At 38.3% G+C, this 144179-nt stretch overlaps 2 protein-coding genes and 1 pseudogene across 2 annotated transcripts; all 3 read left to right on the top strand.

Moving 5' to 3' along the window:
• Nucleotides 1-37153: 37153 nt before the first annotated feature.
• Nucleotides 37154-37916, top strand: LOC149242493 (uncharacterized; annotated as a pseudogene).
• On the top strand, nucleotides 37797-84376 carry LOC149242492 (uncharacterized). Its single transcript, XM_089370855.1, has 2 exons — nucleotides 37797-39049; nucleotides 81895-84376. The coding sequence occupies exons 1-2, from the start codon at nucleotides 37920-37922 to the stop codon at nucleotides 83714-83716; spliced, it is 2952 nt and encodes a 983-aa protein (XP_089226981.1). The 5' UTR covers nucleotides 37797-37919; the 3' UTR covers nucleotides 83717-84376.
• A 1225-nt stretch (nucleotides 84377-85601) lies between these two features.
• LOC149242491 (uncharacterized) lies at nucleotides 85602-115075 on the top strand. Its single transcript, XM_089370854.1, is given in 7 exon segments — nucleotides 85602-86107; nucleotides 86172-86593; nucleotides 86814-87031; nucleotides 87910-88883; nucleotides 110514-111153; nucleotides 111259-112798; nucleotides 112801-115075. Coding segments are annotated over 7 exon segments (5211 nt in total). The 5' UTR covers nucleotides 85602-85673; the 3' UTR covers nucleotides 113784-115075.
• Nucleotides 115076-144179: the final 29104 nt, after the last annotated feature.

Raw genomic sequence — 144179 nt, 5'->3', positions numbered from 1 at the left:
TCCATGACATCTACTTCACATCTCCTTCCATGTTGAGAACATCAAAGCTTTATTCAAATTCTTTAAAATTACAAAGTACAACAAATCTCTCCAAAGCTTTCAAAAGCTATCAAGGAAGAACTACAAACTCCAAGCTAAGCTAAGACTCACAAGCTAAGCTCTAAACTCTAGGCTAACAAATGAAGGAGAAAGATATCCTATTTATACAAAAAGATGAGAAGCCATCTCATTAATGAGAGTCCATGAATCTCTCCCTCTACCTCTAGAGCCTAATCAAAATAGGAACTGATAAGACACATGTCTTCTTAGAGTATCAATACAATTAGGAGATGTGACACATATCTTCATGATCCCATGATTCTTTCCACTTCAAATTCGAATTTGGCCTTAGGGTGCCACGTAAAGGTCTTCTAAAAGCCTCCTTTTGACCTACACATGTCAACAATCTCAACCCACTTGTTAGGTATAAGCATATGCACATTATTTTCTAATTTTTAACCACAAATTCACTTAAAAAGGCTAAGAATTAATAAAGTTTGGAAAAACATAAATGTGGCCCAATGATAATGAAAGTGGGATGAATGTAGTGACATAGTAGTGAAATGGAGGTGAAATGGAAGTGATATAATGAACATAATAGTGAAAGTGTAATGGAAATAAATGACATTTTCAAGACCCAACATACCCCCCAACTGAAATTATTGCATATTCTCATGCAATATATATTACATTAACTCTTTTGATCCTTGAGCTTTGGCTTAACTTTACATGATATCATTTGATAACTTCATATTTCTGCAAAGTGTTTTACTTGAATTGCAATATGGTTGGTTCTTGTGTCACAACCATTTTTTTGTTGTTGCATTCTATTTTGATCTTTGAACTTTGCATAATTATATTTTGATTATTGTTGCAAAGTATATCTTTATTGGATTGCATGATGGTTGGTTCTTGTGTGACAACCATGATTTTGTTTGTATCCAATTTATCCTTTAAGCACTTTTTCAAAAGCCATTGTATGCTCAAAATAGCAATGTAATAATTGATATATGTTGGAAGTATGTGGGCTCTTGAATATGATATGGACATGGCAAAAGATGAATGTATTCCCCCCCCCCAGCTGATGGTATTGGCAATTTTATGAAATGAGGAAGAGAAATGTTTTTCCAACAATTATCATTCTAGCTTTTCATGGAATTCTATGGTCAAAAGTTAGAAAATGGCGTACCTTCACTTACCCTTTGGAATGGATGAGTTGTATGTGTGGTGGCTGAAAAATTTTGATCATATTCTTCTTCAAGTGGTTGAAGAAGAGGAGTCATGGATAAAGAGTTAAGATGACTTTTTATTGCTTCTACTAAAACTTGTTGAATCTTCTCCAAAATGCTGAAAATAATAGTCTTCATGTCTTCAAAACTCATTGGCACAATTCCTACTATGTGGAAAAAAATGTTCTGATGTCGAACATAGCAGGAAATTGTTGACTTAGTGACCATTAATGGATGCCACTAGTCAACACGAGAACTCTCACCATTGATGACAATGAGAGTTAAGATGCCCAAACACATCTTGCTAGGTACAAATAAATTTGCCGATGTCGAGTCACCTAGAAGATCTTATGAACAAGGGACATTAATGTATTCCCATTGTTTGTCAGCATGGGGACTTGTCATTAAGGCATGCAAGCCTCAAGGTGTTTTTATAAAGAACTTAGACTCAAAGGACTATGGACTCAATAATTTGCATTGAAGCAGGCTTATTTGCAGAATGAAAATGACAGGAAAAGGAAGATGGAAATGGAAAGTAGAAATGGCAATGGGCAAAAAACATGTGAATGAGCCTCTTGCTTTTATTTGTGGATTATGAATAGACAAAAAGAGATGGAAAGTGTATGTGAATGTAAATGGAAAATATGGAGTGAAATGAGGTGAATGTTTTATTATGAGGTATGGATGTAATGGAGACAATAGTATCTGAAAGTTTTTCAAGTCTTTGGATCTGATTTTGCATTAGAAAATTTCCTCTTTGTTGTTGATCATCCTCTTATGAAACAAATTGGTCTCTTAGAGAGATACCATTCTCTTGTAGTCATTTGTCCTTCCTCCTGGAACCTGCAAAAAAAACTAATATTTCTTCTGCAATGGAATGTAAGATTATCAAAGGAGAGAGGTAATTAATCTCTCTAGTTATGATATTTACACACAAAACTAAGAATTTGTATTAATGAAACAAGTTCTCAAAGGAAAAATCAAAAGAATTTATACCTGCTTTGGAATTGGTGCCCCAAGTTGAATGTTGCTTCTTTTCAGCAATTTATTTCATTATTTTCCATTTCAAACTCTAATGATGGATTTCTTATTGTGTAGATCTTGTTGAGATCTTTCCAACGATACTTGAATCATCAAAATATGATTTTGTATGAGAAAGTTAAGCTGATTTGAACAATGAGGTTTTTCAGCTGTAGAATTGGAGAATAGCTGCGGAATTGAACTTTAGCTGCGGAATGTCGACGGTTTCTACAGCTAAAAATATTGAATAAAAGGTTAGCCATTCATATTTCATCATCAGTCCAAAATTAATCAATACCTTCAGAAAAGTGAGCAAATAACTTATTCATTTCATTGATTCAAAATTATTATTTTTTTCTTGACATGCGGCGACTTAGTGTGGCGACTTAGTGATAACACACAACTTGACTTCCCTTTGACTGGGGTCTTTTTCATCGAATTGGATCAAATGAATAGGACACCATCCATGTACTGACATTTTCCCAGCTATCCATGTGGTTTGTTTCATCTCTTGACACCTATAACCTATATAAGTAATAAAATGGCTACGGAATTGCCAGTTAGCTGCAGAATCAGGCTGCATTCCGCAGCTAAAAGACAACCAACCATTAGTTTTACACATATTTGGATACTTGTGTCGTGCATAGCTTTTTATCTCTTCCGCACTTTCCTGTGGAGTTTCTGCAACCTTAAAAGTAAGTGATTCATCTTTAAAACAAAGATTTTCAGTTGAAACAAAACCAACCAAAATGATATTGATCCCTTCTCTAACTGAAAATGCCAGTGTTACTACACAATAAGCCCCAGGCTTCCCATACAAATAGCAGATAAAGTTCGATAAATAATCAAGGATACTAAGGTCATGCTTGATAATAACATCGTTGTTTGGCCTGAGCAAGGACTAGACTATTTGTGCAGCTTCATGTTGCAACAATACACTGTTTTGAATCTAGGTATGCATTTGCTACTCTCCGTAATTCTCTACCAGAAAGATTTACTACATTAATTGTCCAATTTTAAGTGGTTTCATGGCATCAGATGTGAATTGAGTGTGCGTATATGAATCATGGATTTTTTTTTAGTGCAATAAATGCCTAACAGTTGACTGGAGCTTTAGTTGATCTTCTGCGGTTTGTATGACACTCCATATCTACAAGATCTGGTTTCAATAAACTAGCCAGCATGGGTATAAACATTGTCTCCCCTGTTCCATTTTCTCCCAACATTTAACTAGAAGTAACAGAACAGGTACAGACGGGTGGCAGCAACTTCATGGGTTTTAATGACAGAGAGTTGTGTTTCTTCAAACAACCAAATCGTGTCGTGTTTAAACTGTTCTTTATTCATTTAATAAAAATCTTTTTTTCTTACATATTCAGTGACACGGTGGATGACCTGGCAGCCAAGGAAATCGGATCTGAGCGGATTTCTCAAAGAAATCGAAATATGGCTGCAACTGTTAAAAAAAACCATTGTTTTTCCTCACGCGGCAAGCAAAAAGAGGTTTCAGAGAACCGAGAAATTATCTCAAACCGCCACGAATTTCTTAAAACAGTTTCTGGGTTATCCAACTGACCCTACTGGTGAAAAAACCCATGTTTTATTTTTTCCAAATCCGCCTCCGTTTGGCCAATCGTGCATTCGAAGTTTGACATTTTTCAATTATTACGCATTTTTTGTGTGTAAGGTGTATTACACAGGGGCAATGACAGGGCTGAAGAATTGGGGCATCTAACCATCTGGTGGCTCTCTAGAAGAAATTAGTCATAGGTTTGTAATCTGAAGATAGAGGAATGAGCCAATCATCGATCCGCAGTGAGAATCGTTGAACTATTATCCTCATGTTTATTCAATATTTAAGATTACCTGATACGAGAACAACTCTTTTCTTTACTAGTTTATTAACAAAGAAACCAGAGAGAAAATGTCAAACGATGACGCCCAACCCACGGTTTGCTAAACAATTGCTGCAGTGGTTGTTTTTAATTTATATTGGTACTTTGGATTTTTAAAACAACGATTTAATAATTTTGCTGAAGCTTGCAACTTAGATTGTTTATATTGCAAGTTTTGTAGGCGGTGGAAATCTAAGTGGCAGCAATAATTGTATTGATCTCATTGATTCATTTTCATGTTGGGACAATGCCAAGGCCCCTTAATGGAGTTAACATGGATCTACAAATTTGCATTCACCTCCTCGTTGTCACCTAATCGTTTAACATTCGAACCCTTTGTTTTTTCGCATATACAGTGCATTTTTTTTTTGCAGGTTTGTTTCAGGGCCAAGGCTTCAAATAGGAATGCAGATTTTTCTACTGAGGCCACAGTGAAAGCTAGGATTTAAGATAGCCATAGATTGTTTTCCTTTTTTTTTTTTGAAATTGTGAAATTTTATAAGAAGGATTAATGATTTTCAATTTTAGGCAGCAAAGACTTCAAGTAAAATATGCTAAAAACAGGACTTTGACTGAGGTCTTAAGTTGATTCTTTTGTCAATCTGGGCTGGGTGACCAGGATAAGATCCATGTCGGGACAATTCCGAAGATGCCCATGTGGTCGCTTTCTTCATTGGACACCTGTAACCTACTAAACCTTGAAACTAGCTGCAGAATTCACAATTAGCTGCGGAATCAGGCCACATTCCGCAGCTAAGTTGCAAAATCTTATTAAAACAGGATACAGTGTTTTGAGGACCACTACAAACCATTATCAGTCAATCTTGGACAGTTGAACCTATCAAAGCAGTTGGGTTTCATTTTTTTTTTAATCAATTGAAATGATGAAGTTTATTTTGTCTCCTTTTTTTTTTTACATAACAATTCCTTTTCTGATCCTCCAGATCACACAAAGTGCAAGAGGAGAGCATACTCAAGAATTATTAATAATTTTTTTGTAACAATTCTTTTTTTGATCTTCTAGATCACACAAAGTGCAAGAGGAGAGCATACTCAAGAATTACTATTTTTTTTAGATGTAAGAAATAAGGTCTCCTAATTACACTTCCCTAGCAACGGCGCCAAAAATGTCTAGTCAATTTAACGTCTTAAATTGCTCTACATAAATTATCAATCTGGGTATCGTAAATTGATGAAGTGTGGTGCACCATATGTGCTTAGTTAACCTTTTTCTTACTTCGTTGTTTTATAGTTTATGTTGTTTTTGGGGTTTTGTTCTTGTTGGTTTCCTAAAGTGTTTAATGCAAACGGAAATCCTATTCTAAAGTCTTAAGAATACTTTTAAAGGTCAAGTATGGATAGAGATTTCAAGACAATGTTTATGTCCCTAATGGTAACTTCCTAAACTTAGCACTTCAAAAGATTTCAAAACATGCTATTGATCAAATCAGTACTTGAACAAAAGTGTAAATATGCAGCTACTTAAATCAAACAAAAGATGAAATATTGATCATGAAATCACTGTCTCTTCTGCTTATCTAAATACAGAAATAAAAGTTAAGCTATTGCACTCAAACAAATCAAAAACTGCAAACTAATAAAAATAAAATAAAATCACATCATTCATAGTCCGATAGCTCGCCACGTAGTCTAAGCTATGGCTTTAGGAGATAACGTCAATGATATGAGCATTTTGATATCTAATTGCAGAAAAGTAAAACTAAAATCAAATCACATCATTCATAGTACGATAGCTCGCTAGGTAGTCTAAGCTATGGCTTTAGGAGATAACGTCAATAATATGAGGAATTTGATATCTAATTATAGAAAAATAAAGCTAAAATCAAATCACATCATTCATAGTCCGATAGCTCGCCAGGTAGTCTAAGCTATGGTTTTAGAAGATAACGTCAATGATATGAGGAATTTGATATCTAATTGTAGAAAAATAAAGCTAAAATCAAATCACATCATTCATAGTCCGATAGCTCGCCAGGTAGTCTAAGCTATGGCTTTAGGAGATAACGTTAATGATATGAGGAATTTGATATCTAAATGCAGAAAAATAAAGCTAAAATCAAATCACATCATTCATAGTCCGATAGCTCGCCAGGTCGTCTAAGCTATGGCTTTAGGAGATAATGTCAATAATATGAGGAATTTGATATCTAAACTAACTAACAAAGAAAATGAATAAGACTGAAATCAAAGCATAACTGAAATTAAAAAGCTAAAAAAACAAAGTCAGCAGAGAGGCAAATCTCGTGTCACTATTTGATGCAAAAACATGTAAAGAAAAACTAATTTACAATCAACCGGTTGAACACACTTACATGAATTAAAATTGCATGAATAGAAAATCTAATCTATCAAACTTGAAAGCAATCAAATGACATAATGAAATCAAAGCAAAATTACAAAATGAAATCTACTCTACCTTATATTCTAGTATGCTCCATGACATCTTCTTCCATGTTGAGAACATTAAAGCTTTATTCAAATTCTTCAAAATTACAAGGTACAACAAAGCTCTCCAAAGCTTTCAAAAGCCATGAAGAAAGAACTACAAACTCCAAGCTAAGCTAAGACTCACAAGCTAAGCTCTAAACTCTAAGCTAACAAATGAAGGAGAAAGATCTCCTATTTATACAAAAAGATGAGAATCCATCTCATTAATGAGAGTCCATGAATCTCTCCCTCTACCTCTAGAGTCCTAATCAAAATAGGAACTGATAAGACACATGTCTTCTTAGAGTTTCAATACAATTAGGAAATGTGACACATATCCTCATGATCCCATGATTTTTTCCACTTCAAATTCGAATTTGGCCTTAGAGTGCCACATAAAGGTCTTCTAGAAGCCTTCTTTTGACCTACACATGTCAACAATCTCAACCCACTTGTTAGGTATAAGCATATGCACATTATTTTCTAAATTTTAACCACAAATTCACTTAAAAAGGCTAAGAATTAATAAAGTTTGGAAAAACATAAATGTGGCCCAATGATAATGAAAGTGGGATGAATGTAGTGACATAGTAGTGAAATGGAGGTGAAATGGAGGTGATATAATGGACATAATAGTGAAAGTGTAATGGAAATGAATGGCATTTTCAAGACCCAACACTACCATCGCCCGAGCTATCTTATTTCCATTCTGTTTGTAAGCATAGTTTAGTATTTTTTTTCATTAATGAAATGAAGTTTTTTTTTGCCGCATCTCTGTGTTTATAATTATAGATGTAAGTTGTTGCATTCCTGTTTAAGTTCGAATCAGTGATATCAGAGAGATATGCTCTTTCTCTGTTTTTCTTTGCATGTCCCCAATGAGGTCAAGGTATAAGGAATTAGGGCTCGATCTGGTTGAACCATTGCGTGATCAACCTTGCAAAACCTGATGACCTTCTATGGTGGAAGAAAAGAAAGATGACAGGGCAGGAGATCCTTTCAAAATGTTGCTCGAAGAAGCTCTCGAGGGACAGAGGGACACGATGATGGATAACTTTTCCCAGATCCTTCGACGGCTACCCACAGGCGATGCATCTTCATTCAGCAGCCACTTTGGAGGTGCCACTCCTTTTAAGGTACAAGTTAGCTTCAATATTCCCATATTCAAAGGCCTGATAGACGAAGACGTTGTAGATAAATGGTTAAATCTATTGGAAGGATATTTTTTAGTTCATGACTTTTCTAATCAAGAAAAGATTACATTTGCACTTCTCAAAGCCGCCCCACACATCAAGGACTGGTGGGAAACCTACTATGACCAAAAGGACGAGAGTGAACCCTCGTTGTTTTCAACTACACCCACTTGGAATTATTTCCGAGAAGTCATCAAGGAACAGTATTACCCTCTTGGGAGCTATGAAGATAAATACATAAAGTGGACCATGCTACGACAGGGAAGGGACCAAGATGTGCCGGAGTTCATAAATACTTTCCATACCCTTCTCATGAAGCTAGGTATTAAGGATACTAAGCGGCATTTGGTGCTCAAGTACCGCAGCTATCTACACAGGTACATCGAGGATGAGATGGAGTTCCTGGACATTTCCTCACTCGGCACGGTGTATCAATACGCTGTAAAGATTGAGTAGAAGTTTAAACAGAAGAACAAGGAATTTGGAGCTGCGAATCCAAAGCAAGGAAAAGGCGCCCCCAAACCACAGAACAAGGGACTCAACCAAGGCGGGGCTAACCAGGACAACCTGCCGAAGCCATAAGCAAAGAAAAACACCACAAAGATGAAGAAGGACACAAGAAAATGGTGTGAGTTCCATAAGAGCTCCACTCACAATACAAGTGAGTGTCGGGCCAAGCAGTGACTGGTGGCCGAGCTCAAGGCTTCCGAATCAGGCACAAGTTCCGACTCTGAATCAAAATCTGATAAGGGGACTGATAAAGGGAAGCAAATCATTGATGCGGAGCCCAGTGCCACCATGGCCACCACAAAGATCCAGAACATTGAGCCTGCAGACCTAAAGGAGGGGGAACGTCTCTTCCACTCATAAATGTGGGTGAAGGGTTCTCCACTGTAGTTCATTGTCGATAGCGGGAGCCAAAAGAACCTCATTTCAGCTAAAGTCATGAAGCTTTTGGGCCTAAAGACTACAATACATCTACAGTCATACACAATTGGGTGGCTTCACCAAGGACGAGATCTTCGCGCCAGCCAACAGTGTCACCTTCGCCATAACATCAAGCCCTTCACGGATGAGGTATTGTGTGATGTTGCACCTCTTGAAGTTTCTGATGTATTGTTAGGACAACCATACTAGTGGAAGCAACATGTTGTATATGAGTCTAGACCTCCCTCTCTGATTATTACTTTGGCTAATAAGTTGTACAAGATACCGGAGGTAGCCCCGCCTACCACCATCTCTTTGATCACTGCAAAGCAATGCAGTAAAATCATTTACCAAACCAGGAAATTCATTTTCCTTATGATTCGCCCCCAAGGCAAGAAGAAGGTTGTGGCCACAGCTTCTAGGCAGGGCTCCTCTACACAACAACTATAGATGGACAAGCTCATGGAGGAGTACATGGACATTTTCGTCTCACCCATAGGGGTACCTCTGCACTATCAGGTCAAGCACTCCATCGATCTGACCCTGGGCACGCCACTGCCCAATGGACCGATCTATCGACACTTTGTTCTGGAGAATGATGAGATCAAGAGGCAGATTCAAGAAATATTGCAGAAAGGGCACATCAGGCCAAGCTCGTCATCCTGTGGGAGCCTAGTTGTATTGGTATAGAAGAAGGATGGGACCTGGAGAATCTATATTGACTATCAGGCAATCAACAAGATCACTGTCTGGAATAGGTACCCAATCCCGCGGATTGATGACCTTCTGGACCAGCTCAAGGGAGCCAAATATTTTAGCAAGATAGACTTGAAGTCAGGTTATCACCATGTGCCTATCGAACACTCCGATGTGTGGAAGACTACCTTCAAATCCAAGGAGGGCCTTTTCGAATGGTTGGTCATGTTGTTTGAATTGACGAATGCCCTTGCAACCTTCATGAGACTGATGGATAACATCTTGTGGCCCTTCACTAATGCATTCGTGGTGGTGTATCTAGATGACATCTTGATCTTTAGCCAAAGTTGGGAAGAACACCTCCACCATATTCGATAGGTCCTACAAACCCTTCAACAACACAAGATGTGTGCTAACTTGGAGCAATTCACCTTTGGCCTGACCCAGGTTCAATATCTAGGGTACATCATTGATGAGGAGGGTGTACATGTAGACTCATCCAAGATAAAATATCATTCAAGATTGGCCAACCCCAACCACTCTAACAGAGCTCCACAGCTTTTTGGCTCTTGCCAATTTCTATTGCAGGTTCATGTTGGGGTTCTCTCATATTGCTTGGCCTTTAAGTCAAGTCACCAAGGGCGGAGTGAAAGAAAAGTTCTTTTGGTCGAAAACCCAGCAATGAGCGTTCTCTAATTTGAAGAATCGCCTCTATTTTGCACTAGTGATCACATTGCCAGATGTGCAACAACCATTTGAGATTGATATACATGCCTCTGACTATGCTATTGGGGCAGTTCTTACTCAACATGGGCATCCAATGGCTTACCACAGTGAGACACTTTCAGACGTAGTCCGAAAGTACCCCACTTATGACAAAGAAATTTATTCCATTGTGTAGGCCTGTCGTCAATGGAAGCATTACATTCTAGGGAAGGAAATGATCATCCACACAGACCACCGACCTCTATAGTTCATACAGACACAAAGGAAGTTGCAAAATGATCACCATTAGAAGTGGTCCACTTATCTGCAACAGTTCCATTTGAACATTAAGTATAAGAAGGGCAACACCAATAATGTCATTGATTGTTTCAACAAACCACTAGTCATGAAGTTGATCACTGTGCTCGATTGATGTGGGCATGAGACATTGGGTTGGCCATATGTTTACAAGAGCGATCCAGAATTCGGCAACATATACTAGACACTCCTAGAAGGGAAGAAAGTTCCAAATTTTCACCTTTAGGATGCACCATTATGCCACTTGGGACACATATGTGTTCCTTCAAGTGAGCGTGCCAAGATGATTTGGGAGGCGCACTACAGTCGAGTTGCTGGACATTTCGAAGTAGAGAAAACAGTGGCAGTATTGCATAAGTATTTTTATTGGCTGAAACTTCGTCAGGATTTTGGGAGGCACATTAGATCCTGCACCACCTGCACCATTGCCAAACCAACCATCAAGAAGTAAGGCCTACATACTCCTCTACCTACTCCTAGCCGGCCTTGGGAATTTGTCTCCATGGATTATATGTCGGGCCTTCCTTCTACTAAGCACGACAACGATTGCGTTTTCGTGGTCGTCGACAGATTCTCTAAGATGGCCATCATGGCAGCCTGTAAGAAGAGTATCTCAGCAGAAGCCACTGCTAAGCTCTTCTTTGAGCAAGTGTGGGTACACTTTTGGATCCCACAATCCATTATCTCAAATCGGGACAACAAATTCTTGAGTGCATTTTGGTCAAGTCTCTAGTCGATGCTAGATACAAAACTCACTAAGTCCATGACTTTCCATCACCAAACTGATGGCCAAACAGAGGTTGTCAACAAAATGATCGTACACGTTTTGAAAATTTACAACTCGAAGCATACACGCACATGGGATGAAAGTCTCCCCTATGTCCAACACAACTACAATAGAGCTCTCTAAATCCCAACAGGCCACAACCCCTTTAGGGCTAGGATTTCAACCATTATGCCCTATTGATGTGGCCATACCATTTACAGCCACCCAAGTAGATTCAGCTCACGTGTCATCCAAAGCTGAAAGGGCTAACAACTTCATTGAGTGCATTGAACACATCTGCCGACAGGTCCATGATATATTGGACAGGTCCAATGCTAAGTACAAGCAGCGCCATGATCAACATCGACTGTTGCACAAGTTCTAGGTGAGCGACAAAGTTTGGCTTCATTTGCAGAAAGAGCACCTTGCTGGGCCCCACCGCAAACTTCACCCGCTCTAATATGGGACATACACCATCACGAAGGTCATCGGTGATAATTTCTTCGAGTTTAGCATCCCACCGTTCCTTGGTCTGCACCTAGTGTTGAATGTAGATCGCCTTCGGCCATACTTCCCACCATTGTTGGACATATCTGACATTGCAGAATAGTTCAAACCAACAGAGCTAAACCCAGACTGCATGGAATAGGCCACCACTGATCGGATCATGGACACATAGATCAAGAGCACTCGTCAGCTGAATATCCAACTATATCGGGTTGTCAAAGCTGGCAAACTCCTTCACCGGGGCAAGTGGCTCACTAGGGACGAAGTTCAACAAAAGTTTCCCCATCTCATGGAGGCACTCAACGCAATGGGACCATTGCTTCCTAAGGGAGGAGGAATGATCCAGGTGGATTTTGGTGGCAACCTGCCTATTCCACTTGGACCCCCAACATAGTCACTTTTAGTTTTTTGGTTTCCTTAATTGTAGCACATTTTACTATTTTTGGCAGTTTTTAGGGTCCTGAATTTTCGGAGCCATTTTGAGGCCCTAAACGACGTTTTTAGGGAAAACATAGAGATTGGAAAAGTCCCAAACTAGCCTAGTTATTTATTTTTGGCCTAATATTTGACATCTTCGAAATGACATATTATGATAGCGAAACGAAGATCGTATGCCATAGTTACAACCTCGGGAAGTTGATGTACCAATTTACCCAAACGGGGCCCATAGTTTTGGCGCTTCATCTCCTAAGGTTAGGTTTTTGGATGTTTAGGGTTTTCCATTGTTTCCCAATAATGAATAGGCCTTTGAGCCTCATTCTAACACAGTTCAGAGGTATGTAGCCGCCACATCTCTCCTCAGAGATAAGCTACCATTGCCCGAGCTATCTTATTTCCATTTTTTTTGTAAGCATAGTTCAATATTTTTTTCCATTAATGAAATGAAGTGTTTTTCTGCCGCATCTTTGTGTTTATGATTATAACTGAAGTTGTTTCTTTCCTATTTAAGTTTGGATCAGTGGTATCATATCGGTCTGCTCTTTCTCTATTTTTTTTTGCATGTCCCCAACGAAGTCGGGGTATAAGGAATTAGGGCTCGATCTGGTTATACCATTGCAGGATCAACCTCACAAAACCCGACGACCTCCCACGGCGGAAGAAAATAAAGATGAGGGGGCAGAAGATCCTTTCAAAATGTTGCTCAAAGAAGCTCTCGAGCGATAGAGGGACACGATGATGGATAACTTTGCCCAGATCCTTCGGTAGCTACCCACAAGCGATGCATCTTCGTTAATCAGCCAATCTGGAGGCACCACTCCTTTTTAGGTACAAGTTAACTCTGATATTCCCATATTCGAAGGCCTGATAGATGAAGACGTCGTAGATAAATGGTTAAATCTATTGGAAGGATATTTTTTAGTTCATGACTTTTCCAATCGGGAAATGATTACATTTGCACTTCTCAAAGCTACCCCACACATCAAGGACTGGTGGGAAACCTACTGTGAACAAAAGGATGAGAGTGAACCCTCGTTGTTTTTAGCTGCACCCACTTGGAATTCTTTCCGAGATGCCATCAAGGAACAATATTACCCTGTCGGGAGTTATGAAGATAAATACATAAAGTGGACCACGCTACGGCAAGGAAGGGATCAAGACGTGCTAGAGTTCACAAATAGTTTCCATACCCTTCGCACAAAGTTGGGTATCAAGGATACTGAGCGGCATTTGGTGCTCAAGTACCGTCGCTGTCTACACAAGTACATCCAGAACGAGATGGAGTTCCTAGACATTTCCTCGCTCGGCATAGAGTATTGGTACACTGTAAAGATTGAGCATAAGTTTAAATAGAAGAAGCAGGACTTTGGAGCTATGAATCTAAAGCAAGGAAAAGGCACCACCAAACCACAGAACAAGGGACCGAGCAAAGGTGGGGCTAACTGATCTGGGATTTATCCAGGACAAAGAATTAAAGGTATTACAGACTCATGTGCATGGATGTGCCTATGTTACTTTATGCAATGGATCGATAATATTGCAAAATACATAGACACTGAGGCAGTTAGAGAAAACATAACAGGAAAACTTGTAATACAACAAGTTTAATAAGGAGTTCACCCAATGCTCCTCGGCTATGTCTCCTGTTCTAGATTTCAGTGGTGGCCTCTCTATTATGTTTTCAAAGTAGAGTTTCTTTACAACAATGAGCTCGATTTGAGTCTCACTCAATAGATATGAATTAGTAGGATTGGAGTACACAGACTCTCCTTACTGGTACTTGACCTCTACTGGTCACAGTAGTATAAGCCCAATCTGAAACTTATACATCACAGGACTATGCTGAGGAGCTCGCTTGAACCTCTCAAGCTTTCTCTGGAGTGCACAGACTCTCTGACTCTCTCTGGCTCTGTTTGGCTCAATGTTTCCTTCAATTCAACTCGGCTTCTTTTCTCTATTCTCTTCTCTTAGCTCTCTACATCTAACTAACTCCTCTCTATGTGTCCTCTGCTTTTATCAGTTCATGGCTTTAAATCCAGTCTGCTTTCTATGGGTTCTTTCCCGCTTCCTGGAATTTTGGTTTTCCTGCCTCTGTCCGTTCAAACTCCCCTGTTCTAGGTCATCATCACTATGTAACACTTCACAGGGAGGTGGCCACCTATTCTGCAATGGGTGAGTGTGTCAGGTTCCTTGGACACATTTGAACGGCTGTTATTTTTGTTTTCTCCAAGATGCCCGCGAAACACGAATCTTCTGCCAACTCATCGTCCACATCAGACTTCAAATCCCATGTAATCTTGCTTTATAACCTTGTCAAATCAGTCGTTTATCTAGACGTGCCTCCGCCGTTGATATGGGCCCCTTAGATCCTATGGTCATCGTTCATATCGGGCGGGTAAGTAGCATGATGTTTACCCATCCGATGTGAGCGGTTTTCTCTCTCTTCACCCGAACGCGTGTCACTCAATGTGTGGCATCGAGCGAGACTCAGTCGAAATTCCTTACCGCTTTGAGGCCTTCCGATATCCTGCCAGTTTTGTGGAATCCACGGAACCGAATTAATTACTTTTCCGCATTTCATAGACATTTCGAGTCCGGGCACTTCGAGGCTTTCCTTCACTAGGGGGGACGCCCTGCGATACGCGATTAGCGCTTTAATCGCGTATTAGAAACCACCCCTGTTTCTTGAATTAGCCTCTAATTTTGCCAATTTGCGCCAGCACGCGTTACCATGGGCCAACAATCTGCCTGCTCGATCGAGGGTCCTCGTTGCTCCGTGTTGATCACAATTGCAACTGTCACGAGGATTCCTTCTGATAGCTTGATCTTTCTAAGACTTGAATCTGTTTGGCATAATTTGAACGAGTTTATGAAAACTTAGAGAGTGTTTAGGATCCAATTCGGATCACAACCTTCCCACTGAAAAAGCTTTTGGACCACCAAAAGTTTATTTTTAAGCATTCATCAAGTGAGGGTACTGATTCCTCAGGTGCCCAATTTCTATCCATTTTGCACTACTTGGTTTTGAACCTTTGAGTCCAATCTTGAGGTACTCAACATCCCCTCTACGCGTAGTTCTCACCTTCTTGTCTAGAACTGTATCTTCCTGCAATTCATTAAGATATTTAGGCAACAGATCATCAATAGAAGGCAATTGACTCTGCTCTTCGAGATCTTCAATTAATGAAGGTTCAAATAATCTCAGCCTGTCTGCATTAACAACTGAGTAGATGTGCATGTAAGCTGGTAAATCAAGGCGAAAAGCATTCTTACCAATTTTCTCAAGTATCTTGAAAGGTCCATACCTTATTGGCTTCAACTTATTACCTTCACCTTGCATTCTGTCTTCACTGATATACAAGCAGACTTGATCACCAACTTGAAAACTATGCTCCATTCGATGCTTGTCATGCCTTGCCTTGTACTTGGCTTGGCTCTTTTCCAGTTGTTCCTGTACTGCCTGGTGAATCTCTTGGATTTGTTTGATGAACTTGGTTGCCTTGTCCACATCACTGTGTCCATCAACCGCTATGTCTTTACCAAAGACAAAATCCAAGGGAGACCTTGGCGTGAAACCAAAATAGGTCTCAAAAGGAGATCTATGTGTAGAAGAATGTTTAGCTTGGTTGTAAGCATGCTGCACATAACATAAATGTTCATCCCAAAGCTTGGGATGCTTGTTGCAATAGCCTCTAAGCAACTGGATCACTGTCCTGTTGACTACTTCTGTTTGGCCATCTGTTTGCAGATGAAAAGCTGTGCTCTTCTTCAGCCTAGTGTCCATCAATTCCCACAAACTTGACCAAAATTTCCTAACAAATCGGGTATCTCGATCATATATAATGGAAGTGGGTAATCCAAAATGAACCCATACATGCTGAAAGAACAACTTTGTAGTTTGTTCAGCTGTAATCTGTTTGTTACAAGGTATTAAAATACACATTTTGCTGAACCTATCCACAACAACATATAAATAGTCATGACCTTTCCTAGATTTAGGTAGTCCTCCAACAAAGTCCATGGAAACACTTTCCCAAGGATGAGAAGGAACTAGTAGTGGAGTGTACAAGCCTAGTTTTCTATTGCTGGGATTGCTTTTAGCACACATGGTACACCCTCTTACATATCTAGAAACTATCTCATTCATTTTTGGCCAATAACAAAACCTTTGCAGCTGTGCAATTGTTTTACTTACACCAAAGTGACCTGATATTAGAGAAGTGTGTGCCTCTTGAATTATCTTTACTCTTTCAGTTTGTGGAATGCATAGCTTCCCAAAATGGTACAAGAGCTGGTCCTTAACATGATAGTCCAATTCTTCTACTTGTTTGCCATGACTTAAAGTTGCATATGCATCTTTAAAATCTATATCCTGAGTGTATTGTTCAATGTAGCTTTCATGCAATAATGAATTATGCTTAAGTATAGTGGATGCATTTATGATTGGTCTGGACAACATATCTGCAACTTTATTGTGTATTCCCTTTTTATATCTGATGACTAGATGAAAGTTTTGTAGAAAACCCATCCATCTATAGTGTCTTGATTGCTGCAACTTAGTTTGGGAGTGTAAATATTGAAGTGGTTGATGATCAGTATGTGTAACTGTCTCTTTGCCCATTAAATAATGTTTCCACTTTTTCACACTCTATACTAATGCATACAATTCTTTATCATATGTGGGATAGTTAACTACTACAGAATTAAATGTCTCAAAATGATAACATATGGGTTTACTGTGCTGCATCAACACTGCTCCCATGGCATAGTTAATGGCATCTGTTTCAATCTCAAATGGTCTTTGAAGATTGGGCAATGATAGTACTGGTGATGTACTAATCTTTTCTTTCAAGGTGTCAAAGGCTTTTTGCTGCTTGCCTCCCCACTGAAACACCTTGTTCAATCCTGTTAAAGCATGTAAGGGAGCTGCAATTAAGGAAAAGTTAGAAATAAACTTTCTCCAATACTGTGTTGCTCCTAAGAAGCTTCTAACTTCTGTAGCAGATTTGGGTTTAGGCCAGTTTACAATGACTGCAACCTTAGAGGGATCTATCTTCAATTCACCACCCCTACAATATGACCCAAATAATTCAAAGATGTTTTGCCAAATTCACATTTTGAGAGCTTAACATAAAGATTTTCTCTTTTCAAAACATATAGAGTCTGCTTAACATGCTTTAAATGTTCTTCCCATGTTTTACTGAATATAAGAATGTCATCCAAATATACAATGACAAAATCATCAAGAAAAGGTTTGAGTACATCATTCATTACTCTCATGAAAGTAGCAGGAGCATTAGTTAAGCCAAAAGGCATAACCAACCACTCATAGAATCCCTGCTTTGTTTTTAAAGCAATGTTCCATGCATCTTGCTCTGCAACTCTGACCTAATGATAGCCACTATGCAAGTCCAACTTGGAAAAATAAACATTTTCTTTTAACTCATCTAATAGATCATCTATGCAAGGAAGGGAATAACGATTTTTGATCGTTATCTTATTTAGTGCTCGGTAATCAATGCACATTCTCCATGAGCCATTTTTCTTTCTCACCAAGACAATTGGAGACCCACATGGTGATGTGCTAGGTCTGATGAACCCCTTCTTGAGCATCTCCTGTACCTGCTTCTTGATTTCTGCATTCTCTAAAGCGGAAAACCTGTACATTCTGATGTTAGGCAATGGAGCATCTTGCTGCAAATTAATATCATGTACTATTTCCTTTTTGGGTGGCAGACCCTTAGGTTCTTGAAATAGTATATCATATTTTGAAACAACTTTTTCTAAATCAGCTTGTTGTTTAGCATCACAACCCTCAAATACATTGGTTTTATCAAGTTTCTTTTTCTTTCCAACCATCAGTAAAATTGTTTGCATGAATTTACAATTCTTTTCATCTGCCCTTAGTTTATGAAAGTATAATTATTCTTGAGTTTATGAGCTCTTACAATATATTCGATTCCATCTTTAATGAGTTGATACTTGTTCTCAGCTCTATAGAAAATAGTTTCTCTATTATACAAGTAAGGACTTCCTAAAACAATTCCAGATATATCCAAAGGAACTATATCTAACTCAACCTCATCTACAAATGTTGACCCAAAATAAAACCTAAGTTTACATTGTCTAGTCACTTGTAGCTGTGCTTTATCACATAACCAACCTAATGGATATGGCTTCTTGTGAGGTGTGGTTAATAATCCCAACTTCTTTACAATTGCTTCAAAAATTAAATTTACTTGTGAGCCACTATCAAACAAAGTATCAATCTTTTGATGCTTGGAAATAACTCAAATATGAAAAAGCTCATCTCTTTTCCTCTCATTTTCTTCATTATCAATATATTGTGCAGAATTACAAGTAGATGCTTCAGAATTTTTACCTTGTATACCTATGGCTACTATTGTTGTTTCATATCTTGAGTCTGACCCCAAATCCTTTTGAAAAGTTGTAGCAGTCTTCTTCTTCTTGCCCTTGAATTTCTTGGGTCTCCACTCTGGATGCAGGATCCAGCAGTGTTCATCATCATGCCCATCCTTCTTACAGTGAGTGCATGAAGACTTGGTCTTTTGTACAATATTTTCCTTCCTCTCTTTCCATTTCTGTTTTCTCTTTTCCTTGCTTTTGCTTGCAGTGGGTTTTGATGATCCCCCAACTTCTGGGTTCACATTCTTTCCTCTAGCCTCTAGATGTGTAGCCTGAACAGATACCTCATCTATGCTAGTGGGATTAAACATGAGAATAGTGTGCCTTAAGTAGCTGTGTAGACCACCTATATACTTCAGCAAAGTTTCAGGTGAGTCTAAAGAAATTCCTAGAATCAAAGCTCTTTTCCTAAATTCTTGAGTGTAACTTTGTACACTTTGCCCTTTTAATTGGCAAAGAGTTTGCCAGCTCATCATGGCTTGCTGCATATAGGCTAGTGGATAGAATTGCTTTTTAATTGCAGAAACAAATTCACTCTAGACAGAAAGAATTTTACCATGTTTCTTCATGTTAGCTTGTGTCCTGCCTTCCCACCATACCAACGCAGTGCCTCCAAGGCGGGGGCTGGCCAGCTGAATCTTACTCTTGTTTGAATCGATGCTCTGCATTCTGCAATAAACATCAATTTGTCTAATCCAATTATCTAGCTTCTCTGCATTCTATTAGCCTCCTATTGCAATAGGTTTCATATTTCATGATTGACAGTGGAAGTGCCAAAAATGTTCATCTTTTCCATGCTGCAAAAGTTCCATTTTTGAAGGATTTCTCAGTTAAGGGAAGGCCAAACAGCTTAATCTTGGCTTCCCTGGGTTCAAATTGCTTGTTTTAGAAGATAGAGAATAAACATTTGACCAAACTGTTTAATCTTGGCAGATTGTTACATAGGTAGAGAATCAAGGGTGCTCAACAGCTTAATCTGAGCCCCTGGATGAAATAAGGGTAGATTTAGATAGGAGGATAGCCAAAAGAAAAGATCAAAAGCTGGGTTTGCTAGTCTAAGTGCACCCAAACAAAAAGAAGACAAAATGCTAGGTAAGTAGGTTGGGTAGGCAGTTTTAAGGTTGCAGAATGATGAATTGTGATCAGTTTTGTGTTTCAAAATGCTGATCTACTTCAGATCACAAGTGTAAAGCAATTTTCCCTTGGAGGAGCTCAAGCGAGGCATGTCTAACTTCCCCTTCTTCCTTTTCCCTAAATCATTCACTAACTTCCCCTAAAGATGTTAAGATCTGCTTGACATCTCTAAAAATTCATCATGTTTCATAACATTTGCCTAAGTAAAGATCTGCTTTACTTAGGAGTGCTCATATTTCTTCTATAAGTCCTATTTCCCCTTTGTAGCCTAAGATTTCTATACTTAGCACTTTCTTCACAAAATCCATATTAATTCATAACTTTATTATATAAATCCCTTCTTATTTCCCTTTCCCCTATTAAAAATATGTTATAAATCCCCCTTATATACATATCCCCTCCCCCTGGTTGAAATATAACCATAAATATTCCCTTGGGAATTACTAAGTTTACTTGAAACTTAGTAAGAACCCTCAATTTTCCCTCTTTAACCCCTTCCAAATGCATAAAACCCCTTATTGCTTCTTAAAAACCCTCTTCCATGCAATCGGACCCCTTCTGATGCATTAACAACCCTCTTCCATCCTTTGAAAACCCCTTCCGATGCTTTAAAACCCCTTTTAAAGGCATAAACCCTCCTCCGATTGATTCCCCCCCCCCCAATGCAATATCGCTGTCGGAGGTAGCAACAATATTGGCCCCTTTATATATATGCTCTCATCCCCCTTCCTCCGATGCGATATCGCTATCGGGAGGCCCTCTTATCATATTTTCCCCTTTTTTTCCCATTTCTCCGCTTAAATGTTAATATTTCGTTCTATCGCAAATTCTCTATTTTTCATTAAAACCCTGCTTTACCGAAAAACATTACACTTCCGCATATTTCCCCTTTATCGCCATATATCGCATCGCTATCGCATATATAATAAAAGGCTTGCCCCCGGGTTTCCCCCGATAGCGATATTGCGATTTAATCTTAACCGTCCGATTGCCCCCGCCCATCCAACGGTCCAGATCTCATCGCATCGCCCCATATCGCTCGCCCATCGCTATAATATAAAGCCCTCCACCCCCGATAGCCGATCGCCGATAGCGATATCGGCGATCGCTATATCGCAAAGTCGCACATATATATAAAAGCCCCGCTCCGATCACCCCGCAGATAGCGATATTGCGATTTTATCGCAGCCATTGGATCTACCTCCACGCGATCCAACGGCCCAGATCTATTTAAAGCTACAATGTCTCTCCCGCTCCATTTTTTCATGAATTTTACATATAATTTGGTCTTTTTCCTTATAAAGGAAAAGAGGCATTTCTTCATGTTTTTCATGTCTGTGCCTGTGCGCGCTCCAGTTCAGAGGATTATGTCATTTTCAACCATTTTTTATCGCTCCAAGCCTAGATTTTGCTCCAGACAACGAGCACGGCCCAGCACAAGCCATCAGTGAGCATTCCTCCACCATTTTTGCAGGATTTCTTCATTTTTGATGATATTTGATCGGCTAAAGCGCCGATACAGTTCTAAAAGCCACAGAAAGCGCCACAGCACCTATTTTTACCATAAAGAGATGAAAAAAGGGTGATTTGACAGTTAAAGAGTATCAGTGGAAAGAAAAGGCCCCGATTCAAGTATTAAAGTGTATCAGAGATTGCGGCAAAGTGTATCAGTTAGAGATTTTCAGTGGAAGACTTAAAGCCGAGGCAGATAAACATTAAAGGGCCTCCATCAAAGTCAAAGAAGTAGTAAAAGCCATTAAGGCTCATCAGATCAGAGTTTAATGCGCATAAAGCCACCTGAGAGCAGCGGATCAAAGCCCAAAGCACAATTATTGTAAAATGAACAGCACAGAGCCATAAGGACACCTCAAAGCCTCATTTTGAATGTTGTTGCCTCCAGCGCAACATTAGATAGATATTTCTTGCATTTATTTCAGTAGATGTTAGGTTAAAGACAGTTATTTCCCCAGATCTTCCCTCAGATCTGTTTTGTAGATATTTTTCCTATATATACCACCCTAAACTATGTATTAAGGGTTGGTTGGTTGGTTGATTAAGTCATTCTAGACTTGCGTTGTAAGCCTGGGAACTTTTATGATCAAAGATTGCTAGAATGTTTGCTTTTGAACTGGCTGGTTGTGGTTTAAATGGCTGAAGAGAAAAATATGGAATTCTCGTGCTTCCTCATGGTTCAATAAGTCTTTCCTACCTCCATTTTTCAGTTTATATGTGTCTGTATCATCTATATATCACAATCTAAGCTGCAGAAAGAAAGAATAGCTCATAACTCTTTCTATATGCTCTGTGCTCAATTTCTGTGGTTTTATATGTTTTCCTCTGAATTAGTGATGAATATGCATACTTAATTGATCATGTTTAAGCTATTTCTCTCATTTCTGAATGTTGTCTAGGAATCCTTCATTGCTCCTATTTAGCCTTCATCCACTTTCCCTATTTGGCTAGATGAGAGATCCTTAATTGCCTCTCATCCCCTGACCTCCATTTCATCTTAATTCCAGCATTAAAGATTGTTCCATGTGTAGCTATCCTGCTCTGTATTCCTCTCTTCCACCAAAGAAAACACACCCAGCAGTTCACATTCATTGACTCCATGCCCAATGGTCTAAACTTCTCACACTTTGCATGCCAACTCTGTCTGAAAACATCAATCATCCCACCAAACTTAAAACAAGCTCATGCATATCATAACTAGCCTAAAATTACCCCAAAACAAAGTTAAATCATAAAGAGAGAGCCCTCTCTAGTTGCAGGTAGGCTAGGACCTGCAACTAAAAGATTGGTCTGTGGTTACCTCGGTCGTATTCCCTTAGGAGTCAAAGGGAACAACCTGAGTGATAGCACATTCAACTCTCCATCTTATATCAGTAAATCAAATTTAACATCTAATTTAATCAAATATGTTTTCTTTTTGTTTTCAGGGCTACTAGGAGGTGTGGGAATTTTTTCTTCTTTCCCTTTGCCTTTAGAGTGGTCATGGAGGAGAGATTCTTCTGCTCCTTTATCTTGTTTGGAGTTTGATGAATCTTCAGCTCTACCTCTCTTAAATTCTCTATACATTTCCTCCACCATGGCTTTCATGGTCAGGAAACCATCCATGAACTGGGAGTCTGATTCCAAGGGGTTTTCTTCTGACATTTTCCTCTTAGAGTGGACTCTTCCAATTTCAGGGTTAGCTTCAACCAACTCTCCTTCTCCTAATTTAAGCTTTGATCTAGTTAGCATTCAACAACAAAATCCAGCACAAGCTTGTCTAACCTTAGTAACCTAGAGCTCTGATACCACTTGATCTAGAATTTATCCAGGATAAAGAATTAAAGGTATTACAGACTCATGTGCATGGATGTGCCTATGTTACTTTATGCAATGGATTGATAAGATTCAAAAATACATAGACAATGAAGTAGTTAGAGGAAACATAACAGGAAAACATGTAATACAACAAGTTTAATAAGGAGTTCACCCAATGCTCCTGGGCTACATCTCTTGGTCCAGCTTTCAGTGGTGGCCTCTCTATTATGTTTTCAAAGCAGAGTTTCTTTACAACATTGAGCTTGATTTGAGCCTCACTCAACAGATATGAATCAGTAGGATTGGAGTACATAGACTCTCCTTACTAGTACTTGACCTCTACTGGTCACAGTAGTATGAGCCCAATATGAAACTCATACATGACAGGCCTATCCCGAGGAGCTCGCTTGAACCTTTCAAGCTTTCTTTGGAGTGCACAGACTCTCTTACTCTCTCTAGCTCTGTCTAGTTTGATGCTGCCTTCAAGTCAACTCAGCTTCTTCTCTCTATTCTCTACTCTTAGCTTTCTGCATCTAACTACTCTCTGTGTGTCCTCTGCTTCGTCAGTTCATGGCTTTAAAGCCAGTCTGCTTTCTGTCAGTTCGTTTCCACTTCCCAACATTCTGGTTTTCCTGCCTCTATCTGTTCGAACTCCCCTGTTCTGCATCATCATCACTGTGTAACGCTTCACAAGGAGGTGGCCACCTATTCTGCAATGGGTGAGTGTGTCAGGTTCCTTGGACACATTTGAACGGCCGTTATTTCCATTTGCTCCAAGATGCCTGCAAAACACGAATCTTCTACCAACTCATCATCCACGTCGGACTTCAAATCCCATGTAATCTTGCTTTATAACCTTGTCAAATCCGGTCATTTATCGGGACGCGTCTCTGCTGTTGATCTAGGCCCCCCAGATCCTACGGTCGTCATTCATATCGGGCGGGTAAGTAGCATGACGTTTACCTGTCCGATGTGAGCGGTTTTCTCTCTCTTCCGCTGGACGCGTGTCACTCAATGTGTGGCATCGGGCGGGACTCGGTCGAAACTGCTTACCGCCTTGAGGCCTTCCGATATCCTGTCGGTTTTGTGGAATCCACAGAACTGAATTAATTACTTTTCCGCATTTCATAGTCATTTCGGGTCCAGGCACTTCGGGGCTTTCCTTCATTGAGGGGGACACCCTGCGATACACGATTAGCCCCCGTTTCTTGAATTAGCCTCTGATTTTTCCAATTTGCGCCAGTGCACGTTACCATGGGCCAACGGTCTGCGCGCTCGACCGAGGGTCCTCGTTGCTCCACGCTGATCACAATTGCAACTGTCACGAGGATTCCTTCTGATAGCTTGATCTTTCTAAGACTTGAATCTGTTTGGCATAATTTGAACGAGTTTATGAAAACTTAGAGAGTGTTTAGGATCCAATTCGAATCACTAACCAGGACAACTCACCGAAGCTGCAAGCAAAGAAAAACACCACAAAGACGAAGAAGGACACAGGGAAATGGTGTGAGTTCCATAAGAGATCCACTCACAATACAAGTGAGTGTCGGGCCAAGCATTCACTAGTGGCCGAGTTGAAGGCTTCCGAATTAGATGCAGGTTCTGACTGAATCAAAAACCGATAAGGGGACTGATAAAAGGAAGTAGATCATTGATGCAGAGTCCAGTGCCACCATGGCCACCACAAAGATCCATAAAATTGAGCCTGAAGATCTAGAGGAGGGGGAATGCCTCTTCCACTCACAGATGTGGGTGAAGGGTTCTCTGCTGTAGTTCATTGTCCATAGTGGCAGCCAAAAGAACTTCACTTCAGTAGAAGTCGTGAAGCGGATGGGCCTAAAGACTACAAACATCCACAATCGTACACCATTGGGTGGCTTCACCAAGGATGAGATCTTCACGTCAGCCAATAGTGTCGCCTTCTCTATAGCATCAAGCCCTTCACGGACGAGGTATTGTGTGACATTGTTCCTCTTGAAGTTTATGATGTATTGTTAAGACAACTATACTTGTGAAAGTGACATGTTGTATATGAGTCTAGACCTCGCTTTGTGATTATTACTTTGGCTAATAAGTTGTACAGGATACCGGAGGTAGCCCCGCCTACCGCCACCTCTTTGATCACTACAAAGCAATGCAGTAAGATCATTTCCTAGACCAGGAAATTTGTTTCCTTATGATTCACCCCCAGGGCAAGAAGAAGGTTGTGGCCATGGCTTCTAAGCAGGGCTCCTCTGCACAACAACAACATATGGACAAGGTTGTGGAGGAGTACAGGGACATTTTCACCTCACCCACCGGGGTACCTTTGCACTGTTAGGTCAAGCACTCCATCAATTTGACTTGGGCGCACCGCTGCCCAATGGACCGATCTATCGATGCTCTTTTCTGGAGAATGATGAGGTCAAGAGGCAGATTCAGGAACTAGTATAGAAAGGGGACATTAGGCCAAGCTCGTCACCCTGTGGGACCTGATTGCATTGGTACAGAAGGATAGGACCTAGAAACTTTATATTGACTATCAAGTGCTCAACAAGATCACTGTTAGGAATAGGTACCCAATCTCGCGGATTGATGAGCTTCTGGACCAGCACAAGGGGGACAAATATTTCAGCAAGATTGACTTGAAGTCAGGTAATCACCAGGTGCCTATCGAACCCTCTGATGTGTGTAAGACTGTCTTCAAATTCAAGGAGGGCATTTTTGAATGGTTGGTCATGCTGTTTGGAATGATAAATGCCCTTGCAACCTTCATGAGACTGATGTACGCCATCTTGCGGCCCTTCACCACTGCATTCGTGGTGGTGTATCTAGATGACATCTTGATATTTATCCAGAGTTGGGAAGAACACCTCCACCATATTCGACAGGTCCTTCAAACCCTTCGAGAACACAAGTTGTGTACTAACTTGGAGAACTGCACCTATGGTCTATCCCAGGTTCAATATCTAGGGTACATCATTGATGAGGAGGGTGTACATGTGGACCCATCCAAGATACAAGTCATTCAAGATTGGCCAACCCCAACCACTCTAACAGAGCTCTGCAAATTTTTGGGTCTTGCCAATTTCTACCGCAGGTTCATTTTGGGGTTCTGTCATATCGCTTGGCCTTTAAGTCAAGTCACCAAGGGCAGAGCGAAAGAAAAGTTCTTTTGGTCGGAAACCTAGCAGCGAGCATTCTCCGAGTTGAATAATCGCCTATGTTTTGCATCAGTGCTCACATTTCCAAACCTGCAACAACCATTTGAGATTGAAACAGAAACCTCCGACTATGCTATTGAGGCAGTTCTTACTCAACATGGGCATCCAATGGATTACCACAGTGAGACACTTTCAGACACAATCCGAAAGTACTCCACTTATGACAAAGAAATGTATTCCATTGTGTAGGCCTGTCATCAATGGAAGAAATACATTCTAGGGAAGGAAACGATCATCCACACAGACCACCAGCCTCTACAGTTCATACAAACACAAGGGAAGTTGCAGAACGATCGCCATCAGAAATGGTCCACCTATCTGCAACAATTCCATTTGAGCATTAAGTATAAGAAGGGTAGCACCAATAATGTCGTTGATTTCCTTAGCAGACCACCAGTCATGGCACTGATCACTATGCTCGACTCTTATGGGCACGAGACATCGGGGTGGCCGCATGTTTACAAGAGCAATCCAAAATTCGGCAGCATATACCAGACACTCCTAGAAGGGAAGAAAGTTCCAAATTTTCACCTTCAGGATGCACTGTTATGCCACTTGGGACACATATGTGTTCCTTCAAGTGAGCATGCCAAGATGATTTGGGAGGCACACTATAGTCGGGTTGCTGGATATTTCGGAATAGAGAAAACAATGGCGATATTGCAAAAGTATTTTTATTGGCTGAAACTTTGTCAAGATGTTGGGAAGTACATTAGATCCTGCACCACCTGTGCCATTGCCAAACCAACCATCAAGAAGGAAGGCCTGTATACTCCTCTACCTACTCTTAGCCGGCCTTGGGAATCTATTTCCATGGATTATATGTCGGGCCTTCCTTCTATTAAGCATGACAAGGATTACGTTTTCGTGGTAGTCGACAGATTCTCTAAGATGGCCATCATGGTGGCCTGCAAGAAGAGTGTCTCAATAGAGGCCACTGCTAAGCTATTCTTTGAGTGAGGGTGGGTACAATTTGGGATCCCACAGTCCATTACCTCAAATCGGGACAACGGATTCCTAAGTGAATTTTTGTCAAGTCTCTGGTCGATGCTGGATACAAAACTCACTAAGTGCATGACTTTCCATCCCCAAACTAATGGCCAAATAGAGGTTGTCAATAGAATGATCGTACACATTTTGCATATGTACAACTCGAAGCATCCACGAACATGGGATGAAAGTCTCCCCTATGTACAACACAACTACAACAAAGCTCTCCACAGTTCAATAGGCCACAACCCATTTCAGGTAGGGTTGGGATTTAAGCCATATGCCCCATTGATGTGGCCATACCATTTACAACCACTCAGGTAGATTCAGCTCACGTGAAGTTTGAAGCTGAAAGGGCTAACAGCTTCATTAAGCACATTCAACACATCTACCAATAAGTCCACGATATATTGGACAAATCCAATGCTAAGTAAAAGAAACACCATGATCAACATCGAGTGTCGCACAAGTTCCATGTGGGCGACAAAGTTTGGCTTCATTTGCAGAAAGAGCGCCTTGCTGGGCCCCACCGCAAGCTTTGCCCGCTCTGATATGGGCCATACACCATCACCAAGGTCGTCGGTGACAATGCCTTCGAGCTCAACATCCCACCGTTCCTTGGTCTGCACCTAGTGTTCAATGTAGATTTCCTTCGGCCATACTTCCCACCATTGTTGGACACATCTGACATTGCAGAACAACTCACACCAACAGAGCTAAACCTAGACTGCATGGAACATTGAACCACTGGTTGGATCATGGACACACAGATCAAGAGCACTCACCAGCAGAAGATCCAAATATATCGAGTTGTCAAAGCTAGCCAACTCCTTCACTAGGGCAAGTGGCTCACTAGGGACGAAGTTCAGCAGAGTTTCCCCGTCTCATGAAGGCACTCAACGCAATGGGGACCATTGCTTCCTAAGGGGGGAGGAATGATCCAGTTGGATATTGGTGGCCACTTGCCTATTCCACTTGGACCCCAAACACCGTCTCTTTCAATTTTTTGGTTTTCTTAATTGTAGCACAATTTGCTACTTTTGGCAGTTTTTTGGGTCCTGAACTTCCGAAGCCGTTTTGAGGCCCTAAACAACGTTTTTAGGTAAAACGAAGAGACTAATACATCTCAAAAGAGATTTCCTATTTTTTTCAATCTTCTCTTAGAGATCTTCGAAACGAGGTATTATGATAGCCAAATAAAGATCATATGCCAAAGTTACGACCCCGAGAAGTTGATGTACCAATTTACCCAAACAGGGCCGACATTTTTGGCGCTTCATGTAATGGAGCTGCAATGGAAGAAAAATTAGCAATAAACTTTCTCCAATATTGTGCTACCCCTAAAAAAGTTCTTACCTCTGTAACTATATTGGGCTTGGGCCAATTCAGAATGACATCAACCTTAGAGGGGTTTATCTTCAGCTCACCTCCTCCAACAATGTGTCCCAAATACACTGAAGAAGTCTTGCCAAATTCACACTTCGACATCTTTAAAAACAACTGTTATTTTCTCAAGACATCAAGTACTTTTTTTACATGAAAGACATGCTCATCTCTTGACTTGCTGAATATGAGGGTATCATCTAAGTAGACAATGACAAAATCATCTAGAAATGGTCTCAATACATCATTCATTACCCTCATGAAAGTATTTGGAGCATTTGTAAGACCGAAAGGCATAACAAGCCACTCAAACAATCCTTTTTTAGTTTTAAATGCAGTTTTCCAAATGTATTCTTCAACTATCCTAACTTGATGATAACCACTTCGTAAGTCTAACTTAATGAAATACTTTGTATACCTCAACTGATCAAGAAAATCATCAATTCTTGAGAGTGGATAACGATTCTTTACCATGATTTTATTTAGTGCATGGAAATACACACATGCACCAAGTTCCATCCTTCTTTGGCACTAAGACAATGGGCGAACCACATGGCCAAGTAGATGGGCATATGATACCTTTGCTCAATAATTCTTGAATTTGATTTTTGATTTCCAAACTCTCCATAATAGACATCCAACACATGTCAATGTTCAGAAGTGGAACATCCTGTTGCAACTTAATCTCATGTTGAATTCCCCTCTTGGGAGGTAACCCCTTTGGTTCCCCTCTTGCTTACCACATCAAACAAATCAGATTTCAATTTATCATCACAACCTTCAAAAGATTCATAATCAATATCATTCTTTTTCTTGATCATGAGAAGAACAAAATTTTTACTTGCATTTACTAGTCTCTCCATCTGTCATGCATTAACCAAAGAAATGTTCAACTTTTTGCGATGGGCTCTCACTATGTACTCCACCCCATTCTTGAGCCATATGTATTTGTTTTCATGGTCATAAAATATTGCTTTTCTATCATATAAATAAGGACTACCCAAAATGATTCTTGAGATGTCAAGTGGAACTACATCTAACTCAACTTCATCAATGAACTTTTCAGTAATGGCGAACTTGAATAAACACTTCCTTGTAACCTGTAAGTTTGCATTGTTAACTATATAACCCAATGTATATAGCTTATGATGAGGTACAATTTCAAGGTTTACTTTTTTAACCAAGTCTTCTGAAATCAAGTTTGATTGTGACCCACTATCAAATTAATGCATCAACCTTTGTATGATTTGAAATCTCTCTAACATGAAACAATATTCTTGACTCTTCATTTGGAGTGTTGTTTTGACTATGTGACGAACTAGTGCTTGCAACAGTTTCTTTTCCTTTTGTAACCATGCTTGAAATCTTGGTCTCATCACTGAATCTGAACCAAGGTCATGTTGTGTTGTAGCAGTTGTCTTTTGTTTTCCCTTTTTGTTTTGTTTCTTAGGTCTTAATTCAGGATGCAATTTCCAGCAGTGGGCTTCATCATGCCCCTCTTTGGAACAATATTTGCATGTGATTTTCTCCTCTTATTTCTTCACACTTTCATTCTTCTTTCCCTTCCATTTTCCACCCTTTTCTTTCTCCTTACCCTTGAATGAATTCATCTTACTACCCTCTTCCTTAATGTTCTTTCCTCTAGATTCAAGGTGTGTGGCTTGCACACATTTAAGTTATTTGGATTAAACATAAGGATAATATGTTTCAGATAGGAATGTAAACCCCCAATATATTTCAGAAGTGTATCTTGGGAATTCAAATTCACTCATAATAACAAAGCCCTTTTTCTAAACTCCTATGTATAATCTTGAATTGTTTGGCCTTTAAGCTGCCTAAAATTTTGCCAACTCATAATGACTTTTGCATATAGGCTAAAGGATAAAACTATCTTTTAATTGTAGAAATAAATTCAACCCAAGTGAAGGATATCTTACCATGGATTCTCATTTCCTCTTGAGTCTTTTCTTCCCAAAAAACTAGTGCAGCTCCTTCTAGCCTCAATGAAGCCAACTGGATCTTTATGTCATCTTCTTCAAGGTTCTGAATTCTGCAATATACCTCCAACTGTCGAATCCAATTGTCCAACTTTTCTACATTCACCTCTCCATTGTACATGGGAAGTTTGAATTTTATGTCCAATTTAGTAATGGAGTTTTTCCTTTTGGGGTTTTGGAATGAGTATGGGCAGTTTCAGTGGTGGTAGTGGAAGATGATGCTGTGTGAGATAATGGAGATGATGAGGATGGTAGAGATGGAGGTGGATTTCCACCATTCCCTTTGGAATCCTTCTTCTCATATTTTTTGTCCTTTGAGCTTCCTTCTCCATGTGGAGGTTTAGAACTCTCTCCAACCACTCTATTGTTCCTCTCTTCATAGAGGACTTTAACCATCTCAGTCAAAGTATAGGAAGTTTCTTGAATTCTTCCTCTTCTGAAGAGGGACCTTTAAGCTCTCTTTCTCCAGACATAATGGCTATGGATTTAGGCTCAGAAATTGGTACTGCTTGTACCTCTTCAATCTCGGTTGAAGACAAAACTTGAGGAGTTTCAAGTGCAGCTGGAATTGAAACTTTGGGTGGTGGAGATTGTGGCCTTATGGCTCTCCTTCTTTTGGGCATTACCTCAAGAGTTGCAACCAATAGCTTCCCTTATCCTTTCTGCAACTTTAACCTTGTAAGCATCACAATTTTACAACCATTACAACCCTAATTGCACAAACTCAAGAAATCAAGAAATTCAACCTTTCCTCTGATACCAACTTGATCTATTTTTGCATGATTAGTTTTTTTGTGCTAATAACAATTACAGATTTATAAATATGTGCATGCTTGTTTCTCCTTGTGTTGAGGTTTCATTAGCTATTTGTGCATACAATCAGGTAAATTTCCTTAAGTTTAATAAGGCATTCATGAGAAAAATAGCTTCAAAAAAAAATATTGAACAACAAACATGTACAGTGAAGCAAATCATCAAAGAGACACATTAACACCTTATTTTGATGAAGGAGTTCAACCCTCCTGGGCTATATCTCCTTGGTCCAACTTCCATGGCTTGAGCCTCTATATTAGCTCAATGTGGAAAAAATGTTGTTTACAAAGCTCTATGGCTCCTAATACCTGCACCAATGTGTTCAAAATGTCCAAATTAGCCAAGAACACCTCTTTCTAAGCTCAATTTGGTCGAAAATTGCTCAAGATATGCTTCATTCAATTTTTCCCTAGGAAACCCCACTAAAACTGGAGAAGACTCCAGTTAGCACTACCAAAATTGGTAGTCCCGCCGAATTTGGCACGCCTCCAAAACTTCCGCCAACATAAACTTCGGATTAATTAAATTTAAATCCGGATTAGTGATGCTAAGCACGCTTATCTATTAGCGCTAGCCCTTGGGTATGTTGAGTGGTTGTATGGTGAGGGAGCTGGCCTGCAGGGCTGGCTCCCTCCGCTCTCGCCGTTGGCATCACTGTATGCTTTAAATGAGTTATCGTGGCCACCATTTAACAAACTCACTGTTGGCGCAATGGTTTTCAACAGCTTTGGAGGGGGAGGTCATAGGTTCGACCTATCCTCTGCCCATCCATTAATACATTTTTCCATACGAATATATATATATGCGGATTTAAACTTTGCGCCATAATATATTTCAATGCTTTGATATAGTATGGAATTTGTAATGTTTATATATATATATATATATATTCTAAAAAAATTAATTTCCACATAATATTCATAATGAACTCCGCCATAATATATTTCAATGCTTTGATATAGTTTGGAAATTTGTAATGTTTATATATATATATATATATATATTATAATATAATTTAAATCATATAAAATAATTTAAATATATATATATATTATATCTAAAAAATTAATTTCCACATAATATTCATAATGAACTCATAATTCTACCTTGGAGGACATTGAGCAATTTCACCTTCACACAACCAAACTGGCGAATCATGAAGAGAAACTTTTCACATCCTCATTGGGCAAAAACTGAAGAAGATTTTCATCATGCTGACTGTACTGCCATGTCATCATTTTGTCTTGTTCTGCAATTTGTTTTAGTTATTTAGGAAAACGAACAATAGGCCTTTTCTCCTTCATCTGGACTCGGTTTTCAGTGAAACGAATTGTGTTGCGATCGTCTTGATGAGACAGACACAGTCATATAGGTTTCGAGCCAATCTGAGAACTTTGATTTTTGAGCTAAATACTAAGCACCTGATCAAATGGTCTATGTTGAAAGGGTCTTGGGGGAGGAAGTTATATCCTCTGTCTCAATTGTCAAGTTGTCTATTAATTCTTGGGCAAGTGTCTAGAGATATTGTGATGATCTAGTTTATTGGTTCTTTGGTCGTGTAAAAGGATGGTCTCATCTGTACTCTTGTTATTGTGCAAGTAGAGGCATTCATAGTAGCTATTGGAAGTGTGTACCCCGGGTCTTAGTTATGCTGCTGAGACAAAGGATGTGGTGTAGGCGAGGAGGTGGTGGCAAAGCCTAGGAAGGGAAACAAGGCACTAGAATTTTTTCACATGACTCTGTTGCTACCTTTTTCAACATTGTGCCACTGTATACTTGAAGGGAAATTCACAAGCTTGAGACCCAAGCGAGGGCTGAATGACAATTCCTCTCAGATTTTGAGCTCATGGAGGATATGTCAGCTTGGGTACCTGACCCTGGGCATACCAGGGGCAGGAAGAAGCAATGCCTAAACTTAGTGGCTCTTCATTGGCAAATGAAGACTTTGTTAGGCCTAGTCTTGAAGGGTAAGAAAATCGAGAAATACAATATTTTTCATCTCTAGAGGACATTAGAGAATGCTCAAGAATCATACGTTTTGGTTGGAAAAGATTGACTCCCACTTGGTGCATGTAGAAAGCCGCATTGCATGTGAATAGGATGGGGGGACTTGATGGATCCTTCTAGTTCTTACGCAAGGGATTCAACAAATATTTCTCCTTTGGAAAATGACCAATGAGCTTGGTCAGATGGTGGTGTAGCATGAATGTTGTAGTGAAGTTTATTGGCTTGTGATGCAGGGAGTTTGACATCTCTTTTGGTCTTCTCGTCATATGTTGGTTTGCATGGTGGTTCATGCTTGCTTGTTTGGGACTTGTCATTTCATTTGGTCTCCTTGTCATTAGGACAATGGTTGGTTGTGGGGATATAGTATTGGTCTGGTTGTCTAGTGTAAGGGCCATAAAATTTTGTATGGAAGTTTGTTTTTTTAGTAGACCCTTTGTGGTTTGAAATCCACTGATGTTGTTTGTATTTTGGAAACATGGCTGTTGTCTCTGCATGGGTCTATAGGGTAATGATACAGGTCAGTTATGGTCTGCGTTGTTTGTATTTTGGAATCATGGTTGCTATCTCTGCGTGGGTATGTAGGGTAATGATATAGGTCAATTATGGCCTTGGTTCTTATGTAATATGGGAATGGAGACTTTGTTGGTTTGATCAACTAGTGTAGCATGTTGAGGAGAGACTAAATCCTTCATGGTCACTTTGGAAATTCATGTAAATCCTTGTAAATTTGTTTTTTGAGTAATATAAAGCTTAATTCACACAAAAAAATACTGCATTTTACTAACACTACAACAATTCTCCCATGTTGAGCTGATATATAAATATTTACAGTCATTTACAACCACTACAACATTTCCCCATATTGAGACAACATTTAAATGTTTACACTCATTGACAAACATTACAACATCTCCCCCATGTTGGGTTGTAGGGTGCCTCTCGGTGCATAGAGATCACACAATACACCATTCAACAATGACTTAAACAAACTGACACTTGCATTGTGGATACCAACTAACAATACAAGCAAAGGGATATCATTATGGATACAAACATATTAATGTAGAGGACCTATTGGGTATTAAAATTCATGGGTGTTGGAATTAATTATTGTTAACACTTAAGGAAATGGACAAAAAAATCACAATTCCACCATAATTAACCATAATAAACATAAAGACATCGTATGGAAAGAAATCTAGTGTTGAATGCTTATGCACTCATTCTTTACTTCTCGGCAAGAACAAAATTACAATAAAGTCTAGTTCTTTGCTCACTTACAATTTCATCAAAATTATTTTATTTAACTACTCCCTATTGGTGTGCTTAAGTTTATAGGTAGCATTGGCCTTGTTGAGAGCAATTAGAGGCCATGTGTTATTGTCTCTTCAACTCCATATTTGCATTACCCTTCCTCTCCCTTTCAGCATCGTTCTAACTAGAGTTACTTCTAGTTGTCTTTTTCTTAGTGCTTAAAATAGAAGAGTAACATTTTGGAGCAAAATGGTAGTGATTTGGTATAGCATAGGGCACTTTACACTATCAACTACATCTTCTTACATCATCATTAACCTCCATAGTCATAAGTTTCACTTCCATAACCAAAAACCTATATTTTGTCATAATTTTAGTAATTAATCATTTAACATTTCTTGCAATTCAATAAATAAAATAATAATATTTATACTAACTATTTTTGAAAAACATACACAAAACAATCAATAATTTTATTTGTAAATTTATTCTAATTTTTTTTATAAAAATATATATTAAACCTAAAAGATATAATTTCCTCTCCTCACACTCTATCCTATCCCATATTGATATTGAGATTAGTCCATATTGATTTAGAAATATTTATATATATAATGGTCTCTATCTAACGGGAAGCGATCATATTGTAATAGTAACTCATACTAAACTATTACATAATTCTAAGATTGATATTGATATTCCCCTCTAACGATTCCATTCCATGATATTAATATTAGAAATCCTTACGTTTTCATGGAAAAGCCCTCAAATAATCAATGGGAAAGCCCTAAATGTTTTCATGGACTGTTGGGAAAGGCCGACAGAAAATAAAATGGAGTATTATTTGATGGATGAATGCTCGTCATAGGCTGTTGCCGCAGGGTCAGTGAATTTGTTTTAGGGCTCTACGGAGCAGGCCACACGGGAAGCAATTTCAATCTCATCTGCTTACCCCAACTCAATGGCGATGGTGGCGACTGCGAGGAGGGCAATGCTTTCGATATGGAGGAGGGAGAATTCTCAACGCTCCTTCCACACCTTGAATGCTAGTGGCGACCAGTGATCAAATTTGAAGGGCAGGGCTTAATTACATTTAGAAGGGCACATATTCATGTCGCACTTCTATAATGAAAAGCATAAAAAAGAGAAATTCAATTGACAACAGTAAATTATTTTCAAATTTCTTTTTATTTTTTCACAGGAAAATGGTGGAACAACAACCCCATGGATGTTGTGTATAAGGCAGATCTGATATGAGCTGCAACTAATATATTGGATGCATTTACCATTAATGGATAAACAGGAGACCTATATTCCTGCTCCAGTTCAGATAAGGATTAGTTTTGTAGGAAATTTTTGTGACCATAACATTCAAGCCAATATACAAGCAGCTCAATCAAATTTAAGTTTATTGCATGAATGAAAAAATTCATTAAAATTCTAAACAGGTTTAGGATTCAACAAAAGAGTGTACAAAGTGTATATGTTTTTGGTATCTCCTTTTTTAATATGAAAACATACCAGGAATTGGGAATCCACAAACAAATCAAATCCAGTATGTTAGGAAGCATGTTGAATGTGCTCCTCTCCAAGCATAAATCGTGCTTAAACCTTGATTGACAAGCGTATGTTGAATGATGAATCTATGCTCCTCTCCAGCTTAAATCGTCGTCAAACCTTGCTTTGGGCAGGCTTCAGGCACCACCGAGTGAAATTACAGACCTAAGACATGGCCCATATTGACATCTAGTCGCTCTCAATTGAAACTACCAAATGTAATGGTATCAAAGGGTAATTTGACATAATAATTAATAAGAACTTCAATCATATGCATAATTATAAAAAAACAACTAAAAAAGAAACTGTTGTTTTTGAAATGGGAGCAACTCAGAAACTGCCAAATGTAATGGTATCAAAAGGTAATTGTGACATAATAATTAATAAGAACTCGCATCATATGTACAATTAGAAAAAACAACTCAAAAGGAAACTGTTGTTTTTGAAATGGGAGTTTCTGAAATGAGATTTAAGTTTTAACATGAAAAGAAATTTACAAATTCAACATTCCTAAAATTCTAATTTCAAAAAAAATGAAATTTAAAAAAAAGGTGACAATTTGACAACACTTCTTAAAAAATTTTAAGATATTATTCCAATTTTTGTTTTTAAATGACAAAAATCAATTTTTAAATTTTCTTTGACTGGAAAAATTTTCTCCCTACTTCTCTGACGTGCGAGAGACCCTTGGAAGGGCTCTGACGTGTTCAATTTTGATCCCTGGTGGCGACTCGCAAATTAAAACACTCTGTCAGACCAACAGGCTTACGGAGGCAGTGGAGACCTTCAGGCATCTGCTTTCAGCTAACTCTAATCCCACCATCACCACCTGCAATCTTTTGTTAAGTAGCCTAGTCCGACGGAAGCAACATCAATCAGCATTGCGTGTTTACATACTTATGGTTGAAGCAGACATTGTTCCAAATCTCGTTTCTCTGAGCATTGTTATCAACTGTCACTGTGAAACAGGTAGAATGGATTATGCTTTCAAAGTGTTTGAAGGAATGGAAGCACATGGCTATATTCCAGATGTCGTAATATTCAGTACCCTCATCAAGGGGTTTTGCAGGACGGGCAGGACGGAGGATGCTGTCAAACTGCTCAATCAAATGGTGAACAAACGAGAGTTTCCTAATCTTTTAACCTATAACACCCTAATAGATGGGTTCTGCAAGAGAGGGAAAACCCACGAGGCGTTTGGATTGATAGCTATTATGCTGCAAAGGGGTCATGAGCCCAACACTATTACATTTACTACCCTCATGGATGGACTCTGCAGAGAAGGTAAGCTACAAGAGGCCAGTCAACTACTGTATCTGATGTTAAAAGAAGGGCATAACCCCAATGTTATTACATTTACTGCTTTAATTGATGGTTTCAGTAAGGAAGGCAAGTTGGAGGAGGCTAGGAAGCTTTTTTATGAAATGCCCAACAGAGACATATGCCCAAATGCTGTCACATACACTGCGCTGATGGATGGTTTCTGTAAGGATGGCAAATTGGAGGATGCTGTGGAACTCTTCTATGAAATGCGCATGCGCAACATAGATATATGCCCAGATGTTGTCACATACAGTGCACTTATTGACGGTTTTTGTAAAGGAGGCAAATTGGAGGATGCTGTGGAACTCTTTTATGAAATGCGCAACATAGGTATATGCCCAAATGCTGTCACATATAGTTATTGATGGTTTTTGTAAAGGAGGCAAATTGGAGGATGCTATGGAACTCTTCTATGAAATGCGCAACAGAAACACAAGTCCAAATGTTGTCACATACAATGCGCTTATTGATGGTTTCTGTAAAACAAGCAAGTTGGAGGAGGCTAGGAAGCTCTTCTATGAAATGCTCAACGGAAACATATACCCCGATGCTCCTACATACAATGCGCTTATTGATGGTTTCTGCAAGGGAGGTAAGTTGGAGGAAGCTAAGAAGTTTTTTTATGAAATGCCCAACAGAAACATATGCCCTGATGCTGTCACATACAATGTGCTCATTGATGGTCTCTGTAAGGGAGGCAAGTTGGAGGAGGCTACGAAGCTCTTCCATGAAATGCCCGATAAAAATATAGTCGGATACAATGTGCTCATTAATGGTTTCTGTAAGGGGGGCAAGTTGGAGGAGGCTGCAAAGTTCTTCTATGAAATGCCTGACCGAAACATATGCCCCGATGCTGTCACATACAATGTGCTTATCGATGGTTTCTGCAAGGGAGGTAAGTTGGAGGAAGCTAAGAAGTTTTTTTATGAAATGCCCAACAGAAACATATGCCCTGATGCTGTCGCATACAATGTGCTCATTGATGGTCTCTGTAAGGGAGGCAAGTTGGAGGAGGCTACCAAGCTCTTCCATGAAATGCCCGATAAAAATATACGCCCTGATACTATCACATTCAATGTGCTTATGGATGGTTTCTGTAAGGGGGGCAAGTTGGAGGAGGCTGCAAAGCTCTTCTATGAAATGCCTGACCGAAACATATGCCTCGATGCTGTCACATACAATTTGCTTATCGATGGTTTCTGTAAAGGGGGCAAGTTGGGGGAAGGTGAGAAGCTTTTCTATGAAATGCCCAGCAGAAACATATGCCCTAACGTCATCACATACAATGCGCTTATCGGTGGTTTTTGTAAGGGGGGCAAGTTGGAGGAGGCTAAGAAGCTCTTCTACGAAATGTTCGACAGAAACATAAACCCCAATGCAGTCACATACACTGTGCTTACCAATGGTTTATGCAAGGAAGGCAAGATGGAGGAGGCTAAGAAGCTAAGAAGAAGGCTTCGAGCCTTGATGAAGTTACAAACAGCATATTGATGGGTGGACTTACAGTGTGGATAATTTTAACAAGTCAAAGCTATCTGAAGTGATGAAAGATAGCAGTCAAGAAGCAACTTGCAACTGATGATGTGCCCCAAAAAATTTCAATATTCTTCACAATAATAATCTGGAATTGGTTTGATAAAATGGTTAGTGGCTTCTCATTGCCATTGCTAGAGTGTACCTTGTGAATTTCAATAGTGAGTGTACTTAAATGGACTAACCTGGTTCGATGTCTTGAACTGACGTTTGTCTGCAATTTTGTAGTTTGCTTTGGAATGCCTCCTTTTTGTTATGTTTTGGACTCTGAAGGCTGTGGACAATATTTTGTTTTATTCATTGAATGCCCAGACTCATATCTATTGAGTACTTGTGCGTCGGTTATAGGACACAAAAATTGTAATGATTGTCAAAACATGTATTAGTTACTGTGCATCTTTTTTATTTAGACACCTGCAACTACTTGATGGCTGGAGCTAACGGGCATATTATAGGGCATTAAATGCCCCGCTACATGCGCCCTTGTTAGCTATTTAACACGCGCGGCTTATTTTTTATTTATCCATCACCCCACGCGCGCGTGTTAAATAGCTAACGGGGACGCATGTAGCGGGGCATTTAATACCCTATAGTATGCCCGTTAGCTCTTGCCCTCTTGCCCTACTTGATTGTCTAGTTTTTACCATCCAAATTGTACTAGCCGAGAAAACTATTATCTCATTGTCCATCTGTTGTGAACTTACTGCAATCAGCTTAATCAGCGAGTTGTCATGAGTGTGCTGCTTAGAGAGGATATCGGTTGGGGACCATTCCATTCTTTTAGTCATAAGTTATTTTATTTATGGCCTGGGTAGGTGGGTTCAATCACATCTCCAGATGTTCAACGACAATCAATGGGAGTCTATGCGCACACATACCAAACAAGAGCAATGGTTGCTGGAATTCAGGAAACCTTTTTTTCAATTTCCACAGTGACCCCTAGGCATGGGATCTCTGCTGTTGTAACTACTGTCAAGCAGTATTTAGAGGGAAAGTATGTTCTCTGAAAGGCCTGGTCAACGAGAATGCTAGTTCTGTTGAAATTTTCAGCTCCTGGAAACTGTTTACTGCCCTCGGATTAAAACCCCAGCTCCTAGAAATGAAAATCATTAATATTCTTGTAAACCCCGAAATCATTAATTTTGTCCTCGCCGAAATTGGGGTAATCCAGGGAGAGATCAATAAAGGGCGGTTCAAGTTCATCCAAAGTTACTAGACTATGATAATTTGGTTGACATGTTTGAAATGATTTTGAATGAAATTCACATAAATTCACTTAAAACGTAAGAAATGGTTGATGTGATACCATATGAACATATGCATACACAGCATGCTTCAGTACTTTGTTTCACACCTGTAAAAGAATGAACCACCAGCTTTAAGACTGGATCCAGGTTTACTCACATGTGGTTATAAAAGAGTCTGATTGCACTCACATTTTGAATACTGTTGTTACCGAGTTTTGCATGAAGCAAGTGGGCATATTCTTATATTCACATGATTAAAACTAGAGTGAATTGATTAACATAAAGGAAAATTCAGGAAAATTTCTATTGAACAGAGAAATATTTTTAACATGCTTTTTAATGTTCATATACATGGAAACAAACTTATATTCAGAAAATATTTTTAATTTTAAAATATGTTTTTAACGACACTGCGGTACACCATAACTAATCACTATTTTTATTGAAAAAGAACAAATTGAGGGAAATAGAATGGAAAAAGTAAAAAGTTGTATCGCTTGCACGGCCCTCTTCTTGGCATTCTTTTCCTAAAATAATAACAAAATTTTAAAGTTATAACATTCCTAATTTCTTACTTTTATAAAAAAATCAATAATTTTATTGTTTATACTTCTCGGTGGGTGAACATTCATAAAATCTCATGTGAACTAGAATGTGGCATGCTGTCAATCAACCAACAAATTTAATACACTTGGCAGAAGAAAGGCGTTCATGTACATGCACAAGAGCTTGAGGTTTTCTTCTCAATTAGTCTGGTTCATGGCAAAGGTCATGTTGTTTCCTCTCACACCATGCATAATTGCACTTTGGTGGTTCTAGGCGACCTTTCAAAAATGGTGGTGGCTCCAAGAAACTCGTTGAATGATTGTATTAATACTTGCTCCATGGTATGTGGATTTAATTTGACTTCATCTCCATTTCTTGTTTTTGTTTTCATATATCTTTCTAGTTCATACTCTGTGAGAGGTATTGGGATTTCTATGGTTTGATTCCTTTTCTGTGTTTGGTTTAGCATTGCTATGTTGGGTGAATGGTGGTCCATTTATCTCTCGGTTACATGTTATCTTACACTTTACTTGATCTACCTTCTTTCTTCCCAGCTTGTGAACTCCTCAGTGTTGCTTCAACCCTCCTCGTACCTTATCCCCTCTGGCTTGACCCATGTGGAATTTGAACTTTGAATCACATGGTTTACATAGTACTACTTCATAACATGACCCTCACCAATTAAGCTACCACCCATGAGCTAAAAATAAAACTATTTTATTAAAATTATCAATTATGAATTAAACTGAATAAAATAAAAAATAATATTATTTAATTAGAATTATCAATTATGGTTTTTTTTTTTAAATGTGGGTTTAGCCCATGGTGAATTTGAACCTTGAATTTCATGGTTTACACAATACTTCATAACACTTTGATGGCCAATTGAATTGCCCCCCATGGGCTAATTATCAATTATGTATTGAATTAAATATAATAAATATTTAAAAAGAATATTTTGCATTGTATTTGGAATGTATGATATTTAAAATGAATTAATAACATAGAATTTGATGAAAAGCCAATAGTTTGAAAAGGAAAAGCATATGTAACAGGGAAAAAATATATAACATCCTTATTATTGCTTACAATGTTATTTTCTTATTTTCTTATTGCTTACATTTAAAAAAAAAATGAAAAAGCAAAAAAAAACATGAATAGAAAAATTAAAGTAAACACTTTGATCAAAATATGATAAATAAGGCTTAAAAAACAACATTAAAAAAGTACATAATTTATAGATAAAACATTTCAAAATGTCAAAATACTAACTTTAAAAAAAATGTGGTATTATTAGAACCATTTTTTGAAATAGGAACAAAAAACTGCTCAACAATGTTGAAATTCTAAGTATGACAAGTCATAAATTCCTAGTGCATTATCTGGTTTATTATCTCCTACTTGTTCTTTCCATTAACAACTTATTTATAAATATAAATACTGAAATAAACACAAATGCAACTTCAACACATATACAGATCAACAACTGAAATAACTGAGACAATCAGACAAGGGACACCATTATTTTTGGAAAATCGTCCTCAGAAAAACCCAATGTGGGAAAACTGGTGCAGCAAATATGAGGGTTTTATTATTATGCAGTCTTTGAATACAACTAGGGTGTCAGAAATGGCTCACCCAACAAAGAATGCCCTCGGTAGTAGTACCTCTCTTCGGAGATAGATATTCCGGCTGATCAGCAACTAGATGATGAGCCCCATAGTGAATATTCCTTAGCTGGTCAACGAAAGTTGCTTCAAGCTTCCCTCTGGAACTGCGTCACCCTCCTTCGGCTCCGCATCAGGTCACCAAAACTCAGTCTGCCCCACGAAAATCATCTGGCACAGCTCCTCAACCCTCTGCGTCCTCAACGTTGGCCCTCAAGCTCTTGCGTCAGCTCTGGCTGCCTCTACATCGCCCAGGCTGCCTCTGCGCTATCTCTCTAGCACTATCTTTGCCTCTCTGTTAAGTATTCTCAACCTTCTACCGAACTGCCTCTCGTTGCAACAGATTACGGGTTCGATTCTCTCAACAAACCCCGCTTCAGAAAATCGCACGGACTGATCAATTTGGTATATCTCCAACTATTTCTCAAGCCTCCTCTTATACTTTTCCTCTTGAGTCTTCAACGGTCGAGATTAAGTCTCTAATCAACGACTAAGATTAGATTTGGCTTGATCCTCCTCTTTTGGAACCTTTTAACCTAAAATTATATTAATACACATTAATATTTTAACTTTCCCAAGTTTATACTTAGGACCCCATTAAAAATATTAATTATTTTAATATCTCCTCATTTGGGTAGAATTTCTTCAAACGATTTCTGGGTTTTGGAGATCTCACGTGCTTTAGCTTCTCCACCAATTTTCATGGCTAGAGCACATCCGATACTACCACAAATCAACACTCCCTCTTAGCGAGGAATGTGCTCTAATAATGCTCTATCATTGAAACATCACACTGATCCTCCGCACCGGTACCTGTGCTGATGCTTGGCCTGCTGCTTCACATCATTTGCACTGCTGCTTCCTGTATTGCTGCCCATGACACTGCCACTGCCACTACTACATCTGTACTACAACTTACCCTCAATATGTTGCCCATGTTGCTCTTAGCACTGCCACTGCTAACTGTTGCACTGCAACTCAGTTACCGAGAAGTAGGTAACTGACTTCTCCCAAATACTGACATCCCAGTCAGTCTGGAAGCCTCGTGAAACTGAAGCCGCCTCTACTGTTATCCTGTTCTCCCTCTACTGCCACTCAACTGCTGATTACACGTTTGTGCCTCTCGCACTGCTACAACCTCCACTGCACTATCTCAGATTTTTGCACCCAATCACTGTCTCGCTGCTCCACTACACTTTGCTCCCCCCGACCCTTGTCATCTTGCTGCCGTTGTTAAGGGCTCCCGTAGCTAGATATGATCCAAGAGTTTGGGCACCTCAAGGATCCTGCCTTTAGTATGTAGTCCTCCTGATTACAACTCGATGTCTTCCCACCTCTTCTCTAGATGTGCATGAGCACTCATGGCACAATTGCTATTAGTCTTGACCTCTTTCTCCACCTTAACTAGAGTTGCCTTTGAATCAAAAGCCTCTCCCTTGTTTTTCTTCTTAGGACATTGGGATGCATAATGTCCCAGCTCCTCATAATGCAATCACTTTACCTTGGAGATATCCTTCTTCTTTCGCTTCCCTTGTTGTCCCGCAGATGCTAGAGCCACATCCTCCTCCTCCTCTTTCTTGATTCAACCTCCCTTTCCATTACTCCCCGCGTTAATCATCTTCCTGATCTCTTCCTTGCGAAGAGCTGCTCACATCTCCTCCCAACTAGGAAGGGTAGCCCTGCCCAAAATACTTTGGACAAATGTCTCCCACTCCTCGGAAACTGCATTCAGGGTAGTGCTGACCGTAAATTATGGATCCAATGTAGACCCCACGGAAGTAAGTTGGTCTCGAATCTCCTGCAACCTGAGAAGGAATGGATCTATCTGCTCTCCCTTCTGTATCTGATATGACCGCAAGTGATTCTCCAATAACATCTTCCACTGTAGGGAAGAGCCTTGGTATAAGGTGGTTAGGGTGTTCCACATCTCCTTTGTTGTGTTCTTTTCAACAATATGTGGTATGACATGATCTTTGACCCCGTCTAGTATCATGCACTTCGCCCTCGCCATTGCATCTTCATACTTCTCATTCTCAGCTAGGTCAACTAGGATAGCCACGGTTCTCAAAGCAAAGTCCTTGATGTGATGTCGATCCAGGACTGCCAGGATCCTAACCTTCCAAATGACAAAGTAGGAAGCCCTGTCCAACCTGTCTTTATCCCTCAGTCTGTTCACTGCCATTTTAGCTCCTCTTTTGGACTCCCTCCGAGTCTCGACTCCCCTCCTGGAAATCTCCCTCTAATTCCTGATTTCCCTCCTGGAAATCCTTGGCCAGCTGTCGAACCGCTCCTCTCCAATCCTCCTTGCAACTGCAACTCAGATCTGGATTCCTTGGCTAGAAATCTGTCAAGGTAGTGACACCCTCTACCTTGTTCCCGCCTCCTTAGACACTGTTATGCTTAGATAGAAACAACGTCCCACCAACTCCTCAAATCACAATTTGCCCACAGCTCCCCAAGCCCCAGCAACCGAAGAAACTGAGCCTTTAAGGCTTTGCACAATCCTGGCAAATGGCTGAATCTGCAACTCCTAGCCACAATGTCGATCCTTCCTAGCTGAGAAAGATGACCAGGCACTGCATAGGTCTGATCTACCCCTCTCTGCTTCTGCACTGACCCTCCTCTTGGCTCGAAATGATGATGTAGGCTCTGCATCACTTCCTCTCTAGTTGTTTCTACTCTGGAACAACGTTGTCTCTCAGGACCGCTGCTACTACTACAAATTCTTCAGATTACTGCCGGTGCCTTTAGTTCGCTTGTGATTTGCAACACTCTGATACCATGTTGAAATTTCTAAGTATGACACGTCAGAAATTCCTACTGCATTATCTAGTTTATTATCTCCTACTTGTTCTTTCCACTAACAAGCTTTTTATAAATATAAATACCGAAATAAACACACATGTAGCCTCAACACATATACAAATAAATAATTGAAAGAACTGAGACAATCACACAAGGGACACCGTTATTTTTGGACAATTGTCCCCAAAAAAGCCAATGCGGGAAAACTAGTGCAACAGATATGAGGGTTTTACTATTATGCAGTTTCTGAATACAACCAGGGTGCTAGAAACACCCAACATAGAATGCCCTCGGCAATAGTACCTCTCTTCTGAGACAAATATTACATTTGATCAACAATCAGATGATGAGCCCCATAATGACTATTCCTTAGCTGGACAACGAAAGCTGCTCCAAGCTTCCCTCTGGAACTATGTCACCCACTAGAGATTGTGTCACCCTCCTTCGGCTTTGCGTCAACTCACCAACACTCAGTCTGCCCCACGAAAAATCACCCAGCGCTATCTCTTGGCCCTGCATCAGCTCTACTAGCCTCTGCGTAGCTACTGTTGCCTCTGTGTCAGCCACTTGGCTCTCTGCGTCAGTGCTCTGGCTCTCTGTGTCATGCACACTGACCTCGTCAACCTTTGCGTTAGTCCCAGCTGCCTCTGCATCAGCCTTCCCAGGCTCTGTGCTATCTCTCTGGCACTATCTCTGCCTCTCTGTTATGTATTCTCATCCTTCTGCTGAACTGCCCCTTGCTACAATAGATCACTAGTTCGATTCTTTCAACAAATCCCGCTCTAGAAAATCGAATTGACTGATCAATTTGGTGTTTCTCCAACTGATTCTCAAGCCTCCTCTTATACTTTTCTTGTTGAGTCTTCAACGACCGAGATTAAGTCCCTAATCAATGTCTAAGATTAGATTTGGCTTGATCCTCGTCTCTTGGAACCTTCTAACTCAAAATTATATTAATACACATTAAAATTTTAATTTTCCTAAGTTTATATTTATGACCTCATTAAAAATATTAATTATTTTAATACCTCCTCATCCGAGTAGAATATCTCCAAACGATTTTTGGGTTTTGGATATCTCATGCGCTTTAGCCTCTCCACCAAATTTCATGGCTAGAGCACATCCTATGCTACCACAAATCAACAAATATTGCTTCTAAAAAACGAGAACTCTTTAAGTCATGCTGGTAACTATGTTGTTTCACATATGTAGCCAAGACTTTCTAATTTTACCAAGTGCTTTGCCTTGATCTAAGCCATTAACCATTTGATTTTTGTTGCAAATTTGTTTCATATCACACCTTCCCATTGAGAGGCTTTTGGTACCCAAAATCTTATCCACAAAGGATATGGAAGCACAAGGCTTCTACTTGTCTCCCCAAGTCCACTACTCCATCATATATGAAGGATATTTGATTCTTGTTTGTCTCCATCAGTATGTTTATTTGCCCCATTTCATTTGTTAATGGACATAATTTTCCCTTCCCCTTGAGTTCTTAGATGAGGTAGGCCTTACCACCTTTAACCAAAAACTATTTGTTCTTTTTCTTGTAGAAATTCACATCACTATTCTAAACAAACACGATTTCACAAGCATATAGTGACATAACTTTAAATTCCACTCTAGTGGCATAATCAACATGAATGTCAATTATTATTTGCATCTCTTGGCGATTCTCTTGGTTTATTTATCTAACATCCAACCAAACAAGCATGTCCTTACTAACTCATAAGTTTGTAAACCAAAATCATCTACAAAGGATTTATAAATCAAATTACATTTAGTACTATTGTCAAAAAAAGCATTTACCTTGCCCCTTGGGGGAAACTCAATTGGCAATGGTTGTGTTATGAAGTATTATGTTAAGTACGTGATCTAAGGTTCAAATCCCCCTTATTTAGCATGTGAGCCATGTGTTGGGGTGCATGTGGTTTCACTTGGAGGTGATAGTGATAGTGGTGGTAATCGACCCAGTTTCACATGAATATGAGATTGGCCTAGTTGTTGATTCCTCTAGTTACAAAAAAAACCATTTATCTTTTAGTTCTTATTTAAACTTTGATTTAGAATAGTATATTTATGTCTCCTCGCGGATCTTGGTTGTTGCAATGTAGTGCAGAGCATGGTTTCATCCACATTGAAGGTGTTTTAAACCTTTGTTTTTGCCACTAGATTTGTACCATTTTGGATGTAATTGTGGATGAAACTTTCAACACTTCCCATCCACATCATAATGTTTGCAGTGGTTGTTGGGATCTTTTCCCTATGGGGTTATTGCTACAATATTTTGAATTTGGTCTCGTTGGTCTCTCTTGACCCTTTTATTACTACGCATTTTTGAAATCCAACTGAATGTAGAGAACTTTCTTACTGGTAACATCTATGTTTTTCACACTAAAAGGTTGTAATATACTTTAGAATGGGTTAATAGTTCTCCAAGTTACTTCATCACTACCCTACGATCTTCTAAAGAGATACCCAACCTCATGGCCCACTTCCAGAATTTGGCCTTGTATTTTTGTGCACTCTTATCTTTGATATTGTTGAAGGATTTCAGTTTTAGGAGTTGTTCCTCTTCATGGTCTATGGAATAGAATTGATTTCAATCATTTCTTGAAATCCTCCAATTTTGTAACCATGGGATTTTCACCTAGCCTCAATGCATCTACATAGCTAATAAAGCAAGTCTAAACATTTTAAAACCAATAAATGGTTTTTTGTGTTTCTTTTATTAGATAAATGTCAAAATAAACATGTAGCTATTTTAACTAGAAATTGAAATTTTCATCATTAACTTGACTATCATAAGTTGGTATTTCAAGATTTCCTTCAACCTTTGATAAATATGGGAAGATGAAGGAACATAGTTATTATTACATGAGTCGAAAAACCTCTTTCCTTTGGAATATTCTAGGTCAACCTTTTATTCTTCATGCTTAGTCTATGTTGGGTGTCCTTCCTTATCCTTCATGACCAACAATAGTATTACTATTTCAATCAATGCAAAATGTCATTGCCCCAACCAAGTGAACTTGACTTACAAATCTTCTTCATCATGTTCTTAATTAGAAGTCCCACCATTTTGGGTTTGTTACTCCTCTCTAGACTTTGTAGCAATGCTTTTCCACTTGCTTGGTACCCATTATTGGTGTTTACCATACAAGTTGTACACTAACTATTTTTGAACTTGAGTTTTGATACTATATGCATCATAAATGATAGGCCTATGACTAGTCTATCTCACTAACATGGGTCCTTCTTTGTAGAATCAAAATTGGATGTCTATAAAATTCATTGTCAATTTGAGATTAAGCTTCTCAAGAGACCAATTCATTAACAACAATGAATATATTTGTTCCTCTCCAGTTTCAAGGTTTGGTATTTTTTGTTTTGTTTTGTTTTGTTTGGAGTGCCAAGATCAATGCCCAACAAAGTAAAATGTTGAAAATTGTAACTAGGTTCGGTGTTCATAATGACCTAATTATGATCATGACATTGTATATTCTTTATAAAGAAAGAAAAATAAATTATATTTTATTTTTGGAGTATGGATTTGATACTCAAGTTTGAGTCAAAAGCATGTTCTTCGTGCTTTTAGGTCTTCTAGGTATTTCTAGGATAAAGAATATTATTGACCATGTCTCATATTCCCATTTGGATTCTTTGTAATAAATAAATAAATTTATTTTATCAGGGAAAATCCATTTTGTATCCCAAGACCAAGTCGGCTTAAGAGCAAGATCAAGTCGACCTAAAGGAGGACTATTTGACCCTTAAGAGAGGCTATAAATAAAAGGGAGTTTGACCTCATTCAACTCATGCAAGTCTGATATGCAATAGCGAAGGGGAAAAAGAGCTAAAGAGGACAAACAAGATCAACATTTCTTAGGTAATCTATCTCTCTCTCTCTCTCTCACATGCGACGCTGGGGTTTGTGAAGCTGCTAGTTGCAGGAGGCCGAAACTGTTGGGCTGAAAATTTTGTTGTTGTCTTAGAAGAGATCTTGTTGGGGGCTTACTTGGGTCTTGGAGGGTTTGTTGGCTTTCGTCTTTGGGTCTTGGAAGTTTCTTTGTAAGTGGATTCTACAAATATAAGAAGAGAAACATTTTTCTGGGTTTTCCCCTTTGTAGGGGTTTTGCCCTGACTTAAAGCCTATATCTTGTGTACTTTGTCTCTTGTGATCTTCACTGTTTTGATAATTTCTTGACGATTAAAACTAAATAAGTAATTAAAGACCAACTAATATCACAAGTAATTATCAAGATAAGGAAAATAAGTTATAATCTACAAGTCCCCATATTTTCCAAAATAAAATCACTCTATCTCTAATCCTAATGGAATACCACATCCTATTTATTGAAATGCTCAACTCCAACACTTTTATCAACAACCCATCCACCCAGTCATTATATAATTAAGTAACAAACAAGATGAGAACATCACTTCTCATCATTACTATATCTATAGCCATGGTATATAATATACATATAACTTATATGCCCATATGTGGATATTTGTAGGAATAACAATGTGCACACGCTAGGTATGAGTTGTTGATATGTGTAATGGTTTCTAATGTCTAACATAATGCAATGATCTATAGGAAATTAATAGAATGTGCATGCTTGAGGGTGCATAATTTAAATGTGTATTGGTTGTATAATGTTGGAATAGATCCCAATGATTATTCCAAGTGTTTCCCTTTGTTTTATACAAAGGATATGATGTTATGTTAGGTTATGAATGGTTGTTACATAAAGCACAAGAATTTGGTCTCAAAGTTGAAATTTATAAAAGAGATCACACAAAAAACATTTAACGGTGACCTAAACAAACTCACAATTGCATTGTGGATACCAACTAACAATACAAGCAAGGGGATATCACTGTGGATACAAACCAACAATTCAATCCATACAAGCATATTAATGTAGAGGATCGACTGGGTATTAAAATTCATAGGTGTTGGAATTAATTATCATTACCACTGAAGGGAATAGACAAAAAAACAAAATTCCACATCAATTAACCATAATAAACATAGAGACTTAGTAGCGAAAAAACTCCAATGTTGAATGCATATGCACTCATTCTTTACTTCTTAGCAAGAACAAAATTACAATAAAGTCTAGTTCTCTGTAGCATTAACAATTTCATCAAAATAATTTTATTTAGCTACTCTCTACTGCTATGCTTGGGTTTATAGGTGGCATTGGCCTTGTTGAGAGCAATTAGAGGCCAATGGTCCTTGTCTCTCCAACTCTATATCTGCATCGCTCTTCCTCCCCATTTCATCTTTTGTTGGCATCATTCTAATTAGAGTTCCTTCTAGTCATTTTTTCCTTAGTGTTTAAAATGGAAGAGCAACATGTTAGAGTCATGTTGTAGTGAACTAATCTAACATGGGGCACTTTACACTATCAACTACATCCTCCTACCTCATCATCAATAGTCATCAGATTCACTTCCATATCCAAGAGCTTCTGATTTTACCAAGTGCATTGTCATAATTTGAGTAACTAACTATTCAACATCTCTTGTAGATCAATGAATGAAGTAATCATAATATTTGTACTAGCATTTTTTGTAAGTCACACATAAAACAATAAATGATTTTGTATATGTTGGCATTATGAGACAAGTGTTGTCCTTGATGGCAAATCACACAGATGTCAAATCATAGTGCAGAAGGTCAGCAGCAAGGAATTAATGAGCAGAAGGTTAGCAGTAAGGAATTGATGATTAGACTACAAGTATGAAGAGAAAATACATATACGCAGGTTCATTGTGACCGAGCCGCGTATACACGCGGGTTAGACGTTTCCAAGGCGCGTATGCGTATGCACACACTTTCATGCACGGAAAAGCGTGTACATGTGGGAAAGCTTATTTTTGGGTCCGTGGTATTTAGACCTATGGTTTTGATCCTTGGTATTGTGTCCGAAGTTGTTGAACCTAGGTATTGGGTCCCTAGTATTGTTTTGTTATGGTTTTGGACCATGGTATTGAGAAAGGGCTAAGACTATAAAAGGAGATGAAGATCATTAGGCAAGAGTATCCGAAAAGTCTTGAATATCTGAGGAAGGATAAGATACAATATGCAGGTTATGGGTTGATGATGCATTGCTTGATCTGAGCTAAGGAGGGATCTCACCGGTTGATGGAGAACAAGATATAAGGAGAGATCGGGATTAAATGGTTTGAAATGAACTATCTTTATATGGTTGATTATGCTTATTCTAGATCTGCATACTGACACAAGTAATGTTCTATAAATGTTATGAGTATGACTGATGTCTGGTACAGCTGCAAAGTTATAAGAAAATATTTTTAGATCTGTACGCGGGTTGGCCTTTGAAAAAGCGTGTATGTACGCGGGTTTGATTCATCGTAGTAGCATATACATTGTAAAGTAAGATATTTGAAGTTGCAGTTGGGTCTGATTGTTATTGTAGAGTTATGTGTCTGCTCTGTGTTCTGGTGACTGTGTTGTTAACAGGGTTTCAGTGTTTCAATGATTCAGAAATTGATGATGCTAGTATTGATTGTTTTGTGCTTCAATGATATTTATGGGTCCAGTATGAAAATTTGATGAAACATGGCCTTCAAATTATAGTGTTGTGCTTCAGGAGTATCCAGTCTGAAAATGTATGAAACGTGGTACCTGGAGAAGAGAAGATTGTAGGCCGGCGCCTACGTACTAGTATCTTAGCTAGTACAAGAGCAAAGGGGGTTGGAGCTCCCTTCCAGGAGAGTCTGGAGAACGAGAGAAGGTCGTAGCCTTCTGCAGGTTGTAGCCTGTGTGCTGGTAAAGGACTGCATCGGTACATTGTAAAAGAAGTTTCTTAATAAAGGAAGATAGAAACGAATTGCAGCAGGTGGTTTTCACCCACATTGGGTTTCCACCTTATATCATGGTGTTCATGTGTGTTGCTTATGTGTGTTGATCTATATGTTTTACTGCTACTGTTGACTGTTAATATGGCTAATAATGTTCTGATGCATCCATTGAAGATCACATAACTGAATCATGAGTTTAATGGTTATACGCTAGTTGCAATAGACACAGTCGCATATATACGCGGGTATACTTAACTGAAGTAGCGTATATGAATCTGAGTATGAAAATGAAAAAGTTTTATTGATTAGATAATACTGATTCACCCCCCCCCCCCTCTCAGTATTATTTCCAACAATTGGTATCAGAGCAGGTCCTTTGGTAGAAGCTTGATCGCTTAAAGGAGATCCGTGGAACAATGGGAAAGAAGCTTAAGAAGAAAGCACATAAGCAGAAGAAGACATCTCAGAAGAACTATGACAGTGGGAGAATCGATTGGGGATTAGGTGTAAGAAGCTCTTCAGATTCAGAATCAGAATCAGAATCATTTCAGAATGAAGATGAACTAGCAGGTATGAATTTGATATCCTCTGATGCTCCAGCTATCCATCCATTTGGAAAAGATGAAAGTGATAGCGAAACAACTGAATTTTCTCTTATGGGTGAACAAGAAAGATATCAAATAGAGGCAGAATTTAAAAGTCTGACAAACAAAATTAGAACTCAAGAAAAACTTTTGAACATAAAGGATGGTGCCTTCAAAGAAGCTGCTACTAGACTAAAGACTCAACGAGAGTTATTCAAGGACAAATATCAAAAGTTGCAGGATGAAGTAACATCTCTAAGAAATGAAGTCATTGAAAAGAACACAACAATCAAGGAGCTCAGAGATTGATCTAGTTATTATGAAAGTCTTGAAGCTATGACCCTCTCGCTAAAGGAAGAACTTGAAGAAACAAAGAAGCAGAATAAATATCTACTCCAAGGTATTGAAAAACAGGAAAACGAAGTTATCAGCTTAAAATCTCTGCTGGAATGTGCCTTCAGAATTCGTCAAATGCAGCAGGATGTGAATGAAGAACAAGAAAAGGAGATTCTCAAACTAAGGCAACAAATGGAAGAGGAAAGAAATGCTGAAGAAAACATGAAGAAACAATGTCTGGAAAAGGAAGAACAACTTCAAGTTGAGGTAAATATCTTGAAAGGTAAATTAGAAGAAAAGGATAAACTATTACGATTTCAAGATAGTACTAAAGCCTTGGATGATATTCTTAGTAGTCAAACGTCTCCTGCTATCAAGACCGGTCTTGGTTTTCATGAATCTGTTGAAGGTGAATCTAGTTCACAAGGTGAGGCAAGGAACTCTAAAGAGAAATCTAAAATGATCAATAAGGAGATAAGAGAGATGAGAGGTCAACAATCAAGGAAAGAGATTCTTCAAAGAAAATCTTTTACTCCTATCTATGGAAGTAATAGCCGGCCATTTACTCTAATGAATAATATTGAATGTTATGAATGTCATAATCTTGGACATGTTGTAGCTAGATGTAGAAGAAGAATGGTTCAAGATCATCACATAAAAATATCATCACATTCCAGGTACTTTAATGGATATTGTTTTTCTTGCAATATGTTTGGTCACAACACCGCTGATTGCTACAGGAGGAATATGAAACATGTAAGATGTTATGCATGTAACATGCTTGGAGATATAGCAAAGGAATGCAGGAACAAAGGACGGACATCACACCAAAAGGAGAAAACATCATCACACTTGAAGATATGGAAGAAGAAGGAAGTACAGTCAGAAAGATGTGGCACAGCACAATGTACTCAGATACATCACAACACAGACATAACAGACTCAGAGGGAGCTGAAAGTATAAAACTTCAGTATCTTGAATCTCATACGCAAGTTCCATAAAGGGAAGTCGTGTATATACGAGAGTTAGACACTGCAAAATCGTGTATATGTCAGTCTGAGGAAAAGCAGTAAGGACAGGCTCAGAAAAGGGATCTGATATGATTCAGTCCATTATTTTCTCTATTGGTTAATAGTTACAGTTTGCTGAGGATGTGTGGAAATGTTTTGATACTTGTAAGATGTCTAGAAGTGTTTTGATCCTAACTTGATGATGATGATGTATTGATGCTTATTGCTGATATATGCATGATCATATCTAACCGATGGCACAGGTTGAGGGGGAGCATATGCCTTTAATAATTCATTGTTGGCATTATGGTTAATAGTCCTTGCTGATGATGCTTATATGGCTAAATGATATATCTTGCTATGATGTGGTTATGAGTTGTCCATGATAAAATCCCATATGATTCTTGGGGTTACATAGTTGATTTTCAAATCATATTTGTGGATTGATTCTTAGATGGTGCATATATATGGTGATCAGGATAAGGAGAAGTACAAAGCTTGAATACAAAACTTCATTACTTGATGATGAGTCTCTCATATGCTGCTGTCGTCATATGCATAAAGATCATGATGCAAGGTTCCTATAGCTCTTGGTGCTCATAGTTGATGATATAAAGAAGTTTTGACAAATGAGGTTGAGCTCAAGATACATAGTGCTGATACATGGATGACTACTCAAAGTTGCTTTGTTGGAGACATGATGATGAGTTCTTATCTATATGATACTTACATATGTTGATTGATGCAGATGTTCCCAAGTAATGATACTTGGATCATGTAGATCTTGATGTTGATGAAATGGCTATGGTGGTTTCACACATGATATAATGTGAATGACTCTGAATTCTATTCAAAGGGATGAATTGATGCAGACATACCTTGTTATAGGTTGATGACTTATACTCTACAGGACATTTATAGGTTGTTGATATGAAATTGGTTGTACGTGAGTTTCACAAGGAGTATCCGCGTATATACGCTAGTTTCTGTGGATACAATCACGTATATGTTGGTTTGAATAAAATCAGTGGGCCAGACTCTGGGTGAGAAGAGTCTGATATGGGTCTGATAGAGACCATCTAGCACAGGTTCAGGGGGAGCAGATTAACTTCTAATAATGCATTGTTGGCATTACCTTAGAAGCTTTTGGTTCTAGTTCACAACTGTTGTTAGTTTCAGGTGGAACAGAGTCAGATGGAGAACAGAAGGAGATCATGGTTGCTGATCTGAAAAGTGTTTAACAGATGCTACTGCTATCAGTTATTGGTGACTTTCATAAGTCTTGTTCTAGATATTTCGTCTCTATGTCATGTATCTCTTCTGTGGTATCTCTTTATGGTGTCAAGGTCATGTAACGACCTATTTTGGTTTCCCCACTATGCCTGGGATGAACATGTAATGAACTTGGTTGGGTGGATGATCCCCACTTGGTTGGGTGATGGATGTATGTATTGAGTCTTTTGGTGATAGGAAGGTCTTTCATAATGTATATGTCTTGGTTCTTCTTGTAGAACATATTTTTGTAGATCTTGCCTACAGTCAGGGGGAGCATGAATAGCACACTTCAGCAGTGCAGAGACTCAGCATGTACTCAGGGGGAGCATGGACAGATTGGTACACCTTGGCATATACAAAGGGGGAGCTCATTCAGAAATTTCAGCAGGCACTTAGGGGAGTATGAACAACGGAATGCTTATCTTGGAAAGAGAATATCTTGGTTCGCCCTTTGCCCTTGATGTCAAAGGGGGAGAGTGATTTGGTGTTGTTGCCATCAAGTCCAAAGGGGGAGATTGTTGGCATTATGATGCATGTGTTGTACTTGATGGAAACCCTCTCATAGAAGAACATCTCACTTAATGAATCATCAGAAGAGATATCAGATGTGACTGAATGCATGGGATGCAGGACTGCTCAAAGGAATCAGATGATAGTTCTAAGTGTGACAAGTTAGCTTTGCCATCAAGTCCAAAGGGGGAGATTGTTGGCATTATGAGACAAGTGTTGTCCTTGATGGCAAATCACACAGATGTCAAATCAGAGTGCAGAAGGTCAGCAGCAAGGAATTGATGAGCAGAAGGTTAGCAGCAAGGAATTGATGATCAGACTACAAGTATGAAGAGAAAATACATATACGCAGGTTCATTGTGACCGAGCCGCGTATACACGCGGGTTAGACGTTTCCAAGGCGCGTATGTGTATGCACGCACTTTCATGCACGGAAAAGCGCGTACATGCGGGAAAGCTTATTTTTGGGTCCGTGGTATTTAGACCTATGGTTTTGGTCCTTGGTATTGCGTCCGAAGTTGTTGAACCCAGGTATTGGGTCCCTAGTATTGTTTTGTTATGGTTTTGGACCATGGTATTGAGAAAGGGCTAAGACTATAAAAGGAGATGAAGATCATTAGGCAAGGGTATCCGAAAAGTCTTGAATATCTGAGGAAGGATAAGATCCAGTATGCAGGTTATGGGTTGATGATGCATTGCTTGATCTGAGCTAAGGAGGGATCTCATCGGTTGATGGAGAACAAGATCTAAGGAGAGATCGGGATCAAATGGTTTGAAATGAACTATCTTTATATGGTTGATTATGCTTATTCTAGATCTGCATACTGACGCAAGTAATGTTCTATAAATGTTATGAGTATGACTGATGTCTGGTACAACTGCAAAGTTATAAGAAAATATTTTTAGATCTGTACGTGGGTTGGCCTTTGAAAAAGCGCGTATGTACGCGGGTTTGATTCATCGTAGTAGCGTATACATTGTAAAGTATGATATTTGAAGTTGCAGTTGGGTCTGATTGTTATTGCAGAGTTCTGTGTCTGCTCTGTGTTCTGGTGACTGTGTTGTTAACAAGGTTTCAGTGTTTCAATGATTCAGAAATTGATGATGCTAGTATTGGTTGTTTTGTGCTTCAATGATATTTATGGGTCCAGTATGAAAATTTGATGAAACGTGGCCTTCAGATTATAGTGTTGTGCTTCAGGAGTATCCAGTTTGAAAATGTATGAAACGTGGTACCTGGAGGAGAGAAGATTGTAGGCCAGCGCCTACGTACTAGTATCTTAGCTAGTACAAGAGCAAAGGGGGTTGGAGCTCCCTTCCAGGAGAGTCTGGAGAATGAGAGAAGGTTGTAGCCTTCTGCAGGTTGTAGCCTGTGTGCTGGTAAAGGACTGCACCAGTACATTGTAAAAGAAGTTTCTTAATAAAGGAAGATAGAAATGAATTGCAGCAGGTGGTTTTCACCCACATTGGGTTTCCACCTTATATCATGGTGTTCATGTGTGTTGCTTATGTGTGTTGATCTATCTGTTTTACTGCTACTGTTGACTGTTAATATGGCTAATAATGTTCTGATGCATCCATTGAAGATCACATAACTGAATCATGAGTTTAATGGTTATACGCTAGTTGCAATAGACATTGTCGTGTATATACACGGGTATACTTAACTGATGTAGTGTATATGAATCTGAGTATGAAAATGAAAAAGTTTTATTGATTAGATAATACTGATTCACCCCTCCCCCTCTCAGTATTATTTCCAAAAATATATATATATATATATATAGACCAAGCGATGAGAGGGATCAAATATCTTAAGATGCAAACTTCTTTTTTAGTGTAAAACTTGAGCAAAGGTTTGCACCTCGAGAGATTTGATCCTTATCATTGTTTGGTAGATCCTTAATTAAGATGGGTTTATGCCAGTTCTTAATAATATTATTTATATTATATAAATTTCACATCTATATCTATATATATATATATATATATATATATATATATATATAATTATTTTCATTTTCAAGTTTATTAAAACCTTGATTTAATCTCTATGGAATATTCATAGAATACTTTTAGTAGTAGTAATTTACACTATCAACTACATTCTCCTACATCATCATCAACCTCCATAGTCATGAGCTTCACTTCCATAGGCAGGAGCTTTTGATTTTACTGAGTGATTTGATTTGAGCTTTTGGTTCGACTCTCTTTGATTCAATTGGGGTTCTTGCAAATTAGTGAATGAAGTAATGATTTTATTTGTACTAGCTTTTATTTTAAGCCACACACAAAAAATCAATGATTTTATTTGTAAATTTATTACAATAAAATCTCTCTCTCTCTCAATATCCTCAATCATTAGCTCAAGTCATCTAGAGCTAGATGTGAAATTCATTGATATTGTTACTAATTGTTGTCGATCATGGGTTCGACTCTCTTTGATTCCATTGAGGAGAGGCCCTGTAATCAGAGCCAACAATTTACCTAGTTTACCATCCACAAAATATGAGGGAGTACTCAGGGCTTTCTTGTGCTTTCATTCCAAGTGTGTGTGTGTATGTATACACATTAAACATAAAAGATGTAATCTCCTGTCTTCCTCACAATCTATCCCATATTTATGTTACAACTAGTCCATGGTGATTTAGAAACCTTTATATGCAATGGTGTTTAACTAAAGTGATCATTACTGGCAATGATCCATCTTAACTCTGGATTTTAACAATATATAATGTGTGGTTTATGGACACCAGATATCCACCGAAAGGGATCACTTCCCACCAACTCATTAGCTGGTGGCCTAACCCTAAGAGCGTCAAGGAGAATTGATCTCATGACCCCCATTAGCAAGGTGCGTTAACAATAGTAGCTCTTGTGACCCCCATTATCAAGGTGCATTAACGATAGTAGCTTGAGCAATTGAGTTAACCCTTGGGGTTGAGGCTTTATATTACTTTTAACCTTTTATTATTATTATTTTTGAATTGAACCTACATGTAAATGTTTATAAACATTTACACCACTACAACATTGCCCCCATAGTCACATGTCAAATGCTCTCTACACAATAATAACAAGAGCAGCATATAGGGGTTTGCAAATATTGCATGCTAAAATAAAATAAAATAAAATAAAAAAATTTAAGCTGGGTAGCAAGTGGAGATAGATTCTATTCCATTTATTCTACTATTTTACATATAATTGATATTGTCTGGAATTATAGAGTAGGTGTTTATTATACAAAAAAAATATTGTTGCTTTGAAAACCACATATCTTATAATGTTATGGTAAAATATTTGTTCACGACAAAACTACATTTGCTTACTCAATTTTTTTTTCTTTGTAATCACTATAACATTTTGATGGTCATCCTAGATTAACTCTTCTCAACTCTTCTCACAGGTTAGAGTAGAAATAGTTGTAATAGAGGGTGATGAAGGACCAACTATAGTCTCTCTCGTCAAGAGAATTAGAGCATCCACATTGATTTGAGCACCAACATCGATTTTACCTTTTGTGTCGGGGTTGGGGTATGAAATGGGTAGCAATGCCTAATTCTAGTTTTTCGATGGCTGCCAAAGGCATAAGGAATGGAGAATATTGGGCCTAAACTCTTTAATTTAATTATCAATATTTATTATGTGGATATGCATGCCTATTTTGGAATAGGGTTTCCAAAATTTTCTTTTAATTATCAATAATTATTAGGTGGATGGTAGAGATTTAAGCGCCAGAGCATATTCTGAAATATTCTTAGTAGTAGTCACATGTCAAATGTTGAGATTTATTTTAAAAGTAATTATATATGTTAAGTTAATTAATTAAAAATGTCAAAATAAAATGTTAAATTGAGTTAACCCACTTTTATGGTTTGAATGAGCAAGATCCTAAAGCAAAACAAAAAAAATCCATTTTTTCAATACAATGACAATTTTAATATGCCTTTGTTCATGATGTTATCAAATATAAGTCGTTAAACTCTATGTAGATTGACTTTGTAAGCGGGACCATCCATGTAAAAACTTTCTAATTGGAGAAAACATTGAACCAACTCATATTAATTCTACAGGGTGAAATAGAAAATTAAAAGAAGAATTGAATTTGTGACTGATACGAACTTTACAATTGGAATAAACATTTTAACAACTATTAATACAAATTGGTCACTTGGACAATTGAACGAAGAAATAAATTGATGGAGGAGTTTTGGCATCATAAGGACAAGCAGATGATTGGTATTTTAGCCTTTTTGGGAAGAATGGAAGCAAGTGCATTGAACTTGTTTTCATATACATTGATTATTTTATGATTTCAAGCATTATATGCAGAGTTTGGATCTTCAAAAAACATGTGTTTTAATCACCATCCTAGGAATCATATCATGTAGCTATTGAGTTGAATCATATTTGTGTCCAAAAGTAGAATTCACCCTCCTATGAATTATATCATGTAGCTATTGAGTTGAATTATATTTGTGTCCAGAAGTAGAATTGGCCAAGAATTTTGCCTGTTTAATGTTCAGACTCAATTAATTAAGTATATTTGAAACTATTTTGGGTTCTCCTCAATCATCTTCTATGCCATGAGAGATTTCATTATTTAAAAAGATGATTTTCTAGATGATCATCATTATAATTGTTTTAAATACTAAAATTTTATTATTTCATTTTAAGGTGATCAGAAAGAAGTTATTATCAGTTATGTTAGGCAATCTTCGTATTGGTAATTGGTTTATTTAAAATTAAATGAAAATTTATGTGGGTGTACTCGCGAATCAATCAATCAATACAATATAACTATTAATTCTAATTGGCATTTTCCTTATGTGCACCTCGCCTTCATGACCACCAAAGTGAAACAAGCAATAAGGACACAGAGGTTACCTGAGAACAAGGGGAAACCTTAGAACTATGAATTCTAAGTGGCAATTTCCTTGTGTGCACTTCACCTTCATGACCACCAAAGTGAAACAAGCAGTAAGGACACATAGGTTACCTGAGAACAAGGGGAAACCTTAGAGGAATGCTTACCAGTTAAAATGGGGGAAACCCTAAGAAAACCTCCACAAAAATAAACGTGGAAGCACTAAGCAAACCTATTAAAATAGACAATTGAGAACAAGGTTCTATAAAGAAACCTTGAACAATGATTACAGATGAGACCATACCTCGAAACAATCTTGAGGCGAATAAGCCAAGTGAATTAGAGGAATAGCAAGAAGGTTACATGCATAAACGTGGAAAGGAAAGCTCGTTCCTTCTAGCTGGTGTGGACCTTTGGTCGAAGCTAAACAAAAGAAAACTATCAAAATAAGGCATTAGTAAACCCTACACCATGTAGAATGGAAACAATTTATGAAAAATAAGTAAGTCGACTTCATGCATTTGCTTGAGAAGTGCTCATTGTTTAATGCACCAAAGGAGAATTACACCATTGTATTTGTCCAATACTTGAGTTGCTCAGGACACCCAAATGAAAGGAAACTAAATTCAAAGTAGGTAATATATTCTATGGTCGAAACTTCCAGAGGGGAAAGAGTAAAATTGTATGAGATACTGCATACAAGGCCAAATTGTTAATTTTGTTATAAATGTCTATAAACAAAGAGAAAGAATAAATGAAAACCCAAAAAATTGTGATTTACTGAACAACTCCATTATGGATTTCTTTTAAGGTTTTCTTTGTAAATATGAAACCTGTTTAGACTGCGAAAAGTGAATAGATAGCGAATTTAGCAAGGAGAGTTAGGACAGAGTAAAATCTCCTTAGCCCTTAGTAGAGTGGCTAGGGAAAACAACAAAATGAGCACAAGGCAAGGGTAGCTTACCCTAGCCAAAACTACACCCTAATCAACCTCCATCACTGGATCGCCTTGTGCAATCTCAGCCATCCAAACCTAAGGATCACGTGCCAGAGGATTTTTGAAATGACACATAGTGGACCCTGTGGCAAAGTCATGTGACCAGCCTTAATGCACCAAACTTTAATAAGGACATTGTCTACCGATGTCACAAATTCGCCCTGGCGATATATTTCTTGCTGGAATCTGGTAAAAAAAAATCAAAAAATCAGAATGTTGGAGTGTTTCAATTCATTTTTGATGGTGGAAATGGATTCAACATCATCAAGAATCCTTGGGGCACCCAAAATCCTGAAGTTTGACAACTATAACCCAGATTAAAAGAAAATAAATAAATAAAAAATAAAACAAATAAATAAATAAAAAATTACCTGATTTTAGCATAATCTTGTGGAAATTTCCATTATTTTTCGAGCTAATTTGTGGGCTCTTTAGACTACGCTTTTAATAAGTCTATGTCTTAGTTTAACCACTTCCAAATGTAAGTGGAGAGTAATGGGCAAAAGATATTTAATTTTTTTTATTTAGCAACTGGCTCTTGTCACTTAGTTAAGAACACTCAATTCGAGTTAATGAGTTGAAGTTTAGTTTGCTTGAGTTGATTCCTAAAAAAATTAGGAGCCTAGCTTAGTTAATTCGAGTTAGGTGCATGAAGTTCAGTTGTGTGTAGTGATTCCTAAATTTTAGGAGCCTAGGTTGAGTTAATTTCAGTTGTAGCAATTTAATTCAGTTAAACTAAGTTATGGCCAGTTAAACTAGTTCTCACTATTGGAGGAACTAGTGGAAGGTCAAGTTGTGGAAGTGGAACTTCAACTACACTCAGTGATCAACCAGTTAACTCATCAATTAGCCTAAATTAATTGATGCATGTAGATAAGATAAGATAAGATAATTATATTTATGTCCAACTAATGACCACAAAGTAGGTCAAAGGGATTGTTGAGTACAATGATGTCCATAAAATGTGGGAGAACCAAATGATCTCCTATAAAAAAATACAATGCATGAATATAAAAGGTACAATGCAGGAACACAAAAGATACAATGTATGGAATGCCCCGACGAAGAGGATCAGAGCCATCTCTCCTAACATCCGAGACTGACTTAAGAGCACTAGAAAAAAATCCACAAAGTTTGTTGGCCTGATGAACGGTCAGTGGGAGGTATGGACTGTCCACTAACTTGTTGTCTGGGGGAGTTTGTGCACTGCTGAGGTTTGGAGGACCTAGTCCGTCTCCCAGGGACGGATCTGAGACGATTTAGTTGTTGAGGTCTCGTGTGGTGGGGTGAGGTCCCACGGATGCTCACTGGTCTAGAGTTTGGATATGAAACGGTATCAATCATTCTCTTTGTGTCCTTGTCTGAGGGTAATGCCCTGAAAAATGTTGTGATCCTCTGTGTGGACTGTCCACTAACTCGTTGCCTGGGGGAGTTTGTGCATTGGTGAGGTCTGGAGGACCTAGTCCTTCTCCCAGGGACGAATATGAGACGATTTAGCTGTTGAGGTCTCATGTGGCGGGGTGAGGTCCCATGGATCCTCACTGGTCTAGAGTCTGGATATGAAACGGTATCAATCGTTCTCTTTGTGCCCCTGTTTGAGGGTAATACCCTGAAAAATGTTGTGATCCTCTTGTGGGGTCCAGTCTGATGGGAGGCTGAAGAATATGCACTTGGAACCTAAGAGCCTCCTGCATATTTAGGGCCAAACATCTCTAATTGGGATACCTGAAAAATTTTGTGAGGGTCTGAGAGTCTCTGAAGCAATGGAACCTTCCTCTGATCTCGTAGTAGATAGGGAATCCAAAAATGAAGTGCACCTCGGTCTCTACTTCCCGTAAATAGAGAATTCGAGGTACCCAGTTGAGATGGAGATTATAAGGCAGTGTACCATCAATTGTAGACTATTCCAATGTGTATATGTGGTGCATGCAGTCAGAGGAAGAACCTAGAGGAATTGCACAATTCAATTGAAGGAATTTCCTGATAAATAGGGGCCTATTTCATCTAGGAACAACGCAAGAAAATAGGAGCTTGGAGGACTTGAAAATTAGCTAAGTGTTGGCTAGAGTGAGTCAGGCAGAGATATAGACTATACACTTGCAAGTTGTGCTCAAGCTTGAGCAAACATATGTATTCATATCTATTTTTTTATTAATGCAATACAAATACGAAGGGGTTTTGAGCAGTTGCTCTCTCCTAGATAAATCTTTGTGCATGTGTAATGTTTCCTTTTGGATGACTATGATTTGTGTTCTAGATTGTGAATTAACTTTCGCAGAACAGTAGAATAAAGTAACTTCGAGTCTTGTGATTTAGTAAATTTCATGAGCAAATCGTAATTTTATAAACATTTTGTTATATAATTTATTTATAAAAAACAAAATCAACATTTTTTTGACGTCTAAAATGTGCTAGACCCCTATTGATAGGCTGTGACATATTGAATTTTGACCTATTGATGGGGGAGTCGTCTAACGAGGCGGAGGAATTGCTCGGATGACTAAAAGTGGCCGGAATCCGGGAAAAAAATTTCAAAAAATCTTGTAGAGCCAGTGTTTGAATCGTATTTTTGATGGTGGAAATGGGTTCAGCACCATCAAAAACGTCTAGAACACCTAACATTTTGAAGTTTAACAACTATAACTAGGATTTACAAAATTTCTTGTCGAATTTTCTCTAAATATGACCAGAATTTCCATAACTTTCCAGGCAATTCCTCTAGTTAGTTAGACTACAACATTGATGGGCTGTGACATGTTGAATTTTGACCCTTGGTTTGGTTGGAGGAGACCCTAACATCATGCAAAGCCAAGTAAGTAAATACATTTGACTATGTACCAACTAGAACAGAGACTAAGGTACAACACATAATTTGAGTTGAGAGTCATTTTCACTGTGAATGGCAGGTCGTTGCTTTTGTTTCCATTGCTTGTGCGGTGGTAGAAGGAACACAACTATTCTATGAACTCCACACGTTCCAATGAAAGTTGACTGGCCAAGAAGGAATCTACCCTTGTTTGTTTTTTATTGGTATTCCCCTATGCTGCTGCTATCATCGACTAAGCTTAACAAAGTTTGGTTATTTTAGATCATTGAAAACATGGTGTTAGTCTTTCTAGTATTGTTGGTTTAATTTAAGTGTTTGTTGAGCGCCCTTGGGGCTTAGCTGCTATTTGCAAGGCCTACCTCGACATTCTAGAAGAGCCCACGAGTTATTTTCTTTGTCAATTGGGGATTTTGGGTTCATGAGTGATAAGGAGACGAGTGCCTTTGTAGATGTCGACACAGCGGAATTTAGTTCAAGCTCTGCTATGATAGACCCTGTGATACCAGATAGTTCTAAGTAAATCAACTGCATTGCAGAATGCCAAATGCTCACTGCCTAATGCTTCTTATTTTAGTTGGGACAGTAGCATGGCTATGCAGTCAAAGGGGGCATAAGGTCTTCATCTCGTATGAATAATATTTATGGACCCAAGAAGTTTAGCTTTCCAAAGGACATCTCCATGCTAACTCTCAAAATCAAGGGACCGCCCCAACAGCTGGTGGTCAAATTCTGCTTTCCTGGGCTGGCACCAAAAAGGAAGTTTCGTGTTTATCTTTCCAAGGTTTTCTAAAACTTTTCCATTCCATTTTTACTTTACGCTGTAAATTATAGGGAAAATGGTAGATTTTAGGCAAAATCTATCAAATTCCAGTCTGGTTACTATAATGATATTTTCTCATTACTACTAATTTTATGTTTTATGATTAATTTCTTGTGTGGTTATATTGAGGGGCAGAATCTATCCCTTGACACATTTCTTCACCAAAGAACAAAGTTGATCTTCATTCCCTTCTTTTACTATGTATGTAAGATATCTATGTGTATTTGTCACTGAGTCTATGTGAGCGTGCAAGTCCTGTCGTCGTCCTTTTTGAACTATAATAGCATATGATCTATGAAGGCATCATCGGTCATCCTGTAAACCTGTTTGAGACTGACTATACAAATCCCTCTCTACAGGTCCAATGAAATATTGTAAGGTTTTCAGGCAATAATAAAAAAACTAAAATTTCAACTTCCGACCTTCAAAAAACAGGACTTTGTAGAGCAAGGCTTTGAGTCCTGCATATATAGGGCCAAACATCTCTGATCGGGATACCTGAAAAAGTTGAAGAGGGTCTGAGAATCTCTGAACAAGCAATGAAACCTTCCTCCGATCTCGTAATAGACAGGGCATCCAAGAATGAAGTGCACCTCGGTCTCCACTTCCTGTAAATGACATACCTGGTAGAGTCTGTTTGGTTTATCCACTTGGTGGTCCATCTCTACCCAAAGTATATGAGAACCCACTTTGAACTGGCCTAGAGGAATGCAAAGAGCATGCATCTAGTGGTGAAACGTATACTGGGGTCGAACAATGAACCTGTCTCTCAACTCCAAGAAGTGTTCAGCGTAGAAGGCCATCTTTGGGCGCAACCCTCTTGGAGGATTGACCCAGGTGACCTGGACGAACTGCCTATAGATGTCCTCCCTGATGATCTTGTTTAGCTCTTGTCTAGTAGGTAAAAGGTGACCAGGAGCATCTAAGGAATATCAGAAAGGAGGGAGACGATCCAACTGAATTCCCACTGACTCTAAGAGATTTGAAACTCCTGTAAACCAACATCTAGCTTGGCCTGAGGGAGTAGAATGGGCAATAGTCTCAGAAGAGCAATATGCCAAGTAAGGATATCAGTCCCTACTCTTTATCGAGTCTGCCAAGCCCTGGACACGATGCAAGAATGAAACCAATCTGAAGACCGTCTCAAGCTGAAAGGGCTGAGCTCCAAACTCTGCAAGGATGATGTGCTATGGAAATTGTCAGTTTGCACCTAATGATGCAGCGGAGAAGAAGAATATGGACTCTCTCAGCTAAAGCCTAGTCTGAATCAAGTAAAGACGGTCCCCAAATCTTTGAGCCATATAGAATAGTGGGATGGATCAAGCTGTCCATGAGGCTCATGTTGGACGAGATGTCCTGAAAGTGATGTCGAAAGCACTGTCTCTCGGGAAGGGCTAAGGATCCATATCCTTTGTTGATCTAAGGCTGAAGCGTTGGTCGCAAACTGAAGCAGGGACCTGAGAATTGCACCCCCAAGTAAGTATACGTGTTGATAATCTCAATCTCCTACCCTCTGAATAGAAATTGAAGGTCTGAGGTTTTCTTCACCCCATTAAAAGATCATAACCTTGGTTTTACCCAAGTTGACCGTCAGTTGTTGATGATCACAAAATAGAGCTAAGGCATTCAACTACCTTTGTAATCCTTCTGGGGATGAGGAGAGGAGGACCACATTGTCAGCAAAGAGTAGAATAGATATCATAACATGGTGAAGAAGGCAGCCATAAGTGTCCTGGATATGCTCATGTAGAAATGCTTCCAACTCATCAATATAGATCCCAAACAAGGTAGGGGACAGTGGACAACCCTGTTTAACCCCAATAGTGCTTCAAATGAAATTAGACATCCCATGGACTACGTGAAGACAACCCAGAACGGACTCATATAGGCGCATAATAGCAGTCAATAAGGTTGCAGAGATGCCAATATCTCTGAGTCTCTAGATCAAGGCCTCCCTCAAAACAGAGTCAAAATCTTTCCAAAAATCTATGAAACAATAGTAGACTTTTGAAGAGCAGTGTCGTTCCTCCTCAATCATAGCGCAAAGGGTGAAGATGTGGTCAATGGTTTGATGAGTCGGTTGAAACTTGCCTGTCCGCTAGCTCTGAGTTGTCTCTACTTAAGGTCACTGGAGAGCTTCCTATGTAGAATAGTAGCATACAACTTCGAGAACATGTGACCCACCATGATCGTTCTGTAGTTATTGGGATTTGAGCTAGACCCTGATTTGTGGATTGGATGGATGATGTGGTGTGACCATGTTGGTGGAAAACCTTCACAGACTACATGTTTTAAGAGATCAGCCAAGTAGCTAACCAAAACACGAAAATCGTGCTTAAAGAACTCTGCTTGGTAGCCTTCCTCATTGGCTGCTTTGTTGTTGTTCATCACCCAAATGGCCTCTCTAATATCTCTGTCTGAGAATAGATAACATGAAGATGATGGGGTGGTAACATGAATTTGGACCTGCCCGAGAATATCATAAAGGTTGGAAGTGTGAGAGAACATGGACGTAGGGTCGAGGTCAGGTGGAAGAGGGGAGCGTCGGGGAAGGATGGTACACCAGAATTGTTTAGGGGAGTGGGCAAGGAGAGCTTTTGGCAAGGGAAATCATAGTTACGAAAGGTGTTTTTAGAAGTTTGTTTTGGATGTCTTGTTACATATTAAAGTAATCTGGCGGGTCGTGCACAAAGTTGTACAAATTTTTAAAATAGTAAAGTTTTAGTCAGACCAAGGTGTGTGATAAAATCTTGCAGGAGATGCTAAATTACAGTTTCAAAATATTCCCAAATATGTAGGCTATATTTTAGAAAATGTATATTCATCATTGCAATTTTAAGATATCGGATTTCAAAATCATGTTTAAATCGTATATCATACATTTTTTCCATTATTAGTCCTTTGTTACTGCCCACTAGGTGACATATATCAATAAGAAAAATATTGCACATATTACTTAGAAACTTACTGTACTGTAGGCTGTGCTTGTTCTTGTTTCAACAAACACAATTATTGTTGAGTGTGGTGCTTGTTGAGAATATGTTCGTCTGTTGAGAAATCATTGAGTGTCCTCCACAAAATCCTATGTCCAAAGAACTAAGAATTTCACGAGTTTCAATCCCACTTCTTCACCCCTATGATTGACGCTATGTGATTTATTTCACGAGTTTCAATCCCACTTCTTCACCCCTGTGAGCATCACCCGATGCAATGAATGCTAAGTGAACTATTCAAATCATGAGAAATTAGTCACTTACGACTACCTCTCATGGAAATGGTCATACATGAATGACTTACTTAACGCAGTTGAATCCCAAAAATGATATCTAATATAATGCACTGCGTAAACCCCTATACTTAAACTAAGAATTTGTCAAAGTCTCTCCCAAAATTTAAGAGCATTCAAAGGAATGGTATACCTTAGCAAGTATTCAAGAGTGTAATCATTAGGAGATGGCCTGTATTATAGGTTTACTGTATATGCCTTTTCTAACGAGGATCTTGACTCCTTGTCTGTTATTTTATAAACATTTCCTTTGTGTTGTTTTTATAGCTTCAGAAGGCCTTTTGCATAGATTAGTAGCTTGCATGTAGGAGAAGAAGTTCACTTTAGGTGGTTGTTTAAGAGGAACAATTAATATGACTTCTTTACTAAGTGTTTTGGCCGAGGGGTTGAGGGGCCGAAGGGCCGAGGTGGGCTCCTTCTCTTAAGTTACACGACTTTCCCTTTTGTAGAGGATCAAAATGTAAATTTGTTGTAACCTGAAGACTATGCTCAGATCCTCCAATTTTGCTTTGAATCTCAGCGTAAGTTAGAGATGGTGAACCTGTTGCCTGAGGGATTACAGTAAGACTTTTTCCAGATACAGCGCGGAATCCTACTGATGCTTGAGACTCTCCTTTTCTTACAATTTTGTCTATAAAGGTCGTTCTCCCAAGGTTCACCAATCCCTTGGGTTTTGTGGATTTAGGTGGGGGGTTTTGATCTTTTTCTATCTTTCTATTCCTAGTCATTCATAAAAACCTATTCCTATTTAACCTCTAAGCTTTTGCTGAAAAGCGGGCTGGTAAGCAAGCACTTTACTTGCTAGGTACGCAGGTTCTTACCTCCCATTTTTAAAACCCAATTATTTTTTAGAAAGATAAAAAGGAAATCACTTTGAAACACTCTCCCCGACAACGACACCAAAATGTTGGTGCACTAAGATGTCTTTTTTACATGCAATCTTAATTCCTACATTAATTGTCAACCCAAGGCAAGTCTTTTTATTTCAAGAGTGTCAGCACTATATATGCAGTGAATTCAGAGGTTAACTAATAAAAAATCATTACAATTGCTAATGACTATCTTTCCAAACTCAATCCAAACAATTATGAAAGAAGTAACTGTGAAAGAAATTCATAACATACTTTGCAATTCTACTTAACCTATCATGAAAGCAAATGAATCTGAATACAACTATAAAGAATCACACTTGGCAGTCTTAAATGGAATTGAAACTAATTCACTCAATCATTAAATGGAACTATGACAATTGAACAACAAACGATAATTGAACAACAAATCCCAATTGAACAACAACTGATAATTGAACAAAAAATGATAATAGGACAACAAATGATATCTGAACAATAAATAACTATATTTCTGAAAGCGATCAATTCTATCTCTAAAATCTATGATAACATTACTTGGAATGAATTAGTGATCTAATGTCGGCACTAACATAACCAATCCAACCAAAAGCATTACTCATATATAATACACGGCTAAATCTGAATCTCCAATGAACAACAAAATAAAATCGAATCGACAATCGTCACGACAATCAAAATGATATTAACTTAACATTAACAAATAGTAAAGAATGAAATAGAAAAGATTATAGCACAAGCGAAGCAGTAGATCTTCTCTTGACTGGGCCCAGAGTCGCCAGAAGTCTCCGCTATGAGATACTCATAATATAATTATGATTTAAACGCAGTCTTCTTCATTAAAACGAATAACAGAGTTACAACATCACCAAAGTAACAATATTATATGTCCAAAAGAATAATTATAAACTGTGAATTTCTGAACTAGTCGTGTAGTTTGCCTTTCGGCCTTATATATAACAATTAGAAAATTAAATAGATAAAAGTGAATCCTCGGGATCAGGGGATCCTGAGGATTTCGCAATACTCAATCTGATTTTGTCATAAAATAGCATTGGTCTACCCAGTCTTCCGCTATCCTACCTTGCCTCTGACGCTGTCTTTTTCCTTTATGAGATGTTGTTGTTTTGTCGATTGAACAACTATAATCCAATTCACATCTTCTGCACATAAAGATAGTAAAAATCAGTTTTTCCTGCTTAGATTCGTTTAATTTGTTACCGATTACTTTTACCCAACTTTAACTGTAATTTCCTCTACTTTTACCCATAAACAAAGATAATCATGTGAGGATGATTGCTAAACAAAGATATTACCAAGGAGAAAACATACCTTTTTCTTGACCCAACAGTTGTTGACTCATACATCCTTTAATTCTCTGTACTTTCTTATCGGAGAAACTCCATATCGCAACTTCATAGTGGGTTAGTGTTCCGATACTTCTCAGTCCCGGTGTCTTTAGCTCCTCTAACGTTGAGCTCCTTGATTATTTCTCCTCCATGGGACCAGGAGTTATGACCTGCAACTTAACATTGAGGTGTTGAGGCATTTTGTTCCTACTGGGAGCCAATCTTCCTTTTCTACTGCATTGTGCCCTTGGTTCTTTGTATTTACATGACCAAGAGCCAACCCAATATCAGAAGTCCCCTCCATCAAAACTTTTCAATAACCATCTCTTCTAGAGTTTTGATATCTTAATTTTCCGATATGTCGAGCTCTAATATGACATCATCACTCCACGTGGAATCTTTATAGAGATGACATGTGTCACCTTGATTTGGCACACTAGGGCACCCAATATCATTGAATCAACATGCCACGTAACCTATCGTACTGCTATATCATGCTGACGTCAAATTACATTGTAGCTGATCGGAACCAATTTCATGTTGCGATGTGTCCTACTGGGAGGAGAGAGAAGAGGACCCTTGGATTTGCAACAAAATCCTTTGTTAATCTTATTTGGCATTACTCAGCACTTTTAATACTATTGTAACTTCTTAGTGTACCACATTTGAGAAGTTTTGATACCCCGTTTTCACGGTCCTTTGATATTCCGATATGTCGATACACTGACCTCTGATGTTTCGATGCACCGATACGCTGACCTCTGATATTTAGATGCGTCGATTACTGGTGTCCAGATCGCCGATATGACGATGTGCCGATATTTGGAACCTCCAATACACTGATACACTGACATTCTAACCTCCGACATTCCGATCCCCAATGACTGGTATCCAGATTTAGTATATCACGAACCTCTGATATGTAGATATGCCTTCCTTCCTAAGGCTTCACAACCATGAACTTCAACAGCCCATATCTTTTGATCCAGGAATCCATTTCTGAACTTCCGCATATTGTAGGAAAAATTTTCCAGAGAACTTTGCATTGGATGGGGTCTGATGTAGTATTTGAGTACATTTTCTACATATGAGATGGATGTAAATATTTCTACTCCTTGACTTTTCTTTACTTTGTGCTTAGGAAGCTAAACTCTCAATCACCAGGGTAATCATTTTATGGCTTCTTCAGTAAGCCTTCTACTATGATGATTTTCTACAAGAAGCCTGTAACTACCATGGAGTTCCATCTGGACCATCACTCTAATCCTCATTTTTTGGCTTCTTTAGTAAGCCTACTATTGTGATGATTTTCTATAAAGCACTTCAACAACCATGGGATTCCTCCCAAACACCCAATAATCATTCTGACCCTTGTTTGACATCAATTCCAACACTTACATAGCCACCCATTCACCAGCAGATGTCCAACAATCTCCCCCTGAGGCAAGGCATCAATGCCAACACTTACACAACCACCCATTCAGCATAAAATGTCCAACAAAAATATGAGTTGAAACTACTGCCTCTAACAGTTAGAATCACTCTTTTGGGCAAATCGAATTTTCTTCACCCCTGTAACTAAAAATCGAACTATTGCCCCAACAATTTGGCTTGCCTCTTTAAGCACTGCGTTGTCTCTAGAATTTCGGCTTGCTGCTCCTCTTGAGCAGCGAAATTCTTTCTTCCACTTATGAGCTTCTCGGCTGATCACTTATGCTCTGATACTATGTGAAAATTCCAAAACTGGAATCATATTGGAGCAACTGGAATTTATTTTTCTAATTGTTAATTATTTTAACAATTTATCTACTATGACAAATATCAAATAAATCACACTAAAACCTTCAAAAATAAAATACTACGGAAATAATAGCACTAGAATCTGAGAAAATACTAGCAAAACCTAACTTCGGAAAATCAGTGCAGTAGTGAAGGATTTTATTATTATCCAGTAGTGAAAAATATGAGTACAATCTGGATGCCTAAAAATGCAAGTCCACAACATGAAAATCTGGGACAAATTATTGAAGGGTATTACCCTTCCTCCACAAGTAATCCTGACACAACTTACCTTCATAAAATTGGCCACCCAAACCCTAACATGAGCCCTTCTGCACTGCCTCTGGCCTGTCTCCCACACGTGTGGATCGAATCTACCCTTGATGAAGTTGTTCTTCCTATCTCTACTAAGGAAATCATCTCTCCGATTCTCTGGAAGACTTTCCTGGCCTCTGGAACTCAGAACGAATTTTTCCTCACCTAAATCGAACTGCCTTTCTGAATCAACTGTGTAGTCCTCTATGTTGCCTCATTGGGAATAATTAGGACCTCTTGCTACTGCCTTTCTGAAGCAACTGTTTATCCCTCTATGCTGCCTCACAGGGAATAACTCGACCCTCTTGCTACTACCTCTCCGGATCTAGATAACTTCCTCTAGATCACTGTCCCTTCCCCTCGCTATCTCTTTGTATGTTTTTCTGTAGATTCAACAACTCAAGTAATTTTCTAAAACAAAAGACAAGAATCTACTCTACTCTTCTCAACGGAAACCAAAAATGATCAATGAAAACAATAAGCAGAAAGAGGAAGAATATCAATGGCACATAACACAATATTTCTCTGGGGAAAGCAACTGCTCAAAACCCCTACTATCTATATTGCATTAACCAAAAGATATTATAAGAAAATACAATGCTTGTTCTCACTAGAACAGTTTCTGCACAAGTATGATCTAATTCTCTACCTCACAAGCGAGCTCAAGCCAACACTTAGCCAAATTTGTTGCCTGCCAAGCCCCTACTTCCTTTTGCAATTCCTAGAGGAATTAGCCCATATTTAATTGTGAAATCCTTTTTCCATAACTATGCAATCCAAACTTACATCCTCAACTGATTGCATGCACCATCTGTACACCTCGAAAAATTATACAACTGACAATACACTATCCATGCACTCTAGTCTCAACCAGGTCTTCCTCTAAACTAACATGCATGATTTATTTATGAGTGAATCTTTAGTTAGCTGGTGTGGCATTGAGGATGCATTGGTGCACCAACTCACTAGTAGACCTCTACTAGTTCCTCCAATAGTTGGAACTAGTTTAAATGACTATAACTCAGTTGGACTGAGTTATCTAATTACAACTCCAATGAACTCAATTTGGACCCCTAAAATTTAGGGATCACACTTACATGACTCCAGATAAACTTCCAACTCGAATTTTCAAATTCAATTAAGTCAATTTAACTTAATTAACTATTTACAAGTTGCTATGAGAATATAATTCGATTTTAATTAACAATTTAATTCAAGGACAAATTAAATTGGAATTTATTGTTGCCATTTTTAACACTCCCTCTCAACAAGAAAGGGATTATCATCTACCCCGATTCTGTCTTTCTGAAACTTTAATTTAAATATTAACAATGCCTTTGTCAAAATGTCTGCATCCTGCTCCTCTGTGGGAATGTACTCCAACAACATAATCCTCCTCTTCACACAATCTCAAAGATGATGATACCAGATATCAATATTCTTGGACCGATCATGAAAAACTAGATTTTTAGAGAGTCTGATACAACTCTGATTTTCACAAAAAATCATAGTTGGATTCATCTATTGACCAAACAAACCAACCAGAATCTTCCTCATCCAGATAGCCTCACAAGCTGCTTGACTAGCAACCATGTACTATGTCTTTGTTGAACTAAGTTCAACTGACATCTATTTCATGTTGTACCAAGAAACAACTGTTGAGCCAATACTGAAGATCCCTCCTAATGTTCTCTTCTTGTCGAATGGATTCCCTGCCCAATCTGCATCGGTGAAGCCTTGAAGCTTCACTCCCTCTATCCGACTGTACAACAATCCATATTGAGTAGTGCCTCTGAAGTATCTCAACACATGCTTTGCCGCCTTCCAATACATATTGGTTGGCCTAACCATCGCTTGACTAAGTTGGTTAATTGCATAACACATGTCTGGTCGTGTGTTCACCAAATACATGAGTGAACCCACAAGCTGTCTGTAAACAATAGCTTCCACTACTTCACTTGAAGTAGCATCCTCCTTCCTCCAGTTACCTGCTAGAGGAGTCTCCATGGGTTTACTGCTTTCCATGCGGAAGCCCCTCAGTATCTTGTTGGCATACTTTCCCTGAGAGGCAAATAGTTCCCCATCACCTTGCCATACTTACATGCCCAAAAAGTAGTGCATGAGCCCCAAGTCCTTCATTTCAAACTCTCTTGCAAAATCCTATTTACAATACTTGATCAACTTATATCCACCTATCAGAATCAAATCGTCGACATATCAAACAATAATAAAAAAATTACCTTCCACCACAATATGGTACAAGTTTGCATCTGCTTCACTTTTGATTAAGCCTAACCTGGTGAAGTAGCTATCGATCATGGTGTACCAAGAACAGGGTGCTTGCTTCAGCCCATACAATGCTCGCTTGAGTCAGCACACATGTGACTAATGGTCAAAGGTCTCAAAACCTTCATGCTGCTCAATATACACCTCTTCCTCAATCATGCCATTAAGGAAGGTTGTCTTTACATCCATCTGATGTATCTTCCAACCCATCTGCGCTGACAGTGCAAAAATGGATCTGAGTGATGGGTACCTTGTAGTAGGAGCAAAGGTGTCATTGTAATCAATCCCCTCTACCTGAGAAAAGCCTCGGGCCACAAACCTGGCCTTATGTTTCTCCACACTACCATCTGTTGCTTGCTTTCCCTTGTAAAGCCATTGGGAACTCACCACTGAATTGTATGCCGGTCTTGGGACCACATCCAAAACACTGTTATGAACAATGGAGTCATACTACTCCCCCATGGCATCATCACAAACTGGTTATTGCACTGCCTCCTCAAAAGAAGATGGCTTTATCTCAACACATTCGCTCATAAGAGCTGTGTATCTAGTGTACCTCTCAAGTGACCTCCTATGCCTGCATTGTGATGTGGGTGCTCCCACATTCTCTCTTGCATCATGCAATAACCTATCAGCCTCTCTGGTGATCTTTCTCCCATCTCTGGAAGACTCTGCCTAAGTGGATGTCTCCACTCTCGGATCCTCTGCATGTGGTTGCTCCACAATAATATGGGGTTCCTCCTTAGGAGCTAAAATCTCCTCAACCGCATGTAGCTAAAGCTCCCTCTCAAGAGAACATCTCATGGCCTTCTCTTCGTCGAATTTTAAATCCGTGTGAACCACTGCCATCTTGTTGGTCGGAAGTACACTCGATAGTTGTGAGGTGTATCAGTGTACCCCACAAATATCCCCAACTCTATTGTCGGCTCAAGCTTATCCGTGCATCTTTGGTCACATGGAAATATACCGATGATCCAAAAATCCTGAAGTGACCTGCATCTGGTCTTTTCCCTAAGAAAGCCTCCTCTGGTGTACTCATCCCAAGAATTCGATGAGGGCTTTTGTTCTGCAAATAAATAGTTGTGTTACATGCCTCAACCCACAAGTGTAGTGGTAGGCCCTGATCATGTAACATCGCCTGTGTTACCCTACAATGCTTCTATTATTCCTTTTAACCACCCCATTCCGCTGTGGATTATGAGGTGTTGTCAACTCTCATCAAATTCCTTTTGCCCCAAAAAATGTTTTAAACTCAATCAAACATACTCACCACTGTTATCACTCCTGAGAGCTTTAGCCTTCTTGCCAATATCTTTCTTGACCAATTCTTTAAATTCACAAAAAATTGCAAAAGTTTGATCTTTCTTCTGTATGAAGAAGATCCAACATTTACAAGAAAAAACATCAACAAATATAACATAATACATGTGCTTGGTTATGGATGTTGTTGAGAACGGTCCACACACATCTAAATGGATTCGATCGAGGATCACCTGTGCTCGACTGTCTTTTTTTTGAAAGGAAGCTTTGGTGTATTTTCCCAAAGTATACCCTTTGTATGTGTCAACTTGCTCTAGTGTACCTTTTAAAAGACCAGTAGAAATTTGCTCCATGATTTTCAAAGCGCCATGATGCAAGTGGCCCAACCGCCTGTGCACAATCTTCTACCTCCAACTTGTAGAGATTCTTCACCCGAATACCTATCCTCTTTACCTATCCCGTGGCTATGTGATGAAGGAACACCTTTCCCTTACTAAAGATCACATCATAGCCTCTATCCTCCAACATGGCAACAAATACCAAGTTCTTCTTCAACCCAAGAACATACATAACATATCTCAAAGTGAGGGGAGCACCCAACTCCCTCTGAAAGGTAATTGTACTAAGACCAATAGCACTATACCTCTTGTCATCACCCATCTCGATATGCATACGGATCCTTCTCCTCCAAGTCACTAAAGAGCTCCTTATTACCTGCCCTATGGAAAGAAGCTCCATTGTCTAGGTACCATACACTACTCGTCATCGATGACACCATACATGTGATGAGGGTAAAGTCCAATTCGAATTGTGAGGCAAGAGCCTCACCTACCTCTCCTGCTAAGGGCTTCTTATTGGCCTTCTTGAGCGAAAAATTTGTAGAAAAATGTCCTAGCTCGTGACAATGAAAGAACTTGACTTTCTACATGTCCTTCTTCTTGCCTCCATGACAAGAATCCAATTTGGAATGGGATGCCTTCCCCTTCCCTTCCTTTTCCTTACTCACTAAGGCATAATTTTCCTCATCATCAGTCTTTGATGATGATCCATCTCTAGTATTCCTCTGAATCTCTTCCTACCCCAAATCTGACCACATTCGTTCCTAATACGGTGGCTTCTCCCTCCCATTGACAAAGTCTTGATAACTTTGCCAACTCTTGGGAAGTCCTAGAAGAACTAGGTTCACCATATCATCCCCGGAAATAGTAATCCCAACACTTCCAAGCTCATCACGACAATGAGTGAACTTGGTCAAGTATTTCGGAATTGAGTCTCCCTTCTCCATTTTGATCTTTCTGAGTTTGTCCTTCAATGCCAACTTCCTATGGTCACTTCTTTTCTAAAACAGGTCTGTCAATGCCTTCCACATAGCATATGGAGTTTCCTTGCCATGGAGACTCGAGACAATGTGGTCTCGAACTCCCTCAATGATAATATACCTCGCCTTTAATACACACTTTCTCCATTCAGCGAGATCTTTAGAATCCAATGTTGGAGGCTTAGTAACGTCTTGATCAATGAATTCCTTGAGGCCATTGTCTTCTAGCACTGCTTCCATCCTGTCCTTCCAGGCTATGTAATTCGAGCTGCCTTCCAAGGCATACTCAAGTCTCAAATAGTGGAAAGCCATTTTCCGACTTTGAAGTATGAACTACAAATTAGAATTTCACTTGCACAACAAACCCGAAATCTCCTCTTCTATATTGTCTTAAGCTCTGATACCATGTAGATTTTTCTTGAGATCAACGGCTCATGTAATTTTCTAAAACATAAGACAAGAATCTACTCTACTCTCCTCAACGGAAATTGCAAATGATCGATGAAAACAATAAGTAGAAAGAGGAAGAATATCAATGGCACATAACACAATATTTCTCTGGGGAAAGCAACTGCTCAAAACCCCAACTATCTATATTGCATTAACCAGAAGATATGAGAAGAATATACAATGCTTCTTCTCATTAGAACAATTCCTACACAAGTATGATCTAACTCTCTGCCTCACAAGCCATCTCAAGCCAACACCTATCCAAATATGTTGCATGCCAAGCGCCTACTTTCTTGCGCAATTCCTAGAGGAATTAGCCCATATTTAATTGGGAAATTCTTCTTCCATACTGCGCAATCCAAACTTAGCTCCTCAACTGATTGCATGCACCATCTGTACAACTCGGAAAATTATACAACTAATAGTACATTGTCCCTATACTCTAGTCTCAACTGGGTCTTCCTTTGAACCGACATGCATGAGTTATTTATGAGTGAATCTTTAGTTAGCTGGTGTGGCACTGAGGATGCACTGATGCACCAACTCACTACTAGACCTCTACTAGTTCCTCCAACAATTAGAACAAGTTTAACTGACTATAACTCAGTTGGATAGAGATATCTAATTACAACTCTTGAAATCAATCTGGACCCCTAAAATTTAGGGGTCACTCCAGATAGACTTCCAACTCGAATTTCCTAAGTCAATTAAGTCAATTTAACTTAATTAACTATTTACAAGTTTCTATGAGAATAGAACTCGATTTTAATTCACAATTTAATTCAAGGACAAATTAATTTGGAATTTATTTTTGCCATTTTTAACACTCTTCTGCCTCACTGAAGCTTAAACTCTTCCACACCTAACTGCTGCTACTCTGGAAAATCAAATTCTCCAAGTAACTCTAGTGTATTCTCCATCACCATGTCAATCTCCTCTTATTATCCATTGTTGGAGCACCAATGACCAAGATTAAAACTTAATCAATGGATAGGATCATCTATGGATATATACAAGTGAGTTTCTAGATTATTCTCACCTTATCTCAATTAATATTGATTAATTAACCATATTCCCTAAGTTTAGACTTAGAAAATATTTAAAAATCGGCTAATAATCTAATTGAGACACTTCTAGGTAGAATTTCTGGAAACGATTTCTGGGTTTTGGAGATCTCATGCATTCTAGCCTCTCCACCAAATTTCGTGGCTAGAACATCATGCGATGCTAAAAACTAACAAACGACTCCATAATTTCCAAAGCATTTGTGGTATTCTATACAAAACAAATGGTGTCCTAGCAAAGGTAGGTACGATCACATATGAAAAGTCCATTTGTAATTCCCTCCAATTGAGGCACATCATTTTCTTTATAATAACATACACTAAGCATCAGGCTCATCAATGATTACAATATCCATCGACACAAATATATCTTTATTAGCTACCAAAGACACCTTGACATCTTTCATAAGGCCATTTACGGGTGTAGATTTTGAATCAAAACCACACACATTTTTGTAAGGCCTGGTGATGTCCATCCCCAATTGAGAAATGACTCTCAGAGGCATTACATTTGGAGAGGCATCAAAATCAAGCATTCAATTATGCAAGATGAGATTGTTGATCACGAAGGACAACAAAAATGGTTCATTTCCTCCATTCTTCTTATCAATATACATGTTTTGTAAAATCACTGAAGGGTCCTTGGGCTCTTCTTCAAATTTGAAAGCCTTACTGATTTGCCTCCTTGGAGGCCCCAACTTTGCTATCTCCAAAATATGCATTTGTACATTTACTATAGCCAAAACTTTGGTTATATTACCATCCAATGCAACATTAGGGTTTTGAGGTTTTAGCCTAGGCATAATTTTAGTGTTGAGAAATTAAGATGCTAGTCGAATAGGGTTAATTTCTCTATCATGATAATTACTTGTGAATGTTTGTTGGCTTTATTAAATTTTATGTGCTTCTTATTCATCAAGTAATTACCAAAAGTACAAAACATGAAGATCACAAGAGATAAAGAACACAAAGATGTAGCATCCCATCTAGGGAAAAACCCCACAAGGGGGAAAACCCAAATAATCCTCTTCTTATAGAATTAGATTGAAGTGAAATGTCCAAGACCTAAGACCAAGGCCAACACTTCCACAAAGACACAAGTTAACCCTCCTCCAAGTCTCATCCAATCAAGTCAAAGTCAACAAAATTCAATGCTAGTTTAACATTTGAAATCTAGTCAACTCCTAAAATTTTGACTGTTGAAATTTCAGGCCTACATTACTTCAAGAAAATTCTCAAAACTAGGCTGAAAAATTTTCATCTTCTCTCTCCTTTGACCTCATTCTCTCTCCTTTGACTTCACTGCTTTTCCTTCTTGTCTTAACATAGAAATTGATGGTGATTGATGAGTGAGTGAATTATTTTAAATAGTTGTATTTTAATTTTGGGTATTAAATACTGGACCTAGTTCCATTATCTCACCGACCCAACGAGATTCAAGGTTTTCGGCAGCGAAGAATAAAATATATGATTTTCAACATGTGGCACCCACATGGCCATGCCTAGTTCACATGGTGCCACAACACTGCCACATGTGGGTCCACATGGTACACTAACCATACATGTATTGATACATGCTTTAGTTCCCCAGTAATACATTCCCCGGGTCAATATTCTTTATATCCACGTCATCACTTTCTTGGGACAATATTGCTTACTCCTTGACATTACTTCCTTGAGCCGATATTCTTTACCTCCTCTACATCACTTACTCAAGCTCAAACACCACTTTTTCTTCTATGATAAACAATGAGAGCCCATGAGAACCAACCAACCAATGAGCAACTAGAGCCAACTTCTTTAGTTATGGCTTCATATATATGTCTGTGTGCCCGTCTCCTTGATGTGCTAGGAGAAAAGGGCATCATTTCCTCTATTCCACCACCTTTAGTCATATCTCATAAATGTGCATCCGATAAATTAACTACTAGTAACTGGCTTCAATCTGGTCTACACCATTACTTCCAATCACATTTCATAAATTAACTATTAATGAGTTGGCTCATCAGATTTACAAAAGATAGTTTCTTGATTTCATCATTTAAGTTTAGAGTTGGGTCGTGGCTTCCAAGCCAGAAAAATCCCTAAGACATTTGGATCCATATTCATGGATTGATGGGAAAGGCCGACCAAAAATAAAGAAGAATTAATTGATGTATTTGCACAGGACTGATGTATCGACTTTTAGGAAGGTTTTTTGGTTTATTTTTTAGTTTAATTGGCGGATAATTTTGTAAAGATGGCTTGTCGTGAACTTTTTCACAATCTAAGTGTTTTTGAAATTTTTAAAATTATATATGAAAAAAAAACTCATTTTAAAACCAAAAAAATTTGGCAAAAAAGTTTGAACCAAAAAGATTAAAAAACCTTTATGAGTTCCAAGTTCCAATTATAATATTATACAAATAGAAATGTTCAGTTGATTTTTACTATCGACACTGTCCAAAGATGCTTATGAAAGAGGCTCCTAAGCCAGGAAGCTGCATATATTTACTTTTATCCTTTGGGTTGGTCTATTTCCACAGGCTTTAGGGCTTCCAGAGCAAGCAATTTCAATCTCATCTGCTTACCTCAACCCAATGGCGATGATGGCGCCTGCGAGGAGGTCTATGCTTTGCATATGGGGTAGGAAGAATTCTCAACGCTCCTTCCACACCTTGAATACCAGTGGCGACTCGCACATTAAAACACTCTGCCAGACCAACAGGCTTACGGAGGCAGTGGAGACCTTCAGCCATCTGCTTTCAGCTAAATCTATTCCCACCATCACCACCTGCAATCTTTTGTTAAGTAGCCTAGTCCGACGAAACCGACATCAATCAGCATTGCGTGTTTACAGACTTATGGTTGAAGCAGACATTATTCCAAATCTCATTTCTCTGAGCATTGTTATCAACTGTCACTGTGAAACAGGTAGAATGGATTATGCTTTCAAAGTGTTTGAAGGAATGGAAGCACATGGCTATATTCCAAATGTCGTAATATTCAGTACCCTCATCAAAGGGCTTTGCAGGACGGGCAGAACGGAAGATGCTATTAATCTGTTCAAACAAATGGTGAACAAACGACAGCTTCCTAATCTTTTTACATATAGCACGCTAATACATGGGCTATGCAAGAGAGGAAAAACTCACGAGGCTTTTGGATTGATAGCTGTTATGCTGCAACAGGGTCATGAGCCCAACACTATTACATTTAATACCCTCATGGATGGACTCTGCAGGGAAGGTAAGCTACACGAGGCCAATCAACTACTGTATCTGATGTTAAAAGAAGGTCATAACCCCAATGTTATTACATTTACTGCTTTAATTGATGGTTTTTGTAAAGGAGGCAAGTTGGAGGAGGCTACGAATCTCTTCTATGAAATGTCCGACAGAGACATCTGCCCAAATGCTGTCACATACAGTGCGCTTATCGATGGTTTCTGTAAGGGAGGCAAGTTGGAGGAGGCTATGAAGCTCTTCTATGAAATGTCCGACAGAGACATCTGCCCAAATGCTGTCACATACAGTGCGCTTATCGATGGTTTCTGTAAGGGAGGCAAGTTGGAGGAGGCTATGAAGCTCCTCTATGAAATGCCCGACAGAAACATATACCCCAATGTTGTCACATACAATGTGCTTATTGACGGCTTCTGTAAGGGAGCCAAGTTGGAGGAGGCTATAAAGCTCTTCTATGAAATGTCAGACAGAAACATATGCCCTGATGTTGTCACATACAGTGTGCTTATTGATGGTTTCTGTAAAGGAGGCAAGTTGGAGGAGGCTATGAAGCTCTTCTATGAAATGTCCGACAGAGACATCTGCCCAAATGCTGTCACATACAGTGTACTTATCGATGGTTTCTGTAAGGGAGGCAAGTTGGAGGAGGCTAGGAAGTTCTTCTATGAAATGCACAACAAGAACATATTGCCTGATGTTGTCACATACACTGCATTTATCGCTGGCCTCATTAAGGAAGGGCAGTGGAAGGAGGCCACCGAAGTACTTCAGGAGATGCTAGATAAGGAGAACAATCCGTGTGTTATCACATATAATGTTCTTATTGCTGGTCTTTGCAAAGAAGGGAAGTTCCAAGAAGCTCTCCAATTGTTAGATGTTATGGCTGAAATAGGTGATGAACCTAATGATATCACATATAATACACTTATAGAGGGGTTTTGCAAAGTGGGTAATCTAGAAAAAGCCAGGGAGCTCCTTGCAGAGATGGTGGAGAAAGGTTGCATGCCTGACCTAGTTCGCTTTACAACATTAATAGATGGACTCTGTAAGCATCATGGGCAAGACAAAGTTTAACAGATCTTTTATGAGATTCCAGAGTATGCCTCGAGCCTTGATGATGTTACATACAGCACATTGATGGATGGACTTTGCAATGTTGGTAATCTTAATAAGTTATCTAAAGTGATGAAAGATAGCAGTCCAAGAGGCCTCATAACTACATGACTACATTTACCACCCTCATGGAGGGACTAGGCACACCCCAAGAGGGCAATAGACCATTGCATGATGTCTTAAAAAAGTTTGGCATGAAGCTGACATATTCTGCAGTAAAGATATCGCTGTAGCAGCAGACTATCAATGGATGAACTGTAGGGGTGACTTCGGTAATAGTGCACTAGCAAGCTATCTGAAACAGATTTGGCAATTCAGCTTAATGAAGTGATCTGAGTGGTCGAATTCCCATTAGCATACCAGGTGTTTCTCTGAAAACACATTTGGTTAGAGTTTAGTGGATTGCAGATCCTGATTAGATACACCAGTTCATCAATCTAAAATGGAATTGCCTTTAGCAGTTAGTGTGTCGCAACTTGCAACTAATGAAGTGACCCCAAGAAAAATTTCAACGATATTCTTCACGGTAATAATTTGGAATTGGTTTGATGAAATGGTTAGTGGCTTGTCATTGCCTTTGATAGAGTGTACTTTGTGAATTTCAATAGTGAACTGTACTTAAATGGACTAACCTGGTTTGGAGTATTGAACTGAGTTTGTTTACAATTTTGTAGTTTGCTTTGGAATGTCCTCCTTTCCTTTTTGTTATGTATTTGACTGTTTAGGCCTTGTGAAATATTTTGCTTCATTGATTGAATGCCCAGGCTCCATATCTATCTAGTACATGTTGAGACTCCATATGTATCGAGTACGTGCTCCCATTATATGACACAATTTGTAATGATTGTCACAGCATGTCTTAGTTACAGTGCATCTTTTTTTATTTAGACATCTGTAACTACTTCACTGTCTAGTTTCTGCTGTCCAAATTGTAGTAGCCGAGACAACTATTATCTCAGTGTCCATCTGTTGTCCATCACCTTGGTCAGCGAGCTGTCATGAGAGGATATCGGTTGGGGACCATTCCATTCTTTTTGTCATAAGTTATTTTATTTATGGCCAAGGAATGTGGATTCAATCACATATCCAAATGTTCAACGACAAGCAATGGGGGCTAGTTTAGTCTATGGGCACACATACCAAACAAGTGCAATAGTTGCTGGAATTCAGGGAACCCTTTTTCCATTTCCACTGTGACGCCTAAGTATGGGATAGTACACAGGGAAATAATGTTCTCTGAAAGGCCTGGTCAATGAAAATGCTACTTCTGTAGAAATTTTCACTTTACTGCACCCAGATAAAACCCCAGCTCCTAGAAATGAAAAAAATTAACCTACTTGTAACGCACAATTTTTTCCTCCACAAAATTGGAGTAATCAAGGAAGAGGGCAACAAAGGGTTCATCCAAAGTTACCAGACTATGATAATTTGGTTGACATGTCTGAGGCGATAATTGATATATTTGCACAGGATTGATGTATGAATGCTCGTTTGGGTTGGTCTATTTCCACAGGCTTTAGGGCTTCCAGAGTGGGTCACACGGCAAGCAATTTCAATCTCATCTGCTTACCTCAACCCAATGGCGATGATGGCGCCTGCAAGGAGGTCTATGCTTTGCATATGGGGCAGGAAGAATTCTCAACGCTCCTTCCACACCTTGAATACCAGTGGCGACTCGCACATTAAAACACTCTGCCAGACCAACAGACTTACGGAGGCAGTGGAGACCTTCAGCCATCTGCTTGCAGCTAAATCTAATCCCACCATCATCACCTGCAATCTTTTGTTAAGTAGCCTAGTCTGACGGAACCGATATCAATCAGCGTAGCGTGTTTACAGACTTATTGTTGAAGCAGACATTATTCCAAATCTCATTTCTCTGAGCATTGTTAGCAACTGTCACTGTGAAACAGGTAGAATGCATTATGCTTTCAAAGTGTTTGAAGGAATGGAAGCACATGGCTATATTCCAAATGTCGTAATATTCAGTACCCTTATCAAAGGGCTTTGCAGGACGGGCAGGACGGAGGATGCTGTCAAACTGTTCAATCAAATGGTGAACAAACGACAGCTTCCTAATCTTTTTACATATAGCACCCTCATACATGGGCTCTGCAAGAGAGGGAAAACTCACGAGGCTTTTGGATTGATAGCTGTTATGCTGCAACGGGGTCATGAGCCTGACACTATTACATTTACTGCTTTAATTGATGGTTTCTGCAAAGAAGGTACGCTCAAAGAGGCCAATCAACTACTCTATCGGATGTTAAAAGAAGGGCATAACCCCGATGTTATTACATTTACTGCTTTAATTGATAGTTTCTGTAAGAACGGTAAGTTGGAGGAGGCTATGTAGCTCTTTTATGAAATACCCGACAGGAACATATACCCCAATGTTGTCACATACAATGTGATTGTTGACGGCTTCTGTAAGGGAGCCAAGTTGGAGGAGGCTACGAATCTCTTCTATGAAATGTGCGACAGAGACATACAATGCGCTTATTGATGGTTTCTGTACGGGAGGCAAGTTGGAGGAGGCTATGAAGCTCTTCTATGAAATGTCAGACAGAAACATATGCCCTGATGTTGTCACATACAGTGTGCTTATTGATGGTTTCTGTAAGGAAGGCAAGTTGGAGGAGGCTACGAATCTCTTCTATGAAATGACCGACAGAGACATCTACCCAAATGCTGTCACATACAGTGCGCTTATCGATGGTTTCTGTAAGGGAGGCAAGTTGGAGGAGGCTATGAAGCTCTTCTATGAAATGTCCGACAGAGACATCTGCCCAAATGCTGTCACATACAGTGTACTTATTGATGGTTTCTGTAAGGGAGGCAAGTTGGAGGAGGCTAGGAGGAGGCTAGGAAGTTCTTCTATGGAATGCACAACAAAAACATATTGCCTAATGTTGTCACATACAATGCATTTATCGCTGGCCTTGTCAAGGAAGGGCAGTGGAAGGAGGCCACCAAAGTACTTCATGAGATGCTGGATAAGGGGAACAATCCAGTGTTATCACATACACTGTTCTTATTGCTGGTCTTTGCAAAGAAGGGAAGCTTCAAGAAGCTCTACAATTGTTAGATGTTATGGCTGAAATAGGTGATGAACCTAATGATATCACATATAATACATTTATAGAGGGGTTTTGCAAGGTGGGTAATCTAGAAAAAGGCAGGGAGTTCCTTGTAGAGATGTTGGAGAAAGGTTGCATGCCTGACCTAGTTCGCTTTACAACATTAATAGATAGACTCTGTAAGCATCACGGGCAATAGATGGACTCTGTAAGCATGAAAGGCAAGACAAAGTTTAACAGATCTTTTATGAGATTCCAGAGTATGCCTCGAGCCTTGATGATGTTACACAGAGCACATTGATGGATAGACTTTGCAATGTTGGTGTTTTAATAATTTATCTAAAGTGATGAAAGATAGTAGTCCAAGAGGCCTCATAACTACATGACTACATTTACCACCCTCATGAGGCACTAGGCACACCCCAAGAGGGTAATAGACCATTGCATGAGGTCTTAAAAAAAGTTTGGCATGAAGCTGACATATTCTGCAGTAAAGATATCGTTGTGGCACACCCCAAGAGGGTAATAGACCATTGCATGAGGTCTTAAAAAAAGTTTGGCATGAAGCTGACATATTCTGCAGTAAAGATATCGTTGTAGCAGTAGACTATCAATGGATGAACTGTAGGGGTGACTTCGGTAATAGTGCACTAGCAAGCTATCTGAAACAGATTTGGCAATTCAGCTTAATGAAGTGATCTGAGTGGTCGAATTCCCATTAGCATACCAGGCGTTTCTTTGAAAACACATTTGGTTAGGGTTTAGGGTGACTCCGGTAATAGTGCACTAGCAAGCTATCTGAAACAGATTTGGCAATTCAGCTTAATGAAGTGATCTGAGTGGTCGAATTCCCATTAGCATACCAGGCGTTTCTCTGAAAACACATTTGGTTAGGGTTTAGTGGATTGCAGATCCTGATTAGATACACCAGTTCATCAATCTAAAATGGAATTGCCTTTAGCAGTTAGTGTGTTGCAACTTGCAACTAATGAAGTGACCCCAAGAGAGATTTCAACGATATTCTTCACGGTAATAATTTGAAATTGGTTACCCGGATGTGGGTGCACTCTCCAGATAACCATGTCATGCATCACCGATACAACAGCTGGCATGCGTGCTGGCAGACAGGCGTGCTGTAAGGTACAGGAGGTTGATGGCATTTACAAGCTCAAGGCATTCACAATTAATATGGCGCTGTATCGAAACCTGTTATACTTCACCTCACGCATGGTAGCAATGAAGGCGCAGGGGCTCTGGGTACTGTTACCAAGCTATGGCATTAATGCTCCTTGGTTCTTAAATACAATGCAGCTCTCGTCTTGCCGCAGTGTGTGGTATGTCTGGTTCGGTAGGCTCCAGGAGTTCCATAGCATTCCTTCTGTGTTAAGTCATCGAAGCTCTCTCTGCTTGTATAAGCTCTCTGTGCCCGCAGTTATAATGCGCAGGCGAGGCATTCCACGGCGAGGCAGCAATTATGGCCACAGAGGAGGCCAAGCATATCCGACTCCCTCAAATGTTAATCCGATTTCGGCAATTCCGCCCTCTCCTCAGTCGCTGGAAGCCGAGGGAGCTCATCCGAATAGTTCTCTTCAGACTTCTAGTTTTTCATTCCGGAGTGAGGTAAATAGGCCTATCATCACTATTAATTTTACTGTTTCGGTGGCAGAAGAGGAAAGGAATTCCTCCAGTTCGGCTCCCTCTGACAACGATCCCTCTCAAGATGACAGCATCCTGCTTGGGGATCTGTCAGGGCATGTGTATCGCGCGGGCAGTCAGCATGAAGTTCAGCCGGCTTCTGAGCATATTCAGCCACAGCATTTCGTCAAAGAGAATGTCTTGGTCCAGGAACAGAACTCCAATTTGGCTCCAGCTTGGATAGAGGGACCTTCTGGTGGTCCTTCTCATGGATACACTCGTTTCATGCACCTGGTAACTCATCCCAACGGCGAGCCAGTGCTTGACGCTGATGGAGGTGTAACCTGGTTAGCTTCGCCAAGTCCGGAAAGGGAGAAGGCGCGTTCATCCTCGAAGCATGCTAGTTCAGATCAGTAATCTCTGGCTGTGTAGCCATCCTGCTTTCATGTTTTGTATTTTTGGTTTTAAAAGCTGGGATAGGAAGTTAAGTGCTAAATATTGGCATGCCCAGTTATCTGTTTTTGTCCACCTCAGAAACTTTTTGGTTTTAGTTGGCAATATAGATCCGGACTCCCTCAGATATGTCATAGCTAGTATGCAGAACCTCAATGTAATCGCGACTGAAGTGTCATTTGGTAAAAACAATGTTTTTCCAGCTGAGGACTGGCTGAGGCCTCCTCTCGAATTGTAATCACTTTGTACATATTTTTACTTTCTTAATAGAATAGACTTTACCGAGAAAAAAAAAATAATTTGAAATTGGTTTGATGAAATGGTTGGTGGCTTGTCATTGCCTTTGATGGAGTGTACCTTGTGAATTTCAATAGTGAACTGTACTTAAATGGACTAACCTGGTTTGAAGTATTGAACTGAGTTTGTTTACAATTTTGTAGTTTGCTTTGGAATGTCCTCCTTTTAGTTATGTATTTGACTGTTTAGGCCTTGTGAAATATTTTGCTTCATTGATTGAATGCCCAGGCTCCATATGTATCGAGTACTTGCTGAGACTCCATATGTATCGAGTTCTTGCTCCCATTATAGGACACAAAATTTGTAATGATTGTCACGGCATGTCTTAGTTACAGTGCATCTTTCTTTATTTAGACATCTGCAACTACTTCATTGTCTAGTTTCTTCTGTCCAAATTGTAGTAGCCGAGACAACTATTATCTCAGTGTTCATCTGTTTTCCATCAGCTTGGTCAGCGAGCTGTCATGGGTATGCTGCTAAGAGAGGATATTGGTTTGGGACCATTCCATTCTTTTTGTCATAAGTTATTTTATTTATGGCCACAGAATTTGGATTCAATCACATATTCAGACGTTCAACAACAAGCAATGGGAGCTAGTTTAGTCTGTGGGCACACATACCAAACAAGTGCAATAGTTGCTGAAATTCAGGGAACCCTTTTTCCATTTCCACTGTGACCCCTACATATGGGATAGTACACATTTCCACTGTGACCCCTACCTATGGGATAGTACACAGAGGGAAATAATGTTCTCTGAAAGGCCTGGTCAATGAAAATGCTAGTTATGTAGAAATTTTCAGTTTACTGCACCCAGATAAAACCCCAGCTCCTAGAAATGAAAAGCATTAACGTACTTGTAACACACAATTTTGTCCTCCACAAAATTGGAGTAATCAAGGGAGAGGGAAACAAAGGGTGATTAACGTTCATCCAAAGTTACCAGACTATGATATTTTGGTTGACATGTTTGAGGCGATAAAATGAATTGAAGTTGTTTTGAATGAAAAATATACCAGTTTTGCATAAAATGTAACAGCATTTGAAGAGACAGTTAATGTAATGTGCTCAGCCTAAATGAACATCTGTATACACAGCATGTTTCAGAACTCTGTTTCAGACCTGTAAAAGAATGAACCATCTTTAAGACTGGATCTTGATCATAACATAAGACGCGACTTTGACCTCAGCTGTACTCACATATGATTATAAAAGAGTCCAATACAATGTACAAGCAATCTGGATCCTTAGTTTGATTCTCTAATACTGTTGTTAGTCATTAACTAATCTAATTTTTGCATGAAACAAGTCGGTATATTCTTATATTCACATGATTAAAAGAAGTATATTTTTATGTTCATGGTATAGTGAATTCATCCATATATATAGACAATTTAGACAATTCTTTATTTAACAAACAAATATTTTTAAATTAAAAATATGTTTAACAAATTTATATTCAATAAAGAAATAATTTTAGCTTAAAAAATTTGTTTATAAAGAAATTGTAATCCACAATAACTAATCGTTATTTTTATTGAAAAATAACAAATTGAGAAGAGGGGTCATGCAGGGCTTGCATGACCCCTCTTCTCTTTCTTTGCATTTTTAAGCATTTCCTTATTACAAATAATAACAAAATTTTAAAATAATAATATCCACAACTTGTTACTTTTATCATGAAGATCGATAATTTCATTGTTGATCCCTCTTGGTGGGTGAACACACAAAAAATCCCATGTGGACTAAGAATGTGGCATGTCACCAATTAACCAACAAATTTAATACACTTGGCATAAGAAAACCCTTCATGTACATGCACAAGCTTGAGGTTTTCTTCGCAAGTGGTCTAGTTCATGGCAAAGATCATGTTCTTTCCTCTCACACCCATGCATAAGTGCACTTTGGTGGTTCTAGGTGACCCTTCAAAAATGGTGGTGGCTCCAAGGAACAAGTTGAATGAATGTATTCATAATTGCTCTATGGTATGTGGATTTACTCTAGAATTGGCGCCTTCTTTTGTTTTTGTTTCATGTATCTTCTTGCTTCATACTTTGTGAGATATTGGGGTTTCTATAGTTCGATTACTTCTATGTGTTTGGTTTAGCATTGCTATGTTTGGTGAATGGTGGCCCATTTCTGTCTTGGTCACATATTATCTTACACTTACTTGATCTACCTTCTTTCTTCCCATCTTGTGAACTCTTTAGTTTTGCCTTGATCCTCTTCGAACCTTGTCCTCTCCGCCTAGTTTTCCTTTGTGTCAATTTGATGGTGAACGCTTCTATCTCTTTGTAGGTTGTTGTCTCTGCATTTCCCTAATCCCCATATTGCAGTTTCTACTTGAGAGCTTCCTTGCAATCCCCCTTGCCTCTCTATACCTTGACAATGTCATAAAGCAATCCCACTCTTATTTTTCATCACCCATGTCAAATATGAAAAGAGCCTCATCTTCCTCTAGTCGCAAGGGGCATCAAAATTCTATACAACCACTTAGGACTATAGCTTAAGGGATTTCTAAAAGATCTATTGAATTTTTTTGGGGAACATTGCCCCCTCAATTCGCAAAGAATTTCACAATACCGAGCATGAAGCTCATGTAGAAAGTCATATCTTGTCCTGTGTAGAAGTAGATGAAAGCTTGGGTTGTTGAATCCCTGATATAGGGAACAACCACACTAGGCAACTAGATACCATCAAACTATTGATTTGTGCTAGCACATCAAAACAATTATGTGAAAGGTATTAGTACTAGCAATTGCCCCAAAAAGTGCAAAGAGAGGTTGATAGAATTTTTAAATTGAAAAACATGTATTTTAATTTTCATAATCAAACAATAACAATTCAAACATTAAATTTAATTTTTTTTGTTTATTTTTTTTCACTAAGTTTATAATTTGTAAGTATATTAGAGTTTGTTAACAAAAGCATGCATTCTAGAATGTCATTACAACTGCAAGCTGAAACATCAAATACTAGACACTCAAAATGCCAATGCATTCTAAAAATCAACCAAATTAAATTAAATTGAGTGTGTCACAGATCCATTTATGCATGCAAAAACAGTTACAAAAAGAAAAGAAAAGAAATTGTAATGTGGTTAAAAATTATATTGCTAATACATGGCTTCTTGTAAAATGTTAAAAGTTCAAATTCAAAGGTTAGAAAATATGCATCTAGGAATCAAAACACCATGCAAAGACATTGAATTCATATTTAATTATAGGTTCCTAATAATTGAGATAGTCAGTAAAATTCAATTAACCACATGTAGTTTTTCTATATTGAATTGTAAATAGTGTTTTTCCATTCAATTGTAAACGATGGAGAGTTCATACATATAATGGGAAAATTTGACATCTTTGCATATTCATCTAAATTTTTATTTTCAATGTAAAACAATAATTGTCTCCACAAATTTTTATGTAAAGCAATAATTGTCTCTACATTGAATTACAATTATATAGATATATTTGAAGTATTTTTTTTTTATTATTTTATATTTTATATTTCAAGAGTAGAATGAATTGTAGGTCCGTATATTGCTACACAAAGAAACAAATCTTTGGACATTATTCCTGTAAGCATTGAGCTTTGTAATTAATATTTGGGATGAAAAATTATTATTTTAATTGTAGAATTTCCATACATAGAAATAAGTATTTGGACATTATTACCCTAAGAATTGAAGTTAATAATTAATCAGTCATGGAAAATATATTATTTTACCAAGCCAAAATTTTGCATAAGCATCTAAGTGAGAAAAAAACATATTTGAAAACAAATCCAATTTATATAGCTTCCAAATACTTCTACTACTTCAATTAGTAAAGGGAACCTAACTTTCCTTTATATTTATGCAACAAATATAATAAATCAAAGCATACTATTAAGGTAAGGCTATTGTTACTAGTTATGCAATTTAGCTTGCCTTCATATTTATGAAACAAATATACAACTCAAAAGTATACTATTAAGGTATGGAAAATGTCATTGATTCCATAATTCATAGAACATAACAAAGTAGGTCATAATGGCACATTATCTATTCTATTGCCTTGTAAACCATTTTTAATTAAGAGGAAATAAAAATAGTGCAAAAGGAAATGTTAGTATTTCTATGTTGAAGTGGGTGATCTAAAAAAAAAGCTCCATCCAAGATGAATTGCTTTCATTGCATTTTCCACAATGTTCTTAATTATTGATGGCTTCTTGATCTCATATGCACTGTAAGTTAAGTCTATCATGAGACTTCTTGAAGAACCTTCTACACATCATACATGCTATCTCATATGCATTGGAAGTTAAATCTATCACTAGGCTTCTTGAGGGATTGTCTACACATCATACATGCAATTTCAAATGCACTGTAAATTAAGTCTAACAAATATTTTCACTGTCTACTATTTATTGTTTTACATTATTTTACATAAGATGTAAGACTAAATTCAATATTTGTATCATGTATTAAGGAAATTTTTTATTTATAATATTTCCTTTTAAAGATTAAATACAAAAACAAAAAAAGTTGTTAAGAGAATAATTATAAAATAAAATTAAAAATAGAAAAAAAGAATTAAACCTAATCAACAATTTTCAAGACTATCGTTCCAGTACTTTTGATCCTCTCTCACCCAACAATCTTGAGAGATAAAGATTATTAAAGTTATTAAAATTTGTGCGAAAAACATTTATTTTGAGAAAAATATATTTATTTAAATTTTTTTTATTAAAAATTATAATTTAATATATATATATTTTAATTAACAATATAATAATTAAAGTTCATAAACAAATATTATTTATTATAATAAAAAAGAATTATTGAAAATATATAAGTTAAATCTTTTGACTCCCAAGAAATGAATGTAAGAATAATATGATTGGAGCAATCTTGCTTATAAACAATCAAGGAACAATTTAAAATCTTGGTTAACACTTACAGGTGAGCATAGTTCGGCAACGTTACAGTTAATAGATGTAGTCAGGTCTTTCACTCTGGCTGTCAGTGCAATTGTGTATAGGAGCCATAGGAGCCATATGTTTGCGGCCATGGAACTGAGCGCAGATCCTGTCAAATTTACACCCAGTCTGGGCCAAGATACTGATTAATTTTTAATTGTTGATAGTAAATGCTTGCTGCTACAATACATGGTTGTTTGATTTTTGGTCCAAGCAAAAGAAAAACCGAAAATGCGTTTTCATTACAGACTAACAATAATTGCATCCTCTTGCAATTACTTAAAATGAGTTCAGATAACATTATGGTTACATAGACATAATGTTTTCTCTATAGAACATAGGATTTTTTAAGACTATGTGACATACAGATCTGAATTCAACCTTGTGGATGTATTTCAGCAAAGTTTGGACTTTATATTTCTCATATAATATATTAAGTTTTTTACCTTCTGAAAAAAACATTACTTTTCAATTGGGTATGGCTCCCACCATTCCCGGAGCTATACAATCAGTTAATCATGGAGATAACTGGGTCAATCTTAGATCTTTATATCAAATTTGTTTTGTTTGGAGCCAAAAAATTTACCACAAACCATTCTTTCGATAAGAAAATTGGAAAAAGCAAGAGAAGGATGTACCTTGGCATCAGTCTCCATCTGGGCAGCTTTATCCTCTGCCTCAGGAATCCCATTTTCAGCACCAGTGGCAGTTCCAGCTGTTGCAGGTCCAGCAGCATTTTTGGCATCCTGCATATTAATATCAGCATTGTCACCAGCTGCAGATGTACCATTGTTTTGTGCATCATCTGTATCCATTGCAGCAGTCTCTTTCTCGTCATTTGATCCTTCTTTCACACTAGAAACAGGGACTTCTATTTCTTCTTCCTCAATCATCTGCAGGATACAAATAATGTTCTCATCCCAGTAGAGCTGAGCTTCCGATTTTTCAAGTACATAACTCATATTATAAATAAAATATAAAAATCATATGTGAAACCTGTCACTACTTACAGTTGCAGAATCAATCGAAACTATTCCATGCTTATCCAACTGGACTCTTACTTTCAGCTTAGCCTTTTCACCTTTTGAAGTCTGAAAAGGACCAATCTGCAAAAACAGAAGAGTTTCAGTGATTGGCAATTTTTTCTCACTCCACAATTTCAACTCATCAAATAATCTCAATTTGCAATTTCTCAGAATGGCAACTGGAATAAAAAGGAGAAGAGAATCTCAATATATGCGTGTATTAGGAAATTGATTCAATGTATTACATATTTAAAATAAACAAAATTAAATATTCAAAAATCGTGACTCTTTTCATCAAAAATAGACAAATTTACAATCCAATGATACCCAACATTGTTTCAGTGCTACAAATAAATCCCTGTTAATGCTGCATTGCCAGTCCGCAATATTTTTCAGAGATTTCAATTCTGAGAATTTTGTATGAAAATGGCAACATCTTATTCTTTGGCATAAAATACCATACCATGTATGAACTTATCAGTGCAGGCGCCCGAACTTGGTTCACATCTTCATATAAAATGTCTACTGTGAAGGTCCCAGACCTTAAGAATGTAAAAACCTTTGTATTTGGCAATGTGTTGCCTCTAGGGAACACAACTTTGGTTTGCCGTTGCTCTAAAGTTCCATCTTCAGACTCGGGAGCAGAATCCTTCCACGCCAAAGCAATAGAGAATGGAAAACTTTCTTGAACCTGGGAGAAAAGAAAAATAAAACAGATCATACTTGTTTTGAAGGTTAAGTAGGAATATGCTAGTACTATATTTGTAGCAAAATATTGATTCTCATGTCTAATGAAGTTGGTTTATGCTTCAACAGTTTTGGTCACAAATGATTAATTGAACAATGACACCAGACTTGTGTTTGCTGATGTACTGTTAAAAAATAATAAATTCAATGTTCATCAGCATAGGCATTTGAAATACATCCAAAAACTATACAATGAAAATTAATAGCGTAAACATCAGATTTCTCAAGTTCGCATTCAATTTTACTACAATAATAAGCTTCCTGTATTGGCCCAATCGGTTTTAAATCAGTTGGCGGTTCACTGGGCGCCCCTGTTTTTTCTCCCTACAAGCATCATCCAATCAATGAACAGACTCACCGCCAATTTCATCTGGGGTGGATAGGCAGGGAAAAGAAAGTTTCACCTCTCGAAGCTCTCATATATATCTGCTCCAAAATCTATGGGTGGCTGGGGTCTGTTAGACCTGAAGTCCTTTGGGAAGGCCCTTCTTTGTAAAACGTTATGGCGAGGGATCTTCGAGAAAGGCATTTGGAGTAATATTATTCAGGAAAAGTATCTGCGCCGTAAGAGCTTATCCTTTTGGTTCAGAAGAGGTAGCATAGGCCTTTCTCATGGATCTCCGATCTGGTTGAGCCTGAGAAAAATTGAAAATATGTTCCTGAAGAATCTCCTTTGGCGTTTTCAAACGGGGAAACGGATTCTGGTCGGAAAAGACATTTTTCTATGTGGCAAAGAGGAGATCCGCGTCCCTGTTCCCCTATTGAAGTTCTTTCACAGGAAAGGTATCTTTTTCTGGGATGGGCTGATTGAGAGATGGCATGGCTCAATCCCAATCTGGCGTGAAGCTGAGAGTCTGAATATGCCGCAAGACATCGCCAGCTCGTGGAAGCAAATCTTAACAATCCTCAGAAATGGTGGCATTTTTCGCTCTGCAGAGCACGACTGTCTCATATGGCGAAACTCTCATGGAATGGATTCCATCAGGGTAAAGGACATATACCGTAATTTGATTAGTGGTAGACAGCATCCAAGTGACTGTTCCTTCCCGAGCATTTTCTGGAAAGCGGGGTGTCAATTAAAAATGGTCTTTTTTTCATGGCTATCTTTCCATAATAAAAATCTTACGTGGGACAATTTAAAAAAGCGTGGTTGGCAGGGACCTGGTATATGCCCCATTTGCAGATCGGCCGAGGAAGACAATTTTCATTTATTTCTGAATTGCAAGGGCTCCCACCAAATATGGATGCTCCTGGAGATTCAATATGGTTTTAAATTCATGTCTCAGTTGTCGATCACGGATGCTTTTACATGGTATAGTAAACAAAACGCCAAATGGAGATCCATCTTTATCATTAGTTTCTGGTGTATTTGGAGGTGGCGGAATAATTTCATCTTCAATGACAAAAAAACTCCGATGTTGGAAATTTTCTCCTCCATATGTGATCTCTATGAGGAAATTCCGACCTCCTCTCCCATGCAGAGAATGCTTCCTGATTCAAATATCCCTCTGGTGTCCTCATCTCTGCCTAGAGCGTTTTTCGACAGTGCTGAACAGAAAGGGGTTTGTGGCTGTGGTTTCCATATTCTAGCAGATGTAGACAGTCTTTTCTTCGCTCACTGGAATGGGGGGAGGGGTTCAAATATGATGGCTGAGGCGATGGCCCTTGCTGGCCTCATGAGTTTCTGCCTTTTCTTAAATCTTCAAGATGTTTCTATTTATGGTGACTCAAAAGTTTTGGTGGATTATATGGCTGGGAAAATCTCCATCTCCAGGCCTCATCTTGGGGGCTGGCTAGATCGGATCAGATTCTTCTGGTCCTCCTTAAAAGATGGCTCAGTCAATTTCATTCGCAGGGAACAAAATCAGATGGCAGACTCCTTATCAAAAAAAGGCCTTCAATCTGCTCCGGGATCGTGGCATCTACAGGTTTCCTCTGATGGGAAATGTTACTCCATCCAGGACTTTTTCCCTCCCAATTTCTAGTTTTTCTTGCAAAGTTCTCTATGTTTTGCTTCTGTGATTCAAGATGCTAGTTGTTTCGATCAATATGCTATGGGCTTTTTGTTTTTGAACAGGCTTACTTCGGAATGCAGTTTTGTTTTTGTACAGGCTTTCTCTGGACGGCTTCTCTTTGTCTACAGGCGAAATCCTTTTATTCCGATCTGGCCTATGTTTTGGATCTCATTTGGATGATACCTGATATCTTTTCTTTGGATCTAGCCTCTCTGGCCTCATCTAGTTTTTATCAGCTCATGGCTTCTCTGTTGTCACAGTTTCTCAATCATTGGAACATATTCTATATTGTATATTTGGACTCTTATCTTTCTGATATAAAAAATATTATGCTTTTTCTGCTCTGAAAAAAATATTGATTACAGTTGGCAGATATTTGTTTGCACAGTAAATAAAACCAACCTCGCAACAAAACATCAAATCAAACAACCATGGTTGATTACATTTGCCTACCTTAACTGAACGAGTGATAATAGTCATCGTGCGTGCAGGGAAATTTGTTGGTTGTGCACCACAAAAATAAATCGACATTATGAACACCCTCCTGCAGCGAGTGAAACAGCAGGTGTATTGGTAGTTGCAGAAAACGGGGAGGCAAGTACAGACAATCCACTTTTGAAGGAATACAGAGGTGCGAGAGCCCACGAGAGACAGGTGCCAAATTACAGGGTAATACACAAGAGAGACAGGGGTCAAATTACAATGCGATGGGTACATGTCAATCAGATCAGAGTATGCTACATGTCAATCAGAGAATAGAAGTGTTGACGATTGAACTGATTCGAAAGGAAGGCCTATCGGTCTAAAAATAATTAGAATAATTAGAAACACGGCAATAAGTCTTTGAAGAGGTGCAATTCCAACTCAAGAACTTGAACTCCAAGGTCTCTCCAATGACAAAGAAACTAGCTAACATGAATCTCTATAGTTTGGAGGAGAACACAAAGGCACTTGAAACTATAGAGGTAGATTCTCCTTCTAGCCAAATGCTAATATTATTAAATTTTGTTTATATTCTATGAGACCATTATAGTCTTTACTATTTTAGCTATAAATTGAAGTCTTATAGTCCATCTCTAGACTTTATTAGACTATTAAAATTGCACTATTGCGTTACAAATTTTGGAATGGTTAGTGGTAGAATAGTAAACACAAATTAACAATGCAATATTTTTTTATCATATAATGCAAATACTTGTGTAGCTAAGAAAAACATTGTTGATAAAATTTATAATCATTTAAAATAATTTGTATTTTGATACTAAAAATTAATTTCTATAGTTTATAAAGTTATTTAAAATATATTATATTTCACAAAAAGAATTAATTTCTTTTATATAAATACCAAACGCTAAAAATTCTCATTCATTAATATATAATCTTAAATTCCACCATAAAAAACATTTTGGAAATATAAAATCAAACAATAAAATTCCTACACATTATTAATTTTACTGTCTAATTCTCTTGTTTTACTTATAATTGTAATGCCCCGTATTAATAAGAAATAATAATAACAATTATAAATAATAATAATAATAATAAATCAATAAATAATATTAATAAAATAATATTAATATATAGATAATAAAATCTTAAAAAGAAAATCTAACCAAAATGGAAAATAGATTACTCCATTGAAACATCAAAACAATGTAAATAAATAAATAAAATACATTCAATTAATAGCATCCACTAGTCCAATAGCAATCCCAAATCTTTTATAAACTTAGGTTTCTGTGATCCATAACTAGATTGAAAAAATTATTTCGGTGATAATAACATTGGAGAAAATATAGTTGATGTGTTTAGAATCAACTAGTGAAGATGAGGAACTATCATGGCATCATAAATAGATGTAGAGATATGTTCACTGGCGGCAAGAATATAACAAATAGTTTTGAGGAATCTTGTTTATAGTAAATATATTTAAAATAAGGAAACAATTGATAAATAATTAATGAATAAATTTAAAATTATTATTATTAATAAATTGTTTTAGTCAAAGAAAAGGCCTAAATTGAAAAACACAATAAATAAAATAAACATTGATAAAAACTGAATTTTAAAATAGATAACATAAATTAAAAATAATGGGGGAAATTAATTATTAGTAATATTATTAATTATATATTACTATAATAACATTAATGTTGACACAATAATCTTTTGTTCTTTGACACAATTGCCTTATGTCCTTTTTCCTTTTCGTGATAGTAGATAAGTCTTTAAGTTTACGAGAGATTTTTCGGCGTAAATCACATGATATTTCATTTGTCGATGCGTTTTGAACCAATCGGTGTGGTGCATTGTCAGGACAAGTTGATTCCTAACAAGATAAGTCTTTGATTAAGATTTTAGGTAGTGCAAGGAGTAGTGCTTCTGATAGTGGTGCTTAGGTATCTCATTTTAGGTTAACATGCTCCTTTCTCATGGTGGGGGATGGTTATGCTCAATTGGTTATGAAGATCGTACCAATTTACTAGACCTCCATTATTATTGTCCCAAAGGTATCTTGTTTGAAATAAAAAAGGTTAGCCTCCATTTTTTATGGTCAAGCTCACATAATATGGGCATTCCTTTAATTAAGTGGAGTCAAGTGGTTGGTCCTAAAGCCTTGGGTGGATGGGCTATAAAAATAATTTTCACTTTGTAAAGGAATTGGCCACCAAAAGCCTATAGAGGCTCTCTCATAATGAAGAGCTATGGGGTAATGATGAAATCCAAGTATATATAGAATCAACCCAATGAAGATTGGTACAAGTGTCTTATGAAGTACTCGAAGGATTCTATCATTAGGAAGGAATTGGTTGATTCCTTTCCTCTTGTTGGAGTTTGGATGGTATGGAGAATTGGAAATGGCCACCAAATTAGGATGGGGGGAGAACCCTTAGTCTTACGAAAATTTTAGGGTTGTCAATGCTCTTATTTAGTCTTTCAATGACATGGAATTTTTTATTTGATAGATGATGAGTCTTAGACTCCTCACGTTTTCAATCATGCAAGTTAGAAGTCAGCGGACTTTCTTTGCTTGGAGGGGAAAGAAGCAGAGGAGTGGAGGCCATGTGTTAACAAGATGGCTTCCAATTTAGTATTCTAAGGGAAGATGAAGACACTATTCTTTATTGGTCTAAAAATTTGGGTTCTAGGTATTTCACTACAAAATTGGGTTATAAAACATGGTGTTCAACCCAATTCAATGATGAAGTGTAGTGGTGGTGGAGCTTTCTCTAGAAGATACATGCTCCATTGAAATACAACATCACGTTATGGTTATCTTTGAACAAAAAGTTGTTAACCTAGGATAATTGCTTGAAAAGTGGTTGTGTTGGTACTAGTCGTTGATCTTTGTGCAACTCCCACAAGGAATTTTCTACTCATCTCTTTATCTCTTGCCCTTATATAGTGCATGCGTTTTAGTTGGTTAAGTAGGAGTTTGAGTAGAATTTTTCTTGGTCTATTGCTTCCCTGGGTCAATGTTTGCAGTAAAGGCTTATGGACAAAGTTTTCACTCAATACGAAGGGTTCCCAAGTATTTTTGGGTTTTTCATTTGGTGGGATAGGAAGTAGAGTATTTTTAGAAACGTTGATACTCTAATTGAATTTATAGAAGCTTCAATCAATAGAGTGGCCAAGGAACACACAGTGACACTCAAAATCAAGAAGTCAAGGACTTTGATAATGCTTGCTTTGGAGGAGGATATTCTCTGGGGTTATTTTTTGTGGTGTAAGAGAAGGTCATCCTCTTATCTATGGGGTGGGTGTGGTTTTGTTCCTTTCTTAGTCTCATTATGTTTATGTTAGATATGTCATGGATAGGGGATCTAATAACAAGGAAAAATACACGACTATTTGAATTGTGTTTAAGGTAGCCAAAGATAAGGAATCAAGAAGATTCAGGGATTGGGAGATTCTTAGTTTGTCATTAAATGAGCTTCTAAGAGTATTTCAGTGGAAAATTTGTGTCTTGGCCTTTTACTATAGAGTATTCAAGAGTCGTTCATTTCTTTTGATTAACTTTCTTTCAAGCTTATTTACGGGGAATTAAATTGAAAAGGTGATGGAATTAAAATAAAAAAATCTCTCTCTAAATAAATAAAGTTAGAGATGATTATATTTTGTTTATTATATTTTTTCTTCATAATTAATGCTTCATGTTATTTATTTTTTATTTCTTTAAATTTTGTTTTTTAAATTTAATTTTAAAAAAGGGGTCCTAACCACTTTTCCCCTAAATTTTTATTATATATAAAATTCTATTTTGCGATTTATATTGGTAAGAATGGGTTTTTTTTTTTTTTTTTTTAATATATTAATTTTTTTTATAAGATATAACTTAGAAATGTCAAAAAAAAAAGAAAAAAGAAAACTAGTTTTGTACGCAGAAAAATGGTATTAAAGAAGATAATAAATGAAAGAAAAATGTACAATCATATCTAAAAACAATAATATTTTATTACAATTATCAATTATGAATTGAATTAAATAAAAAAATAGTATTATTTAATTATAATTATCAATCACAACTATTTAAAAAAATATTTTGCATATTTGAAATGTATGATATTTTAAATGAACTAAAAACATAATGATATTTTAAAAAGTATATATAACATTCTTATTGTTGTTTAAAATATATTTTTCTTGTGTTTTTTCATAACAATAAAAGAAATGAAAAAGGGAAAAAATGTAAATGGAAAAGATAAAATAAACACTTTTAATAAAATATGAAAAATAAGGCTAAAAACAACATTAAAAAAATAAGTAGAAAATTTATAGCTAAAAAAGTTTTAAATGTTAAAATACTACCTTTGAAAAAGAATGTTACTATTAGCACCATTTTTTGAAATAGAAATATAAACAACTACTAAATACTACTAAAAATTTAGAACCCTTTAGGTCATTTTGATAACTATATTGCTCTGCGTAAATAACCAAGTGCTTTGTATGGATCTAAGGCTTAACCATTTGATTTTTGTTGCAAATTTGTTTTAGATCACAACTTCCCATCGAGAGGCTTTTGGTCTCCGAAATCTTATCCACAAAGAATATGGAAGCACAAGGCCTCCATTTGTCTCCCTAAGTCCACTACTCCATTATATATGAAGGACATTTGATTTTGTTTGTCTCTATCAATATGTTTGTTTGCCCTTGTTTAATTTGTTAATGGAGTTATTATTCCTCTCGTGTTATGTTGTTAGATGAGGTAGGTTTTACCACCTTTACCAAGAACTATTTGTCCTCTTTATTGTAGAAATTCACATCACTATCCCATAAGTAAAGGCCACCAAGAATAATTTCACATGCTTTTAGTGACAAAACTTTAAATTCCACTTCAATGGCATAATCAACATAAATGACAAAACTATTTTTGCATTTCTTGGTGATTCTTATGGCGATTTATCTAGCTTCCAACCCAACACGCATGGTTGTACTAAATCATAAGTTTGTAAGCCAAAATCATCTAAAGAGAACTTAATAATAAAATTACATTGATAACTCTTGTCAAACAAAGCATTTATCTTGCCCCCATGGTAAGCTCAATTGGTAATGGTCGTGGTATAAAGTATTATGTTAAATATGCTATCCAAGGCTCAAATCCCCCTTATTTAGTCCATGAGCCACGTGTTGGGGTGCTGTAGTTTCACTTAGAGGTAATAGTGGTAGTGGTTGGAACCTTGTGTCACATGAATACAAGATTGACCTGGTTGTTGATTCCTCTAGTCACAAAAAAAACATTTACCTTTTGGTCCTTCATTTGAACTTTGATTAAAATAGTATATTTATGCCCCAATTTGTTCTCTTTTCCCTTTTGGGTTATTGCTACAATATTTTTCTTTTGGTTTTGTTGGTCTCCTCTCAACCCTTCTATTATTGCCGCTTTTTGAAATCCAATTGAATGTAGAGAGCTTTTTCACTAGTTTCATCTATGCTTTTCACACGAGAAGATTGTAATATCCTTTAGATATGGATTAATTGTCCTCCAAGTTACTTCACCACTACCCTGGGCTCTTCTAAAGAGATACCCAACCTCATGGACCACTTCTAGAATTTGGTCAGGTATTCTTGTACACTTTATTATTGATCTTGGTGGAGGCAAAGCATCATTGCAAGGACTTCCTTGAGAGCTTCCTTGCAATCCCCCTTGCCTCTCTATACCTTGACCATGTCACAAAGCAATCCCACTCTTGTTTTTCATCATCCATGTCAAATATGAAAAGAGCCTCATCCTCCTCTAGTTGCAAGGGGCATCAAAATGCTATACAACCACTTAAGACTATAACTTAAGGGAGTTCTGAAATATCTATTGCATTTTTTGGGGGAACATTACCCCTCAATTTGTAAAGAATTTCACAATACGGAGCAAAAAGCTCATGTGGAAAGTCAGATCTTGTCCAATGTAGAAGTAGAGGAAAGTTTGGGTTGTTAAATCCCTTATATAGGGAACAACCTCACTAGGCAAATTAGATACCGTCAAACTCTTGATTTGTACTAGAAAATCAAAACAATTATGTGAAAAGTCTTAGTAAAATTATTAGAAACACAAAAAGAAGACCTTGAATAGTGATGAGGAGAACACAAAGGCCCTTGAAACTATAGAGGTGGATTCTCCTTCTATCCAAATGCTTATATTATCAAATTTTGTTTACATTCCATAGGACCATTATAGTGCTTTCTATGTTAGCTATAAGTTAAAATTTTATAGTCCATCTCTAGACCTTATTAGACTATTAAAATTGTACTATTGTATTACTAATTTTGGAATGATTTTATGGCCCAAAGTCACTTATCTGTGCTACTAGTATGGTCTCCCTAGTAGACACAAATTAACAACTCAATATTTTGTTATCATATAATGCAAATATTTGTGTAGCTTGAAAAAATTTGTTGATAAGATTTATAATCATTTAAAATAATTTGTATTTTGATACTAAAAATAAATTTTCTATAGTTTATAAAGTCATTTAAAGTATATTATATTTCACAAAAAAATTAATTTCTTTTATATAAAATACCATACAGTAAAATTCTCATTTATTAATATATAATCTTAAATTTCAGCAATAAAAACATAACAATAAAATTTCTATACATTAATAATTTTACTATCTAATTTTCTTGTTTTATGGGGTGGCACTAAGGATGCACTGATGCACCAACTCACTACTAGATCTCTACTAGTTCCTCCAACAATTAGAACAAGTTTAATTGACTATAACTCAGTTGGACAGAGATATCTAATTACAACTCTTGAAATCAATCTGGACCCCTAAAATTTAGGGGTCACACTTACATGACTCCAGATAGACTTCTAACTCGAATTTCCTATGTCAATTAAGTCAATTTAACTTAATTAACTATTTACAAGTTTCTATGAGAATAGAACTTGATTTTAATTCACAATTTAATTCAAGGACAAATTAAATTGGAATTTATTTTTTTCCATTTTTAACATCTTTTGCCTCACTGAAGCTCAAACTCTTCCACACCTAACTGCTGCTACTCTGGAAAATCAAATTCTCCAAGTAACTCTAGTGTATTCTCCATCACCATGTTGATCTCCTCTTATTATTCATTGTTGTAGCACCAATGACCAAGATTAAAACTTAATCAATGGATAAGATCATCTATGGATATATACGAGTGAGTTTCTAGATTATTCTCACCTTATCTCAATTAATATTGATTAATTAACCATATTCCCTAAGTTTAGACTTAGGAAATATTTAAAAATCGGCTAATAATCTAATTGAGACACTTCTAGGTAGAATTTCCATAAACGAATTATGGGTTTTGGAGATCTCATGCATTCTAGCCTCTCCACCAAAATTTGTGGCTAGAACACATCTGATGCTATAAAAAATAACAAACGACTCCATATTTTCCAAAGCATTTCTGTTATTCTATACAAAACAAATGGTGTCATAGCAAAGGTAGGTATGATTGCATATGAAAATTCCATTTGTAATTTCCCTCCAATTGAGGCACATCATTTTCTTGATAATAACATACACTAAGCATCAAGCTCATCAATGATTACAATATCCATCGACACAAATATATCTTTATTAGCTACCAAAGACACCTTGACATCTTTTATAAGGCAATTTACGGGCGTAGATTTTGAATCAAAACCACACACATTTTTGTAAGGCCTGTTGATGTCCATCCCCAATTAAGAAATACTCTCAAAGGCATTACATTTGGAGAGGCATCAAAATCAAGCATTCAATTATGCAAGATGAGATTGTTGATCACCAAGGACAACAAAAATGGTTCATTTCCTCCATTCTTCTTATCAATATACATGTTTGTAAAATGATTGAAGGGTCCTTGGGCACTTTTTCAAATTTGAAAGCCTTACTGGTTTGCCTCCTTTGAGGCCCCAACTTTGCTATCTCCAAAATATGAATTTGTACATTTCCTATAGCCAAACTTTGGTTATATCAACATACAATGCAACATTAGGGTTTTGAGGTTTTAGCCTAGGCATAATTTTAGTGTTGAGAAATTAAGATGCTAGTAGATTAGGGTTTATTTCTCTAGCATGATAATTACTTGTGAATGTTTGTTGGCTTTATTAAATTTTATGTTCTTCTTATTCATCAAACAATTACCAAAAGTACAAAACATGAAGATCACAAGAGACAAAGAACACAAAGATGTAGCCTCTAAGCCTGGGAAAAACCCCACAAGGGGGAAATCCCAAATAATCCTCTTCTTATAGAATCAAATTGAAGTGAAATGTCCAAGACCCAAGACCAAGGCCAACACTTCCACAAAGACCCAAGTTAACCCTCCTCCAAGTCTCATCCAATCAAGTCAAAGTCAACAAAATCAATGCTAGTTTAACATCTGAAATTTCAGGCCTACAATACTTCAAGAAAATTCTCAAAACTAGGGCTGAAAAGTTTTCATCTTCTCTCTCCTTTGACCTCATTCTCTCTCCTTTAACTTCACTGCTTTTCCTTCTTGTCTCAACATAGAAATTGATGATGATTGATGAGTGAGGGACTTGTTTTAAATAGTTGTATTTAAATTTTGGGTATTAAATACTGGACCTAGCCCCATTATCTCACTGACCCAGCGAGATTCAAGGTTTTCGGCAGCGAAGAATAAAATCTATGATTTTCAACACGTGGCACCCACATGGCCATGCCTAGTTCACATGGTGCTACACCACTGCCACATGTGGGTCCACATGGCACACTAACCATACATGTATTGCTACACGCTTTAGTTCCCCAATAATACATTCCCCCGGTCAATATTATTTATCTCCACATCATCACTTTCTTGGGACAATATTGCTTACTCCTCGACATTACTTCCTTGAGCCAATATTCTTTACCTCCTCGACATCACTTACTCAAGCTCAAACACCACTTTTTCTTCTATGATAAACAATAAGAGCCCATGAGAACCACCCAACCAATGAGCAACTAGAGCCAACTTCTTTATTTATGGCTTCATATATAATTCTTCCCAGCATATGTTTGTGTGTTTGAGAGGTCGCCGCCTGTCTCCTTGATGTGCTAGGAGAAAAGGGCATCATTTCCTCTATTCCGCCACCTCTAGTCATATCTCATAAATGTGCATCCGATAAATTAACTACTAGTAATTGGCTTCAGTTTGGTCTGCACCATTACTTACAATCACATCTCATAAATTAACTGTTAATGAGTTGGCTCATCAGAGTTGCAAAAGATAGTTTCTTGACTTCATCATTTAAGTTTAGGGTTGGGTCGTGGCTTCCCAGCAAGAAAAATCTGTAAGACATTTGGATCCAAAAGGTCATTGTAATGTTACAAAAAGGAAATAAAAGTGATAAACAAAGCAAAATACACATACAACACATAAATATTTAGACAACAATTAAACACCCATAAAATTGCACTAGAACTGCGCCAAATGAGCATTTTATTATGAAGAGGATAGTACAAATATACAGAATGTGTGCACTTGGGCTTTCCAAAGAAAGCTAGACAATTCCAGGTGAGAAAAACATTGTCGGGGACGTAAAGAAATGATTTCTCCTCAAGATTTGTCCTGGCCCTAGAAATTCTACAATGTATGGTTGGAAGAAACCCTTGTTTGAACCTCCAAAAGTGCTAAGGAAATTTTGCCAAATTAATCTTGGACTCTCCGCCACAAACCTAGAATAGTTTTGGCAAATTCTACTGACCACCTAGGACCCAAAATTTAAGCTCACTCCTCCCCACTGACTACCAAACAATTATGTTGTTTGGGGCACCAAAACACCCCCAAAAATTTTGCAAAATTAGGAGCAGACTCCTTGACCCCTAACCAACAAATCCCAGAAATGTTTTGGGCTAATTTTGACCTCCCGGAATTACCCAAAATCGGTGCTACGCTCTACTCCACTGGTTTTGTGTCCCCCCTTAAAGATTAATTGATAATTTACCCTTATTTCCTCCCTCCAAATGGCTGGGAAAAATTCAGAAATGTTTCCTTGGAAATTCAGGCCTAAAACCCCAGCTCCACTAGCTCCTCCTTACTGCAAATTTGGCCCACAATTTTTTCCCAGAAAATTATTGCGCAGGCCCTAGAGGACGAATTTGAGTTCTCTCTATAAATGTAGACTCCACCTCTGCAAATTACCACAAATTCTCATCCACCCTCAGGAGATTTTTCTCATAATTTCTTCAACTGAAAGTCCTTTAGAAACTCCTCAAACTATTGGTACGAACTTCTCGCCCTGCGTCCTCCGAAGCTCCTCAAATCAGTGGTGCAAACTTCTGGCCCTGCGTCCTCCTAGAGATTCGAACTGGATGAGCTTGGATGAAAATGAACCACAAACTCCAACAGTATCCTCTCCAATAAAATATGAAATTCTCCCCTAGGGTGGCACTCTAAGTCCACCGAAAAAAGAGCTGAGATTTCCTCTCAAAAATCTCTTTGTTCTAAGTAGCATTTGTAGTCTTGGCTAAGCAGCTCAAGAGTAATATAAATCAGAAATTTATTTTTTCAAAAGCCCCACAAAATGATTCCTCTTCCTCTTATTTATCTTGGTTGCCCACTTTCTCTCCTTTTGGGTCCCACCCATTCGACTTCCTTCTCCCTAGCTCGTTTTTCCTAAGGGGTTTGAATTCCCCTTTTTGGGCGGCCCCACATCTCATTACCAATTTAATCTTTCATTTTCTCTAATGTTGGTGTCCTCCATCTCTCCAAAAATTAAGTGGGGACTCCCTCCACCCACTTTTCTTAAGTGTACATGCCAAAATATTTCCCAACACCCAATTGCAAAAATAGAAATTCATCTAAGAAAAATTAATTTAACTGGGGAAATTACAATCATCCCCTCTTTCATTTAGAAATCAAATTTAAATGTTTTAAAGCACATTATATCAACCAACCATGGCTTTTGTATCCATGCTGGCATTATAGTCACATTTTTAAATTACAAAAATTGAGGCAAATGAATGGGTTTTCACAAATATCATTGTGAATACAAACCAACCATTCAATCCACTCAAACATAAGAATGTAGAGGATTGATTGGGTATTAAATTTGTTGGTGTTGGAATGAATTGTCGTCAACATTAAAAAAACATAATTCCACAACCCCTTAGCAATAACAAAATTATATTGCTTATTGTTTTTGGAGTAAAATTCGTGACCAAAATTTTGGACATATCAAAGCTTTGTTTTTACTCCAAAATCAATAAGCAATATGATTTTGAAATGTGAAAATCTACATACCCCAATTACAAAATTACAAGAGTAGTTATTTATATCATTTACAATTACATCAAAATAATTGTATTTAGCTACTCTCAATTGGTGTGCTTGGGCTTATAGGTAGCATTGGCCTTGTTGAGATAAACTAGAGACCAATCATCCTTGTCTCTTCAACTCCCTATATGCATCTCTCTTCCTCTCCCCTTTGTCTTTTGTTGGCAAGATTCTTCTTAGAGTTCCTTCTAGTTGTCTTTTTATTAGTGCTTAAATTGGAATATGAGCACTTTGGAGCCAAGTGGTAATTAATTGATTTAAGAATGCTTTGATCTAGCATGGGGCCCTTTCCACTATCAACTATATTCTCTTGCATCACCATCAACCTCCATAGCCATAAGCTTCACTTATATAACCCAAAGTTTTTTATTTTACTAAGTAATTACATTAATTTAAACTATTAACATTCAATGTGTTCATTGTAAATAAGTGAATAAAATAAAATAATAATAATAATAATAATAATAATTTTTTTAAGAAAATAAAATCAATAATTTTATTTGTAATTTTATTCTTAAAAAATTTATAAACACTAAAATAATATAAATAGAAGATTATAAAAATATATATATATATATATATATTAACTAAAAAAATATATATATATATATACTCTTTCTCTGCCCTTCCTACTACCAACTCATCCTAATAACATGTTAAATGATTGAAATTTCTCTGGTTTATCTCCCCCTCATTTCTTCCCTATAAACTATTCCATATATACCGTTAGTGGTGATTTAGAATTATGGCTACGACTTCCATATCGAAAGGGCTAAAGGATTAATTAATTATTGTATTTCCACAGGCTTTAGGGCTTCCAGAGCGGGTCACACGGCAAGCAATTTCAATATCATCTGCTTGCCTCAACCCAATGGCGATGATGGCGCCTGCGAGGAGGTCTATGCTTTCCATATGGGGCAGGAAGAATTCTCAACGTTCCTTCCACACCTTGAATACCAGTGGCGACTCGCACATTAAAACACTCTGCCAGACCAACAGGCTTACGGAGGCAGTGGAGACCTTCAGCCATCTGCTTTCAGCTAAATCTAATCCCACCATCACCACCTGCAATCTTTTGTTAAGTAGCCTAGTCCGACGGAACCGACCTCAATCAGCATTGCGTGTTTACAGACTTATGGTTGAAGCAGACATTGTTCCAAATCTCATTTCTCTGAGCATTGTTATCAACTGTCACTGTGAAACAGGTAGAATGGATTATGCTTTCAAAGTGTTTGAAGGAATGGAAGCACATGGCTATATTCCAGATGTCGTAATATTCAATACCCTCATCAAAGGGCTTTGCAGGACGGGCAGAACGGAAGATGCTATCAATCTGTTCAAACAAATGGTGAACAAACGACAGCTTCCTGATCGTTTAACCCATAACACCCTAATAGATGGGCTCTGCAAGAGAGGGAAAACCCACGAGGCGTTTGGATTGATAGCTGTTATGCTGCAACAGGGTCATGAGCCTGACACTATTACATTTACTGCTTTAATTGATGGTTTCTGCAAAGAAGGTAAGTTGGAGGAGGCTACGAAGCTATTCTTTGAAATGCCCAACAGAAACATATACCCCAATGTTGTCACATACAATGCGCTTATGGATGGTTTCTGTAAGGGAGGCAAGTTGGAGGAGGCTACGAATCTCTTCTATGAAATGCCAGACAGAGACATCTGCCCAAATGCTGTCACATACAATGCACTTATCGATGGTTTCTGTAAGGGAGGCAAGTTGGAGGAGGCTATGAAGCTCTTCTATGAAATGCCCGACAGAAACATATACCCCGATGTTGTCACATACAATGTGCTTATTGACGGCTTCTGTAAGGGAGGCAAGTTGGAGGAGGCTATGAAGCTCTTCTATGAAATGTCAGACAAAAACATATGCCCTGATGTTGTCACATACAGTGTGCTTATTGATGGTTTTTGTAAGGAAGGCAAGTTGGAGGAGGCTATGAAGCACTTCTATGAAATTTCAGACAGAAACGTATGCCCTAATGTTGTCACATACAATGCGCTTATCGATGGTTTTTGTAAGGGAGGCAAGTTGGAGGAGGCTATGAAGCACTTCTATGAAATGTCAGACAGAAACATATGCCCTGATGTTGTCACATACAATGCGCTTATCGATGGTTTCTGTAAGGGAGGCAAGTTGGAGGAGGCTATGAAGCACTTCTATGAAATGTCAGACAGAAACATATGCCCTAATGTTGTCACATACAATGCGCTTATCGATGGTTTCTGTAAGGGCGGCAAGTTGGAGGAGGCTATGAAGCTCTTCTATGAAATGTCAGACAGAAACATATGCCCTGATGTTGTTACATACAATGTGATTATTGACTGCTTCTGTAAGGAAGCCAAGTTGGAGGAGGCTACGAATCTCTTCGATGAAATGTCCGACAGAAACATATACCCCAATGTTGTCACATACAATGTGCTTATTGACGGCTTATGTAAGGGAGCCAAGTTGGAGGAGGCTATGAAGCTCTTCTATGAAATGTCAGACAGAAACATATGCCTTGATGTTGTCACATACAATGTGCTTATTGATGGTTTCTGTAAGGAAGCCAAGTTGGAGGAGGCTAGGAATCTCTTCTATGAAATGTGCGACAGAAACATATACCCCAATGTTGTCACATACAATGTGATTATTGACGGCTTCTGTAAGGGAGCCAAGTTGGAGGAGGCTATGAAGCACTTCTATGAAATGTCAGACAGAAACATATGCCCTGATGTTGTCACATACAATGCGCTTATCGATGGTTTCTATAAGGGAGGCAAGTTGGAGGAGGCTATGAAGCTCTTCTATGAAATGTCAGACAAAAACATATGCCCTGATGTTGTCACATACAGTGTGCTTATTGATGGTTTTTGTAAGGAAGGCAAGTTGGAGGAGGCTATGAAGCACTTCTATGAAATGTCAGACAGAAACGTATGCCCTAATGTTGTCACATACAATGCGCTTATCGATGGTTTTTGTAAGGGAGGCAAGTTGGAGGAGGCTATGAAGCACTTCTATGAAATGTCAGACAGAAACATATGCCCTGATGTTGTCACATACAATGCGTTATTGATGGTTTCTGTAAGGGAGGCAAGTTGGAGGAGGCTATGAAGCACTTCTATGAAATGTCAGACAGAAACATATGCCCTAATGTTGTCACATACAATGCGCTTATCGATGGTTTCTGCAAGGGAGGCAAGTTGGAGGAGGCTATGAAGCTCTTCTATGAAATGTCAGACAAAAACATATGCCCTGATGTTGTCACATACAGTGTGCTTATTGATGGTTTTTGTAAGGAAGGCAAGTTGGAGGAGGCTATGAAGCACTTCTATGAAATGTCAGACAGAAACATATGCCCTGATGTTGTCACATACAATGCGCTTATCGATGGTTTCTGTAAGGGAGGCAAGTTGGAGGAGGCTATGGAGCACTTCCATGAAATGTCAGACAGAAACATATGCCCTGATGTTGTCACATACAATGCGCTTATCGATGGTTTCTGTAAGGGAGGCAAGTTGGAGGAGGCTATGAAGCTCTTTTATGAAATGTCAGACAAAAACATATGCCCTGATGTTGTCACATACAGTGTGCTTATTGATGGTTTTTGTAAGGAAGGCAAGTTGGAGGGGGCTAGGAAGTTCCTCTATGGAATGCACAACAAAAACATATTGCCTGATGTTGTCACATACACTGCATTTATCGCTGGCCTCGTCAAGGAAGGGCAGTGGAAGGAGGCCACCAAAGTACTTCATGAGATGCTGGATAAGGGGAACAATCCGAGTGTTATCACATACACTGTTCTTATTGCTGGTCTTTGCAAAGAAGGGAAGCTTCAAGAAGCTCTCCAAGTGTTAAATGTTATGGCTGAAACAGGTGATCAACCTGATGATATCACATATAATACACTTATAGAGGGGTTTTGCAAAGTGGGTAATCTAGAAAAAGCCAGGGAGCTCCTTGCAGAGATGGTGGAGAAAGGTTGCATGCCTGACCTAGTTCGCTTTGCAACATTAATAGATGGACTCTGTAAGCATCACGGGCAAGACAAAGTTTAACAGATCTTTTATGAGATTCCAGAGTATGCCTCGAGCCTTGATGATGTTACATACAGCACATTGATGGATGGACTTTGCAATGTTGATAATTTTAATAAGTTATCTAAAGTGATGAAAGATAGCAGTCCAAGAGTCCTCATAACTACATGACTACATTCACCACCCTCATGGAGGGACTAGGCACACCCCAAGAGGGCAATAGACCATTGCATGATGTCTTTAAAAAAGTTTGGCATGAAGCTGACATATTCTGCAGTAAAGATATCGCTGTAGCAGCAGACTATCAATGGATGAACTGTAGGGGTGACTTCGGTAATAGTGCACTAGCAAGCTATCTGAAACAGATTTGGTAATTCAGCATAATGAAGTGATCTGAGTGGTCGAATTCCCATGAGCATACCAGGTGTTTCTCTGAAAATACATTTGGTTAGGGTTTAGTGGATTGCAGATCCTGATTAGATACACCAGTTCATCAATCTAAAATGGAATTGCCTTTAGCAGTTAGTCTGTCGCAACTTGCAACTAATGAAGTGACCCCAAGAAAAATTTCAACGATATTCTTCACGGTAATAATTTGGAATTGGTTTGATGAAATGGTTAGTGGCTTGTCATTGCCTTTGATAGAGTGTACTTTGTGAATTTCAATAGTGAACTGTACTTAAATGGACTAACCTGGTTTGAAGTATTGAACTGAGTTTGTTTACAATTTTGTAGTTTGCTTTGGAATGTCCTCCTTTTTGTTATGTATTTGACTGTTTAGGCCTTGTGAAATATTTTGCTTCATTGATTGAATGCCCAGGCTCCATATCTATCTAGTACATGTTGAGACTCCATATGTATCGAGTACTTGCTCCCATTATAGGACACAATTTGTAATGATTGTCACGGCATGTCTCAGCTACAGTGCATCTTTTTTAAGTTAGACATCTGCAACTACTTCACTGTCTAGTTTCTGCTGTCCAAATTGTAGTAGCCGAGACAACTATTTTCTGTGTCCATCTGTTGTCCATCACCTTGGTCAGCGAGCTGTCATGAGAGGATATCGGTTGGGGACCATTCCATTCTTTTTGTCATAAGTTATTTTATTTATGGCCACGGAATGTGGATTCAATCACACATCCAAATGTTCAACGACAAGCAATGGGAGCTAGTTTAGTCTATGGGCACACATACCAAACAAGTGCAATAGTTGCTGGAATTCAGGGAACCCTTTTTCCATTTCCACTGTGACCCCTAAGTATGGGATAGTACACAGGGAAATAATGTTCTCTGAAAGGCCTGGTCAATGAAAATGCTACTTCTGTAGAAATTTTCAGTTTACTGCACCCAGATAAAACCCCAGCTCCTAGAAATGAAAAGCATTAACCTACTTGTAACGCACAATTTTTTCCTCCACAAAATTGGAGTAATCAAGGGAGAGGGCAACAAAGGGTGATTAACGTTCATCCAAAGTTACCAGACTATGATAATTTGGTTGACATTGTTTGAGGCGATAATTGATGTATTTGCACAGGATTGATGTATGAATGCTCGTTTGGGTTGGTCTATTTCCACAGGCTTTAGGGCTTCCAGAGCAGGTCACACGGCAAGCAATTTCAATCTCATCTGCTTACCTCAACCCAATGGCGATGATGGGCCTGCAAGGAGGTCTATGCTTTGCATATGGGGCAGGAAGAATTCTCGACGCTTCTTCCACACCTTGAATACCAGTGGCGACTCGCACATTAAAACACTCTGCCAGACCAACAGATTTACGGAGGCAGTGGAGACCTTCAGCCATCTGCTTTCAGCTAAATCTAATCCCACCATCACCACCTGCAATCTTTTGTTAAGTAGCCTAGTCCGACGGAACCGACAACAATCAGCGTTGCGTGTTTACAGACTTATTGTTGAAGCAGACATTATTCCAAATCTCATTTCTCTGAGCATTGTTATCAACTGTCACTGTGAAACAGGTAGAATGGATTATGCTTTCAATGTGTTTGAAGGAATGGAAGCACATGGCTATATTCCAAATGTCGTAATATTCAGTACCCTCATCAAAGGGCTTTGCAGGACGGGCAGGACGTAGGATGCTGTCAAACTGTTCAATCAAATGGTGAACAAACGACAGCTTCCTAATCTTTTTACATATAGCACCCTAATACATGGGCTCTGCAAGAGAGGGAAAGCTCACGAGGCTTTTGGATTGATAGCTGTTATGCTGCAGCAGGGTCATGAGCCTGACACTATTACATTTACTGCTTTGATTGATGGTTTCTGCAAAGAAGGTACGTTCAAAGAGGCCAATCAACTACTGTATCTGATGTTAAAAGAAGGGCATAACCCCGATGTTATTACATTTACTGCTTTAATTAATAGTTTCTGTAAGAAAGGCAAGTTGGAGGAGGCTATGAAGCTCTTCTATGAAATACCCGACAGAAACATATACCCCAATGTTGTCACATACAATGTGATTATTGAAGGCTTCTGTAAGGGAGTCAAGTTGGAGGAGGCTACGAATCTCTTCTATGAAATGTCCGACAGAGACATACAATGCGCTTATTGATGGTTTCTGTAAGGGAGGCAAGTTGGAGGAGGCTATGAAGCTCTTCTACGAAATGTCAGACAGAAGCATATGCCCTGATGTTGTCACATACAGTGTGCTTATTGATGGTTTCTGTAAGGAAGGCAAGTTGGAGGAAGCTACGAATCTTTTCTATGAAATGTCCGACAGAGACATCTGCGCAAATGCTGTCACATACAGTGTGCTTATCAATGGTTTCTGTAAGGGAGGCAAGTTGGAGGAGGCTATGAAGCTCTTCTATGAAATGTCCGACAGAGATCTGCCCAAATGCTGTCACATACAGTGTACTTATCGATGGTTTCTGTAAGGGAGGCAAATTGGAGGAGGCTAGGAAGTTCTTCTTTGGAATGCACAACAAAAACATATTGCCTAATGTTGTCACATATAATGCATTTATCGCTGGCCTCGTCAAGGAAGGGCAGTGGAAGGAGGCCACCAAAGTACTTCATGAGATGCTGGATAAGGGGAACAATCCGAGTGTTATCACATACACTGTTCTTATTGCTGGTCTTTGCAAAGAAGGGAAGCTTCAAGAAGCTCTCCAATTGTTAGATGTTATGGGCCATGGCTGAAATAGGTGATGAACCTAATGATATCACATATAATACACTTATAGAGGGGTTTTGCAAGGTGGGTAATCTAGAAAAGGCCAGGGAGCTCCTTGTAGAGATGTTGGAGAAAGGTTGCATGCCTGACCTAGTTCACTTTACAACATTAATAGATGGACTCTGTAAGCATCATGGGCAATAGATGGACTCTGTAAGCATGAAAGGCAAGACAAAGTTTAACAGATCTTTTATGAGATTCCAGAGTATGCCTCGAGCCTTGATGATGTTACATACAGCACATTGATGGATAGACTTTGCAATGTTGGTGTTTTAATAATTTATCTAACCATTGCATGAGGTCTTAAAAAAGTTTGGCATGAAGCTGACATATTCTGCAGTAAAGATATCGTTGTAGCAGTAGACTATCAATGGATGAACTGTAGGGGTGACTTCGGTAATAGTGCACTAGCAAGCTATCTGAAACAGATTTGGCAATTCAGCTTAATGAAGTGATCTGAGTGGTCGAATTCCCATTAGCATACCAGGTGTTTCTCTGAAAACACATTTGGTTAGGGTTTAGGGTGACTTCGGTAATAGTGCACTAGCAAGCTATCTGAAACAGATTTGGCAATTCAGCTCAATGAAGTGATCTGAGTGGTCGAATTCCCATTAGCATACCAGGTGTTTCTCTGAAAACACATTTGGTTAGGGTTTAGTGGATTGCAGATCCTGATTAGATACACCAGTTCATCAATCTAGAATGGAATTGGCTTTAGCAGTTAGTGTGTTGCAACTTGCAACTAATGAAGTGCCCCAAGAAAAATTTCAACGATATTCTTCATGGTAATAATTTGGAATTGGTTTGATGAAATTGTTAGTGGCTTGTCATTGCCTTTGATGGAGTGTACCTTGTGAATTTCAATAGTGAACTGTACTTAAATGGACTAACCTGGTTTGAAGTATTGAACTGAGTTTGTTTACAATTTTGTAGTTTGCTTTGGAATGTCCTCCTTTTAGTTATGTATTTGACTGTTTAGGCCTTGTGAAATATTTTGCTTCATTGATTGAATGCCCAGGCTCCATATGTATCGAGTACTTTCTGAGACTCCATATGTATCGAGTACTTGCTCCCATTATAGGACATAAAATTTTTAATGATTGTCACGGCATGTCTTAGTTACAGTGCATCTTTCTGTATTTAGACATCTGCAACTACTTTATTGTCTAGTTTCTTCTGTCCAAATTGTAGTAGCCGAGACAACTATTATCTCAGTGTTCATCTGTTTTCCATCAGCTTGGTCAGCGAGCTGTCATGGGTATGCTGCTAAGAGAGGATATCGGTTTGGGACCATTCCATTCTTTTTGTCATAAGTTATTTTATTTATGGCCACGGAATGTGGATTCAATCACATATTCAGACATTCAACGACAAGCAATGGGAGCTAGTTTAGTCTGTGGGCACACATACCAAACAAGTGCAATAGTTGCTGGAATTCAGGGAACCCTTTTTCCATTTCTATTGTGACCCCTACATATGGGATAATACACAGGGAAATAATGTTCTCTGAAAGGCCTGGTCAATGAAAATGCTAGTTCTGTAGAAATTTTCAGTTTACTGCACCCAGATAAAACCCCAGCTCCTAGAAATGAAAAGCATTAACGTACTTGTAACACACAATTTTGTGCTCCACAAAATTGGAGTAATCAAGGGAGGTGGAAACAAAGGGTGATTAACGTTCATCCAAAGTTACCAGACTATGATAATTTGGTTGACATGTTTGAGGTGATAAAATGAATTGAAGTTGTTTTGAATGAAAAATATACCAGTTTTGCATAAAATGTAACAGCATTTGAAGAGATGGTTAATGTGATGTGCTCGGCCTAAATGAACATATGTATACACATCATGTTTCAGAACTCTGTTTCAGACCTGTAAAAGAATGAACCATTTTTAAGACTGGATCTTGATCATAACATAAGACGCGACTTTGACCTGAACTCACATATGATTATAAAAGAGTCTGATACAATGTACAAGCAATCTGGATCCGTAGTTTGATTCTCTAATACTGTTGTTACTCATTAACTTATCTAATTTTTGCATGAAGTAAGTCGGTATATTCTTATATTCACATGATTAAAACAAGTATAGTTTTATGTTCATGGTATAGTGAATTCATCCATATATATAGACAATTTAGACAATTTTTTATTTAACAAAGAAATATTTTTAAATTAAAAATATGTTTAACAAATTTATATTCAATAAAGAAATAATTTAAACTTAAAAAAATATGTTTATAAAGAAATTGTGATCCACAATAACTAATCATTATTTTTATTGAAAAATAACAAATTGAGGAAAATGCAAAGGGGAGCCAATGGGAAAAGTCAAAGAGTGCAGGGCTTGCATGACCCCTCTTCTCTTTCTTTGCATTTTTAAGCATTTCCTTATTACAAATAATAACAAAATTTTAAAATAATAATATCCACAACTTGTTACTTTTATCATGAAGATCGATAATTTCATTGTTGATCCCTCTTGGTGGGTGAACACACAAAAAATCCCATGTGAACTAGAATGTGGCATGCCACCAATTAACCAACAAATTTAATACACTTGGCATAAGAAAGGCCTTCATGTACATGCACAAGCTTGAGGTTTTCTTCGCAATTGATCTAGTTCATGGCAAAGATCATGTTGTTTCCTCTCACACCCATGCATAAGTGCACTTTGGTGGTTCTAGGTGACCCTTCAAAAATGGTGGTGGCTCCAAGGAACAAGTTGAATGATTGTATTCATAATTGCTCTATGGTATGTGGATTTACTCTAGAATTGGCGCCTTCTTTTGTTTTTGTTTCATGTATCTTCTTGCTTCATACTTTGTGAGGTATTGGGTTTTCTATAGTTCGATTACTTCTATGTGTTTGGTTTAGCATTGCTATGTTTGGTGAATGGTGGCCCATTTCTATCTTGGTCACATATTATCTTACACTTACCTGATCTACCTTCTTTCTTCCCATCTTGTGAACTCTTTAGTTTTGCCTTGATCCTCTTCGAACCTTGTCCTCTCCGTCTAGTTTTCCTTTGTGGCAATTTGATGGTGAACGCTTCTAACTCTTTGTAGGTTGTTGTCTCTCCATTTCCCTAATCCCCATATTGCAGTTTCTACTTGAGAGCTTCCTTGCAATCCCCCTTGCCTCTCTATACCTTGACAATGTCATAAAGTAATCCCACTCTTGTTTTTCATCACCCATGTCAAATATGAAAAGAGCCTCATCTTCCTCTAGTTGCAAGGGGCATCAAAATTCTATACAACCACTTAGGACTAGAACTTAAGGGATTTCTAAAAGATCTATTGAATTTTTTTGGGGGAACATTGCCCCCTCAATTCGCAAAGAATTTTACAATACCGAGCATGAAGCTCATGTAGAAAGTCATATCTTGTCCCGTGTAGAAGTAGATGAAAGTTTGGGTTGTTGAATCCCTGATGTAGGGAACAACCACACTAGGCAAACTAGATACCATCAAACTATTGATTTGTGCTAGCAAATCAAAACAATTATGTGAAAGGTATTAGTACTGGCAATTGCCCCAAAAAGTGCAAAGAGAGGCCGATAGAATTTTTAAATTGAAAAACATGTATTTTAATTTTCATAATCAAACAATAACAATTCAAACATTAATTTTTTTTTTTGTTTATTTTTTTACTAAGTTTATAGTTTGTAAGTATATTAGAGTTTGTTAACAAAAGCATGCATTCTAGAATGTCATTACAACTGCAAGCTGAAACATTAAATACTATACACTCAAAATGCCAATGCATTCTAAAAATCAACCAAATTAAATTAAATTGAGTGTGTCACAGATCCATTTATGCATGCAAAAACATTTATAAAAAACAAGAAATTGTAATGTGGTTAAAAATTGTATTGCTAATACATGACTTCTTGTAAAACGTTAAAAGTTCAAATTCAAAGGTTAGAAAATATGCATCTAGGAATCAAATCACTATGCAAAGACATTGCATTCATATTTAATTATAGGTTCCTAAGAATTGAGATAGTCAAGTAAAATTCAATTAACCACATGTAGTTTTTCTATATTGAATTGTAAATAGTGTTTTTCCATTCAATTGTAAACGACGAAGAGTTCATTCATGTAATGAGAAAATTTGACATCTTTGCATATTCATCTAATTTTTTTTTTCAATGTAAAGCAATAATTTTCTCCACATTGAATTACAATTTTATATATATATTAAGTATTTTATTTTTTTATTATTTTTATTTTATATTTCAAGAGTAGAATGAATTGTAGGTCCATATATTGCTACACATAGAAACAAATCTTTGGACATTATTCCTGTAAGCATTGAGCTTTGTAATTAATATTTGTGATGGAAAATTATTATTTTAATTGTAGAATTTCCATACGTAGAAATAAGTATTTGGACATTATTACCCTAAGAATTGAAGTCAATAATTGATCTGTCATGGAAAATATTATTTTACCAAGCCAAAATTTTGCATAAGCATCTTAGTGAGAAAAAAACATATTTGAAAACAAATCCAATTTATATAGCTTCCAAAATACTTCTACTACTTCAATTAGTAAAGGGAACCTAACTTTCCTTTATATTTATGCAACAAATATAATAAATCAAAGTATACTATTAAGGTAAGGCTATTTTTACTGGTTATGCAATTTAGCTTGCCTTCATATTTATGAAACAAATATACAACTCAAAAGTATACTATTAAGGTATGGAAAATGTCATTGATTCCATAATTCATAGAACATAACAAAGTAGGTCATAATGGCACATTATCTATTTTATTGCCCTGTAAAACATTTTTAATTAAGAGGAAATAAAAATAGTGCAAAATGAAATGTTTGTATTTCTATGTTGAAGTGGGTGATCTAAAAAAAAGCTCCATCCAAGATGAATTGCTTCCTTTGCATTTTCCACAATGTTCTTAATTATTGATGGCTTCATGATCTCATATGCACTGTAAGTTAAGTCTATCACGAGACTTCTTGAGGAACCTTCTACACATCATACATGCCATCTCATATGCACTGGAAGTTAAATCTATCACCAGGCTTATTGAGGGATTGTCTACAGATCATACATGCAATCTCATATCCACTGTAAATTAAGTTTAAAAAATATTTTCGCTCATCTACTAGTTATTGTTTTACATTATTTTACATAAGATGTAAAACTAAATTCAATATTTGTATCATGTATTAAAGAAATTTTTTATTTATAATATTTCCTTGTAAAGATTAATTACGAAAACAAAAAAATTTGTTAAGAGAATAATTATAAAATAAAATTAAAAATAGATAAAAAGAATTAAACCTGATCAACAATTTTCAAGACTATCGTTCTAGTACCTTTTGAGCCCCTCACCCAACAATCTTGAGCAATGGAGATTATTAAAGTTATTAAAGTTTTTGTGAAAAACATTTACCTTGAAGAAAACATATTTATTTAAAAAAAAATATATTAAAAATTATAATTTATTATATTTTTATTTTTTAACTAAAAATATAATAAATTAAAGTTCATTAAATTTCACATAAGAGTTATATTAAAGAAATATTATTTATTATAATAAAAAAGAGTTATTGAAAACATAGTTTTCAAAACCGGCCTTGCTAATCGGTTACTGGTCTAACCGGCCGGTTAGCAGGGCCACTTGTCGAAACCGGCCAAAAAACCCGGTCAGGGGCGGCATTTCTTCTTTTTTTGCAAAAAAACAGTCCTAATCGGCCGGTTTAGGACTGAACCGGCCGGTTTGTATCAAACCGGCCGGTTAGGAGGCACGCCCACCGTCCACTGAAAAAACGACTTTTTGAATGTGTTTTAGGGGTTTTGGAGGGAAACTAAGGGTGCTTTCCCTCCAAAAACACCCTCTCCAAGCCTTTAAGAGGCCCCTCTCCCTCTCATTTGTCTCACACATCTCATTTGGAGTGTTTGTGAGTTTGCTTGGGAGCTTGGAGAGTGATGAGTTTTCGCTGGAGTAGTGGAACAACAAAGTTTAAGCTAACTAGAAGTCATCATGCCTCCAAAAGCCAGAGATACTGCATGGGCTCATTGTGATATGATTGATGGCAAAATGATCTACAAATATTGTCAAAACTCCATTCAAGGAGGGGGTATTAACATGTTCAAGCAACACTTGGCTGGGATAGGAGGCCATGTAAAGCCATGTGGAGCACCAAATGAAATAATAGGGCATATTAGGGCAGAATACCTTCAGAAATTTGAGACTCAAGTCACTGAACCAATAGAGAAGTTTGTGACTGCAAAGTTTGGTCGAGACTCAACCAACTGAGTTTGATCATGATGACTCATGAGAAGTTTGAAGTGATAATGTTGATCATTATTATAGTATTATCATATATGTGGACTTGAATTTTGTAGTAGGCCACTGGTCCCATAGTTTGTAGGCTTTGTTTTTGCACTCTAGAGGCCATTTAGAGCTTCATTGCTTATGTATTTTGTCGATGATATGGATTGCGCTCGGTGCCATTTTGATATATTCACCTTTACATGGTATATAAATGAGTAACCTTTGCATATTTTGTCTCTATTGGCTTGGAATCATGGTTTTAAATATTAAAAATAGTTTTTGTTCATTAAAAATAAATTATTTAATGTATTTTTATAAAACCAGTTCATTTAGACCAAACCAGTCCCGGTTAGACCAATTCCGGTCAGTAAACCGGTTCATTAGGTGGACCGGTCCAGTCACCAATTCCGGTTTTAAAAGCACTGATTGAAAATATATAAGTTAAATCTTTTGACTCCCAAGAAATGAATGTAAGAATAATATGATTGGAGCAATCTTGCTTATAAACAATCAAGAACAATTTAAAATCTTGGTTAACACTTACAGGCGAGCATAGTTCGACAATGTTATAGCTAATAGATGTAGTTAGGTCTTTCACTCTGGCTGTCAGTACAATTGTGTATAGGAGCCATAGGTTTGCGGCCATTGAACTTAGCGTAGATCCTTTCAAATTTACACCCAGTCTGGGCCAAGAGTACTGATTAATTTCTAATTGCTGATAGTAAATGCTTGCTGCTACAATACATTGTTGTTTGATTTTTGGTCCAGCCAGAAGAAAAACCGAAAATGCGTTTTCATTATAGACTAACAATAATTGCATCCTCTTGCAATTAATTAAAATGCATTCAGATAACATTACTTTTCAATTGGGTATGGCTCCCACCATTCCCAGAGCTATACAATCAATTAATCATGGAGATAATCGGGTCAATCTTAGATTTTTATACCAAATTTGTTTTGTTTGGAGCCAAAAAATTTACCACAAACCATTCTTTCGATAAGAAAATTGGAAAAAGCAAGAGAAGGATGTACCTTGGCATCAGTCTCCATCTGGGCAGCTTTATCCTTTGCCTCAGGAATCCCATTTTCAGCATCAGTGGCGGTTCCAGCTGTTGCAGGTCCATTAGGATTTTTTGGCATCCTGCATATTAATATCAGCATTGTGATTTTTGGCATCCTGCATATTAATATCAGGATTTTTGGCATCCTTAATATTAATATGCAGGATTTTTGGCATCCTGCATATTAATTGGGTTATTGCTACAATATTTTTCTTTTGGTTTTGTTGGTCTCCTCTCAACCCTTCTATTATTGCTACTTTTTGAAATCAAATTGAACGTAGAGAGCTTTTTTACTAGTTTCATCTACGGTTTTCACACTATAAGATTGTAATATCCTTTAGATATGGATTAATTGTCCTCCAAGTTACTTCACCACTACCCTGGGCTCTTCTAAAGAGATACCCAACCTCATGGACCACTTCTAGAATTTGGTAAGGTATTCTTGTACACTTTATTATTGATCTTGGTGGAGGCAAAGCATCATCTCAAGGACTTCCTTGAGAGCTTCCTTGCAATCCCCCTTGCCTCTCTATACCTTGACCATGTCATAAAGCAATCCCACTCTTGTTTTTCATCACCTATGTAAAATATGAAAAGAGCCTCATCCTCCTCTAGTTGCAAGGGGCATCAAAATGCTATACAACCACTTATGACTATAACTTAAGGGAGTTCTGAAATATCTATTGCATTTTTTGGGGGAACATTACCCCCTCAATTTGTAAAAAATCTCACAATACGAAGCACGAAGGTCATGTGGAAAGTCAGATCTTGTCCAATGTAGAAGTAGAGGAAAGTTTGGGTTGTTAAATCCCTTATATAGGGAACAACCTCACTAGGCAAACTAGATACCATCAAACTATTGATTTGTACTAGAAAATCAAAACAATTATGTGAAAAGTCTTAGTAAAATTATTAGAAACACAAAAAGAAGACCTTGAATAGTGATGAGGAGAACACAAAGGCCCTTGAACTATAGAGGTGGATTCTCCTTCTATCCAAATGCTTATATTATCAAATTTTGTTTACATTCCATGGGACCATTATAGTGCTTTCTATGTTAGCTATAAGTTAAAATTTTATAGTCCATCTCTAGACTTTATTAGACTATTAAAATTGTACTATTGTATACTAATTTTGGAATGATTTTATGGCCCAAAGCCACTTATCTGTGCTACTAGTATGGTTTCCCTAGTAGACACAAATTAACAATGCAATATTTTGATATCATATAATGCAAATATTGTGTAGCTTAAAAAAAATTTGTTGATAAGATTTATAATCATTTAAAATAATTTGTATTTTGATACTAAAAATAATTTTTCTATAGTTTATAAAGTCATTTAAAGTATATTATATTTCACAAAAAAATTAATTTCTTTTATATAAAATACCAAACAGTAAAATTCTCATTTATTAATATATAATCTTAAATTTCACGAATAAAAACATTACAATAAAATTTCTATACATTAATAATTTTACTATCTAATTTTCTTATTTTACTTATAATTATAATGCCCCATATTAATAAGTAATAATAATAAGAATTATAAATAATAATTATAATAATAATAAACCAATAAATATTTATTATAATACTAATACAATAATATTAATATATAAATATAAGATCTTAAAAAAAACATCTAACAAAAATGGAAAATAAATTACCCCACTCATACATTAAAACAACTTAGAATTTGTTGATCAATGGAGTTTCCTTGCTTTAGTTATGAGGGATTCCTTGCTTTAGGTGTTTGAGAAAGTCGAGAGAAGAAGATCTTTTGGAGCTGCGCGGCGATAGGGTTTCTTGCCCTGCTTCCGTCGTTTGGGTTGTGGCGGTCGGGTCGCCCCTGGTCTGGTAACCCTTCCTTCGCTCTCATTTCAACATCGTCGACTCACCCTTCTGTAGGTGCTGCTATCTGTTGGGGTTTTTGCGCGGAGAATCGTCTGTGGCGGCGCTTCAATCGGCACCTGCCTTTCGGCTCTGTGATACCTGTCTCGGCGGCCCACTGCACTGATCAGCTGTGTTCCGGGGTCCTCCATCGCACCTATCGGGTGGCTGCGAAGCACCTTATAGGGTTTTTGGCGGTCCTTTTTTCCGGGCGGCTCTTCTGAGCGGATTTGCTCTGTTTCCTTTGGACTCTTGACAGCGCGGCGGACCGGGGGAGTTTTTTGGACTTGGGCTTTTCTTGAGCTGAGCCGCGGCGCGGGTGAGCGGATTTTGTTGGGTTTTTAGATACTCCCTGTGGGGGCGAGGTGGCTGCCCTAGCCGCCTCTGCCCCCGGTTTCGACCTGTCTCTGCTTTGTTGGGACCTGATGGGTTCCCTTGCTGAGGCTTTGGGTCTTTTTTTGGCAGCTTGCTGGTTTTCCTCTGCAGTTTATATGGAGCGTTGAGGGATCTGAGGTGTGGAGTCTGTCTCTGCATCGATTCGTGCCGCTTTCATCATGGCTGTACCTGGATGTTTTCTTCTGGTTTCTGAGGTTGTATGGGTGGTATCTTCCCTTGGTTTCTTCGGTTTCAGGAGCAGAGTTTGAGGCGGTGGAGGAGGTCTCCTCCATTTCATGCCTCTCCTCCTTATCATGGCGGCCATTTCGAATTTTCTGCTCATTACTCAGGAGCTTATGTGTTTTTTTTTTTCTGTATTTTTGTATGGGATGGGTTGGGGTATCCTCCTGTTGGGGTTTACACACCCATTTACTTGCTACCCTCTCTGAGGGATTTTCGGCATACTTCTCTTGAAGTTATGCTTTTGTAAGTGGTTTACCCACACTACAACATATGTGTTCAACATCTACAACATGTAATTTTCTGACTTAATGAAAATTACGAATTCTCTTTCTTCGGAAAAAAAAATTAAAACAACTTAAAATAAATAAAATACATTTAATTATTAGTATCCACGAGGCCAATAGAAATCCCAAATCTTTTCTGAACTTGGGGTTTTGTGATCCATAACTAGATTGAAATAAATCTTTCAATGATAATCACATTGGAGATAATATTGTCGACATGTTTGAACCAACTAGTGTGGTTCATCTTCAGGACAAGATGAGGAACTAGATCATGGAATCAAATAAATAGATTTAGAGATAAGTTTACTAGTGGTTAGAATATAACAACTAGTTTTCACTGAAGGAATCTTATTTATAGTAAATATATTTAAAATAAGGAAACAATTGATAAATAACTAATGAATAAATTTAAAATTATTATTATTAATAAATATTTTTAGTCAAAGGAAAGACCTAAATTGAAAAACACAATAAATAAAATAAATAGTGATAAAAACCGAATTTAAAAATAGATAACATAGATTAAAAATAATGGGGGAAATTATTTTTATATTACTAGTAATATTATTAATCTAGTTGAGACAATAATATTTTGTTCTTTGACACAATTGTCTTCTATCCTTTTTCCTTTTCCTGATAGTAGATAAGTCTTTGATTAAGCTTTTAGGTAATGCAAGGAATAGTGGTTCTTATGGTGGTATTTAGGTATCTCACTTTAGGTTAACATACCCCTTTCTCATGGTGGGTGGTTAGTTCTACTCAATTGGTTATGGAAATCATCCCTGTTTACTAGACCTCTATCGTTACTGTCCCAAAAGGTATCTTGTCGAAAATAAAAAGGGTTAGCCTCCATTTTTTATGGTCAAGCTCACATAATATGGTCATTCCTCTAATTAAGTGGATTTGGGTGGTTGGTCCTAAAGCCTTGGGTGTATGGGTTATCAAAACTAATTTTCACTTTGTAAAGGAATTGGCCATCAAAAGTATATAGAGGTTCACTCATAATGAAGATCTATGGGGAAGAATGATGAAATCCAAGTATATATAGAATCAACCCATTAAATATTGGTACAAGTGTCCTATGAAGTACTCGAAGGATTCTATCATTTTGAAGGAATTGGTTGATTCCTTTCCTATTGTTGGAGTCTGGGTGGTATGGAGAATTGGAAATGGTCACCAATTAGGATTGGGGGATGACCCTTAGTCTTACGAAAATTTCAAGGTTATCAATGTTCTTATTCAGTCTTTCAATGACACATGGGTTTTTTTTCTTTGGTAGATGCTAAGCCTTACACTCCTCATGTGTTCAATCATGCAAGTTAGAAGTCGAAAAATTTTCTTGGCTTGGAGGGGAAAGAAGTGGAGGATTGGAGGCAATGTGTTAACAAGATGGCTTCCAATTTTAGTATTCTAATGGAAGATGAAGACAATATTCTTTATTGGTCTAGAAATTTGGGTTTTAGGTATTTCACTACAAAATTGGATTATAAAACATGGTGCTCAACCCAATCTAATAATGAAGTGTAGTGGTGGTGGAACTTTCTCTGGAAGTTGCATGCTCCATTGAAATGCAACATCATGATACAGTTATCTTTGAACAATAAGTTGCTAACCTAGGATAATTGTTTGAATATTGGTTGTGTTGGTACTAGTCGTTGTTCATTGTGCAAGTCCCACAATGAATTTTCTACTCATCTCTTTATCTCTTGCCCTTATATAGTACATGTGTTTTAGTTGGTTAAGTAGGAGTTTGAGTTGAATTTTTCTTGGTTTATGGCTTCCCTGGGTCAGTGTTTGTAGTAATGTCTTATGGAAAATGTTGTCACTCAATACGAAGGGTTATTGATCCATATTTAAATAGGAACACAACAAATTACAGCTATAACCATAAATACAAAGATGCAGCAGAAATAAAAATTCCTTTCATTAATATCAAATAATGGAATATGCTTACAAACGTAATGGAAAGGAGACTAACTTAGGCGATGGTATCTTATCTCTGAGAAGATATGTGGTGGATACATGCCTCTGAATGGAGTTACAATGAGGCTCAAGGGCCTTTTTATTATTGAACAATAAGAGAAAACCCTAAAAAACCAAAATCCTAACCCGAGAAGATGTAACACCAAGAGTTTATGGGCCCCATTGGGGTTAGTTGGGCAGCCAACTTCTCGGGGTCATAACTTGGTCATATTATCTCTATTTGACTTGCACGATACCTCGTTGGAAATGTTAGCTACCTATACCAATAGGTTTCATATTTCATGATTAGCAAAGAAAGTTCCAAATATGCTCTGCTTTGATGATGCAAAGATCCCATATTTTCAAGGAAAGACAGGGAGGGCAGCCAACATACAGGTACAAGCTCCTTTCAGCAGGAACAAGGATTACCACTTGGTTTGGAGGTGTCCTCCTCCTCTCAGCAGAGCAAGAAGCCCAAAAGCACTAAGGCTTCTTTCAAGCAAATAAAGGCACATAATGACTTGCTGAGGGTGGAGGTCTACAAACAATTTCTAAATGCAACACCAGCCCAGCAAGAAAGGCTAATGTCTGTATATGACATTCAAGAGGAGAAAATGATCCTCAGTCATTTCAAACCTATAGTGCCCCAACCAAAATCAGCTGCAGATTTTGTAAAGACAAGGGTGGAGGTCACGGCAAAAGACATCCATCCCATGGACCAAATTGAACTCCACAAGCAAACTGGAGAGATGGTTTATGCAACCTTGGTGGACAGGGCAACCATGGCCCATGAACTAAAATAGTCATTGAAAAATACCAACATTCAGTTGGATTTTGAAAGAATGTCCTCCCTAGCCAAAGATAACAGAATAAAATCACTTGAGGACATCATTATCGACCTAGGACATGATCCTAGCGATCCAAAGGGTGTAAAGGCCCTTATGAAGAAAAAGGAGGATGACCTCAATGCATTAAAGAAGAGGTTGAAGCTGCTGCCCACAGAACACCCTCAAACAGCAGAGCTACAAAAGGAAAAGCAGGTCGATGAGCAACTGGACCTCATAATGCAGCTAAACCAGAAGGTCCTCGATTTGGAGAAAGAGCTTGAAGGGGCATTACAAGATAAACAGGGAGAATCCACATCCCAAGCTCCTCCAACTACTTCAACCACTGCAACAACTACAGAGGCAGCAGTGGCTCCCACAACAGATGCAGCAGCAACAACAACAGCTCCAGATTCCAGCACAAGCGTGGAAGAATTGACTAAGGCCATCAAAGAAATGGAGCTCCAGGCAAATGAGATAAAAAAGGCCAAGGAAAAATTGGCAGAACTGGATGCCAAATATGATAAATCAAAAATGACTGTGGCAGAACAAGGCAGAGAAATAAAGGCCCTAAAAGAAAAGATAAAGGCCTTAGAGAAAGAGCTAAATCTAGAAAGTGCCATGGCTGAAATAAAAAGAATTCTATGGGCCAAAATTGGCCAATCCATCACTAAACAATGGAGGTCAATTAAAACTATACATGAGCAAATGGATTTAATTGGCCAAGCACAGACAGAGATTCAGAGGGCCAAAACAGTGCTGGGAGACAGACCTGAGCAGGCCAATAGAATGATAGATTTCTTGAACAGGCAAGAAAAAGAGGAACTGGAAGCCATCGACATTGTCAACAGAACAAAGGCCGTACTCACAGCTAAAAAGGTGCTAACTCTCAGAAATTATGTACAAACTGTGGAGAGAAAATGCTATGAAATTCAGGCTGAGGTGGACGAGTATAAACTCAAAATGGGAGCACTGCAAGCAAAGGGACTGCCCAGCCTACTAAGCGGTGCAGGAAGACTGATCTCCCGAGACCAATTTACCAACAGGATGGCAACTTATATTGAAAATCAAATCACTGCATCTGGCAGTACTTCTGAGGAAACAGGGCCTCCAACAGGACAGAGCCTATACAATAAACTTGAAGGTCTGTTTTTTATTGAAAATGAGGTAAATCACCTTTTTGAAATTCCTCCAAATTTTTACAGATATACAGAGGCCGATGAAACTTTAATAAAGATTCGAAGACATCAAATGCCTAAGGAAGATTGGTGGCAGGCAATGCTTCAAATTTTGCCACGATAGCCTCAGTTGCTCGGTCACTGCCAGCTCCAACTCACTAGAAGACAAACAGCAAAATAAAGTCAGTATTTAAGGTAGCTGAAAGGTGACTCAGCACATGGACAACGACAACTAGCCCAAAGGATAAGAAAATACGCAAATTTTGGACAGCGTATCCTCAGCCGACTCCAACAGCCACCAAGTCAACAGTTTCTGACTATTTTGGACAGCTAAAGCACTGAAGAGTTACTACAACATTAAATTTCTCAGCTACAATGCTCCAGGAGTTGGCATAACATTAATGAGCCATTAACTCACTTCCTTGATATTTTCTTATGTAAATTTTGTATATATACCTCCCCTAATAACGTATGAGGGGTTGGTGATTTTCACTCTGAGGCAATTGTAATGTATACTTTCAGATTATCTAATGAAAAGGGCTGGGCTAGCTCAGTGATTTCCTGAAACTTTGATGTCTTGCTGATCCATGCGTGCTGTTGCAGAATTCTCGTGCTGTCTGATGGAATAATAAGTTTCTCTCAATCTCTGTTTTGTCTTCTTATGTTTATTAAATCATACTCATGTTTCACCAGTCTAGCAGTATAGAAAAAGAATAGTGCAGGACATGTTTGGCTACACCTTGTGCTCAATCTTTACTGCTGTAAATGTTTTCTTCAGAAATTAATCATGGACATGAAATCTTGACTGCTCATGTTTTCATTAATTTTATAAATATGAATGTTATATAGAAATTCTTCACTGCTTCTAAATAACATTCTCACTGTTTCTCTATACCAGTTTGTTGGAAAATTCTTAATTGCTTTTCATAGCCTGGTTATATCACACTTAATCTCAGTTTCAAAGCCTTATTTCTCAGACACTTATCTAGCTCTGCAGCATCACTACTGTATCAACGCAACACACCAAACAACTAAAGGACCACAGACTCCATGCCCAATGGCTTAGAACACTCTAGTGAGCACAAATATATCTTGACTGAAATCATCATCCAACAAAGTCCAAAAACAAACCTTGAGCATCATAGCTAGCCTAAAACCTTCACAAAACAGAGACAAACCTTCAAGAGAGAGCCCTCTCTGATTACAGTTGGGCTAGAAACTGTAATCCAAAGATTGGTTAGTGGTTACCCCGGCCGTATTCCCTTGGGAGTCAAAGGGAACAACCTGGGTGTTAACATAATTGGCGACTCCGTTGGGGAACGCATATTTTTCAACTGTTGTCTGTCCATAGACAGTGGTTCTAAAAGCTTGAGCAGTCCCTTAAAACAATTCCAAAAATATCCTGAAAATTCCCAAAAAAGAAGTTCAAAAGTCAGAAGCTGGCTCCTAAAAGGAAAACAAGGCACACTAGGTCAAATCCTGACTCAAATCCTCCTCCTGTTTTCAATAACCCCAATTTGATCCATAAAACTCACAAAATCCAAGAGCAATGGGAGCAGTCTCCTGAATCCAGCCCTGAGACAGTTCAGGATAGTTTTATCCCCACCCTTGCTAAACCTACTATTCACCTCCATACCACTCATTCATCCCCTTCTTCATCATCCACTTCACAAAATATATTAGCAACACCTAATACACAAACTGCCATTGTCGTTCCTGTTGTTCCAGTTGTCCCACTCATCCCACCAAACATGGCAAATCGTTATGCACCCCTCTAGCTGCCTAACAATCCTGGGGCCATGCCTCAGGATTACCAGGGTAAAATAACTTATTTTGATGGAACCAGTACATACACTGCCTTACAGCATACTAAGAAAATGCAAGACTACTTTGAAAACTATGAGATAGATGATGATGATGTAAGGATGAAAATTTTTGTACAAAGTCTCACAGGTGAAGTGAGAACATGGTTCAGAGCACTGGCTGCAAATTCTATAGCTAATTCAGCTACCCTTTATCAGTGCTTCCTAAACAGATGGGAGAAGAAAAAGGACCCTCTGCACATTCTATCTGAATATGACACCATAAAGAGGGGTCCACAAGAAACTGTTTTCAACTATTGCACTAGATTCAATTCTGTCTACAGTGCCATTCCTCAAAACCTTAGACCACCACCTGATCTAGCATTAATTAAGTTCCCTGATGGATTTGATGCTGATATGGCATATCAGCTGAGAGAAAGAGCCCCTGCTACTTTGGCCGACATGCAAGACATAGCAGTAAGTGTAGAAGCAAATTTGATTGCCAAAAGAAATAGGGCGAGAACTGAAAGAAGAACTACATTTAAAGAAGAACCCTCAACATTTGAGCAGAAGTTAGATGCAATCATTAAAGGTATGGATAGACTTGGGGACAGAGTGGAAACCATAGAAAGAAAGTCATCATGGGAAGGGCAAACAAGCAATGTGAGAAACCAAAACTTTAGAAAAACTCAAAACCCCAATGTTGGAAGGACTGATCCTGACCAACATGTCAGACCCCCTTTCCAAGAGAATTATGCGGAGGCTTCTACATCAAGTAAACCCAATGAAGACCCTCACATTAATCTAATGGGTTTGGATGGTGAAAATCAAGTCTTTTTAACACAGAAAGATCATGAAGATGATGACATCAGACAATTCCAAACCAGATCAGGTGAGTCATTTGATTTCAAACAGGGATATGACACAGCTGTTTATGAAGTTCACAAGCAATATAAATTGAGGAGTAGAACAATAAATGTGACACAACCTGACAAAACAAAGGATACCCCACAGCCTAAAAAAGCTATTGTCACAGAACCAAGTGACAAAACTGGTCCAATTACAGATGAGATAACAGTTGAGGAAATAACTGAAATACCTCCCTCTAAACAGCAACCAGTAGATACAACACCCTTCCAACATAACCCAAGCAACATTTCTCAAAAGACAAGTAAAAAGGATAAGCCCCAAGATCAAAAAGAGAATCAGGAGGAAGGCATCAAGGATTCCATTGAAAAGGAAAGGGCTATTAACCAAAATACTAAGACTCAATCTGAAAAACCTTTTGACTTAGAAGTTGAAATTGGAAAACTGAAGATAGCCATTCCTCTTTCAGAGTTGGCCAAACATAACATCTATAAACAACAAATCAAGAAATCCCTTCAACTCAATCACAACAAAGATGATGTTAATGTGTTGGATGATACTCCAGAACTACTTTTCGGCCCAGAGGTTGATGGAAAGACAGCAGTTACAGGAATCTTACCTTTTTATGTCAGTCTGCATGTTCATGATAAGGTATTACACAATGCAATGTTTGACTCTGGCGCTTCTCACAACTTGATGCCCAAATCAGTCATGGAAAGATTAAATCTGGATATTACAAGACCCTATAAGGACCTATTTTCATTTGACTCCAACCAAGTTAAGTGTTTAGGTCTGATAAAAGATCTTTGTGTGTCACTTGTCCAATACCCCAATAAGACAATCTTGATGGATGTTGTAGTTGCTGATATCCCACCCAAGTATGGAATGCTGTTATCTAGATCATGGGGGGCTAAACTTCAAGGTTCCCTGCAGTTAGACATGTCATATGCCACTATCTCTGTCTTTGGGCAACCAAAGAGACTATACAGAGAAACACTCATGAAATACATGGTCAGCAGTGAAGAAAAACCTCAAAATTTTCCCATATATGCTGTCCATTCTGATATAGATTCATATATTCTCTTCAATGATAATTCAGGTCCTACAAATGATGATGAATCCAAGACACTCAAACAAGATCAGGACATTAATGAACAAGCTGCTGCTCTAGAAATCAAGCTGATCCAATCAAGTGATGAGACTGTCCTAAAAGACAAACTAAATGAAAAACCAGAACTTCAACTCACAATTCCAGATTACAGAGAAGCTATTAAGTCTCCCCTAGAACAAGAGATCCTATGGTTCCTTGAATTTGATGGGTCAGTTAACAAATTAGGGGCAGGAGCTGGAGTTTGGATACATAACAAGCAGAACAATCATGCAGAAGGTCGTGCCTATAGGCTAAATTTCAGATGCACTAATAACATGGCAGAATATGAAGCTCTTCTACTAGGCCTCAAACTAGTAAAATCACTACAAGCCATAAGAATTTCAATCATGGGAGATTCAGACTTAATTATCCAACAAGTAAAGGGGAATTTTTTCACTAATGACAAAAGGTTGAGATCTTATAGGTCTGCTGCTGCTGAAATACTAAACTCCTTCCCTGAATTTCAAATCAGCAAAATCTCTAGAACCCATAATCTTCACGCTCACAGTTTGGCCACATTTGCAAGTACCTGCAAACTACCCTTTGAACCAAGCTATTGTTTTACAGCTGAGGTAAAACACAGACCTTCTGTCCCAAACAACGTTAAAGATTGGCAAGTGTTTGAAGATGATACACAAATAAATAACTTCTTGACCTTACAACAAGAATTTGCAGGGTTAAACATTGACACCGAGGGAGCAAGTCAATCACAAATACTTAATGAACAAAACCTCAAGCCAATATCACCCAAAATAGCTAACCAAATCCTACATCCAACAATTTTTAACAAAGACAACATACAAGAAATTCAACAAATCAGTTATGAAGAAGTAGCTGGTGCAGAGGCTGAAATCATAGAGCTGAAAGACAATTTTCTTCCAACAGGCCTAACTCCATTGGAGGACATTTTTGACTCAAATGATATACCTAGAAAACCAAAGATGCAACCCCTTAATGTTGCCGTTGAGGAATGCAACATTGGAACTATTGAGAAGCCCAAAATAATAAAATTGTCTGCATCCTTACCTCCTGATCAAAAACCCAAATACATTGACCTCTTCAAAGAGTTTCAGGATGTCTTTGCATGGGGTTATGAGGATTTAAAATCCTATGACACCTCTATTATCCAGCATACTATCCCTCTCAAGCCTAATCAAAAGCCATTCAAGCAGAAACTGAGAAGGATAAATCCCATGCTTCTGCCTTCAATTGAAAAAGAGCTGCAAAAAATGTTTGAAGCTGGCATCATAGCACCAATCAGATTTTCTGATTGGATTTCAAATTTGGTGCCCACTAGAAAGAAAACTGGTGAGATAAGACTTTGTGTTGATCTTAGAAATCTAAACCAAGTATCCCTCAAAGACAATTATCCCTTACCTAAAATGGATCACATTCTCCAAAGAGTGGTAGGGGCTTCAAGGATCTCATTACTGGATGGATTCTTAGGCTTTAATCAAATCCTAGTGCACCCTGATGATCAAGACAAAACTGCATTCACAACCCCATGGGGAACTTTCAAATATGTAAAAATGCCTTTTGGATTGAAAAATGCAGGGGCGACATTTCAAAGAGCAATGGCTATTGCTTTTGCCAAAGAGATCCATGACTTTCTTGTCATTTATTTGGATGACCTCACACCTTTCTCAAAATCTGGCCGAGAACACTTGAAGCACTTGAGGCAGATCTTCCTAACATGTAGGAAATATGGAATTTCCTTGAATCCCAAGAAATCTCTATTTGGTTTAGAAGAAGGTAAACTGTTAGGACATATCATTTCAAAGGATGGCATAAGAATTGACCCAGATAGGATACAAGCTATCTTACAAATGCCCCACCCAAGAAACATCAAAGAATTGCAAGCTTTCTTAGGGAAGATCAATTTCTTAAGAAGGTTTATCCCAAACTTAGCAAAACTGATCAGATTACTAAATAACATGCTAAAGAAGGATTCAAAGGTGAAATGGACAGTGGAAGCAAATCAAGCCTTTGAAGGTATAAAATTGGCCCTTACCCAAAACCCCGGTCTTAACAAATCCTCAATTTGATAGAGAATTTAGCATTTTCTCTTTTGCCTCTCAGCATACTATTGCTGCTGTTCTATTACAGAAAGATGACCAAGGAAATGAGAAACCCATTGCTTTCTTTAGTAGAGCTCTTAGAGATGCACCTCTGAAATATCAGATCATGGAGAAACAAGCTTATGCTTTGGTCAAGGCCGTTAAAGACTTCAGGATTTACATCCTTTATTCTCATGTTATAGCTTATGTGCCAAGTCCCATTGTGAAAGACATACTCACTCAATAAAACTTAGAGGTCAGAAGAGGAAAATGGATTGCCAACATCTTGGAATTTGATATTGAAATAAAACCTACAAAACTGATAAAAGGGCAAGGTTTGGCCAAATTAATGACAGAAGCAAACTTCCAAGCCTTAGACATAAACCAGCTGGACAATGAACCGGAGCTGGCGACTCCAAAGATCAATGTAGCCTTTGAACAATCACCATGGTATTCTGATATCTGTTATGTGTTACAAAACCTGTGTGCTCCCCCAGGATTGTCCAGAACTAAAAGTAGGTTCTTAAAAATGAAAGCTTCAAGATTTTGTGTGATGGATGGTAATTTGCTTTGGAAAAACCATGAGGGTATATTGTTAAACTGCTTGATTGAGAATGAGACTAACAATATCATGAAAGAATTGCATGCAGGTGATTGTGGTGGACACTTGTATTGGAAGTCCACTGTGGATAAAATACTGAGGGCTGGTTACTATTGGCCCACTGTTTTTGCTGATGTCAAAAAATTTACCACTTCATGCCATAAATGCCAAGTGTTTGAGGGAAAGAGAAAGTTACTGCCACTTCCTTTGACGCCTATTACAACAGAGAGACCTTTTCAACAATGGGGTTTGGATTTCATTGGAGAAATTCATCTCTCATCTTCAGGCCAACATAGATGGATTCTAACAGCTACAGACTACTTTACTAAATGGATTGAAGCTGTTCCATGTAGACAAGCAAATGATTCCACTATCATTCAGTTCCTTGAAACCAATATCCTGTCCAGATTTGGTTGTCCTGATAAGATAATAACAGACAATGCTGCTGCCTTCAGATCTAAGAAGATGGTGAATTTCTGCCACAAATTTCACATTACTTTGGGCCACTCTACTGCATACTATCCCCAAGAGAATGGCCTAGCTGAATCATCAAATAAAAGCCTTGTAAACATTATAAAGAAAGTTGTTACACAGTAATTTGTCACTGCCTTCCTGTCAGTCATCCTGCTGTGCCAATCACTAAGCTTCATGCCTTCTGAACTGGCCCAAAAACCCATTTTCCTAAAGTTTTATTCATCAGCGCGTCTGTTTGCAAAATACCCGCGATGACTGGCGCTCCATAGTGTATTCCGCGCGCTGCCATCTCGGAAGGACATCACTTTTCCGCGCTGGTCGCCAGCGCGCGTTTCCCGTGTTCTTCCGCGCTGACATGACTGTCCCAGTTATGTAGACGCGGCGACATCGCGTCAGTTGCCTCATAATCCGCGCTGATCCAGTTTGGGCGAATTTGTTCAAACAACCAGCCTTCCAGATCACTCCAGGCTTGGTTGTTAGCTTTGTGAATGTCGACTCCCTTCTATGGCATGTCTGTTCGACCCTTTGCAACAATTTTCCCTCAAAGATAAGCTCATCCTTCCACCTTTTTAGGAGGCTCCTTCTCCTACATATACTTCCACCATTACCATGAGCAGCTAGTTAGACATAGCTTGGATTGTATAGAGCTTATAGTGCTCAGATTGCTGCTACTATAGGTATTTGGTGTGCTAGGTGTGGAAGTGATTGATTGCTTAGGGAAGGTTGTTTTGTGTTGCTTGTGTGTGAGAGAGAGTTGTTTGTCTTGGGAGAATCATCCTCAAAGGTGAATGCTTGAGATACATGCTGACTGGCCCCTCCTGAGAAGGTTACCGACGTCAGAACATTTGGTTGTACTCTTCTCTATTCTGATTAATAATAGATGACTGCTATTATTGTTCCATTCTCATTTGTACTTGCAATGGTTAAATGTGAATTACATCTTTTCTGACCGATGTATGGTTGCTTTTACTAGATTTCACGCTTGTGTTTGTTTCCTCTTCGTGTGTGCAGGTATCTATTCGCGGAGATCGCGGAGGATTGTGACCAGCCAAAGCGAAGGAGCGAAGGCAACATCTCTTCGTCAAACAACAGCGCTGGAATCCAAGTAGGTGCTCTTTACCTCTTGTTTAATTGTAATTAGGAACATGCATAGCAGCATTGTTTGATTGTTGCTAGACCCTTGCTGGGCTAGTAGGGATCGCCTCTATCCGTAGAGGGGATTTACCTCTCCAACAATTTGGCGACTCCGCTGGGGATCAGCCTTTTTGTCTCTTGAGTCCACTTTTGTGTTTGACTTTGATTGGTCTTTTTTCCGAGATTCTGGGATTGTCTCTCTGCTTATAAACTTTCTGGGTACATCTGGGAAGTGTCTTGATTGTTAGAAGGCTTTTGCTTTTGGTTTGGGAAGTTTTTGCTTTGGCTTTGCTTGTTTTTTATCCTCAGCGCGTTTTAATTCAGAACAGTCGCGCTGACATCGCGCCCCTGTTCCTTTGGTATCCTTTTCATCGCGCCCTTACGTCTAACAGTCGCGCTGACCTCGTTTTTAGAGACAGCGCGCTTTATTCGTGTCCTTCCGCGCTGGCATCGCGTCCCCGCTTCTTTGTGATCTGTGTCATCGCGTCTGTGTGGTTTCTTTCCGCGCTGACCTCGTTTTTCTGAGACAGCGCGCTTTATCCTTGTCCTTCCGCGCTGACGTCGCAAAGTTGCTACAGGGCTCCTCCTGTCAGCGCCGAGTTGCTGAAGGCTACCCGCGCTGGTCCTGTAAAGTCCGTTTTTGACCAAATTAGCCTCCTGAACCTCTTGCTTTGACTATCCCTTCTTCTCTCCACCTGCTTTGTGACTTGCTTTTCACTGTCTGAACTCTGAACTCCTTGATTGCGAAGTCTGGATCCATAGGGTTCCGTTTTTGCTTAGTTTTTGGTTTTGCGAACACCTTCCCTTTTGCTTTCGCTGCTTGGTTTGTGTTTACACTGTCACTTTTTCGATTGCTGAATGGTTTTGAGTCTCTAATTGACTGGTTGTAACTCTCATCCTTCGGGTGTTTGCCATAGGGTATCTAGTGGCCGTGTGTGTGTCAAGCCTTCCGTAGGGATCTTGTTTGCTTGTTTGATCAGCCAACTTCAGATTCGTTTGTGCACTTGTTCAGTGATTGTTGAAGTGCTTTGGGTTGTGTTTCCGAGTGTTTTTCGCTCTCTCCTTGCTTGCAATCCTTGCTTGACTTGCCGAGCTTAGATCACATAGCTCGTGCGGAACTTGATTTTCTCGTCGATTTGGAAATCTTTGTTGGGTGTTTTGGGAACTTTGTGTGCTTTCATTAGGCAATTACATTTTGCTTGGTGTTCTAGTTCCTCCAAATTATTTTAGATGCTTCGTGTCACTGAAAGAAAATCAAACTAGTGGCTTTGCTTTTAAAAATTGAAAAGGAAAAGAATGTTTCATTGATTTGCATTTTCAAAAGAAAAAGTTTCCTTTCCTCGCTTTTAGTTGCATTAGGCTGTTTGATTGATTGATTGTGTTCGTTTTGTTTGATTGAAATCTCTTTACCCTCCTATAGCTAGAATTCATCGAACAAAATGATTCTCTTTGACATGTAGTTTGCATCTAGGTAATTGTGAGAGAACATACGATAGGACCTGAAATCGAAACTTAATCTCAAGATCAACTATAAAATGAACCGAATGAATCTAAAAACGCATTGGAACTAAACGCAAATATCTAGAGGTCTAGGCTAGAGACGTGCTCCGGCGTCGTTAAACCTAGTCACTGTTGTTTCACATTACGGTTGGGTGATCCCTCCTCTTGTGACTCGATAGTGGTCTAGCACGGATTTGAGCTCCCACGTACCGTCGCGTATATAGGGGAGACCCCACTAGGTTATCGACCTTGATCCATAGGAAGCCGAGTCTGCCGCCCTGCGAACCGTAACGCACCGAACACAGCATTCGGGAAGATTGACTGCAGTACGTAAAGTCCTTGGTTCTCATATGATTGCCAAGGTGTATAAGCGGTTTTACGGATTGCTTAGTAAACCCTTTGCCTAGAAGTCTCCAGAGTAGTCACTTTTGATCCTTTTCGGACTCCCTAAATGAAAAGGTGCCAGTGAGCGTCTTGTCACTTCGTGCTCATTAAACATTCGAAGGAGACTAGAGTCATCTTTTGTCCTTTTCTTGACTCTTAAAACATGAAAAGGTCAAGTTGTGTCTGTGCGTCTTAAAGTTTATTCGGCCACGATAACATCACCTGGTTAGATCTTGTGTGCGTTAGCTTGAGTAGGTTTCGTTTTCGTTTGCTATGGCAACTTTTCCGGGATTCACTAACCCAGGTTCCCCCTCTGATGGGAATCCAGGACAATTCCCTCCTCTTGGGAATGTTGGTGCTCCGTATATGGCGACGTTGTCCCTACCAGGGTTAACTGTCGGGTTGCCTGTGTGGTTGTTTTCAACCTCTTTGGTCCCTACCGTATCGGCTATTAGTCCATCAGTCCCTCCACCTGAACAACATCATGTTGATCCTAAGGTGGATCTCTCCCCTTCGACGCCTACTTCTACGCCGTCCTCTTGTACTTCGCCTGGTGAAATTCTCGATGTGAGTAACCAGGTGGCTAAGAAGAAGAAGAGGAGGACCAAGAAGAAGAAGTCCCCTAAGGGAGAGCCTACACACGCAGTCCCCGTCTCAAGTCCAGCTATCCACTCCAGTACACCTGAAGTCGGGTCACCTTCTGCTCCTCCGCGGAAGGTTAAGTTTCCTTGTCAATTATGCAAGGAGGACCATCTTCTTCGTGATTGTCCTGGCATTCCCAGGATCTTAGAAGTATGGTCTCGTGATCCGGCCCACCCCTCATCGTCCACTGAGTCTCACGGTGACGCTGCCTCATCAGTTGGGAATGGCAAGGGAAAAGGGAAGATTCGAATTCCCTGTAGACTTTGTGAAGGCAATCATCCCCTTCACCTTTGTCCACTCATGGATAAAGCCTCCACTGTGTTGGAAAGTCTTGCTGCTCCTCCGAATCCATTTCCCGCTGGTTATCAACGTCTTTCTGCGACTGCAGATCGCGTCCCTGCTGACCAAGAGATTGCTTCAGACTCTTCTCTTGTCCAGCCCCCTCTTCCCGAACCCGGCTGTTCCCAGCCCGTCCTAGACCAGTCATTGGTCGGAAAGAGTGTGGACTCGAGTTCGCCACTCACTCACTCTGTTCCGGAAGAGCAAAATTCCCATGTTCTTCTCGTCTCCTCAGATTCTCCTGAGCTTGATAATGGTTCCCCTATTGTAACCTCTCCGGAGAATTCAGATTCGGTCCTTTCCGAGCAGGGGGGCAACCATATGGTTCCCCCACCAAGTAGTTCGGTCATTTCCTTCGATTGGAGTCATTTGACTGCCCCTCCCCTTCCATCCCATGTGCCTTTCTGGGTCACCGCCTATGCCTGCAATATGGCGTTGCCTGGCACTGTATTGGATGAAGGAGCATCGGTTAGTCTTATGCCCGTTACTACTTGGCAAGCTTTGGGTTCCCCATCGCTTGTACCTGTCGCACCGAATCTCACCGCGTTTGACGGAGGAACGAGTCAGCCATTAGGGATCCTCCCAAAGTTTCCTATTACTTTGGGAGGCAAGACTGTCTATATAGACGTCTCGGTTACCCAAGGTTCTTTAGACTTCAGTCTTCTCCTTGGTCGCGATTATGTGTATGCCATGGGAGCCCTTGTTTCTTCACTTTTCCGTGTGGTTTGTTTTCCACACGATGGAAGAATCGTGACGTTCGATCAATTATCGTTCGTTCGTCCACAAGCCCCTCCGGCGCACTCATCCTTCCCTCCTGGCTTTCATCCACAAGTTGCATCTGCCTCACCGCAAATCAACTACGTGGCCACCTACCCCATGCCCGTACCCAGTGATGACACCATCGTGCATAGTGTCCTGGGGGCATTAGGTCCTGATTTCCAAGATGTCGGCCTTCCCTCCGGAGCCACTTTCTTGGGGGCCTCCACTTCCCGTTCATTATGATGAAGTCTGGTCGGAGCATAGTTCACTTTCCTATGTCAAGCTCCCTAAAAAATGAAATTAGGTCTGGTCGGAGCATAGTTCACTTTCCTATGTCAAGCTCCCTAAAAAATGAAATTAGGTCTGGTCGGAGCATAGTTCCTTTCCGGTGTCAAGCTCCTTAAAAAATGAAACTCGGTGGTGGAGCATAGTTCCTTTCCGGTGTCAAGCTCCTTAAAAAATGAAACTAGGTTTGGTGGAGCATAGTTCCTGATCTTGTGTCAAGCTCGTTAAAAAATGCAACAAGGCTTATGAGGATAGTTCTTTTACTGTGTCAACCTCATTAAAAAATGAAACAACTCCCCTGTCCAAATCGAGTCTTTTGATTCATATCTCGTAAAATACAAGTCGAGTCTTTCATAGATCTCGAAAGTGAAACTTCATTCCATCCACTTTGTTGAATGCAATGAAGCTTGGGGGGCATGTACCTCGATTTGCGTCATTATGCTGGGGGCATGCGAACTTATAACAAGCATAGTTTTTCGTTTCAAGCTTGTGTAAACATGAAACCGAATCCAAGCAGAGTTCTCCATGGTTCAAGCTTGTGTAAAAATGAACCCATACCCGATTTACATCTCGTGATTGCCATTTTTATCCGCTGAATTCTTCTAGATGAGCCTTGGTTGTTTCATTCCATTGCTACCATCTCTTTGGTCGATCATATGCTCTCACTTGGTTGTTTATCCTTTCCTGAGGAACCGCAACGATGAGTGGTTTTGTTAGCCAGCCTCTTGACCATTACATGTTTTGAGCAGTTCCACCATTGCCGGAACCAGTTGCTACCCTTTATACCACTCGTTCCTCTAGGACGAGTCGCCTTTAAGCTCTTTTCTGACTCGTAAAATATGAAAAGATTGCCGAGTATTTTTCCCTTTTTGACTCGTTAAAGAGAATAAAAATGGAGGTCTGCTTTCAGCTCTTTTCTGACCGTTTAAAGATGAAAAGATTGCCGAGTCCCTCTTTCGGCTCATTAAAAGGAACGAGAGGCGGTCGTTTCTAAAGCTCTTTTTCTGACCGTTTAACTTAAAAAGATTGCCAGGTGTTTGTCGTTTCGCGCTCGTTATTGGACCCAAAACGACGTACTTCTGACCGCTTTTTTACTTTTTT

This window comes from Pinus tabuliformis, chromosome 8 (assembly GCF_031772625.1).
Source record: "Pinus tabuliformis cultivar Carrire ecotype Pingquan chromosome 8, CPIR1, whole genome shotgun sequence".
Taxonomy (NCBI): domain Eukaryota; kingdom Viridiplantae; phylum Streptophyta; class Pinopsida; order Pinales; family Pinaceae; genus Pinus; species Pinus tabuliformis.
Note: the sequence above shows the minus strand (reverse complement) of the source record. Positions and strands in the feature narration are given on the sequence as shown.

Bases quoted from the DNA above. Each gene is read 5' to 3' on its own strand.
- LOC149242492 (XM_089370855.1), top strand. From the start codon at position 37,920: ATGCTGTCACATATAGTTATTGATGGTTTTTGTAAAGGAGGCAAATTG. The intron at 39,050-81,894 runs GTTACAAACAGC...CTCCTAAGCCAG, and splicing joins AGGCTTCGAGCCTTGATGAA to GAAGCTGCATATATTTACTT.